This window comes from Oncorhynchus tshawytscha, linkage group LG31 (assembly GCF_018296145.1).
Source record: "Oncorhynchus tshawytscha isolate Ot180627B linkage group LG31, Otsh_v2.0, whole genome shotgun sequence".
Classification (NCBI taxonomy): domain Eukaryota; kingdom Metazoa; phylum Chordata; class Actinopteri; order Salmoniformes; family Salmonidae; genus Oncorhynchus; species Oncorhynchus tshawytscha.
The window spans coordinates 17023013-17148012 of NC_056459.1; the positions used below are offsets into that span (position 1 = coordinate 17023013).

At 42.8% G+C, this 125000-nt stretch overlaps 4 protein-coding genes and 1 pseudogene across 10 annotated transcripts in view; 3 read left to right on the plus strand and 2 right to left on the minus strand.

Annotated features, from left to right (window-relative positions):
• LOC112234836 (retinoic acid receptor alpha-A) overlaps positions 1-20341 on the plus strand; it is a 126058-nt gene extending 105717 nt beyond the window's left edge. Inside the window, exons 5-8 of the mRNA XM_042310045.1 lie at positions 2392-2568; positions 14406-14610; positions 19159-19317; positions 19478-20341. Coding sequence (XP_042165979.1) covers positions 2392-2568; positions 14406-14610; positions 19159-19317; positions 19478-19728 — 792 coding nt within the window. The 3' untranslated portion in view covers positions 19729-20341. The remainder of the gene's footprint in view (positions 1-2391; positions 2569-14405; positions 14611-19158; positions 19318-19477) is intronic.
• Positions 20342-24520: 4179 nt separating this feature from the next.
• LOC112234837 (DNA topoisomerase 2-beta-like) lies at positions 24521-69564 on the minus strand. Of its 4 annotated transcripts, none has more exons than XM_042310043.1 (35): positions 69088-69564; positions 56494-56709; positions 55635-55725; positions 53812-53875; positions 50134-50279; positions 49768-49865; positions 48851-49063; positions 48437-48610; positions 48096-48197; positions 47812-47949; positions 47423-47561; positions 38422-38579; positions 37999-38124; positions 37576-37686; positions 37154-37259; positions 36809-36918; positions 36379-36471; positions 35325-35439; positions 34893-35014; positions 33922-34070; positions 33431-33662; positions 32898-33032; positions 31918-32118; positions 31321-31516; positions 30652-30743; positions 30387-30542; positions 30005-30088; positions 29514-29711; positions 29120-29285; positions 28692-28853; positions 27203-27493; positions 26941-27030; positions 25980-26120; positions 25470-25570; positions 24521-25359 (listed from the first exon to the last, which is right to left on the minus strand). In XM_042310043.1, exons 1-35 carry the CDS (start codon positions 69127-69129, stop codon positions 25168-25170), a joined length of 4950 nt encoding a protein of 1649 aa, XP_042165977.1. In that variant the 5' UTR covers positions 69130-69564; the 3' UTR covers positions 24521-25167. The 4 variants fall into 4 exon arrangements, with proteins under 4 accessions (XP_042165977.1, XP_042165976.1, XP_042165975.1 ...); XM_042310042.1 differs by having other exon boundaries at positions 25980-26117; positions 56494-56727; XM_042310041.1 differs by having other exon boundaries at positions 56494-56727.
• A 110-nt stretch (positions 69565-69674) lies between these two features.
• Positions 69675-84598, minus strand: ngly1 (N-glycanase 1). The gene is made up of 12 exons (XM_024395559.2): positions 84426-84598; positions 76396-76510; positions 75989-76222; positions 75530-75692; positions 73986-74205; positions 73627-73748; positions 73183-73328; positions 72801-72911; positions 72220-72396; positions 71748-71939; positions 71280-71457; positions 69675-71035 (listed from the first exon to the last, which is right to left on the minus strand). The coding sequence occupies exons 1-12, from the start codon at positions 84524-84526 to the stop codon at positions 70857-70859; spliced, it is 1938 nt and encodes a 645-aa protein (XP_024251327.1). The 5' UTR covers positions 84527-84598; the 3' UTR covers positions 69675-70856.
• A 233-nt stretch (positions 84599-84831) lies between these two features.
• Positions 84832-90400, plus strand: LOC112229622 (annotated as a pseudogene).
• Positions 90401-107016: 16616 nt separating this feature from the next.
• LOC112229620 (leucine-rich repeat-containing protein 3B) lies at positions 107017-119112 on the plus strand. Of its 4 annotated transcripts, none has more exons than XR_006080558.1 (3): positions 107017-107232; positions 114315-117664; positions 118025-119112. XR_006080558.1 is itself a non-coding variant. In XM_024395558.2 (2 exons), exon 2 carries the CDS (start codon positions 114504-114506, stop codon positions 115323-115325), a length of 822 nt encoding a protein of 273 aa, XP_024251326.1. In that variant the 5' UTR covers positions 107017-107232; positions 114315-114503; the 3' UTR covers positions 115326-119112. The 4 variants fall into 4 exon arrangements, 1 of the variants encoding a protein (XP_024251326.1); XR_006080556.1 differs by having other exon boundaries at positions 114315-117992; positions 118041-118057; XR_006080557.1 differs by lacking the exon at positions 118025-119112 and adding an exon at positions 117977-118004 and having other exon boundaries at positions 114315-117889.
• The last annotated feature ends 5888 nt before the right edge of the window (positions 119113-125000 follow it).

The window sequence follows — 125000 nt, forward strand, 5'->3', positions numbered from 1 at the left end:
GATCAGGACTGAAGAGGAAGTTGTTTATGAAAGTCTTTAGAACAACTTTATAACAAGGGCAGGGAGTGAGATGTTTCCACACCCACGCCTCATCATCCACAAGCCTCTGTTTACTGTTTGTCTGTCTTCCTCCTTCTCACTCACTTTCTCTTTCAATTTATCCTCCTCCTCCCACATTGTCTTGATCCTGTCTTCCTCTCTCTCTCCATCTCTTTCTCTCTCCATCTCTTCTTTCATTCCTAGCCCTGTCACTATCCTCCTCTCCCTAATGGCTTGCCATTTCCCCGTCTCTCACCTCCTCCTCTTTATTCCTCTGTATTTCCTTCTCCTTTCCCTTTTACTCTATCTGCTTTCCTTCTCTCTCTCTCTCTCTCTCTCTCTCTCTCCTCCTCCTCTCCTCTCTCCTCCTCTCTCTCTCTCTCCTCCTCCTCCTCTCCTCTCTCCTCCTACTCCTCCTCTCTCATCCTACTCCTCCTCTCCTCTCTCTTCCTCCTCTCCTCTCTCCTCCTCCTCCTCCTCTCCTCTCTCCTCCTCCTCTCCTCTCTCCTCCTCCTCCTCTTCTCTCAGTATGTTAGTGTAGGGCTTGGCCCATATAGATATTTTATCTCCATTCCTCTCACTTCAAAGTGCTCCCTGCTACCTGTCACAGTTTTATGGCTGATTCCTGTTCTCTCTCGTTCCTCTCCTCCTGCTCTCACTCATTACCGCAGCCCAGTCCTCTCTGCTCGGCTCTATTTATGACAACAACAACAACCACTGAATGTTCTATAATTCTATAGTTTCACGGTGGAGAGTGTATTATTTATATACAGTGAGATATAGTGTATTATTTATATACAGTGAGATATAGTGTATTATTTATATACAGTGAGATATAGTGTGTTGTTTATATACAGTGAGATAGAGTGTATTATTTATATACAGTGAGATAGTGTAGATTATTTATATACAGTGAGATATAGTGTATTGTTTATATACAGTGAGATAGTGTCTTGTTTATATACAGTGAGATATAGTGTGTTATTTATATACAGTGAGATATAGTGTCTTGTTTATATACAGTGAGATATAGTGTATTATTTATATACAGTGAGATATAGTGTGTTGTTTATATACAGTGAGATAGAGTGTATTATTTATATACAGTGAGATAGTGTATTATTTATATTCAGTGAGATAGTGTATTATTTATATACAGTGAGATAGTGTATTATTTATATTCAGTGAGATAGTGTATTATTTATATACAGTGAGATATAGTGTATTGTTTATATACAGTGAGATAGTGTATTGTTTATATACAGTGAGATAGTGTCTTGTTTATATTCAGTGAGATAGTGTCTTGTTTATAAACAGTGAGATAGTGTATTGTTTATATACAGTGAGATAGTGTCTTGTTTATATTCAGTGAGAAAGTGTCTTGTTTATAAACAGTGAGATAGTGTATTGTTTATATACAGTGAGATAGTGTCTTGTTTATATTCAGTGAGAAAGTGTCTTGTTTATATACAGTGAGATAGTGTATTATTTATATACAGTGAGATATAGTGTATTATTTATATACAGTGAGATATAGTGTGTTGTTTATATACAGTGAGATATAGTGTGTTGTTTATATACAGTGAGATATAGTGTCTTGTTTATATACAGTGAGATAGTGTATTATTTATATACAGTGAGATAGTGTCTTGTTTATATACAGTGAGATAGAGTGTATTATTTATATACAGTGAGATATAGTGTGTTGTTTATATACAGTGAGATAGTGTATTATTTATATACAGTGAGATAGTGTCTTGTTATATACAGTGAGATATAGTGTGTTGTTTATATACAGTGAGATAGTGTATTATTTATATACAGTGAGATAGTGTATTATTTATATACAGTGAGATAGTGTCTTATTTATATACAGTGAGATATAGTGTGTTGTTTATATACAGTGAGATAGTGTATTATTTATATACAGTGAGATAGAGTGTATTATTTATATACAGTGAGATAGTGTATTGTTTATATTCAGTGAGATAGTGTATTGTTTATACACAGTGAGATAGTGTCTTGTTTATATACAGTGAGATAGTGTCTTGTTTATATACACTGAGATAGTGTGTATTATTTATATACAGTCTGATAGTGTATTATTTATATAAAGTGAGATAGTGTGTTGTTTATACACAGTGAGATAGTGTATTATCTATATACAGTGAGATATAGTGAATGGGTGAAGACTGGAGATCATTAGCAACTCGTTGTCTCATCATGACGGTGCCTCTCGCCAGACTCTCTGTTTGTGTTTGGTTCTATGTGTGTGTGTGTGCCTGTGTGTCTCCGTGTGTGTGTCTGCATGCCTGCTAATGCATGAGTGTGTCCTCTCTCTCCCCACTCCAGAAGTCGAGTGCGGAACAACGCGTGAGGCTGGACCTGGGGCTGTGGGATAAGTTCAGTGAGCTGGCTACTAAGTGCATTATAAAGATCGTGGAGTTTGCCAAACGAGTGCCTGGCTTCACAGGACTCACCATAGCTGACCAGATCACGCTGCTTAAAGCTGCCTGCCTTGACATACTGGTAAGGACTGACTGTCACAAACACGCACAGGCACACACACACACACAGAGATCACGCTGATCCAAACTGCCTTCCTTGACATACTGGTATGTATCAGCAGTTTTCAAAGTAACACATCTCTTATGTACATATTTCATGCATTTATTTCTACAATGCATTGGGAAACTATTCACACCCCTTGACTTTTTCCACATTTTCTTACGTTACAACCTTATTCTAAAATGGATTAAATAGATTTGTTCCATTGATCTGCACACAATACCCCATAATGACAAAGCAAAAACAGGTTTATATTTTTTTTCCCCAAATGTATACAAAATCAAAAAACTAAATATCACATTTACATAAGTGTTCAGACCCTTTACTCAGTACTTTGATGAAGCACATTTGGCAGCAATTACAGCTGTGAGTCTTGGGTATGAGGTGCATTGCTGCACAGCTATTTTCAAGTCCAGGCTCTGGCTGGGCCACTCTAGGACATTCAGAGACTTGTCCTGAAGCCCCTCCTGCGTTGTCTTGGCTGCTTAGGGTCATTGTCCTGTTGGGAGTTGAACTTTCGCCCAAGTCTAAGGTTCTGAGCACTCTGGAGCAGGGTTTCATCAAGGATCTCTCTCTATACTTTGCTCCGTTTATCTTTAACTCGAGCCTGACTAGCCTCCCAGTCCCTGCGGCTGAAAAACATTCCCACATTCACGATGATGCCACCACCATGCTTCACCATAGGGATGGTGCCAGGTTTACTCCAGACGTGATGCATGGCATTCAGGCCAAAGAGTTCCATATTGGTTTCATCAGACCAGAGAATCTTGTTTCTCATGGTCTGAGAGTCCTTTAGGTGCCTTTTGGCAAACTCCAAGAGGGCTGTCATTTACCTTTTACTAAGGAGTGGCTTCCTTTGGCCACTGTACCAGAAAAGCCTGATTGGATGAGTGCTGCAGAGATGGTTGTCCTTCTGGAAGGTTCTCCCATCTCCACAGAGGATCTCTAGAGCTCTGTCAGAGTGACCATTGAGTTCTTGGTCACTGCCCTTTGCCCCCGATTGCTCAGTTTGGCTGGGCGGCCAGCTCTAGGAAGAGTCTTGGTGGTTCCAAACTTCTTCCATTTAAGAATGATGGAGACAACTGTGTTCTTGGGAACCTTCAATGCTGCAGAAATGTTTTGGTACCCTTCCCCAGATCTGTACCTCGACACAATCCTGTCTCTGAGCTCTACTGACAATTCCTTCGAACTCATGGCTTGGTTTTTGCTCTGACATGCAACTATATAGACAGGTGTGTGCCTTTCCAAATCAGGTCCAATCAACTGAATTTACCACAGGTGGACTCCAATCAAGTTGTAGAAACATCTCAGGGATGATCAATGGAAACAGGATGCACCTGAGCTCAATTTCGAGTCTCATAGCAAAGGGACTGAATACTTACAGGTGAAGTCGGACGTTTACATACACCTTAGCCAAATACATTTAAATTCAGTTTTTCCCAATTCCTGACATTTATTCCTAGTAAAAATTCCCTGTCTTAGGTCAGTTAGGATCACCACTTTATTTTAAGAATGTGAAATGTCAGAATAATAGTGGAGATATTTATTTATTTCTGCTTTTATTTCTTTCATCACATTCCCAGTGGGTCAGAAGTTTACATACACTCAATTAGTATTTGTTAGCATTGCTTTTAAATAGTTTAACTTGGGTCAAACGTTTCAGGTAGCCTTCCACAAGCTTCCCACAATAAGTTGGGTGAATTTTGTCCCTTTCCTCCTGACAGAGCTGGTGTAACTGAGTCAGGTTTGTAGGCCTCCTTGCTCGCACATGCTTTTTCAGTTCTGCCCACAAATCTTCTATAGGATTGAGGTCAGGGCTTTGTGATGGCAACTCCAATACCTTGACCTTGTTGTCCTTAAGCCATTTTGCCACAACTTTGGAAGTATGCTTGGGGTCATTGTACATTTGGAAGACCCATTTGCGACCAAGCTTTAACTTCCTGACTGATGTCTTGAGATGTTGCTTCAATATATCCACATAATTTTCCTGCCTCATGATGCCATCTATTTTGTGAAGTGCACCAGTCCCTCCTGCAGCAAAGCACCCCCACAACATGATGCTGCCACCCCTGTGCTTCACGGTTGGGATGGTGTTGTTCTTCAGCTTGCAAGCCTCCCCCTTTTCCCACCAAACATAACGATGGTCATTATGGCCAAACAGTTCTATTTTTGTTTTATCAGACCAGAGGACATTTCTCCAAAAAGTACAATCTTTGTCCCCATGTGCAGTTGCAAACTGTAGTCTGGCTTTTTTATGGCTGTTTTGGAGCAGTGGCTTCTTCCTTGCTGAGCGGCCTTTCAGGTTATGTCGATATAGGACTCGTTTTACTGTGGATATAGCTACTTTTGTACCTGTTTCCTCCAGCATCTTCACAAGGTCCTTCGCTGCTGTTCTGGGATTGATTTGCACTTTTCACACCAAAGTACGTTCATCTCTAGGAGACCGAACGCGTCTCCTGCCTGAGCGGTATGACGGCTGCGTGGTCCCATGGTGTTTATACATGCGTACTATTGTTTGTACAGATGAACGTGGTACCTCCAGGCGTTTGGAAATTGCTCCCAAGGATGAACCAGGCTTGTGGAGGTCTACAATTTTTTTTTCTGAGGTCTTGGCTGATTTCTACAATTTATTTTTCTGAGGTCTTGGCTGATTTTCCCATGATGTCATGCAAAGAGGCACTGAGTTTGAAGGTAGGTGTCACGTTCTGACCTTAGTTCCTTTGTTTTTGTCTGTGTTTTAGTATGGTCAGGGCGTGAGTTGGGGTGGGCAGTCTATGTTTGTTTTTCTATGTTGGTTTTTGAGTTCGGCCTAGTATGGTTCTCAATCAGAGGCAGCTGTCAATTGTTGTCCCTGATTGAGAATCATACTTAGGTAGCCTGGGTTTCACTTTTGGTTTGTGGGTGTTTGTTTCCGTGTGAGTGTTTGGGCCACACGGTACTGTTTCGTTTTGTTCACATCGTTTATTGTTTTGTTCCAGTGTTCAGTTTGTTTATTAAAAAGACATGAACACTTACCACGCTGCACCTTGTTCCTCCTCTCTATCTCCAGATGACATCCGTTACAGTAGGCCTTGAAATACATCCACAGGTACACCTCCAATTGACTCGAATGATGTCAATTAGCCTATCAGAAGCTTCTAAAACCATGACATAATTTTCTCGAATTTCCAAGCTGTTTAAAGGCACAGTCAACTTAGTGTATGTAAACCTCTGACTCACTGGAATTGTGATACAGTGAATTATAAGTGAAATAATCTGTCTGTAAACAATTGTTGTAAAAATGACTTGTGTCATGCACAAGGTAGATGTCCTAACCGACTTGCCAAAACTATAGTTTGTTAACAAGAAATTTGTGGAGTGGTTGAAAAATTTGTTTTAATGACTCCAACCTAAGTGTATGTAAACTTCCGACTTCAACTGTATGTAAATAAGGTTTTTCTGTTTTTTATTTATAATGCAATTGCAAAATTGTATAAAAAACTGTTTTTGCTTTGTCGTTATGGGGTATTATGTGTAGATTGCTGAGGGAAAAAATCTCTTTAATACATTTTAGAATAAGTCTGTAACGTAACAAAATGTGGAAAAGGTCAAGGGGTCTGAATACTTTCCGAAGGCACTGTATGTAAACTCAGCAAAAGAAACAAACGTCCTCTCACAGTCAACTGTGTTTATTTTCAGCAAACTTAACGTGTGTAAATATTTGTATGACAATAACAAGATTCAACAACTGAGACATAAACTGAACAAGTTCTATAGACATGTGACTAACAGAAATTGAATAATGTGTCCCTGAACAAAAGGGGGGTCAAAATCAAAAGTAACAGTCAGTATCTGGTGTGGCCACCAGCTGCATTAAGTACTGCAGTGCATCTCCCCCTCTTGGACTGCACCAGATTTGCCAGTTCTTGCTGTGAGATGTTACCCCACTCTTCCACCAAGGCACCTGCAAGTTCCCGGACATTTCTGGGGGGGAATGGCCCTAGGCCTCACCCTCCTATCCAACAGGCCCCAGACGTGCTCAATGGGATTGAGATCCGGGCTCTTCGCTGGCCATGGCAGAACACTGACATTCCTGTCTTGCAAGAAATCACTCACAGAACGAGCAGTATGGCTGGTGGCATTGTCATGCTGGAGGGTCATGTCAGGATGAGCCTGCAGGAAGGGTGCCATATGAGGGAGGAGGATGTCTTCCCTGTAACGCACAGGATTGAGATTGCCTGCAAGCTCAGTCCGATGATGCTGTGACCCACCACCCCAGACCATGACGGACCCTCCACTTCCAAATCGATCCTGCTCCAGAGTACAGGCCTCAGTGTAACGCTCATTCCTTCGACGATAAACACAAATCCGACTATCACCCCTGGTGAGACAAAACCACGACTCGTCAGTGAAGAGCACTTTTTACCAGTCCTGTCTGGTCCAGTGACGGTGGGTTTGTGCCCATAGGTGATGGTGTTGCCGGTGATGTCTGGTGAAGACCTGCCTTACAACAGGCCTACAAGCCCTCAGTCCAGCCTCTCTTATCCTATTGCGGACAGTCTGAGCACTGATGGAGGGATTGTGCGTTCCTGGTGTAACTCAGGCAGTTGTTGTTGCCATCCTGTACCTGTCCCACAGGTGTGATGTTCGGATGTACCGATCCTGTGCAGGTGTTTTTACATGTGGTCTGCCACTGCGAGGACGATCAGCTGTCTGTCCTGTCTCCCTGTAGCGCTGTCTTAGGCGTCTCACAGTACGGACATTGCAATTTATTGCCCAGGCCACATCTGCAGTCCTCATGCCTCCTTGCAGCATGCCTAAGGCACGTTCACACAGATGAGCAGGGACCCTGGGCATCTTTCTTTTGGTGTTTTTCAGTCAGTAGAAAGGCCTCATTAGTGTCCTCAGTTTTCATAACTGTGACCTTAATTGCCTACCGTCTGTAAGCTGTTAGTGTCTTAACGACCATTCCACAGGTGCATGTTCATTAATTGTTTATGGTTCATTGAACAAGCATGGGAACAGTGTTTTAAACTCTTTACAATGAAGATCTGTGAAGTTATTTGGATTTGTATGAATTATCTTTGAAGACTGGGGTCCTGAAAAAGGGATGTTTCTTTTTTTGCTGAATTTGATAAGACTAGTTTTAGGCCTCCATTTCTCAGGGTGCCTCAACTTCTGGTCCATGAACAGGGCCAGTCCCTGATGGTTAACTGACCCTGATTAAGTCACTTCTACAGGCTAGTTGTAATGTAAATGGACATCCAAGGAGGAAGGATAATATATAGTATCTTAATAATAATATAGTAGCTTCCCAATATAGTATCTTACCAATCTGTGGTACAGGAATAGTTGAGAGACAGCCCCACTACTCAATGTAATCACAGCAGTGATTGTGCTAGCCTAACAAATGCCACTGATTAGCACTGTGACTCGATGCAGAAACACATAGCGTACCTTTACCACATAACCAAATGAGCAGGTTTCTATTTAATGACAAAAGGTTTGGCCTAATTCCATCTGTACTGTTTAGTGTCTAAAGATCTCTGTTAACTGGGTTTTCTCTCTCCACTGAGGTAGCCAGTCAATAAGCTCAAATGTACAGGGGGTTTAACCTCTGAACTTCCTCCCTAGAGTCCGGTCCTTAGACCTTATTGGTCGGTTTGTCCAGAAAGCCAATAGAAGAGTGGTTTAATTGATCCTGACAGTGGATCAGTATGTAGAGGAGCCATCCTTAATCAAAGTACATTAAGTTAGTGTCTCTCAGACGTTACGCAGTTTGAAATCTCATTAAGGATTGATTGAAAGACCTGTTAGTCTTTTTCTGCAGTGAGTTTCAGTGAGGACTGTTGTTCATGTTTGTTTGGGTTGCTTGCTGTATGTTTTTCTGGAGCAGGGACATAAATACAGGGGGTGCACAGTGTTAGCAGACTTAGTGCAGTCGAGTGCTAATGTGCCCTCAGTAACGAGACAGAGAAGAGAAGCAAAGAGGGAGAGAGAGGGAGGAGAAAGGGGGAGAGAGAGGGAGGAGAAAGGTGGAGAGGGAGGGAGGGAGGAGAAAGGGGGAGAGGGAGGGAGGAGAAAGGGGGGAGAGAGGGAGGAGAAAGGGGGAGAGAGAGGGAGGAGAAAGGGGGAGAGGGAGGGAGGAGAAAGGAGAGAGAGAGGGAGTAGAAAGGGGGAGAGAGAGGGAGAGAGAGGGAGGAGAAAGAGGGAGAGAGAGGGAGTAGAAAGGGGGAGAGAGAGGGAGGAGAAAGGGGGAGAGAGAGGGAGGATAAAGGGGAGAGGGAGGGAGGAGAAAGGGGGAGAGGGAGGGAGGAGAAAGGGGGAGAGAGAGGGAGGAGAAGGGGAGAGAGAGGGAGGAGAAAGGGGAGAGGGAGGGAGGAGAAAGGGAGAGAGAGGGAGTAGAAAGGGGGGAGAGAGAGAGAGAGGGAGGAGAAAGAGGGAGAGAGAGGGAGTAGAAAGGGGGAGAGAGAGGGAGGAGAAAGGGGGAGAGAGAGGGGTGGATTGTCTCAAGCTCCAGTCATGTTTATTTTGTCATTTTTTTATTTAACCTTTATTTAACTCTCTCCATGTGGTGATTGTCTGGCTCTATGAGGCTCTCAGTCGGCTTTATTTTGTCATGAGGCTATCCTTTCTATTAACCTATTAGCTCTCCATGTGCTCTATGAGGCTATCCTCAGTCGGCTCTATGAGGCTATCCTCCGTCGGCTCTATGAGGCTATCCTCAGTCGGCTCTATGAGGCTATCCTCAGTCGGCTCTATGAGGCTATCCTCAGTCGGCTCTATGAGGCTATCCTCAGTCGGCTCTATGAGGCTATCCTCAGTCGGCTCTATGAGGCTATCCTCAGTCGGCTCTATTAGGCTATCCTCAGTCGGCTCTATTAGGCTAGCCTCAGTCGGCTCTATGAGGCTATCTTCAGTCGGCTCTATGAGCCTAGCCTCAGTCGGCTCTATGAGGCCATCCTCAGTCAGCTCCTTGCATCAAGCACATCTGATCTACTTCCCTGATCGCTCTACTCCAATTCACTGCCAACTTTTGCTTCTTCTCTCCTTCGCTCTCTCGCTCCTCTCATCCTCAGCTCAGCCCCCCCGGCAGTATGTCTGACCTGAAAAGGCCCTTCTCTCTCTCTTCACTGGGAGCTCACAGCACAGCAGCTACAATAGTGTCACTGTTCAGCGCCCAGGGTTAGTGAGTAATCATGTATCATGGGGGTAGTATTTATTTAAGTAGTATTGACTATTTAATAGATTTAGTGAAGTAAATGTCATGATGAATGTGATTATTGTGTTCTTCCTGAAGCTGTTCTGTACAGCGACTGCAGTGTAAATGGATAGATGTTATTCTACATGTTCATATCATTAGTGTTATTGTGGTGTTTCCTGTGGTCTAGATTAGTAGTGGCCGTATTACAGTATCACTTCCTGGTGTGATGAGAACTGTTGCCACACTGATTAGATGGGAGGTTTGCAGTAATGCTGGATGGATTCGTTTTCTATGACTATGTGGTATTTGTCAAATGTGACAACCCACTGGGTACAGACGTCAATTCAGCGTCTATTGCACGTCGTCATTTCATTGAAACAACATTGATTCAACCAGTGTGTGTTCAGTGGGAAGCCACTGGAGTTGAAGAGGTGAGAAGTTGAAGTCCTGCTTAGATGACTCTCTCTCACACACACCCTGACAGGTTTCTACAGTGAAGGACCTGCCTTGTGTATTGCGTTCTAGATCTGGGTGAGCAAGTGTGTGAAGAAGGAACAAACGGTGTGTGTGTGCGTGTGCGTGTGTGTGCGTGCGCGCGTGTGGTGAAGAGACAGGCAGTGTCAACATTTGAAGCCAATTGAGTGGCGCTGACAGCTAGTGTGTGTGTGTGTGTGTGTGTGTGTGTGTGTGTGTGTGTGTGTGTGTGTGTGTGTGTGTGTGTGTGTGTGTGTGTGTGTGTGTGTGTGTGTGTGTGTGTGTGTGTGTGTGTGTGTGTGTGTGTGTGTGTGTGTGTGCTGACAGTGAGTGGCAGGAGCGTACGCAAAATGAAACAGAATAAAGCATGCAGGCTGGCGGAGACTCAAACACCGGCTGGTCAGACACACACACACATACACACACACACACACACACACACACACACACACACACACACACACACACACACACACACACACACACACACACACACACACATACACCCTGTATAGCTGTACAATACAGAATCAAGCACACAGACACACTGAGGTTTTTCCTCCTCAAGGTCATGATCATAGTGGTGGTTTCTCTCTTTAGTCTTTGTTGGCTGTGAAACGTGTCAGTCCTAGCTACAGGTATATAGTATAACTAGTGCATAGCCTCTGTGGGCTTCACTTTGAATTTGTCTTTCTACTCTTTACAAGTCCTGTCATGACACTTTCCCTTGACTTTCCCTGTCATGACACTTTGTCATGTCCCTTTCTCCTCTCCTCTGTCTTACTGTCCCTTTCTCCTCTCCTCTGTCTTACTGTCCCTTTCTCCTCTCCTCCATCTTACTGTCCCTTTCTCCTCTCCTCCGTCTTACTGTCCCTCTCTCCTCTCCTCTGTCTTACTGTCCCTCTCTCCTCTCCTCCATCTTACTGTCCCTTTCTCCTCTCCTCTGTCTTACTGTCCCTTTCTCCTCTCCTCTGTCTTACTGTCCCTTTCTCCTCTCCTCTGTCTTACTGTCCCTCTCTCCTCTCCTCTGTCTTACTGTCCCTCTCTCCTCTCCTCCATCTTACTGTCCCTTTCTCCTCTCCTCTGTCTTACTGTCCCTCTCTCCTCTCCTCTGTCTTACTGTCCCTTTCTCCTCTCCTCCGTCTTACTGTCCCTTTCTCCTCTCCTCCGTCTTACTGTCCCTCTCTCCTCTCCTCTGTCTTACTGTCCCTCTCTCCTCTCCTCTGTCTTACTGTCCCTTTCTCCTCTCCTCTGTCTTACTGTCCCTCTCTCCTCTCCTCTGTCTTACTGTCCCTCTCTCCTCTCCTCTGTCTTACTGTCCCTCTCTCCTCTCCTCTGTCTTACTGTCCCTCTCTCCTCTCCTCCGTCTTACTGTCCCTCTCTCCTCCCCTCCCCCTGACTGTCCCTTTCTCCTCTCCTCCGTCTTACTGTCCCTCTCTCCTCTCCTCTGTCTTACTGTCCCTCTCTCCTCTCCTCTGTCTTACTGTCCCTCTCTCCTCTCCTCCGTCTTACTGTCCCTCTGTCCTCTCCTCCGTCTTACTGTCCCTTTCTCCTCTCCTCTGTCTTACTGTCCCTCTCTCCTCTCCTCTGTCTTACTGTCCCTCTCTCCTCTCCTCTGTCTTACTGTCCCTCTCCTCTGTCTTACTGACACTCTCTCCTCTCCTCTGTTTTACTGTCCCTTTCTCCTCTCCTCTGTCTTACTGTCCCTCTCTCCTCTCCTCCGTCTTACTGTCCCTTTCTCCTCTCCTCCGTCTTACTGTCCCTTTCTCCTCTCCTCTGTCTTACTGTCCCTCTCTCCTCCGTCTTACTGTCCCCTCCTCTCCTCTGTTACTGTCCCTTTCTCCTCTCCTCTGTCTTACTGTCCCTCTCTCCTCTCCTCTGTCTTACTGTCCCTCTCCTCTGTCTTACTGACACTCTCTCCTCTCCTCTGTTTTACTGTCCCTTTCTCCTCTCCTCTGTCTTACTGTCCCTCTCTCCTCTCCTCCGTCTTACTGTCCCTCTCTCCTCTCCTCTGTCTTACTGTCCCTTTCTCCTCTCCTCCGTCTTACTGTCCCTCTGTCCTCTCCTCTGTCTTACTGTCCCTTTCTCCTCTCCTCCGTCTTACTGTCCCTTTCTCCTCTCCTCTGTCTTACTGTCCCTCTCTCCTCTCCTCCGTCTTACTGTCCCTCTGTCCTCTCCTCCGTCTTACTGTCCCTCTCTCCTCTCCTCCGTCTTACTGTCCCTCTCTCCTCTCCTCTGTCTTACTGTATCTTTCTCCTCTCCTCCGTCTTACTGTCCCTCTCTCCTCTCCTCTGTCTTACTGTCCCTCTCTCCTCTCCTCTGTCTTTCTGTCCCTCTCTCCTCTCCTCTGTCTTACTGTCCCTCTCTCCTCTCCTCCGTCTTACTGTCCCTCTCTCCTCCCTCCCCCTGACTGTCCCTTTCTCCTCTCCTCCGTCTTACTGTCCCTCTCTCCTCTCCTCTGTCTTACTGTCCCTCTCTCCTCTCCTCTGTCTTACTGTCCCTCTCTCCTCTCCTCCGTCTTACTGTCCCTCTGTCCTCTCCTCCGTCTTACTGTCCCTTTCTCCTCTCCTCTGTCTTACTGTACCTCTCTCCTCTCCTCTGTCTTACTGTCCCTCTCTCCTCTCCTCTGTCTTACTGTCCCTCTCCTCTGTCTTACTGACACTCTCTCCTCTCCTCTGTTTTACTGTCCCTTTCTCCTCTCCTCTGTCTTACTGTCCCTCTCTCCTCTCCTCCGTCTTACTGTCCCTTTCTCCTCTCCTCCGTCTTACTGTCCCTTTCTCCTCTCCTCTGTCTTACTGTCCCTCTCTCCTCTCCTCCGTCTTACTGTCCCTTTCTCCTCTCCTCTGTCTTACTGTCCCTCTCTCCTCTCCTCTGTCTTACTGTCCCTCTCTCCTCTCCTCTGTCTTACTGTCCCTCTCCTCTGTCTTACTGACACTCTCTCCTCTCCTCTGTTTTACTGTCCCTTTCTCCTCTCCTCTGTCTTACTGTCCCTCTCTCCTCTCCTCCGTCTTACTGTCCCTCTCTCCTCTCCTCTGTCTTACTGTCCCTTTCTCCTCTCCTCCGTCTTACTGTCCCTCTGTCCTCTCCTCTGTCTTACTGTCCCTTTCTCCTCTCCTCCGTCTTACTGTCCCTTTCTCCTCTCCTCTGTCTTACTGTTCCTCTCTCCTCTCCTCCGTCTTACTGTCCCTCTGTCCTCTCCTCCGTCTTACTGTCCCTCTCTCCTCTCCTCCGTCTTACTGTCCCTCTCTCCTCTCCTCTGTCTTACTGTATCTTTCTCCTCTCCTCCGTCTTACTGTCCCTCTCTCCTCTCCTCTGTCTTACTGTCCCTCTCTCCTCTCCTCTGTCTTACTGTCCCTCTCTCCTCTGTCTTACTGTCCCTCTCTCCTCTCCTCCGTCTTACTGTCCCTCTCTCCTCTCCTCCGTCTTACTGTCCCTCTCTCCTCTCCTCTCCTCTGTCTTACTGTCCCTCTCTCCTCTCCTCCCTCTTACTGTCCCTCTGTCCTCTCCTCCCTCTTACTGTCCCTCTCTCCTCTCTCCTCTCCTCCCCCTTACTGTCCCTCTCTCCTCTCCTCCCCTCCCCTGACTGTCCCTCTCTCCTCTCCTCCCCCTTACTGTCCCTCTCTCAGGGTTGGGGGAGTAACAGATTATGATAAATGATAAATGATAAATGATAAATGATAAATGATATATATTAATGTAAAGATATCATTTAATCTAATTATTACATGTAGTAGAAAGTGATGGGTTAGAAGAAGCCTATATAACCAACCCATTAAGTAACATTGAACATCCATATATGACCAGCTATGTAAACGTTAACATTGATTTATCATGTAATAGATGTTGTTCAATTGGTAACATACATTTTTGTCTTCTTCTAATGCCTCTTAATGGGAAAGTAATCTAAAAGTAACGGAATGTAATCAGATTACATTACTGAGTTTGGGTAATCCAAAATTTACATTACTAATTACAATTATGGACGGGTAACTAGTAACTGTAACGGATTACACTTAGAAGGTAATCTACCCAACCGTGCCCTCACTCCTCTTCTCCCCCTGTCCCTATCCTCTCCTCTGTCAGATGATGTGTGTGTATACGTAATGTATAATTCTCTCCTTTCCTGTCCCCTGTCATATAGATTCTACGTATCTGTACGAGGTACACTCCGGACCAGGACACCATGACGTTCTCAGACGGGCTGACCCTGAACCGGACCCAGATGCACAACGCAGGTTTCGGCCCGCTCACCGACCTGGTGTTCACCTTCGCCCACCAGCTGCTGCCCATGGAGATGGACGACACAGAGACAGGCCTGCTCAGCGCCATCTGCCTCATCTCTGGAGGTACACTACACCTTCTTCACTTTCTTTGAAGGTTGCATATATTCATTAAGCATCTGTCATTAGTGTCATTACTGTTGAATAGTATGTCAGAAGAGATGGAATGTCTAAATAAAAGTCTGAATTTTGTGACACAGAGACAGACAGGCCACCTCAGTCCCATCTGGGGGGGTAAGAAGGTGACTGTTATCTCCAGAGGCGGGCACCACAGTGGGGTGTACATACCCAGCGGGCACCAGACTGGGGGGCAAGGAGAGAGATGGGGCTGGACAAGGAGAGAGACGGGAGGAGAGAGACTGGGCTGGGCAAGGAGACGGGGCTGGGCAAGGAGACGGGGCTGGGCAAGGAGAGAGACGGGGCTGGGCAAGGAGAGAGACGGGAGGAGAGAGACTGGGCTGGGCAAGGAGAGAGACGGGGCTGGGCAAGGAGAGAGACGGGGCTGGGCAAGGAGAGAGACGGGGTTGGGCAAGGAGAGGCGGGGCTGGGCAAGGAGAGAGACGGGGCTGGGCAAGGAGAGAGACGGGGCTGGGCAAGGAGAGAGACGGGGCTGGGCAAGGAGAGAGACGGGGCTGGGCAAGGAGAGAGACGGGGCTGGGCAAGGAGAGAGACGGGGCTGGGCAAGGAGAGAGACGGGGCTGGGCATGGAGAGAGACGGGGCTGGGCAAGGAGAGAGACTGGGCTGGGCAAGGAGAGAGACGGGCTGGGCAAGGAGAGAGACGGGGCTGGGCAAGGAGAGAGACGGGGCTGGGCAAGGAGAGAGACGGGCTGGGAAAGGAGAGAGACGGGCTGGGCAAGGAGAGAGACGGGGCTGGGCAAGGAGAGAGACGGGCTGGGAAAGGAGAGAGACGGGGCTGGGCAAGGAGAGAGACGGGCTGGGAAAGGAGAGAGACGGGGCTGGGCAAGGAGAGAGACGGGCTGGGCAAGGAGAGAGACGGGGCTGGGCAAGGAGAGAGACGGGGCTGGGCAAGGAGAGAGACGGGCTGGGAAAGGAGAGAGACGGGCTGGGCAAGGAGAGAGACGGGGCTGGGCAAGGAGAGAGACGGGCTGGGAAAGGAGAGAGACGGGGCTGGGCAAGGAGAGAGATTGGTCGGTGCCAGAGACCGAGAGATGGTGATTTAAGAAGTAGTAAAAGTTGCCCAGAGTCTAAGGTTGAAAGGGTGCCTTTGGGGTAGATGTGAATGCTCGGACAAGTCATTAGAAAGGCAGTAAAACACTTCTGATACAGACTTAGACAGACTCAAAGTCTGGAATCAGGTCATCCATAGGTCCATCTCTGTGAGGCGGGGTGTTTGTTGGACTGTTCTCACAGGAAATGAGTGTGTTCTGTTCAGCCTGTTTCAGCACACAACACCCAGGCAGTAGTTCTCCCTCAGCTGAGACATGGAAGGCAGACATTGATTGAAACACACACACACATTGAGCTCTACATTTTTCCATAATGCAGTTGCAAACACGCACATGCGCACACACACACTCTGACACACGCTCCTCCCAAGGCAGCTAACCACCAAGAACAACTGTTCCCCGGGCACCGATGACGTGGATGTGGATTAAGGCAGCCCCCCACACCTCTCTGATTCAGAGGGGTTGGGTTGAATGTGGAAGACACATTTTCAGTTGTACAACTGACTAGGTATCCCCCTTTCGCCCTGCTCTGACTCTGAAGTTTCCATTCCAATGTGTGAATCCCCAGAGCCTTCACATATATTACATGCTGTTGCATAATCCACAGAGGAAATAACTAAACACTCTGTGACTCTGTGACTGGGAGGCAGGCCTCCGTTCCCACAGCAGGAGCTGGTTCTTTCAACACACACTGACCACTTATGGATTGAATTGGTACTGAAAGCATTACAAGGGACAATGTGAAAAATAGAAGGTGATAAGAATATCATAAAGGGCTACTGTCTCTTGAGAACTAAGCGGTTTATAATACAGAGGAGTTGGTGGATTGTATATATGTTTCCTAAACCATAAACCCTTTTAATGTTCAATGGAAACCGTTGAAGTTGGATTACTTCTGAGTTAGATTTCAGACTCCCTCGTTTCTAGACATGTACAGCACATCTTCTTTAATGCCAACTGTAGCAGAGTGCAGGCTGATGGTCTGGTGAAGGCCTAGCGTTTCCCTACTGTATGACTCTGGGATGTGGCTTTCTAACTCGGTCCTACATAGCCTATGTACAAAGAAGCTGCTTCATGAATTTGAAATTGATCTGTGTGACTCGCTCTCACTCACTATCTCTCTCACTCAATCTGTCTCTCTCACTCTCTCGCTCTCACTCACTATCTCTCTCACTCAATCTGTCTCTTGCTCTCACTCTCTCGCTCTCACTCTCTCTCTCTCACTCACTATCTCTCTCACTCAATCTGTCTCTCTCACTCTCTCGCTCTCACTCACTATCTCAATTCAATTCAATTCAAGGGCTTTATTGGCATGGGAAACATGTGTTAACATTGCCAAAGCAAGTGAGGTAGATAATATATAAAGTGAATATATAAAGTGAAATAAACAATAAAAATTAACAGTAAACATTACACATACAGAAGTTTCAAAACAATAAAGACATTACAAATGTCATATTATATATATACAGTGTTTTAACAATGTACAAATGGTTAAGGTATACAAGGGAAAATAAATTAGCATAAATATGGGTTGTATTTACAATGGTGTTTGTTCTTCACTGGTTGCCAATTTTTTCTCGTGGCAACAGGTCACAAATCTTGCTGCTGTGATGGCAAACTGTGGAATTTCACCCAGTAGATATGGGAGTTTATCAAAATTGGATTTGTTTTCGAATTCTTTGTGGATCTGTGTAATCTGAGGGAAATATGTCTCTCTAATATGGTCATACATTGGGCAGGAGGTTAGGAAGTGCAGCTCAGTTTCCACTTCATTTTGTGGGCAGTGAGCACATAGCCTGTCTTCTCTTGAGAGCCATGTCTGCCTACGGCGGCCTTTCTCAATAGCAAGGCTATGCTCACTGAGTCTGTACATAGTCAAAGCTTTCCTTAACTTTGGGTCAGTCACAGTGGTCAGGTATTCTGCCGCTGTGTACTCTCTGTGTAGGGCCAAATAGCATTCTAGTTTGCTCTGTTTTTTTGTAAATTCTTTCCAATGTGTCAAGTAATTATCTTTTTGTTTTCTCATGATTTGGTTGGGTCTAATTGTGCTGATGTCCTGGGGCTCTGTAGGGTGTGTTTGTGTTTGTGAACAGAGCCCCAGGACCAGCTTGCTTAGGGGACTCTTCTCCAGGTTCATCTCTCTGTAGGTGATGGCTTTGTTATGGAAGGTTTGGGAATCGCTTCCTTTTAGGTGGTTATAGAATTTAACGGCTCTTTTCTGTATTTTGATAATTAGTGGGTATCGGCCTAATTCTGCTCTGCATGCATTATTTGGTGTTCTACGTTGTACACGGAGGATATTTTTGCAGAATTCTGCGTGCAGAGTCTCAATTTGGTGTTTGTCCCATTTTGTGAAGTCTTGGTTGGTGAGCGGACCCCAGACCTCACAACCATAGAGGGCAATGGGCTCTATGACTGATTCAAGTATTTTTAGCCAAATCCTAATTGGTATGTTGAAATTTATGTTCCTTTTGATGGCATAGAATGCCCTTCTTGCCTTGTCTCTCAGATCGTTCACAGCTTTGTGGAAGTTACCTGTGGCGCTGATGTTTAGGCCAAGGTATATATAGTTTTTTGTGTGCTCTAGGGCAACAGTGTCTAGATGGAATTTGTATTTGTGGTCCTGGTGACTGGACCTTTTTTGGAACACCATTATTTTGGTCTTACTGAGATTTACTGTCAGGGCCCAGGTCTGACAGAATCTGTGCATAAGGTCTAGGTGCTGCTGTAGGCCCTCCTTGGTTGGTGACAGAAGCACCAGATCATCAGCAAACAGCAGACATTTGACTTCGGATTCTAGTAGGGTGAGGCCGGGTGCTGTAGACTTTTCTAGTGCCCGCGCCAATTCGTTAATATATATGTTGAAGAGGGTGGGGCTTAAGCTGCATCCCTGTCTCACCCCACGACCCTGTGTGAAGAAATGTGTGTGTTTTTTGCCAATTTTAACCGCACACTTGTTGTTTGTGTACATGGATTTTATAATGTCGTATGTTTTACCCCCAACACCACTTTCCATCAGTTTGTATAGCAGACCCTCATGCCAAATTGAGTCGAAGGCTTTTTTGAAATCAACAAAGCATGAGAAGACTTTGCCTTTGTTTTGGTTTGTTTGGTTGTCAATTAGGGTGTGCAGGGTGAATCTTTCTCACTCAATCTGTCTCTCTCGCTCTCACTCACTATCTCTCTCACTCAATCTGTCTTTCGCTCTCACTCTCTCGCTCTCGCTCAATATCTCTCTCACCCAGTCGGTCTCTCGCTCTCACTCACTATCTCTCTCACCCAGTCGGTCTCTCTCACTCTCTCGCTCTCACTCACTATCTCTCTCACTCAATCTGTCTCTCTTGCTCTCACTCACTATCTCTCTCACTCAATCTGTTGCTCTCACTCACTATCTCTCTCTCACTCAATCTGTCTCTCTCTCAGACCGGCAGGACCTGGAGGAGCCCTCTAAGGTAGACCAGCTCCAGGAGCCTCTACTGGAAGCTCTGAAGATCTACGTGAGGAAGAGGAGGCCCAGCAAGCCACACATGTTCCCCAAGACCCTGATGAAGATCACTGACCTCCGCAGCATCAGCGCCAAAGGTACAGACATCACAGAGAAGAATATTCTAATAAAACTGAGTAGAAATGAGCCCACTATAGATTCAATAGCAGTTCAGTAGGAAAACTTTGTACACTAATGCCCTATAACATCATTTTGCAATACGTTGGTTTTGCAATATGTCCTTTCCTCTCCCTCCAGGTGCGGAGCGGGTCATCTCGCTGAAGATGGAGATCCCTGGGTCTATGCCTCCTCTGATCCAGGAGATGCTGGAGAACTCAGAGGGCCAAGACGGCCAGAGCAGCACCGAGGGCGAGGACGGCAGCAGCCCCAAGAAGGGAATCCCTAAAGGGGGTAAATCCTGCCCTGTGTCCCCTGACCCTGACCCAGATGCTTCAGACAGCGACGGGCCCACAGCGGCCCCCAAGGAGGAGGAGGAAGAGGACCCCTAGGTCCCCGTTGGAACTCAGGGGCCTCTCAGACTGACACTCTCTCTCTCACTGACATTCCTTTGCAGAAAAAAAAAAAACACAAAAAAAAACTGAAAATAGGTAAACCGCATGGTGTACCAGGCATAGTGGACCCCCCTCCTTCTCCCCTCTCCTCTCCTCCTCCCCTCAGGCCGTTGGTCCCTTAATGAACCACCACCACCTTTGCTTGTTCTTATGTTATCCTTTACGTTTGTTTTTTCCTTCTCTCTCTTTATCACTTTATTTTCCCTTTAAAAAATGACAACACTAAAACCTAAAAGGACCAGTGGTTGGTTTGTGTATAATTCTACATTTATTGAGCTCTTATTTTGGCGTTGTGTCTTGGGGACTAGGGTGTGATTGGTCGAGTTGGGTTTGACCTCACCCGGCCACGCCCACTTACTTGTTATACACAAAGGTCATAGGTCATCCTCCTCAGGTCTCCTGTATAAATTCATCCCTGCATGATGGACTCGACAAGTTTAATAAGTAGTTTTAATCTCTCTCTCTCTCTCTCTCTCGGTCTCTCTCTCTCTCTGTCTGTCTCTCTCCCTCTCTGTTTCTCTCCCTCTCTGTTTCTCTCCCTCTGTCTCTCTCCCTCTACTGTCTATCTCTCTCTGTCTCTCGCTCTCTGTCTCTGTCTCTCCCTGTCTCTCCCTCCCTGTCTCTCTCTCTCCCGGTCTCTCTCTCTCCCGGTCTCTCTCTCTCCCTCGACTGTCTCTCTCCCTCTCTGTCTCATATTGTTGGAATACATTGTATATACCATTGTTAGAAATCTGTCTGTTTCTACGATGAATTTTGTGGTGCTTTTTCCATTGTCTTAAATATTATTGTTTGATGCGAAACAGTACATACATGACAAAGTTCATGTAAAAGTCCTTTACAAAAACAGTCATATAGACAGTATGGAAGACTAATACTTTATATTTGTTCCTCTATTTAAAGCTGTTTTTTGTTTTGTCTTTTATAACTCATTATGTTGACGTCTCCATCAGTTTACATTACATCACCATAAAGCCAGAGTGCTAGAGGCTTGTCTCCCCTGTCAGTGGCTGCATCTCTTCAGCAGCTTCCTCAGACTGTCGAGGCCATAGATATACAATGACTAGATTGAATCTAGATAAACTATTACCAGATTGGATCTGTCTATCACAGATAACAGACTGTAATTTAATGTACAGGGCTTCTGAGGTTAAAAGGATTCTGAGATTTTATCATTAAATGACATTCCCAGAGAGAAACCAAGCAGTCTTAACAAGTGACATCTCTGGGGAAAGATAAGGCTTAAGCGACTCTCTTTGACAAAGACTTTCCTTAACCCCAAGCTTGTGCCACTGAGAAATGTAGATGTTTTATGAATTTGGTTATACATTTGAAGTTTCCTTGCAATTCTCTTGAACATTCTCCACAATCTGTGCAGTTAAATGCATTGTTATTACAGTGTTAAAATGTAAATGACTTCTCTTCGCTGATTCAATCTAGTAATTATACATTAATGGCTGTCAGCAACTACAAGCGTCTGCGCAACACAAAATGCACATTGCGTTCTGGGCCAGGATTACAAAGGAGTCCTGTAGGCCCAGAATCACTACCTACCCCTTCTTACATATTTGCATACATAAGTGTCTTGTTTTGGAAGGAAACCATGGGGACATTGCAATCATTAAAATACATATTCATGACCTAACCGCTCGGCTGGGAAGATTGTACACTAGACTCTAGTAGCCACTGTGCATTCTTAGTTCTAGTCCTACAGAGTGACTGACCGTTGCCTTGCTCCTCCACAAGTCCTGTGCATAACTACAGTGATGCAAAGGAGATTTTTACACGACCCTTAACCCCTGAGACGTGCAGTAATTATAGATAGACAAGGTAGCGTTCATTTGGTTTGCAACATCAAAGAATGTTTGGATATAAATATATTATGTAAACATGCGCTTCTCTATCATGTAGAATAGGGAATCATGTCCGCTCTAAAACAAGAATATATTTTCCTGAACGTTGCATCTCCTGAACCCAACCCTGCAGATCCACTAGACAGCACTTTTTCTCAGGGATGAGGAATGATGTCCCATATCGGCCACCGCCACAACAGCCTTTCTGATCTTCTAAATATATTCTTAGTAAAGCTGGTTTTCTTTAGAGCCTAAGGGCTAAATTTAGTCCATAGCACTGAAGATCTGCGTAATCCCGCGATTAAAATGTAAAGGAAATGTTCCCACTTTCGCGGAGACTGCATTCACGGTAAACGCTGCATATGACTGCTCAATCGGAAATTACACTGTTCTTCAGCTCTACGGATTGGATCTAACTCTAAATCACAGATATGAATTTGGACACTATTTATAAAGTTAATAGCCTAGAATCCAAAATGAATATTGCTCTGTTTGTTTCACTGTTGTGAAGTGAAACAGAGTGATATTCAGTGTGGAAGCCAGGCTATAGACAATATAATTTATTCAGATGTTGACCAGTTACTCAACTAGCACAAAGGCAATACTTCTCATAGTACTATTAGAAACCTTGAAGGTGAATTATATGTAGCCAACATAATGTTAAGGGTGATAGTAATAAACAGTTTTCTTTATCATTCTTAAGGGTAATAATAATTTGGCATAAACTGTTTTGGGTGATTATTGAGTCACTCATCTCAGAGGTATAGAGAGTTTTTAAAATTCTGAATAGAGGCAAACATTTTACCACAAGGGAACAGATGACCACTGTAGTCAGTCAGCTAGAAGGTTGGGGTCAATTCCTGTTGGATTATTTCAGTTTGCTTCCTGAATAGACTGAATTGATATGGAATTGACCCCAACCCTGGCTAGAACCTTTCAGAACCATCTCCTCTCCTCCATATCAACACCACACGTAATAGATACATATCTTAAGGGGAAAACAAAACTGTCTCCGTTGTTCCATGTTTGAATGTGAATATGCCATTCAGGCTTTACATAGGAATGATATGCAGTGTTAAAGGAATACTTACTTTAAAGCAGCGTTTTGTCAAATTCATTGCATCTCATAGTATGTATGACAAAAAATTAAATGCTCTCTTTCCCTCCAAGGGAGAGAGGGATGTAGGGTAAAACAATCCTGGTGGCTCATCACAAGAGCAGTGTGGGTGAATCTCAATAGTCTTCCCTACATTCCTCTCCCTTGATGCCGCGCCTCCTTCTCAAAACGCATTGGAGGAAAGGGTGCAGAACCTCACACCTTCTACAATGTGTGTTGTTGAGGTGAGGAATCGAGGATGTGATGAATCACGGAAAGACTTCTGACATTTACCCTGAGTGTCTTTGAAGTTGGAAAACTTATTTCACAGCTGAAGAATGTCTACATCCATCTCCCTAGTGACCTGAGCGCCACCTACAGGCACCAGGTGACACGGCAGGGAACTCAATCCATTCCACAATGCCGAATTGACATTGGTTTCTGTTGAATGTTGTACCGATGTAACTGTTAATATTTACTACTACTATCTCACTGCAGACTTGTTCATGTATTAGATGGTGTGTGTGTGGTGTGCTTTATGTCTCAACTAATGGCAGCTTTAGGCTATCTGACTTCTCAGAGCTTCATCTCATAGCCAGCCCCTCTTGGGTAGCAGCTGCTCACCCCCACATCATTTAGGACCAAATGGTCTCAGTACCTGAGCATGGGTTCACAATAGGGTTGCAAAATTCCAGAAACCTTCCCCAAATTCCTTTTTTTGGTGGGCGGGGGGGAGGTCATGGTCAGAGGATTTTCGTAATCAAGAGGGAATAAGCTAAAGGAATTTCCAACGTGGAATTCTTCAATTTGTGAAAAGTTTCCATAATTTCGAAACCCTAGTTTCCCCGATGTCATTGCTGATCAAACAACAGAGCTGCTTTCCCCTCTTCAGTTGGAATGCCAAGCAGCTGTCACTAAATCAATCAACTGACAGAAATTTGTTTAAGTCAATAAACGGAATAGGATCAATACATGTACCGGAAGGGGGCAACGTACTGAACATTGCAGATAGAAATACACTGAATAGATCTGGCACAACGAGTCCATACTCTACAAGTCAGTGGTGTCTGTTCTATGCAACGTATTTCTATATGCATGTTCCACCGCTGTGCCCTACATTATCCAACTATCCAGTAGAAGCATGACTGTGAACCTCAAAAAAATGTACCTTCGAAAGCAACTTTGTTGGTATGCCTGTTCAAAAATGTTCAAAAGTTTAACATTTACAAATAGTGTATATGATTGCCTTTTTCACCCCATCGGTATCAGAAAACCTCATTGTCATCATATGCAGTGTTGTATAGTTAGTGTTATTATGAAGAGACATGATCAAATTATGGTTGAGTTTTCTTAACTTTGTCTTTCTGGAGGGTGGGCAGGGCAGCAGGGAGTTGTCATGGTGATTATACATTTACCCAGAACCTCCTGCTGGCCTGGCGGGAAGAGAAAGCAGGAAGTCCTCATAGGGAGCTTCTATCTTGTTTTCGTTTTCAATATTGTCTGTTTGTATATTAACAATGCTTTATATGTTCATATACTGTTTAACTTTACCATGAAATGCCCTGGCAAAGTAATAAAAATATATTTATTTTAAAATACATAACGTGTTAACATGTCATAACCCGAATATTTAGATTTACTGTAACCTCGAAGCCTTGAATAGTGTGTGTGTGTGTGTGTGTGTGTGTGAGAGAGAGAGAATTGTGTTCCTACGGTTCTGCTCTGCAGGAAATAGGGTGAAGTCAATTAAGAAAATCTTACAGAAAACCCAACAGCCTGAGAATAATTTACATTTCATTGTTTACTTCCAAGTTCATGTTCAAAAAGGTACATAGTCTCTTCTTAAAATGTGCTGAAGCACCGCGTTCCTAACTTCTAAAAGCTGTTTAGGACAAATACAGAACATTTCCATGGTAATAATAATAATTTAAAAAACCAAATTGTTTTGTATGTATAATAAAAAGTGTAAAACACCTACACAGTAGAAAGCATGAAACGTCACCATTAAAATTAAAGGGGGGATGTACAAAAGTCTGTGGGACACAGCACAGGGTTATTTCAACCAGCGTGTGTCTGGTCCTGGTTGAATACTTCAAAACTAAATTCTTCCTTCTTACGTTGAAATAATCACATGATATTTAAACATGACTGGATATTTATACAACCACTGCCTACACCTATCCCACCTCTCAGATGATTTGTTCTAGAAAGTCAAGGAAGGATGCACGTTAAAATTACTCAAGCGATGTGTGTGCAAATGGCTGTTCAAAGTGTTTAAAAACCCATCCTTCCTGATTTCATCAAGGTGATCACAGATCATAATTGATTGGATAGGTGACAGCATGGGGTACCAACCAATGAAGATCTGTGATTACTTCAAGGGAGGGAGAAAGCATTGGAACAGAGCCTGTGTGGGAGGGATTCCATGGTCTAGTCGAACATGTCGTACTGATCGTCGTCTGACCCTGACGCTGACTCAGCAAAGTACTTCACTTCCTTCTTGGCCCTGCTTCTGCACGGTCGGTCTCGGGATGCCGTGCCGGATTGGCTGAAACGGTTGGAGTCTACATCATCATCATCTGACATGGGGGGTGGGGTCACGGCTGCTTTCTTTGACAGTTTCTACACAGGGAGAAGACGAGAAGACTAAGTATCTTGTTGTATGGAAGTCTTCGTTTTTTAGTATCTTCTTATATCCTATATGATTCAATGACACACACACACTTTCTTACCCTACTGGTAGGGGCTTTGGGTGTTTTCCCAGGAGTCTTCTTGGGACTGAAATCATACTCTTCAGATTCAGACTGTTTCCTCTTCCTCCCTCCACCTTTACCTACACAGGTAAGGAAAAATACACCCAGGTTACACTCGGTTCACACCCAGGTTACACTCGGTTCACACCCAGGTTACACTCGGTTCACACCCAGGTTACACTCGGTTCACACCCAGGTTACACTCGGTTCACACCCAGGTTACACTCGGTTCACACCCAGGTTACACTCGGTTCACACCCAGGTTACACTCGGTTCACACCCAGGTTACACTCGGTTCACACCCAGGTTACACTCGGTTCACACCCAGGTTACACTCGGTTCACACCCAGGTTACACTCTGTTCATACCCAGGTTACACTCAGTTCATACCCTTTTATAGTCAGTTTACACTTGTCAATCTTTTAGATTCATAGAGAAATAGAGTGTAAGCTTTCTGACTCCACTGGTCATTGTGAGGTAAGCCTGTACCTTTGAGTGGTGTTGTAGGCTTCTTGGTTCCGTTATCTGAGTCGGAGTCCCAAACGGACGTGTCCAACTTCTGTTTTGGTGGCTCTTTGGGTACTGGTGCTTTCCTGGGTTTGGGAGCTGCATCCGAAGGCTTCTTCACTGCTGTGGGTAACAGAGATCAATAATAACAAGGATCTCAACAAGACACCATGGCTGTGTCTAAAAAGGCATCCTATTCCCTATATAGTGCACTACTATAGACCAGAGCCCTATTCCCTATATAGTGCACTACTATAGACCAGAGCCCTATTCCCTATATAGTGCACTACTATAGACCAGAGCCCTATTCCCTATATAGTGCACTACTATAGACCAGAGCCCTATTCCCTATATAGTGCACTTTATTCAGCAGCATTATCCGTATCTTTTTAACCCCCCTTGGTAGTGAGATTTGTAGGAGGGATTCCTGGCATTACTCATCTCATATGTATATACTGTATTCTGTACTATTCTACTGTATCTCTGTCCGTTCCGCTCTGACATCGCTCATCCATATATGTATATAGTCTTCATTCATTCCTACTTAGATGTGTGTGTATTGGGTAAATGTTGTGTAATTTGTTAGATATTACTTGTTAGATATTACTGTACTGTCGGAGTTGGAAGCACAAGGATTTTGCCACACCAGCAATAACATCTGCTAATCACGTGTAGGTGACCAATAAAATGTGAATTGATTTGAGATTTGGTCAGGGGAAAGGTTAGCTAAAATGCTAGTTGTCTCCAACGCGACTCGAACACACAACCTCTTGATCTCGGTATACGCCCACCCATCCTCCCTGACCAACCTCCCTATTGTTCTGTCTTAAGTAAGCAGACCATTATTTAATTTGAAACGTAAGAAGTACTTAATGAAGGTACACAAATGTATGTCTGTTTAATGTGGCCAGGCTGTAGATACATATTTGGCTCTGTGTGTTACCTTTCTTAGCTGGGACAGGTTTGTCGAAGGCAGAGCTGCTGGAGTATGAGAAGGCCTTGTCATCCCCGTCACTGTCCAACTTCAGATCGTCTGGAAGAGAAGAGAAACTGACATTAACCCTCAGATGAACGCAGGGACTAGGAGCTTATTTACAGACATTTCATTTCTCATAGACAAACACACAAGACTGGAAATAAAAACAAGAAATATACATCTAAGTACAAGACAAGGCAAACATGCTGACCTTGCTGTGTGAACTCACCACTGTCATTGCTCTTTTCAGAGGAGCAGGCTGATTTGGAGGAGGAGAATATACTCTCTGGTTCCTTCTTCTTCTTTGCTGGTGAGACGGTGGTGGTGGTCTGTTTGGGCGATGGGAAGATATCTTCATCATCATTGCTGTGGTCATTGTATCGGTCTTTAGTTTCGGAGGAGGCAGTGAAGTCATCTTTGCAGGGCCGGGCTGGCGAGGATGCAGCATCATCATCATCATCCTCTTCCTCTCCTCCATCCTCTTCCTCACTGAAGTCAAATGTGTACTTGGGCTTGGCCGCTGAGGAACAGACAAAGTTCATTATAAATGTGGGTGTGTTTTGAATCACTTGTTGTAGTTTGATCGATTTGTAATGATTTCTGAAAGGCAGCATGTCCTAAAAGCCCACTACTAGTGATAAGGAAGAGCTACAGAGTTCATAGTGTGAGTCAAATCAGTGTTTTGAGAGCTGAGAACCGTAGCATAACCTCTCCTATTGCATATGGATTGCGTCACGCTGCTGTCAGACTTCAGGCTCATCAAGCCAGGGAGAACCAGACTTTCAAAGAGCTGATGGAGTTTCAAGTTATAGTCACCCCAGGTGACAGACAGCATAGTGTGTAGAATGACAATGAGGCAAAACTATTATGTTAGAATTAGCAAGGCCAGAGAGTTGTCTGACCACGTGACCTGCAAAGGGAAAAGATCACTGCCATTACATTGCTTTCTAACCAAGGAACATGACTTGAGGAGTGAACTGGGGTAGACAGGATATCCATCAACATTTGGAGGACAAATGGAATTAAATAAAAAAGCGTCTTTATTGCAAAAAGTAGAACCACAACGTTTCGGCTTTCGGGTTTTTACAGAAATAAGAATGAGGCTTTTAAACATTTCAAAATGGCCTCAAGGACCAATCACAAAGAATATGCAATTAAAAACATAAGATTGGTTAAAACAGTTTAAGAAAAACCAACCAATCGACTATGTGACTGGACCAGAAAAAACTCTAGGCCCAGATAATCTCTCGTAGACAGATCTACGTAACTGGTACAGTAGAATCTGTCGTGAAGGAATGGGACGAGCAGCAGTAGTTTCAGTGTTTCAGGGTTTTTCATTACTGGTGTCATTACTGGCATCTTTCCGATTTCAGAAGGCGGGGTGACATTCAAAGTGAGAGAGAGAGCTACTCGTTCCGGTTCTGTTCCTCATTCTAGCATCTCTTCAGCTCTTCTCTTTACAGGTATAGACCCAGAACTTAAATCGAGCAGCTGACCAATTACGCAAGACTTTAGTTCTGGGTTAACTGAGATTAGGGCCCAGTTAACTACTGTGATCAGGAAAAATGCCTTTCCCTAGTTCTAACAGGACAGTGAACACGAAGAAAACACCCTAAACCACAGTGAAAAAGGAAGCTACTGTCTGAACTTATCCAACACAAACCACTCTGTTTTAATGGTGTGTCCTAAGGAACACAACCCTGTAGGTAAGTGGTTACCTGAGGCCCGTTGTGACTTGGTGTCTCGGGGGATGACCACAGGTTCACTGTCCTCCAGGTCGCTCTCTGATTTGGACTCGTCCTCCGACCAGGGGTTACGCTTCTTCCCCTTCTTACCAGATGATCCTTTGGGTGTGGGGGGTTTCCTGGCTCTGGGAGTACCTGGTATAGAGAACATTTAGTCATTCAGATTTCAGGTCTTTTATTTAGTAGCCATGAAGTGTGATTAAAGTAAATAAGCGCCAAAGTTTCCTCTAGTGGTAGAACTTCTGACTCCCAACTACAAATTGCCCCAAGAGGAAGGGATACAATCCTTGGGTCTACCACCTACCTGTCTATCCCTCTCATATGTCTCCCCTTCTCCCCCAATTCATGACTGAACCCCAGTAAGATGAGACACATGAAAGGAGAATGGAACATCTGCTGACCTGGCTCCTTCTTCTCCTGTTTGACCCGGGGGGCCTTGGGCTTGGATGGGGTTGGGGCTGGTGTATTAGAGGAGGAGTTGAGGGAGTTCTCCCCTGTTCCCCCGTCTGATCCCAGCACTCCCATCTCATCATCAAACTCCAGCTTCATCACCAGGTCCGCATCACCCTGAGAGGCCAACACACACACACACACACGTCATGTCTAATGCCTGAAAACACACAGAGACCAATGCAAACAGTGCTGAGTTATGACGGAGGAATACAGTTGATCTAAGCTCACACGGCACTGGGTGTAAATCATCAACTTCAATGGTTGGAATTGTCTGGAAACATTACAGACTGGACTGTTAATAATGAAGCAGAGAGGATTCATCTTAAATATGACATGTTATACCTTCTTCTTCTTGGTCATCTTCTTGGAGGCGTCAGTCTTCATGGCCTGTGTGATGGTGGGTACGACCCTGCGGCCGTACAGCGAGGGCAGCGTCTCCTCCAGGTGGAGTTTCTTCACCTTGGGTTTGCCCACCTTGCCCTTCACCAGCTTGGTGCCTCTACCTGCACTCATGTCTGCCTGCTCCTGGGCCTCGATTTTCTGTCACATGCACAGAACACACCACAGTCACTTTTTGTAAATGGTCGAAGTCACTTGTATTGAGGTGACGGTTTATAGTGAAAGGAGATAAAAGCCAAACATATACGAATAGATCTGCTGTCAGTAAAGCCTGAGGAAAGAAACCTGGAGATTAACCGACTTCTCCCCAACAAAAGCAGTCTGGCACAAGTAGGCATAAATGATTGTAGTCCCTTCTTAAGCAGTGACTTAGATGAGTGACTCAGATGAGTGACAGAAGAGTGACTCTGCTGCACAGTGCTGGTACCACTCACATCCAGTTCTTCAATGAAGACGGCCAGGTCCTCCTTCCACAGATCCTCAGGAGACTTCCTCTGCAGCTCATTCAATTCTCCTTTCTGTTGAACAACACACACTCAGTTGATAAAAGACATGGTGCTAGTAACACAGAGTGTGTGGGTTCCTTTCCCTCTGCGATCACATACACGTATTAAAAAAGCACTGATATTCACATACTATGCTCCAAGAACAAAACATGCTCCACACACACAACCGTTCAAAGAGACACTCAGCCCCTGACTACTTGTGTAATGTTGCTGCAAATGAATAGCCCTTTGGGGACGATAAAGATCTATTGAATAGAATTGCACGTCTTTGACAGGCAGGTGTCTACACCCTTCCTCTCTGAGTCTGTACCTTGATGTCTCTCTGTCGGAGCAGCTCGTCCACCTTCTCCTTGGACAGGCACCACAGAGGCATGTTGAGGATGTAGTTGAAGTTTGGTCCCGACAATGACACAGAGTCCACAGAGCCATCACTGTCATTACCATCACGATCATCCTCCTCCAGAGCCTATAGAGACCAGGAAGATGTCCAATCAGAATACAGGGTGTTGAAGCCTCAAGTGGTCTCAGCCAGTCACAGGGCTGAAGGGTGGACAGTGGCAGGATGATAACAGTACCTTTTCCTGTGCTTTGGTCCATGCTGCCACAGGGTCCGAATCAAAGCCTTTCTGCACCAGCATCCTGATCAGATCCCTCTTAGACTTGTTCTCTATAGACAAACAACATTAATATAGCAGTACTCTAGTACCAAATTGCCAATTGAAATAAATATTGAGGGAGAGACAGAGGCAGAGACAGAGACAGAGACAGTGGGAGAGACAGTGGGAGAGGCAGAGGGAGAGGCAGAGACAGGGGCAGAGACAGAGGGAGAGACAGTGGGAGAGACAGAGGGAGAGGCAGAGACAGGGGCAGAGGGAGAGACAGAGACAGGGGCAGAGACAGGGGCAGAGACAGGGGCAGAGGGAGAGACAGAGACAGGGGCAGAGGGAGAGACAGAGACAGAGACAGGGGCAGAGGGAGAGGGAGACAGACAGGGGCAGAGGGAGAGACAGGGGCAGAGGGAGAGACAGAGGGAGAGACAGAGACAGGGGCAGATGGAGAGACAGAGACAGGGGCAGAGGGAGAGACAGGGGCAGAGGGAGAGACAGAGGGAGAGACAGAGACAGGGGCAGAGGGAGAGACAGAGGGAGAGACAGAGACAGAGGCAGAGGGAGAGACAGAGACAGAGGCAGAGGGAGAGTCCTCTCCCTCTCCTTCTCCTTCTGGGATGCAGTTAAAATTCTCACCGATTGTGATCTTTCCTTCGATCTTCTCCAGTACAAATCGTGCCTGATTGGACAGTTTGGAAGCCTCCGCCCCCAGGCTCCCCACTAACCAATCCTTCCTCAGTTTGTAGTAGTGCAACCGCAGCTCAAAGAACTCCTTGAGAATGTCCTGGACCGAGTCATACCTCTTCAGACAGCCCATGTGGTCAAACAACACCTGAGGGGAGAACAACTACTTTAGATAGTTCTCCTTTCCAAAACAGGTTAAAAACCATGAAACACCTCAAAATGTTTTTCCCTTTTTAGATGATAGACTCATTCCAAAGAATCCCATCATCCAGACAGATGTGATTCCTATAATAGGAGTGCTCTGTATATACACAAAACAGAGCACTTCATCCAAAGAGGTGTGTATAATGAATAAACAGTGGGAGTCAATACAGCTATATGTTCAACTCAAATACAGGGTCGTATTCATTAGGGAAACTGTTTTGCTACGGATAATGAAACCAAGGCATTTATTATAAAACAAGCTCAGGTAGTTTCTCCCTGTTTCAGTCCGTTTTCTTCTGTTTGGTGCCTAGTGAATAGAACCCAGATTTGGGGAGTGGTACTAACCATGGAGTTGCAGGTGAGGCTGGACTGTAGCTTGAAGACTTTGTGTAGTCCAGCAGCCTCTGCCTGGGCCAGCTTCTCCTCTGACATGCGAACTACAAACTTGACAGTTTGGTCCGTGTGGTACTCCTTATAGTCATTAATCAGAGCTGGAGTCTTCTCTGTCCCCTGGAGCATGGGCTCTAGTACCGACTCCTTGTAGGCCTGGAGGGAGAGAGGGAGGGGAGGGAGAGAGAGGAGAGAGGGAGGGGAGGGAGAGAGAGAGGAGAGGGGGAGGAGAGTGAGAGAGAGAAAGAGGGGCAGGAGGAGAGAGAACAGAGTCCATTACAAGAACTAACAAACACAACATCACAGCATAGAAACAAAGGTTCAACATCTCCTTCACTCATTCCGTCAAAGCAGCTAGATGACCAGAAGTGCTGGACAGGTGTGATATATCCTGTCCTTAGCAATAGTGTACCTGTGTCCAGGTGTGATATATCCTGTCCTTAGCAATAGTGTACCTGTGTCCAGGTGTGATATATCCTGTCCTTAGCAATAGTGTACCTGTGTCCAGGTGTGATATATCCTGTCCTTAGCAATAGTGTACCTGTGTCCAGGTGTGATATATCCTGTCCTTAGTGTACCTGTGTCCAGGTGTGATATATCCTGTCCTTAGTGTACCTGTGTCCAGGTGTGATATATCCTGTCCTTAGTGTACCTGTGTCCAGGTGTGATATATCCTGTCCTTAGTGTACCTGTGTCCAGGTGTGATATATCCTGTCCTTAGTGTACCTGTGTCCAGGTGTGATATATCCTGTCCTTAGTGTACCTGTGTCCAGGTGTGATATATCCTGTCCTTAGCAATAGTGTACCTGTGTCCAGGTGTGATATATCCTGTCCTTAGCAATAGTGTACCTGTGTCCAGGTGTGATATATCCTGTCCTTAGCAATAGTGTACCTGTGTCCAGGTGTGATATATCCTGTCCTTAGCAATAGTGTACCTGTGTCCAGGTGCGAACGGGCAGCTCAGTGATCTCAATGGTGTTCTTGTCCAGGACAGAGATCTCTCCACTGACCATGTACTGGTTCTGACCCAACTCATGGATCACGCCTTTAAAGTTCTTATAGCTGGGCAGCTGGAAAAGGAGAGACGTAGGAATATTTAGTCAGTCGTCATTATGTTAGCTGACTTACTTATAACATGATTAACACAAATCTTGATTTTTGTTCCCAGCAGTGGACTCCAGCCTGCTGAACTTCTGGATGACCGCAGACACAGAAAGTTGGTGGTTTATCCAGTTCTATCAAAAAATGTTTTAAAATCCCAAATGACAATTGACTTAGCTAAAGGTTTTAATGTATAATGGTATCAATCTACAAAAATATTAAAATCGGAGTTGATATGCTTTAAGCAATAAAATCCTAAAAACCAAATGGACAATAGCGCTGCTTGTGGGTCCACAACAAATCCCCCCCTGGGACAATAAAGTTGATCTTATGTAATGAAATACGTTTGAACGTTGTAAATGTTCACCATCGGCAGGGGGTCCTGCATGTTGAGCATGCGGTACAGGTTGTTGACGATCTCTCTGTGGTCGTAGTTGGGGATCTTGCAGGCCCAGCCCGTCCCGATGCCCTCGGCCCCGTTCACCAGCACCAAAGGGAGGATGGGGATGTACCACTCTGGCTCCACCTTCTGGTTGTCATCATTCAGGAACTTCAGCAGGCTGGAGTCCACCGCTGGGAACAACATCTTGGCCAGAGGACTGAGAAAGTGACATTACTTCATAATAAATACATTTTTAAAGCATTTTTTAGTTAGTTGTAATAGTTTTAATGTGTTTTATGAAAGGTGATGTATAAACAAAGTTTACCTGAAATACATCATTAACCTTTTTTTTTTTTTTTTTAAATCAAGCAGGTATGACTGCACTTCAGGATGACACAATGGCCCATACAAATCATACAACAAGTAGACCAATCAAATAGCTAGCACAATTCTGTTTTGACCCTGGGGGGCATTACCTGAGCATGGTGAAGATGTAACGGGGGCTGGCAGCATCCTTGCCCCCGTTGATGCGGGTACCAAACTGACCCAGCGGCTGCAGGATGTTCACGTTGTTGCTGCCCACAAAGTTCTGGGCCAAGTTCACAATCGTCATCAACAGGGATTGCTGATCACACACATACAGAGGCACACGTGTCAAAACAGTGTTGTTGTGGGAAACAAAGTCTCTTCAGACAGTATTGATTTAAAAGTGGAAGATAGCTCTCTAAGTATATTTCATCAGTGGTGTAAAGTACTTATGTAAATATACTTTAAAGTACTATTTATATAGTTTTTTGGGGTATCTGTACTTTACTATTAATATATTTTGACAACTTTTACTTCACTACATTCCTAAAGAACATCATGTACTTTTTACACCATACATTTTCCCTGACACCTAAAAGTACTTGTTACATTTAAAAAATTTAGCAGGAGAGGATCAGGGTCCAATTCACACAATTATCAAGAGAAAATCCCTCATCATCCCTACTTCCTCCAATTATTAATGTCTGACTGTTGGAGCGTGCCCATGGCTTTCCGTAAATAAAATAAAAAACAAGAAAATGGTGCCATCTGGTTTAATAGAAGGAATTTGAAATAATTTGTACTTTAAATTTAAAAAAATTAAAAGTATATTTTTAGCAATTATATTTACTTTTGATACTTAAGTATATGTCAAACCAAATACTTTAAAATGTTTACTCAAGTAGTATTTTACTGGGTCAATCACTTTTACTTGAGTCATTTTCTATTAAGGTATCTTTACTTCAAGTATGACAATTGGGTACTTTTCCACCACTGTATTTCCTATAGCTCAGTAAGTATATTTCCTATAGCTCAGTAAGTATATTTCCTATAGCTCAGTAAGTATATTTCCTATAGCTCAGTAAGTATATTTCCTATAGCTCAGTAAGTATATTTCATATAGCTCAGTAAGTTTACAGACCTCTCCGTGATGGTAGGCAGACATCTCTGCTACTGAACCAGCCAGCTGAGCCACCTTCACCTCCCTCTTATCATTCCTCTTCATACAGGTGAACAGCACTTTCCTCTGGCCTGGCTTCAGTCCTGCACACATACACATGACATCATCAAAAGGGGATCACAAGTGGACCGCATGAGGAGTAGGTGTTGCAACAAACAGCTAATGGGGATTGAAATAAACAAATGATACACGTCATCAATGGGGGACCACTTCACACAAAACAATGATTCAAGAGGAAGGTGAAGAACTCTGTTAAAAACAAGTTTCCAGGCTTCTCAGTTCCCTTATGAAACTTCAAAGCCATTTGACAACAAACACAACAACAAAAGCTACTAAGACAAGAGTGTCCAAGGAGATCTAGTGAGAGAGTCTAGTGGATCGAAGCATACGTACCGTCCACCAAGGATGGGATGGATCTCTCGTTGTCGGAGTTAGAGAAGAGGATGAGTTCTTTATTGATGAAGTCATTGTAGGAGAGGTGTTTCGCCTGCGTGCCGTACAGGTATTGCTGCATGGGGACAATAAAAGGATGAAACGTAAAGTGACTTTAATCAGGGCTATGATGTTGTTATGGTCTTATTAGTGCCACAAGGGAGAGTGTTGTCTACTTTGCATCAGCGACCGACAGCAAACAGAGTCATTTACAAAACTGTGTTCCGTGCAGGTATTGCTGTAGGATGAAATAGAAATAAACAGAATTGAAGCAGCGCTCTGATGATGTCACCGGTGTTAGACATGATTCTGATGGGATTCACAAGGGGAAAGCAGCTGCTACTTTACATCAGTGATAGACAGTAGAGAATTTTCAGGAACTATTTCCATTTCAATGCTTAGGATATTTGGGTAACACGGGCTGTACACAAATCCTCAGAGGCGTGTGAATCTGAGCCAGCTAAAGATTCTAAACAAGCTGTGATACATCATGGTCCAAGTAACTCCCATGGTGGAGAGATCCCTCTATGAAAACACAAACATCTGAACAGTCTACATCCTCTTCCTTTAATCAAACTCCAATATCAAAATGTCTCTCACTGGGTACATCTCAATAGCCTGTTGCTTCCTCTCCTTGTCTCCTTTCCTTCATCTGCACTGATGTGAATGATCTGGACATTCTCTCACAGTGCAGAGGGAACCTAGATGTTTCAGTGAAGCACACTTGTGTGATGAGTAACCGTTGCAGAGACCTGAAGATTAACGCAATAGGAGGTATGCAAAACTTGTTATACTGGCTGTATTTCTACCTACTTGAATGGTGAATATCTCAGATACACATAAACATGAAATGACACCGGGAATTGATAGATCATCACTCAGAGATGCACAAATACAATATAACACAAAAAAGTGGATACATCTTTTGTTTATTAAGCTAAGTGGGCTAACAGTCTTCTGGCATGCAGGAGACCCAGGTTTGAACCCAGTCGGTCACACAGTCAGTCCCACTCACCTCTGGCAGGCCGTGCATCCTCCTCTGTCTCCTGTCCTCCATGAAGTTGGTGAGCCACTCCTTCCTGTCGTCAGTCTTCTTCTTACTGAACGCCTAGAGACAGGCAGCAATGGATAGATCACTGTTCATGTCAGTCAAACAAAATCACTGTCAGTCCTCTCTCCATTTGGCAAGGATCTCTCAAGCAGAGCACTGACAAATCACAAAGTCAAAACAAAGTCTCAGGTGTGAGTTGACAGAAGGCTTGAAGAAAGCACTAAGTGTGTGCACAGCAATCCTAGCTTGAGGAATATATTTTCTAAAATGTTTTAGCCATTTCAGAATTGATTTTCTAACTTTTCTAGACATTTGTTCTGTACATTTACTGAAACCGTGTTCAGAAGACCAAGACAGGGAAAAGGAGAGAGAGTGGTATACATGTTAAACCCACCAGTGTGATGGCAGCATCGTCCTCTGTCCCGGCGTATCTAAACATGATCCGGTGTTTCTCCATGTCTGCAAAGTACTCCTTGGCCTCCTTGCTTGTGCTGGTACCCAAACCTGGAACACAAGCAATCAAACCCTTTTCCCAGTACCGTGGCAACCCAAACTGTGCTGGCTGGCTAAAATATTATTTTCCCACATTGTCCTTTCCAGCATGCTCCAGCAACTATGGTGGATGTATATTCAGGCCAGTACAGTAGAGCTTGGCTCGATTTGCCTCAGTAGTGTGAAACAGAATAGCTTCTAACAATAATGGTTAGTTTGGAGGATTATCCACATGTGATGAACAAACCTTTGTAGTACTTTATATGCCAGGTTTTAAAGTTGACTGTCTGTTTCTTCCATTCGTCAAACTCTGGAATGCTGTAGAAAGCATGCTCCTGTTTATTCTTGTTCACCTGCAGGAAAGAGTTCAAAGCAGCATTACAACCATGCTTGCTAGTTTTAAGCCAATCTAAACGTTGTTTGTGTTTTATAACAGTTTAAAGTTAGTTGCCATAAGCTGAAATTAGAGGTCACGACTGTGTCATGTAGTCCGTGTCCTATGATGGAGGTTTCAGCCGGTGTAGATTTGCAAACACTGAAGAGTTCAAGCCAAGGGGAAGTGATAGGGAGAAAATTGGGACCGGCTGTACCAATGTATGAATCTTACTTTGACTGTATAGAATGTGTGTAATAGCCCAGAACCCCTGCTATAACCTGTGTGAGTCTTACCTTAACGATGGGCGTGATGAACTCCTCCAGGAAGGTGTGTTTGAGCAGGGATGGCCAGTTGTGATGGAAGAAGTTGATGAGCAAACCCTTGATATGGGAGCCATCCTGATCCTGTCAGCAGATCATCAACACAAACACACACTATTGGTATGGATTGTTATGACCCAAGGGTGCATCCAAAAGGATAGCCTATTCCATATGTAGTGCATTACTTTTGGTGCATTACACCATACTATATAGGGAATATCATGCCATTTCAGAGTAACCTTAGAGTGTAACTTCAACAAAACAAGGCTTTGAACATGCATACTGTATGAAAGATGCTTTACGCTCATTGTTGTTACAATTATTGATGATGAAAATCCCAAGATATTGGTCAATTATAGACGTCAGTCGTTGGTGGGATTGATTAAGTGTTAGAACCTGATCGGTCATGATCATGATCTTGCCGTAGCGTAGGGATCTCAGAGACTCTGGGTCGTCGTAGCTCTTCTTGTACTGCAGACCCACGATCTTGATGATGTTGTTGATCTCTGCATTCTCCATGATCTGGTGGGAAAGAGAAAAATGGATTGTGTCAGTGTTTCCCCTAACATAATATAGGCAGGGTGGGCCACACTAGCTCTGGTGGAGTTTGGCTTCAGTTGATCTCAATTTCCTTTTCAGTTGATCTGAATGGTTATTGCCCCATATTTGGAAAATAATTGATGTATATCCCTTCAGTAATTATCTCTTTACAAGATAACTTATTATTGTGGTGTATGTCTGATAGCTACTTGAATCATTTAGATTGTAATCACCCATACACCTCTCCCAGACCAACCTAACGGCTCTCTACTCTCTCACCTGTTTGTGTGTGGCCTCTCGTACATTCAGGATCTTTCCTCTTAGTGGGAAGACACCATAGCGATCACGCCCGATGACGCCGAGCCCGGAGACGGCCAGGGACTTGGCTGAGTCTCCCTCAGTCAGGATCAGAGTGCATTCAGACGAGTGTTTACCACCTGGGGTGAATACAGAAGTAAAACGTGCAGTTCAGTGAGTGTTTAAACAGTGTTTAAAATATATATATATATATATTTATATTTTTTTTTTTTGAATATCCAAAACATACAATATACTTGCAGTGAAGCCGCTCAACAACTACACCACACCAGTCATCCAACAGACTCCCATTCAGAGCGACACACAGAAGCATCCAGGGTCAATGCCCTGCTCAAGGGCACGTCAACAGATCTCCCACCAGGCCAAAAAAAACAGGGATGCAAACCCTCCAAGATCCCCCCACAGTTCCACATAGCTGTCCCTCCACCACCGAGACCCCTCCCACAGCCCCCCTGCCCCCCAAGAACAAAGAAAAGTCAATCATAATAAAGAAAATCCATTCCATCCCCCCCAATGCACCAACAACCAATCAAATTAACTCATGAGAAAAAAAAGAAAAGAAAACAACGCAAAAAAAAATAACTAAAGACATCAAGGACAACTAAAATCATAACAGCAAGTCCAACTGTACATGTTTGAGTGCATGTCTGGCACTATTTACATGTGTGTGTGTCCGTGTATGAGTGTATTTGAATGAGAGTGTGTGTATATGCATGTGTACAAACACCTGCACGGCATCAGCCTCAAAAAAAAACACTGCCTCTCAGTGTCATTCAAACTTACTTTTTATTATGTTTTATTTTTTATACTTTTATATTTGACCATCATTCTATCTCCCGCCCAGCAACGCCACTCCCACTTGTCTCCAATTCCACATCCCAACCCTCAGCCCATCCCACCTATCTCTGCTGGCTACTCTCTTCGGATTTCTAAGCAACATACAACATACATACTACCCTTTAAAAGATTGGGGATCACTTAGAAATGTCCTTGTTTTTGAAAGAAAAACTTTTTTTGTCCATTAAAATAACATCAAATTGATCAGAAATACAGTGTAGACATTAGTCATTTACAATATTAACATTGTAGCTGGAAACGGCAGATTTTTTATGGAATATCTACATAGGCGTACAGCGGCCCATTATCAGCAACCATCACCCCTGTGTTCAAATTGTGTTAGCTAATCCAAGTTTGTAATTTTAAAAGGCTAATTTATCATTAGAAAACCCTTTGCAATTATGTTAGCAGAGCTGAAAACTGTTGTCCTGTTAAAGAAGCAATAAAACTGGCCTTCTTAAGACTAGTTGAGTACCTGGAGCATCAGCATTTGTGGGTTCGTTTACAGGCTCAAAATGGCCAGAAACAAAGAACTTTCTCCTGAAACTCATCAGTCTATTCTTGTTCTGAGAAATGAAGGCTATTCCATGCGAGAAATTGCCAATAAACTGAAGATCTCGTACAACACTATGTACTACTCCCTTCATAGAACAGCTCAAACTGGCTCTAACCAGAATAGAAAGAGGAGTGGGAGGCCCCAGTGCACAACTGAGCAAGAAGACAAGTACATTAGAGTGTCTAGTTTGAGAAACAGACACCTCACAAGTCCTCAACTGGCAGCATCATTAAATAGTACCCGCAAAACACCAGTCTCAACGTCAACAGTGAAGAGGAGACTCCGAGATGCTGGCATTCTAGGCAGAGTTCCTCTGTCAAAGAAAGTTGCAATGAAAAAGCCACATCTCAGACTGGCCAATAAAAAGAAAGCATTAAGATGGGCAAAAGAATACAGACACTGGACAGAGGAACTCTGCCTAGAAGGCCAGCATCCCGGAGTCTCCTCTTCACTGCTGATGTCGAGACTGGTGTTTCGCAGGTATTATTTAATGAAGCTGTCAGTTGAGGACTTTCTGCTCAATTTAATGTTATTTTAATGGACAAAAAAATATATTTTCTTTCAACAACAAGGACATTTCTAAGTGACCCCAAACTTTTGAACGGTAGTGTACATCTTTCAACTATGCTGTGATGTTTAACATACAATTTCAATCTATGTAATCGAATAGAATCCACAGATTGTAAAAGTATTTATCTTCAACTTGCAAAGAGTATTAGTATATTAGTAACTGACTGGCCCGGTCTCTCCAGATCTCCTAACAGTACTATTTCTAGGGTCAATTTTAGATCAAATTTTATGCATTTTTAACCAGAAACGGGCTACCTGAGGGCAATACCAAAATAAATGGTCTATTGATTCTGTATCCTCACAACAAAATCTGCCAAGCGTTGATGATTTTATGCCCCAAATATTCAACATTTTGTTTGATGGCAAGAATTCTATATATTAATTTTAGCTGAAAAACACAAAGTCTTGAATCTTGCATCATTTTATATATCAACTCATACATCCTGTACCATGGAATAAGTATATCAAAACTCTCTCACAACAATTTTGCAATCTGTATGGTACAGTTGTCAACATACTGGTCCTCAAATGAAAATGGTATACATTCGGTATACATTCCTATTTATGCTATTTTTATTCCTCTGACAGTTTTGATCCTTTATATTTGGCAGAAAGACCAGTTCCCCATCTCCTCCCGCTGCCACCTGCCTCCTCCATTTTTGGGTTAATGCTGTAATAAATTGGTTGTACTCTTGGATTGAGCCGATCGTCCCATACAATTCTGATAACTCCATGAAAGACATAACTCTACCATTCCAATTTACAATATAATTTAAGAACAAAATACCCCTTTCAAACATCTTTCCAATAAATACAGTTATTTTATCAACCAGCACATTTGAGTTCAGTCATAATATTGGTCCTAGCCAGCTCTGCAATGCTTGTTTGAAAGAGAGAAAATGAGACATGGCAATCTGCACAAAGGCAAAAAGGCCATTTTTAAACTATGAGCTTTTCTTAGTAATCTACTTGAGAACCATTTAGGGTTCAAGTAAAACTTTTGAATAAGTGAAGCTTTTAGAGAGAGGTTTAGTGGTTCTATATTTAATCATCTCAACCCACCCCAAGTCATATTCATTATATAGATAGACACGCTTTATTTTGTCTGGTTTAGCGTCCCAGATAAAATGTATTTTTCTCATATGATTTGAAAAACAAATAATCAGGAGTAGGCAGCAGAGTAAACTGAGATATGACTAACGAGTTAATCAGGGCAATTTTTCCATAAATCGACAGGTATTTACCTCTCCATGGTTGCAGGATCTTGTCTATTTTTACTTCTCTATTGAAATTCATTGTGGAGAGCTTATTTATATATTTTGTGATATGAATACCAAGTTTGTCTACTTCACCATCAGCCCATTTTATAGGTAAACTGCAGGGTAATGTAAAAGTTGGATTTTTTAAAGATCCCATACATAGTCATAACTTTTCTTGCTTCTGGACTAAAACCTAGTTATCTAGATCTTCAATGAGACATTGCAGGGATCTAGCTTGCGAACTTAATATAAAACTTGAGTCATCGGACACCTTCGTTTTTAAGCCTTGGATTTCTAATCTTATAATGTTGTTATTGGATCTCATTTTAATAGCTAGCATTTCGATGGCCATAACGAATAGATATGGTGACACCAGACATCCTTAACTCCTCTTAACAATTCAAAACTCTTGGAGAAGCAGCCGCTATCTATTTTACACCTGGGGTTGCTATACATTACTTTTACCCATTTTATAAGAGAATTACCGAAATTGAAAAAAATCCAGTCTTACTTTATCAAATTACTTTTCAAAATCCGCTATAAATTCCAGGCCTGGCTTCTTAGATGTTTCATGATGTTCTATTATTTCTAGTAGTTGTCGTATATTATCTCCAACGTATCGTCCATGTAAAAAAACTGTCTGATCAGGATGAACAATACCTGGTAAAAACCCTTTTAATTCTAGGTGCTATGCATTTCACTAGTATTTTTGCATCATAACATTTAAGTGTAAGGGGCCGCCATGTTTTTTTTCAATAGACTGGACCTTTATATTTGCCATCTGGGTCTTGTTTTAATAATAGTGAAATCAGACCTTCCTGCCGAGTACCTGACAGACAACCATTTCTATAGGAGTAGTTAAAACAATCTAGCATTCAGTATATCAAAAAAGCTTGATATACAGTTGAAGTCAGAAGTTAACATACACCTTAGCCAAATACATTTAAACTCAGTTTTTCACAATTCCTGACATTTAATCCAAGTAAAAATGCCCTGTCTTAGGATCCCCACTTTATTTTAAGAATGTGAAATGTCAGAATAATACTAGAGAGAATTATATATTTCAGCTTTTATTTCTTTCATCACATTAGAAGTTTACATACACTCACTTAGTATTTGATAGCATTGCCTTTAAATTGTTTAACTTGGGTCAAATATTTCAGATAGCCTTCCACATGCTTCCCACAATAAGTTGGGTGAATTTTGGCCCATTCCTCCTGACAGAGCTGGTATAACTGAGTCAGGTTTGTAGGCCCCCTTGCTCGCACACACTTTTTCAGTTCTGTCCACAAATTTTCTATAGGATTGAGGTCAGGGCTTTGTGATGGCCACTCCAATACCTTGACTTTGTTGTCCTTAAGCCATTTTGATACAACTTTGGAAGTATGCTTGGGGTCATTGTCCATTTGGAAGACCCATTTGCGACCAAGCTTTAACTTCCTGACTGATGTCTTGAGATGTTACTATATGTTACTATATGTCTTGAGATGTTACTATGTTCAATATATCCACATATATTTTCCTACCTCATGATGCCATCTATTTTGTGAAGTGCACCAGTCCCTCCTGCAGCAGAGCACCCCCACAACATGATGCTGCCACCCCCGTGCTTCACGGTTGGGATGTTCTTCGGCTTGCAAGCCTCCCCATTTTTCCTCCAAACTTAACGATTATCATTATGGCCAAACAGTTCTATTTTTGTTTTATCAGACCAGAGGACATTTCTCCAAAAAGTACAATCTTTGACCCCATGTGCAGTTGCAAACCGTAGTCTGGCTTTTTTTAATGGCGGTTTTGGAGCAGTGGCTTCTTCCTTGCTGAGCGACCTTTTAGGTTATGTCGATATAGGACTCGTTTTACTGTGGATATAGATACTTTTGTACCGGTTTCCTCCAGCATCTTCACAAGGTCCTTTGCTGTTGTTCTGGGATGATTTGCACTTTTCGCACCAAAGTACGTTCATCTCTAGGAGACAGAACGAGTCTCCTTCCTGAGCGGTATGACGGCTGCGTGGTCCCATGGTGTTTATACTTGCTTGCTATTGTTTGTACAGATGAACGTGGTACCTTCAGGCGTTTGGAAATTTCTCCCAAGGATTAACCAGACTTGTGGAGGTCTACAATTTTTTTCTGAGGTCTTGGCTGATTTTTATTTTATTTTCCCATGATGTCAAGCAAAGAGGCACTGAGTTTGATGGTAGGCCTTGAAATACATCCACAGGCACACCTCCAATTTACTGAAATGATGTCAATTAGCCTATCAGAAGCTTCTAAAACCATTACATAATTTTTGGGACATTTCCAAGCTGTTTAAAGGCATAGTCAATTTAGTGTATGTAAACTTCTGGCCCACTGGAATTGTGATACAGTGAATTATAAGTGAAATAATCTGTCTGTAAACAGTTGTTGGAATGCACAAAGTAGATGTCCAAACCGACTTGCCAAAACTATAGTTTGTTAACAAGAAATTTGTGGAGTGATTGAAAAACGAGTTTTAATGACTCCAACCAAAGTGTATGTAAACTTCAACTGTACCTCCACCGGTATGCCATCAAGCCCTGGGGTTTTTCCAGACTGAAAGGATTTAATAGCCTTAAAAAGTTCCTCCTCTGTAATTTGGCCTTTGCTCTGATCTTTCTGTAAATTTGTTGATTTTCCATTTTTTGTATTATTTGGAAAGAATTCCTTACCGTAATCTTCATTCAGTGGGAGAGGATGAGACGGAAAAGAGAACATCTGCTTAAAATATTTAGCTTCCGCTTTTAAAAAATATCATTCGGGGAATCATAGATGACTTCGTCTTCAGTAATGAGTTTCTGCAAATTATTTTTGTTAGCGTTCCTGTGTTGGAGATTCAGGAAGAATTTGTGCATTTTTCTCCATATTCCCATCCAGTTTGCTTTATTTTTGTAATAGATTACATTAGATTGTTCTTGAGTTCTTTTTGTTTTTCCTCTAACTTATTTTGTATCTCTGTAGTTTTGTTTTTATTGCTATCTACCTGTACTATTAGTTCATGGATTTCCCTTGTTAGTCTTGTCTCTTTAGCCAGAAACTGCTTTTTTATTATTGATGAATATTGAATTCAATGACCTCTGAAGGTACATTTAAAAGGTATCCCAAACAATAAGTGGATTTGCTGTTCCTATAATATACTGAAAAAATTCAGTTATAAATGATTTTGTCTTAGTTAAAAATAAGTTGTCCTCCAGTAAACTTTGATTAAATGTCCAATATCCCCATCCACGTGGAAAATCTATAAGAGTAATGTGAAGGCCAATTAGATGATGATCTGATCGCATTCTGTCTCCTATTAAAACTTTAACCTTTGATGCAAGAGAGAAAGACACAATTAAGTCTCCTCCATGTGTATCTCACTAGGTCAGAGTTTTTTAGTCTCCAAATATCCACTATTTCTAATGTGTCCATAATATTTGTGATTTCGTTAAGGGCAATGTGTGATGATACTTTGTAGAGTGATTTCCTTTACGGTCCATTGAGGAACTTAACACTGTGTTTTTGTCTCCTACCATAATGATTTGATCATTTGTTGCTTGTAAGTTCAATAAATTGGTATAAATATTTTCGAAGAAGTATGGATCATCCTGATTTGGACCATATAGATTAATGAGCCAAATCTCTTTTTCATCCACTTTCATATTTAAAAAAATCCACCTTCCTTGCGAATCATTCCTAACTATTTGCACAGTCAGATCAAAATATGTGTTTATTTAATTTGTGTTCAAAACTAGAGCTTCAAATGTCTGATATTTACAAATCAAGAAATAGGTTCTAGCAATATGTTTTATTCCCTTACCTGTTTTCCTGTGAGCCAATGCCACAGATGTTAGAAAATTGAGACAAGATATTATGTGTGTAGTAAATCTGAGTAGGTTGATGTGTATGATATTGGATGTGATTTAGTGAGTGTGTACAATGTCTGTATAAGAGTAAGATTATAATGTGTGCTGTCCAAATAAATAATAGCTCCGCCAATTTGCATGGTTGAGTGTCTGTGTGTAACATGTAGTGCGTATAGCCTTAATATTCATGATGATAATTGTAATCCATATCGTATCACCGTCATAGTTGCATCATAATTAGCTTTAACATCATTGAAAAGCACATCCCAGCATTTCCATAGAAATTGACGTTTCACATGATCATGAAAGAGACCTTGCATTGCTATAGAGACGGCTTCACTACAGTACAAATGTATTCCGTACCATATGTTAATATTCCCCAATGCCTCTATCCTGATATCATCCCCTTGCTTGTTGTAAACATATATAAACATGTAGACAAAGACAAACAAGAAACATATTAAATTATAGAACAGTTCTCAACAATAGAGAGAGAGAGAGGAGAGAAAGAGTGAGAAAAGACAGCGAGATCAGGTGTGTGTGTGTGTCTGTATATGTAAGTGAACATGTAATTGAGTTTGTGTGTGTTCATATCCACTTCATAGTGTTCAGATATTTTTACAGTTCCCATACTTTCTTTTTTTCATAACCTGATGTCCCTGTAGAATTTAGTACAGCCATTGTGTTATGGAGCTGTCTCGGAATAGCTGTCCATCTATAAAGAGTTTGTCCACAATGAGAAAGGCACGCTTACCCCTCTCCCTCTGTTGCCTCTGTACTGGATACAGTCTCTTGCGATGTTCGTTTATCTCCTTTGGAAATTGGTCATTGAGATCATATTTGGTCCCTTTAAGCTCCCTTCCCCTGCTTTTGATCAGTTGCTTTTGTTGGTAGTGTTTACATTTTGCGATAATCGACCAGGGACCCTTGGTCTCCGAGCTCCAAGTCTGTGTACACGGTGGAAAGCCACCGTTTAAGTATTTTCCCTGAGTAGACAATCCATTTTAGAATTGTGGATTTTTACCTTGGCTGTGAGTGCCTTGTTCTCTCCTTGGATCGTGAGAATATTACTCAGGGAAAAACCCCTCAGCCCTGCTACCTCCTCACACAACTTTTCCAGTGTTGCATGGATTCCAGCCAGAGTACTAGCCTCTACTTCAACGGTAGGTCAATTGTCAGTTTCTGTAGATTATTTTTTATGTCTTGTTAGAGGTTATTTTGTGAGGTAGTCGGATCTTTCCATGATGGAGTATGTTGTTCCTCCATAGCGTAAAGCCGTGCTTCTACACCTGCATTGCTTGCTGTTTGGGGTTTATAGCCTGGGTTTCTGTACAGCACTTTGAGATATCAGCTGATGTACGAAGGGCTATATAAATACATTTGATTTGGATTTGATTTGATTTTTGGTACTCGTCGATTTCCCTCAGGATCTCCTTAGTATCCAGATTGTCTCTTTACTGTTTTTCAAAAGTTTTTAACAATGCGTCGTTCCATAACGACAACTGGTGTCTGTAATACAGCCACCTAGCACGGTTGTTTCGTTAGCAGTGTTTTCTGGCTGTTAAAAGCTAAACATGTCGCAGAATCCAAACAAAAACAAGTTTGGTATTCTTATTTAATTAACAGCGGTTTTGTTTTAATCAAAAATAACAAACCGGGTGTTTTCCAGCATAGTGTTCAACTGCTCACCCTGATGACGTGTGACGACAATTCCCCTAATGTTTTATAAGTGGGGTGGGGCCCCACCGCCTAGCTCTGTTCCCCCAGCCTAATTAAATATCTTCAACTAGTGTCAATATAAACATTTGGTAAAATAGGCCCTCTTGGTGGATAATTGATTAGGAACATAGCAGGGCAGAGTCGTTGTGGTTGACTTACCGGCATCGTTGGCATCGTCCAGCTTGGGAATGCCTTTAATCTTGCTGTACTTCACTGAAGAACACTTCTTGTTGAGTTGTGTCTGGGCCTTGAACTTCACCCAGTTCAGGATACTCTCCACAATACCACAGTTAGTCGCCTACAGACAAAATAAATAATTTAATATGATGTATCATTGTTTAATACTCCAGGTGAACTGAGAACACAAGAGGACATGGAACAGATTTTAGATATGATATATGATATCAATTCAATCTAAATAACTTTGCTTTCTCAGTGAGGAAACGGTGTATGTAGAGTAAATGCACAACATAGGATGTATACATGAAGGAGGTAGTGATATTTCACCGTGGTAAAGAAAAGTCATTTAAGAAGAAGAATCTCCTTACCGCTCTGATGAACTTCTCAGACAGAGGACACTTAGAACCAAAGCTCTTGGTTTGGAGGGTCATGTTCTCCTTGGTCTGGGAGTCAAACGTTGGGTTCTCGATCAACGCATTCACAAACACCCAGATGTGGTTCTTCACCTGATGGAGAGAAAAACAAAGCATTAAGACTGACCAGACTTTACATTAGGTTGCTCCTATACCAGTGTACTAAGAATGTAATCACTAGCAACACTATTGTAGTAACATGACAGTAATAACACAGTAATAAGACAGCAATAACTAACCTGGAAGGGTTTGACTGAGACACCAGCTTTGTTCTTCTTCTTCACCACCTCTATCAGCTTGGCTACGATCTGGTCCACCACGTAATCAATGTGTCTGCCACCCTGAATGACACAAAACAAGCAGTGTAGTACATAAAACATGTCTAATGTGGTAGAAAGTGATTCAAGTCATACTCCAAGATGTGAATACCATTAAAATGCACACTCATCCCAGCATATTTACACGTGCAAATGGCACTTCATTTCTGTCCATTATTCCTAGATTGGTCAAGTCATAGTTTTCTAAATCAAAGGGTAGATTTCTGGTAAAATAACAACATAATTCCCTGAGGGGATGTTACCTTGGTGGTGGCGATACTGTTGACAAAGCTGATCTGTTGGAATCCCTTCTCACTCATGGTGAGACACACCTCCCAACGCTCGTTGACGGACTCGTTGACCACCTTTAGGGCCACGCCCACCTCATCGAGCTTGTCCTTCACGTACAGGTCCACATAGCTGCGGAACCCTGTCACCTGGGAGGACAAGGACAGGTGAGAGGAGCCTAAACCGGGTCTGGATAGTGGCTCTGGTTGTGGAAAGGTTATTAGCAAATGACATTGTATTGAAACAGGTGTAGTGAAATGTTTTTTTTTCAAGTCAAAACATTCTTCCCAGGGTCTTCCAAGACTTGGCACCTTATGTACAGCATATAGTCTGTGTATATGGGACAGCCCATCTTACTATGTGCGGTTACATGGGGCAGGGAGACTTACAGGGAGTTTCTTCCCGTTGAGCATGACTTTGACGCCCTTGCAGGAGCCAGCAATGTCGTAAGCCCTCTTGGTGAGCAGAGCCACGATGTCCTTGTCCAGCTTCTCCATCTTGAACTTGGACAGGTCCGGCTGGAAGGTCACGCACGTGAAGTCGTCCCCATCAAAGAACTTTATCTTGGGGTCGCTCGTCTTCCCCATGTTGTTCTGCCAGGTCTAAGGAGAGAGAGAGAGAAAGAGGGGGAGATAAAAAGAGGGGGAAAGAGAGAGAAAGAAGGGGACTGAGATTGTCATGAAATGCACTACATTCTTCACATGATAAGAAAAAAATTCCAGTTATTTATTTGACCTTTATTTAACCAGGCAAGTCAGTTAAGAACAAATTCTTATTTTCAATGACGGCCTAGGAACAGTGGGTTAACTACCTGTTCAGGGGCAGAACGACAGATTTGTACCTTGTCAGCTCAGGGATTTGAACTTGCAACCTTTCGGTTACTAGTCCAACGCTCTAACCACTAGGCTACCCTGCTGCCCCAATTAAATATGGTGAATGGTGAAATTCCATCAAAGAGATACGAGTTAATAAAAAGCCTTGTGAAACTGATTGAACAAACTCTCACTATTTTGGTGAGTCATTTCATTGAAAGTGACAATTGTAGAACAAACCACACGAACAAAGACAACAACCATCTAGCTTACGAGAAATAACCGAAATACCCCAAAACTATGTAGAATCCTACAATATCAACATAAAAGTCCTGTGAGACCACCCCCGACAGTGCAAATCAACTCATACTCACCCCCTTACATACTGTACTCCTGCAAAACATCAACTGGAGTTCAGCTGTTTGAAGAATGTTATTTTCAAGGTTGACTAAACAACAGATGTCAATCAAACTGTGCTTTCTCATTGTCTGTACCTGTTTGAAGCTGTGTTTGTACTCCTTGCAGGCAGTTTCCACTGTGAACTTTGTGCTGAAGATATTGCAGAGTTTAGCACCGTACCCGTTCCTTCCACCTAGGAGGAAAACAGAAGGGAGACGTGCTTTCATCTATGGAGAGATTGTCCTTGAAGAGCTATAGTCATTCACTCACTCCAGTGTCATGTTACTAAGCACTGCAAGGGATACCACAAAACTATTCAGTTGAGATCATAAAAGCAGACAGTAAAAATGGCTTAGGTTGGACGTTCTGTCTGAAGCTTTATCGAAACCATATGAAATGGTGTTACACAAATGGACAATAATTATTTAATTAGATTCTCGTTTTCAGAGTGATTTTGTCACCTGTGACTTTCTTCTGCTCGTCGTCGTAGTTACTGGAGGTGAGGAGGTGTCCGAAGATGAGAGCGGGAACGTACATCTTCTCATCTTTGTGTTCCACCACAGGGATGCCTTTACCATTGTTCCAGATGGTGATGGTGTTGGACTCCCTGAAGGAAGAGAGGAGGATGATGAATGTAGGAATAAACTAGGCGGGATAAACAATGCATGCCAAAGAAATTCACAGGACAGACAGAAACATCATGACCCAACTTGAATAATCATTATGTATTTCCATTTAGATGTACTAACCTTTAGATTAGTGCTCTGGCGGTCATGATATTTTGTCAGCCGGTTACTGTCATGCAAAATACATCCGTTCTCACGGTAACGGATCGTTAATTAACAACATGTTGAGCATCTCCAGGCCTCCATGCATACAAGCCACTGATGTGTGCTTTTGGAACATCTACATTTTAAAAAGTCTAATAAATCAATTTAATATACACCATCACAATACATCCATTATTTATTTTATTCAGGTCTAAAGTAACATTATGATATGAAGAAAATGTATTTCAGAAGAACAGAATATGAGTTGGTCTACTGTATGTTACCTGGCTATGTGCCATGCCATAGACTGTAGACTTGTTCAGTTAGCAGACAAGATATGCTTATATGTTCCCTTTATTGGCGGTTGGTGCTGTTTAAAAACAATTGGATGCCACGAAATTGGGGACAAAATAGGGTAAAATTCAAAAAATAAAAAAAGACAATCCCTCTCTGCACACTCGAGAAAGGAATGAAGGAGAGGGGACGAGATGGTGGTGGTGAGATATTCCGTAGCTAAAGGTAATGTGTCAGTCGTGCATTATATGCAGTAGGCTATGTATCGTATAACGGCAAAATAATTCATTTTAGCATTTTTTTATATATATTTTTCTGGGCTTGGGCTCATATAGTTCTATGCGTATGCATACGCTCTAATATGCATATGGCGGTTTTGAATTAATCGTCACCTTATAAAGTGCTGTTCATTTCGTTGTGTAAAGGTGTCAGCGTGCTTTAGTTCGGCTGGCGGCTAGCTGAAGTAGGCAAGGCGAACGAGTGTGCTCGTATACTCCCTTAAAAAGACATTCGCTTGAAAAAAGAGAAATAAGCGGAAATAGTACTGTTTGTCCATTTTGAGACGCCGTAACCAGTATACACTTCCTCAAACTAGTCAGAATTCATCTAAGTTAACTCAGTAAATGTCATTAATTTTGACGTTTTTGTCAAGGAGATCTTAGTTGCGCAATTTTACATCGAACTAAGAGATTTTATTTGGAAATACTGCACCAAACAATGTGCATGAAAACAAGTCTTCTCTCATTGAAGGACAAGAAAGACTTTCCTGAAGAATCCTTACTGTTGACCTATCACCGACGAAGAGGCGTAGACTTTTTATTTTACCTTTATTTAACTTGGCAAGTCAGTTAAGAACTAATTCTTATTTACAATGACGGCCTCAGTGATTTGCCGCAAGAAAAAATGTTGTGTGCCCGAACAACTGACAAACCTCACGCTGTCCGACACGAACAAAAACATCACAAAACATTGTCATCATATATGCACAAACTCTTCTGAACTGTTTCAGCTGGGAAGCATGTGGACACCTTTAGGTTTTGAAACAACATCCACAATGAGCAGGTATCCACTCAGTTTCAACCCATTATTGAACTCCTTTCTTCAAATTGATCACAGTGAGGTGAGTTTTAAACGCACATACTGTTTTGATGATGTGCTTGATGTGATTTTCGATAGTATTTGCATTGAGTGGTTAGAGGGACAATCGAGCCCTGAGTACCAGGCCATTAGCGACTTGATAATCGAGTGCATAAGAGGAGAGATATGACATGGCCTTATAGGGAGAGAGACGTGCAGACAGGCCTCACAGGGAGAAGACCGGGAGCTCCGCTTAAGGATACTGGTGCTAAGTGGTCTGCTCTTTCTCTCCCTGTGTGTGAAGACAGAAACCCCAGAGGAATACGAGCGTTAGGCAGATTGCTGTGGTTGCCGTGCCGTAGGTGAACAGCATGTTAAATGAGCTCCCCGAATTCCAGAACCGACTGTTCATTAAGACCTACCCAGAGATCTATCAGCCTCTACAGTACCTCCCTGTCTCTCTCTCTATCCAGAGATCTATCAGCCTCTACAGTACCTCCCTGTCTCTCTCTCTATCCAGAGATCTATCAGCCTCTACAGTACCTCCCTGTCTCTCTCTCTATCCAGAGATCTATCAGCCTCTTCAATACCTCCCTGTCTCTCCATGGTCCTGTTATCTCCCTCACACCCTCCTTCCATCTCCTCTTCTCTCTTACCTCTCCTCTCCACCGCTCCCCTCATCTCTTTCTCCTCTGGAGCTTCTCTCCTCCATGTCTTCACTCTGTTCTCCCTAAGCCCATCCCCTAAAACCCCTTGCTGCTAGCTAACTACCAAGGCCACCAAGAACTGTGCCACGGATCAACCTACAGCTAAATACTCAGCTGATCCATGCACAATGCAGACTTTAACACAAACATACCACACAGGCATCACAGTGGTCCGATCACTTCAACAAATTGGATGCTCTGCATTGTCAAAGACATCCTCCCACAGAAAAATCCTCATGCTTTGATACAGTGCCTTCAGAAAGTAATCACACAACTTGACTTTTTCCAATATTGTTGCATTTCAGCCTGAATTTAAAATGGATTAAATGTAGATGTTTTTGTTACTGGCCTACACACAATACCCCATTATGTCAAAGTGGAATAATGTTTTTTGAAATCTTACAAATTAATGAAAAATGAAAAGCTGAAATGTATTGAGCTATTAAGTATTCAACCCCTTTATTACAGCAAGCCTAAATTAGTTTAGGAGTAAAATAAACACTCACAGCTGTAAAGACTCAGGAGTGTGAATACTGTAAATAAGATATTTCTGTATTCTATTTTTAATAAATTTACACACAAAAAAAAACATTTTTTCCCTTTGTCATTATTGGGTATTGTGTGTAGATGGGTGAGAAAAACAACATGCATTAAATCTACTTTGAATTCACGCTGTAAAGTAAAACAAAAAGTGGAATATGTCATGGGGTATGAATACTTTCTGAAGGCAACGTATGTTTATAAGGCTACTTAGTGAGTTTAACTATTGGGTTTTATTGGTCAACCAGAACCATTTCCACCTAACGCCGCTAAAAGATCAATCATTTAACGGCAAGAAGTCTAGAGAGACCCAGGCAGCATGACAATCTGATGGCATTAAAGAGTGAAAGCACCATGTTACATTTATTCATTTTGTTTCAATCTTCTAAACAGCCACTCACTCAACTACCTCAAAGTGATGCTTGAAAGGGCTTTCACATTCTAACAGCAAAAATGGCAATGGGCGAGCCATTGTTTTCCGATGAAAAGAAGCGGCTGCACCCACCTAGGCAGCATGCACTGCGCATTTCTTTTTGAGGTGGCGCTGCTATGCTCAACTGATTTGACTCCTATGCACAAGCTGAGGGCTTTGCCGACACAAAACAGGACTATTAAACAGAACTTATGATAATGTCGGATTCATGACACCTGCATCAGATAGAAGCTGCTGTGCCTGCCTAAGCCACGTGCACAGTACGGTTCTTGGACTTGACTAATGATTGACAACTGCTTACTGGTCATGTGTACTTACGGATCAATGGAGATCTTTATGGTCGACATGCTCTTATCCCGCTGTTTGTTGTCGGCCGCGTTGACTGTGGAGTAGAGAAAAACATGTTGAAATGAGAAGTCGTAGGCTGCAGGGATTCAATTGTGTTGATAGAAACTATCGAAAAGATACTTGGTACTGGCACTTTCATCAAGAGCTTTAGACACACTTGAGAATCAATAGCCTATGTTGCCTGGCCTATAAAATGCAAAACCACATCCTTTCAACACAGCAAGTCTCTCATACTGAAAACATATTGAAAAGTCAAATAGCCTCAATCAAGTCTCCTGTGTGTTATACGGTTTGCATTAGAAAGCCTTTGCTTTGGTTGTAATGTGACATTGTGTGACTGACCCTGTGTGAGTTGTGTCTAGTCAGTAATTACAGAGATGTGGTAGGAACTAGTGAATATTTGGGCAGCGAGGACAGGCGGCTGCCTTTACCTTATCACCAGTATAAAATGAGCACAGTGTGCGGAGCAAAAAGACTTGATGTCTTCTCGTGTCTCCTTCCATTGCATATGACCGAGTTCCAGTAGTTTGATCGCTCAAGGTACTGCCTGGTATAAACGTACTGTTACAGGACAGGGGTATTCATCTTTTAAATCAATGCATAAGCCTAACATTTTCCGGTACAATAATTGGTTGTACACCATGTTAATGTGCCAGTCAGCCAAACACATAAGCGAGACTAGTGCTGGATTCTACTGCCGCTTGCCTTAATCAGTGTGCGACTGACAACCAATAAAAGATTTCCTCAGACGGCTCTTCATTCCAGACAAATTACTACATGAGGAGTAGGAGCGAGGAGGGGGACACAGAACACACAAGGACAAGCTAGCTCCTCTACACAACTGGTTACATCTAATAGATGTTTCAGAGGTATTGTTGGACCAGATATTAAGCCGAGCTAAAAATCTGATTTTCATCTCCAGTCACTGGTGTACAAAAATAATATCATCATACCTACAACAATAGATTGACTGTCTGGATAAAAGTCTCTGCTAAATTAATCAAATGTCAAATTTAGACTGGTCGACGACTGGCATAGCAAAGTATGACTAAAAGAATCTACGTCAAACAATTGAGATTTTTATGATCGCTTACATTTACATTTTAGTCAATTAGCAGCCGCTTTTATCCAGAGACTTACAGTAGCAACTAGATTTCTCACCTAGTCTGCTCGGGGATTCGATCCAGCGACCTTCTGGCTAATTATTAGGCTACCTGCCGCTTTTTTTACCCCCTTTTTCTTCCTAATTCCGATCTTCTCTCATCGCTGCAACACGGGCTCAGGAGAGGCGAAGGTGGAGTCATTCGTTCTCCGCGCCCCTTAACACCTGCCAGCTTAACCTGGAAGCCAGCCGCACTAATGTGTCAGAGGAAACACCATTCAACTGGTGACCGGGGTCAGCCTGCAGGTACCAAGCCCACCACAAGGAGTAGCTTTACCGGCCAAACACTCCCAACCTGGACGACGCTGGGCCAATTGTGTGCCGTCCTATGGGACTCCCGGCCACGTCTGGTTGTGGCACAGCCTGGGAATGAACCAGGGTCTGTAGTAACGTCTCTAGCACTGCGATACAGTGCCTTAGAACGCTGCGCCACTCGGGAGGCCCCTACCTGCCGATCTTGAGGCAAAGTCCATCAGAGGCCATTACAGTAATAACTGGGCCTGATATAAAGGGATAATAACTGATTAATAACAGCCTAATAACAATTAACTGAGTGCTATGGCTAGCTCATAATGACCACCGTGTTACCTGTGTATGTTCTGCTTTAAAATACCCTGATAAATAGACTTACCAAGAATTTCATCAAAGATTTTGTATAATCCAGGGACGTAGGTGATTTCTCGTAGATTCATTCCAAGGTCTTCATCGAAAACCCACATTTGCTGAAAGGGTTGAAATAGATACGTCTATTGATCAACCATTCATAATACTTGACTACGCAACAACAACAAAGAGCAACACCAGATTTCTCTGTTAGATCCATCTATAGAACTGGATGTTGTTGTGGCTAACGTTGTGTAGAACAGGGCTTCCCAAACTGTTTCACTCGGGCCCCCCTTCCAGCATGAGGAATGTCTTATTTCTAAGGACACAAGCACTGTTCATGACACAAACTGTTCACACCCCTCATTGGTAGAGAGAATTTTGCAGGTTTGAAGCTTATTTCCTGCAATTCTACACATTTTGTCATGGGGTGCAAAGAACATTTAGCAGTTTTCAATAAAATGTTCTTTCAATTCTATAAACTTTGCCATGTCTAGTGTGTATTCATGTGATATTTGAGTGACAAGGAAATTACAACAATATCTATGGGCAAAGAAACCTAATAAAAAAACGTTAGCTGACATGTGTATCTGGACATTTCTGACCAGTTATAAATAGCTCTAAGGTCTGCAATGACTAACATGACAAGAGGAACTGATGATTCACTACCCAATTTCAAAATGACACCTTGTGCATTCACCTATTACAACTTTCAAGAGTAAGTTTAAAGCCGAACCCCTCCGTTTGGGATCCACTGGTGTAGAATATGAGTAAAGTTCATTTGGCACAAAACAGGAGTGACGTTTTTTTTCTCACAATGTTGTTTTCTTTTGCACCCTCCTGAACACAAGCTAGACGTCCCACAGTCATGAAGAAACCGAACCCACCTGGGTGACCGGTTCCACAGAGCCGATGTAGGTGTCGGGCCTCAGTAGGATGTGCTCCAGCTGGGTCTTCTTCTGGTACACCCTCTCCACTGACAACTTCTCTCCTCCCTTCCTCTTGGCTCCTCCACCTCCTCCCTCGGGCTTGCCCCCATCGCCCCTGCCGTTCGCCGCCGCCGCTGCTGCTGCCGCCTCCTCCTCCCTCTTTTTGGCAGCATTCTTCTTATCAAAGAGGGTCTGGTATTAGACACATGTGCACAACTTTGTTAAAAATTACACTAGAGATAAATGATTGAACTCTGTGTCTGCAGGCACTGGCAGCTGATTATCAGAACTAAGGCACAGCAGTAGCCATTTGTTTGAATTTGATTGTTTGACACGGGATTTAGACAGACCATCCAAACTCATTCCACGGAGGGCCGAGGGTCTGCAGGTTCACACTCCTCCCTTGTACTTGATTGATGAATTAAGGTCACTAATTAGTAAGAACTCCCCACACCTGGTTGTCTAGGTATTAACTGAAACGAAAACCGGCAGACACTCAGCCCTCCATGGAATGAGTTTGACACCCCTGGTCTAAATCCCACTAGTCCAGTGTAGCCTCAAATGTTTCCGTCAATGCTCCTTTACGCTTTGGTTGGTTGGTTTATTAGTGGGTTGGTTGGAACTTGGAAGGTTTCCTTGGTTAGGCTAATTGCCCGGCACACACCCACAGTAGACACCATTGGTTAAGGCAGTGGATCTCATTGTTAAATACTTAGGATTGCACCCAAGGAGAGGCCAAAAAGTGACTGAGCCTGAGGAGAAAACTTTATAAAATAAAAATGTAAATGTTTCAAGCATAGGGAAATCTAAACGGTATTGTTGTGGTAATGAATGTATATAATTGATCGAGAGCCGTTGAGCATGCAATAGGCTCATATAAACTGAGCAAATAATCTACTGTGCAATAACAAACACAGTGGTTGAGTAATGCAGTCCCTGTCACCTGTGGCCCTTGAGATCTGTTTACATTTCTCTATGGGGAGGTATCTGAGCAACAGACCCTCACAATTCTCATCAGCCTATTAGTAACAAACAGGGGACCCAAGACAGTTCACTCCATATGGTCTATGGTTTACCCAAACTCTCACAGCAAGTCAATCAGATTATCAAGCCAAAGCAGCCATTTAGTTCAGGACAGTCCACCATTCTGGGATATTTGCTTTGACAAGATATGTACAAAAAAATGAATCTTGAGAGTATTATATATTAGGTCTGCTAAGAACCTAATCTTGGTTGCTCAAACACACTGAAAGAATTCTGCATGACCTCATTATAGCATCTTCTATCAGACAGCCAGCTGCTCCATTGTCTATCTGCTGCCAGTGGCACCCAAATTGACCTGTGTGAAGCTAGCCACAATAAGGATTCGCCACAAGTGGAATTTGCACGTCGCCATCAAAATAAAAGTCCCCCATTGAAAGTGATTCAAACGGATACAAAGTGGATGTATGCCATATTTGCACTAGATAATGCTAAACAAGGTTGGAATATTGTTATAAATTCAACAACTTATAATAATTTGTTAATTTGACACAAAAGTAAAAACTCATTGGATAAATGAGACTTTAGAACTGCATTGGGGGGCATACTTATACAAACTGCACAAATCAAAATCAAATTTTATTTGTCACATGCGCCGAATAAAACAAGTGTGGACTATAGCGTGAAATATTTACTTACGAGCCCTTTCCCAACAATGCAGATAAAAAGCAAGAACATTTGCAAATAGATACAAATAAAATAGTTACAATAAAATATCAATGACGTGGCAACAGTGGCTTGTGAAAGTATTCACCCCCTTGGCATTTTTCCTATTTCGTTGCCTTACAACCTTTTTTGGAGGTTTGTATCATTTGATTTACACAACATGCCTACCACTTTGAAGATGTAAAATATTTTTTATTGTGAAACAAACAAGAAATAAGACAAAAAAAAAATGGAAAACTTGAGCGTGCTTAACTATTCACCTTTTGCAGCAATTACAGCTGTAAGTCTCTTGGGATATGTCTCTATAAGCTTGGCACATCTAGCCACTGGCATTTTTTCCCATTATTCAAGGCAAAACTGCTCCAGATACTTCAAGTTGGATGGGATCTGCTGGTGTACAGCAATCTTTAAGTCATACCACAGATTCTCAACTAGATCGAGGTCTGGGCTTTGACTAGGCCATTCCAAGACATTTAAATGTTTCCCCTTAAACCACTCAAGTGTTGCTTTAGCAGTATGCTTCGGGTCATTGTCCTGCTGGAAGGTGAACCTCCGTCCCAGTCCCAAATCTCTGGAAGACAGAAACAGGTTTCCTTCAAGAATTTCTTGATGGATGGCGGTTAGCGCCATCCATCATTCCTTCAATTCTTAACAGTTTCCCAGTCCCTGCCGATGAAAAACATCCCCACAGCATGATGCTGCCACCACCATGCTTCACAGTGGGGATGGTGTTCTCAGGGTGATGAGGTGTTGGGTTTGTGCCAGACATAGTGTTTTCTTTGATGGCCAAAAAGCTCAATTTTAATCTCATCTGACCAGAGTACCTTCTTCCATATGTTTGAGGAGTCTCCCACATGCCTTTTGGCGAACAAAAAACGTGTTTGCTTATTTTTTTCATTGAGCAATGGCTTAATTCTGGCCACTCTTCTGTAAAGCCCAGCTCTGTGGAGTGTACAGCTTAAAGTGGTTCTATGGACATATACTCCAATCTCCACTGTGGAGCTTTGCAGCTCATTCAGGGTTATCTTTGGTCTCTTTGTTGCCTCTCTGATTAATGCCCTCTTTGCCAGGTCTGTGAGTTTTCGTGGGTGGCCCTCTCATGGCAGGTTTGTTGTGGTGCCATATTCTTTCCATTTTTTAATAATGGATTTCACGGTGCTCCGTGGGATGTTCAAAGTTTCTGATATTTCTTTTTATAACTCAACCCTGATTTGTACTTCTCCACAACTTTGTCCCTGACCTGTTTGGAGAGCTCCTTGGTGTTCATGGTGCCGGTTGCTTGGTGGTGCCCCTTGCTGAGTGGTGTTGCAGACTCTGGGGATTTTCAGAACAGGTGTATGTATACTGAGATCATGTGACACTTAAAGTCCACCTGTGTGCAATCTTAACTAATTATGTGACTTCTGAAGGTAATTGGTTGCACCAGATCTTATTCAGGGGCTTCATAGCAAAGGGGGTGAATACATATGCACGCAACACCGTTTATTTTTTTTAAACAAGTTCTTTTTTTCATTTCACTTCACTTCACCAATATGGACTATTTTGTGTATGCCCATTACATGAAATCCAAATAAAAATATATTTCAATTACAGGTTGTAATGCAACAAAATAGGAAAAATGCCAAGGGGGATGAATACTTTTGCAAGGCACTGTTTATACAAAAGGCAATAAACAATTATTTTGGGGGTACGAAATAATTGGGGTGATTGATTGAGGTAATATGTACGTGTAGGTTTGGTTAGGTGATTGATTAAAGTACTATCTACATGTAGGTAGGGGTGAAATGCAGAAAGTCCCGGTAGCCATTTGATTAACTGTTCAGCAGTCTTAGGACTTTGGGGTAGAAGCTGATCGGGTACCTTTTCAGCTCCGGTGCTGCTTGCCGTGCGGCAGAAGAGAGAACAGACTGTGACTTGGGTGCCTGGAGTCTTATTTTTAGGGCCTTCCTCTGACACCGCAGTACCCTCTGTAGCGCCTTGCAGTTGGATGCCAAACAGTATCCATACCAAGCGGTGATGCAGCCGGTCAAGATGCACTCAGTGGTGCAGCTGTAGAACTTTGAGGATCTGAGGGCCCATGCCAAATCTTTTCAGCATCCTGAGGGGGCTACCTGCCCTCCAGGACACCTACAGCACCCAATGTCACAGGAAGGCCAAAAAGAACATCAAGGACAACAACCACCCGAGCCACTGCCTGTTCACTCCGCTATCATCCAGAAGGCGAGGTCAATATAGGAGCATCAACGCTGGGACCGAGAGACTGAAAAACAGCTTCTTTCTCAAGGCCATCAGACTGTTAAATAGCCATCACTAGCACATAGAGGCTGCTGCCTATATACATAGACTTGAAATCACTGGCCACTTTAATAAATGGAACACTAGTCACTTTAATAATGTTTACATATCTTGCATTACTCATGTCAAAATGTCTACACTGTTTTCTATACTATTTTACTGTATCTTATTCTATGCCGCTCTGACATTGCTCATCCATATACACTGCTCAAAAAAATAAAGGGAACACTAAAATAACACATCCTAGATCTGAATGAAATATTCTTATTAAATACTTTGTTCTTTACATAGTTGAATGTGCGGACAACAAAATCACACAAATTATCAATGGAAATCAGATTTATCAACCCATAGAGGTCTGGATTCGGAGTCACACTCAAAATTAAAGATTAAAACCACACTACAGGCTGATCCAACTTTGATGTAATGTCCTTAAAACAAGTCAAAATGAGGCTCAGTAGTGTGTGTGGCCTCCACGTGCCTGTATGACCTCCCTACAACGCCTGGGCATGCTCCTGATGAGGTGGCGGATGGTCTCCTGAGGGATCTCCTCCCAGACCTGGACTAAAGCATCCGCCAACTCCTGGACAGTCTGTGGTGCAACGTGGCATTGGTGGATGGAGCAAGACATGATGTCCCAGAGCACATGGAGAGCACATGGAGAGCACATGGAGGGCTGTGCGGCTCCCCAAAGAAATGTCACCCCACACCATGACTGACCCACCGCCAAACCGGTCATGCTGGAGGATGTTGCAGGCAGCAGAATGTTCTCCACGGCGTCTACAGACTCTGTCACGTGTGCTCAGTGTGAACCTGCTTTCACCTGTGAAGAGCACAGGGCACCAGTGGCGAATTTGCCAATCTTGGTGTTCTCTGGCAAATGCCAAACGTCCTGCACGGTGTTGGACAAAGGCGGAGGTAGCGGTCCTGCTGCTGGGTTGTTGCCATCCTACGGCCTCCTCCACGTCTCCTGATGTACTGGCCTGTCTCCTTGTCAATCAGTGTTGCTTCCTAAGTGGACAGTTTGATGTCACAGAAGTGTGATTGACATGGAGTTACATTGTGTTGTTTAAGTGTTCCCTTTATTTTTTTGAGCAGTGTATTTATATATATATATATATATTTTTTTTTATTTACATACCTTTACTTAGATTTGTGTGTATTTGGTATATGTTGTGAAATTGTTAGATTGGGGTAGAAGCATTTCGCTACACTCGCAATAACATCTGCTAAACATGTGTTGGTGACAAATAAAATGTGATTTGTTGGTGTGTTTGACCCATGAAAGGTCCTTAGTGATGTGGGCACAGAGGAACTAGATGGAACTCTCAACCATCTCCATTACAGCCCTGTCGATGGGAATGCTTGGCCCTCCGTTTTCTGTAGTTCACGATCAGCTCCTTCTTCTTGCTGACGTTGAGGGAGGTTGTTGTCCTGGCACCACTGCCAGGTCTCCGACCTCCTCCCTATAGGCTGTCTCATTGTCGTCGTTGATCAGGCAAACCACCGTCGTCAGCAACCTTAATGATGGTGTGCTGCCACACAGTTGTGGGTGAACAGGAAGTACATATCAGCCTACTCAGTGACACACGCAGAACTGTGTAGAGTTTACACAAATATTAGAGTCTTAGCCAGGTGCGTAACTTGCGGGGTTGATCATCTTCACTACAAGATCCTCCTCCTGACATACCAAGCCCTTCATTACCTTGCCTACCCTTATTAAGCACCTCTCACCCCCGCAAAGAAATACACTACAAAGACACTACTCACTTCCCCATACAGAGCAGCACCTAACCCAAAACCTTGACCAGGTTCGTATCCTATCTCCAATCCAACCCCTTACCATAAACCGGGTTCGTATCCAAAATCCCAACTCTACTCTCCCCATACATCACACTCTTTCCCTTCTTTGAACCAACAACCCCTCTCTTAATTCATGTTTTTGTTTAGTCTTAGGTTTTGTTTTGACTCTTGTCTTTTAGTTCTTCACTTTTAATTTCTAGAATTGTAGAGTGACTTTGGATCCTTGAAAAGCTCTGTATAAGTCCCATTATTAACACGACCCCCGCAATATCAGAAACGGGTCAATTTTGACCCTCCCCCCCAAAAAAATATATATATACATTACCGGTCAAAAGTTTGAGAGCACCTACTCATTCAAGGGTTTTTCTTCATTTTCTACATTGTAGAATAATAGTGAAGACATCAAAACTATGAAAAAACACATTTGGAATCATGTAGTAACCATAAGTGTTATTAAGCAAATCAAAATATGTTTTATATTTGAGATTCATCAAATAGCCACCCTGTGCCTTTGAAAGCTTTGCACACTCTTGGCATTCTCTCAACCAGTTTCATGAGGTAGTCACCTGGAATGCATTTAAATTAACAGGTGTGCCTTCTTAAAAAGCTAATTTTTGCAAATTTCCTTCCTTCTTAATGCGTTTTAGCTAATGAGTTGTGTTGTGACAAGGTAGGGGGGGTATACAGAAGATAGTCCTAATCGGTTAAAAACCAAGTCCGTATTATGGCAAGAACAGCTCAAATAAGCAAAGAGAAACGACAGTCCATCATTACTTTAAGACATGAAGGTCAGTCAATGCGGAACATTTCAAGAACTTTGAACGTTTCTTCAAGTGCAGTTGCAAAAAAAAAGAACAAAAAAGACAATCGCTTTGATGAAACTGGCTCTCATGAGGACCGCCACAGGAATGGAAGACCCAGAGTTACCTCTGCTGCAGAGGATAAGTTCATTAGAGTTACCAGCCTCAGAAATTACAGCCCAAATAAATGCTTCAGAGTTCAAGTAACAGAAACATCTCAACCAGCGGTCGACCGATTATGATTTTTACACCGATTATTGGAGGACCAAAAAAGCCAATACTGATTAAATCAGCTGATATATATATATATACACACACACACACACACACACACACACACACACACACAGCTCAAAAAAATAAGGGGAACACTTAAACAACACAATGCAACTCCAAGTCAATCACACTTCTGTGAAATCAAACTGTCCACTTAGGAAGCAACACTGATTGACAATAAATTTCACATGCTGTTGTGCAAATGGAATAGACAACAGGTGGAAATTATAGGCAATTAGCAAGACATCCCCAATAAAGGAGTGGTTCTGCAGGGGGAGACCACAGACCACTTCTCCGTTCCTATGCTTCCTGGCTGATGTTTTGGTCACTTTTGAATGCTGCCGGTGCTTTCACTCTAGTGGTAGCATGAGATGGAGTCTACAACCCACACAAATGGCTCAGGTAGTGCAGCTCATCCAGGAAATAATAGGCACATCAATGCGAGCTGTGGCAAGAAGGTTTGCTGTGTCTGTCAGCTTAGTGTCCAGAGCATGGAGGCGCTACCAGGAGACAAGCCAGTACATCAGGAGACAAGCCAGTACATCAGGAGACGTGGAGGAGGCCATAGGAGGGGAACAACCCAGCAGCAGGACCGCTACCTCCGCCTTTGTGCAAGGAGGAGCAGGAGGAACACTGCGGCAGCGTAGCCTAGTGGTTAGAACGTTGGACTAGTAACCGAAAGGTTGCAAGTTCAAATCCCCGAGCTGACAAGGTACAAATCTGTCGTTCTGCCCCTGAACAGGCAGTTAACTCACTGTTCCTAGGCAGTCATTGAAAATAAGAATTTGTTCTTTAACTGACTTGCCTAGTAAAAAAGGTTAAATAAAAAACTGCCAGAGCCCTGCAAAATGACCTCCAGCAGGCCACAAATGTGCATGTGTCTGCTCAAACGGTCAGAAACAGACTCCATGAGGGTGGTATGAGGGCCCGACGTCCACAGGTGGGTGTTGTGCTTACAGCCCAACACCGTGCAGGACGTTTGGCATTTGCCAGAGAAAAACAAGATTTGCAAATTCGCCACTGGCGCCCTGTGCTCTTCACGGATGAAAGCAGGTTCACACTGAGCACAGGTGACAGACGTGACAGAGTCTGGGGACGCCGTGGAGAACGTTCTGCTGCCTGCAACATCCTCCAGCATGACCGGGTTGGCGGTGGGTCAGTCATGGTTTGGGGTGGCATTTCTTTTGGGGGGCCGCACAGCCCTCCATGTGCTCGCCAGAGGTAGCGAGATGAGATCCTCAGACCCCTTGTGAGACCATATGCTGGTGCGGTTGGCCCTGGGTTCCTCCGAATGCAAGACAATGCTAGACCTCATGTGGCTGGAGTGTGTCAGCAGTTCCTGCAAGAGGAAGGCATTGATGCTATGGACTGGCCCGCCCGTTCCCCCGACCTGAATCCAATTGAGCACATCTGGGACATCATGTCTCGCTCCATCCACCAACGCCACGTTGCACCACAGACTGTCCAGGAGTTGACGGATGCTTTAGTCCAGGTCTGGGAGGAGATCCCTCAGGAGACCATCCACCACCTCATCAGGAGCATGCCCAGGCATTGTAGGGAGGTCATACAGGCATGTGGAGGCCACACACACACTACTGAGCCTCATTTTGACTTGTTTTAAGGACATTACATCAAAGTTGGATCAGCCTGTAGTGTGGTTTTCCACTTTAATTTTGAGTGTGACTCCAAATCCAGACCTCCATGGGTTGATAAATTTAATTTCCATTGATAATTTGTGTGATTGTTGTCAGCACATTCAACCATGTAAAGAAAAAAGTATTTAATAAGAATATTACATTCATTCAGATCTAGGATGTGTTATTTTAGTGTTCCCTTTATTTTTTTGAGCAGTGTATATATATGTAATAATGGCATTACAAACATACTGAATTAACAATTAACACTTATTTTAACTTTAATATAATACATAAATAAAATGTATTTATTCTAAAATAATGAAACATGCTCAATTTGGTTTAAATAATGCAAAAACAGTTTGAGAAGAAAGTAAAAGTGCAATATGTGCCATGTAAAAAAGCTAACGTTTAAGTTCCTTGCTCAGAACATGAGAACATATGAAAGTTGGTGGTTCAATATTCCCAGTTCTTCAATACTCCCAGTTAAGAAGTTTTAGGTTGTAGTTATTATAGGAATTATGATGCGTTGACTATTTCTCTCTATACCATTTGTATTTCATATACCTTTGATTATTGGATGTTCTAATAGGCACTTTAGTATTGCCAGCCTAATCTCAGGAGTTGATAGGCTTGAAGTCATAAACAGCGCTGTGAAGCAAGCATTGCTAAGAGCTGCTGGCAAACGCAGTGAAGTTGGAATGAATGCTTACGAGCCTACCACCACTCAGTCAGACTGCTCTATCAAATCATACTTAATTATAATATAATTAACACAGAAATACAAGCCGTTGGTCATTAATATGGTCAAATCCGGAAACTATCATTTAGAAAACGAAACGTTTATTCTTTGAGTGAAATACGGAACCGTTACGTATTTCATCAAACAGGCGGCATCCATAAGTCTAAATATTGCTGTTACATTGCACAACCTTCAATCATAATTATGTAATACTCTGGCAACTTAGTTCACAACGAGCCAGGCAGCCCAAACTGTTGCATATACCCTGACTCTGCATGCAATGAACGCAAGAGTGACACAATTTCCCTAGTTAATATTGCCTTGCAAACATGAATTTCTTGTAACTAAATATGCAGATTTTAAGAAAGGCATTGATGTTTATGGTTAGGTACATTCGCGCAACGATTGTGCTTTTTTCGCAAATGCGCTTTTGTTAAATCATCTCCCATTTGGCAAAGTAGGCTGTGATTCAATGATAAATTAACAGGCACCGCATTGATTATATGCAAAGCAGGACAAGCTAGTTAACCTAGTAATATCATCAACCATGTGTGGTTAACTAGTGATTGTGAAGATTGATTGTTTTTTATAAGATAAGTTTAATGCTAGCTAGCAACCTTGTCTCCTTGCTGCACTCGCATAACAGTTGGTCAACCTGCAACGCAGTTTCCCCGTGGAATGCAATGTAATTGGTGTCCAAAAATAGGTTGTAGTTATTATGAAGCATGGAGGAGGAGGTGTTATGATGTGGGGGTGCATTGCTGGTGAGACTGTGATTTATTTAGAACTCAAGGCACACTTAACCAGCATGCTACCACAGCATTCTGCAGCAATACGCCATCCCATCTGGTTTGGGCTTAGTGGGACTATCATTTGTTTTTCAACAGGACAATGACCCATCACACCTCCAGGCTGTGTCAGGGCTATTTGACAAAGAGAGTGATGGAGTGCTGCATCAGATGACCTGGACTCCACAATCCCCTAACCTCAACCAAATTAAGATGGTTTTGGATGAGTCAGAGTGCAGAGCGAAAGAAAAGCAGCCAACAAGTGCTCAGCATATGTGGAAACCCCTTCAAGACTGCTGGAAAGGCATTCCAGTTTAAGCTGGTTGAGAGAATGCCAAGAGTGTGCAAAGCTGTCATCAAGGCAAAGGGTGATCATTTGAAGAATCTCAAATATATTTTGATTTGTTTAACACTTTTTTGATTACTACATGATTCCATGTGTTTTTTCATAGTTTTGATGTCTTCACTATTATTCTACAATGTAGTAAAATCATACAAATAAAGAAACCTTAAACTTTTGACCGGTAGTGTACCATGATGATCTTGATGAATTGGAAATTATTTTCCCACCTTAGCTACTGGCCTTCTGTGGCTTTAAACTACACAGTACTACTCTATTCTTCATTTTATGATTGGATCCCCCCGCCACCAATTATGCTTACTTTTGCCCGGTCCTCAGAGGCGGTTCGTTTGTGAAGAGAAAAAAGTTGCCCAATAACGCCTCTCTCTCAAAACACTTAATTCTCTGAGCTAACTTGTAATAAATGAAGATGTACAATCATATTTAACATGGTAAATTCATAAGCATAAATAATAATTAATATTTTTTAAATGGAGAAGGTTTCTATTGCGAAGTGACGGCGTGAAAAACAAGTGATTATTGGTCACTGTTAAATTGTGCTCAATTTTGGGAGTTCAAAGTCAAATTTGGAAGTATTATAAACTTTGAAACTGGGTTCCAGTAAACCACATAATTACAGAAGGGCTGTTTCTCTGAACCTCAGGCAGTAGGCTCAAGCTAGCCCGTTTCTCTCCCCAGTCAGAGGCAGCATGCCTGTCTCAGACTCTGACCAGCAGCAACCGATCCGCCTTACTTCCCCCCATGATGAAAGGGCCAAGACTGAAAAAGTTTGGGAAGCACTGATCGGCAGGTATCCTAGTGGTTAGAGCATTGGGCCAGTAACCAAAAGGTTGCTAGATTGAATTCCCGAGCTGACAAGGTAAAAATCTGTCGTTCTGCCCCTGAACACGGCAGTTAACCCATTGTTCCTAGGCTGTCATTGTAATTAAGAATTTGTTCTTAACTGACTTGCCTGGTTAAATTTTAAAAATACAACTCTAGCTAATGATTAGCGCAAATACAGATGGGCAACCCCATCTATTTATTTATAGCAACTATACTGCATCAGTTGGGCTACAGGTGATAATTACTTATTGCTAAATAACACACCAGCCTGATAATATGGCCCAATATGTTGTCATGCTCATTTTTGGTGTGACATTTATTTTAAAATTGTCTCCATTTTATTTTCATACATTTTTAAAATAGAAAACAGGGCTGCAATCAGGCCCAAAAAAAACATAATTCAATGTTCAATTAAACGGACCGGTGCGGTTCTGAAGAACTAATTGAAAAACAGAGGTTGTGGGTTCAAAATGCACCGCTGCCCTTCAAATATCACATACAAGTATGCCCCCGATGCAATTCTAAGGTCTAATACATCCACAGTATGATTTCAACAGATTTTTGTCAAATTAACTAATTGTCTTTTGTTTAGCATTATCTAGTCCAAATATGTCACGATTCCACTATTTATATCCGTTTGAATCACTTTCAAATGAGGGACTTTTATTTAGAAGGAAAACCGCAAATTCCACTATTGTGGCTAATCCTTGTGGCTAGCTTTACACAGGTCCCAAATTGTGCTGCCGTATCTACGGGCTGGTCGCTGCTAAAGTTAACGTTAGCTGACCAAATGTCGTGCAAATACGTTTAAGGAATATGTCGCATAATTATTTTTTTTAATAGAGATTAGGCTACCTACGAATAACGGTATTTGAGACACATTCACGATTCTATATTTAAAACGGCGTGCATGTAAAATATACAAACGGACTATCAATCAATCACACTTGACGTGTATTGCAACAAAGAATTTCTTGGGGCATTGCCATTGGCCAAGTGGCTCACTCACTGAAAAGCAATGTTGCCGAATGACATGAAAAAAGAAAACAATGTATCTGACGTTGGTGGACCAATCTGTGATAGTATGTGCCGGGCAATCGTAGCTAAATGAATATCCCAAATCATGGCCGATCTTGAATAGGCGCAGGATAGTTTAAAGGAATGCATTAGCTGCTGGCTAGTTATCACTGGCCATTTTACAAATATCCAGCTCTTGAAACTTGGGAATATCTCTCATGCATCCCGGCAAAATTATCAACGTTAGCTGAAGCGATAAAGCAAACATGTCCAGTAAATGCAACATAACAAAATAGTAACTTACCACCCAAGTCAGACCCCCACTTCCTGCTGCGCCGTTGGACATCTTCCTTTTGTTTCCCTAAATTTGAGTGATGCTACTAAGCAGATAAAATACTGAAAAGTCCGGCATACAATATAGTCCATAAACTCAGGAATGCTTTCAGTTAACGGACCCCATTCTGTTATTTTCTGTGTCAGTACAAGTATAAAATGTCTGTCAAAATAGTTCAAGATGAGGGACTATAGCGCGGCTATTGTTAAAATCGACGAGCGGTGGTTAGAACTAGGCCTGAAATCGTCAACGCTTGCGTGCTACTTGCCGATGTGTATAAATTACTGTACAAAATCCAGACGTTAAATAGTTCCACAAAATGTAATTTAGTACAAAATAAATTGAAATACTGTATAAACAAAATTACTTTAAAATACGGCTGTAAATCAATACCAAAATGTTCATTCACAAATAATAACACCGCCGCCTGCCTCCGTCAGGTTCCACCATCCGCAAGGCGACAATTCCCCACAGCGGAACCCACCAATCCGGTGCTCGCTTTTCTAGGAGCCGGTACTTCAGCCAATGGGGAAGAAACAAAAATACATGCCCCACGATGTACTTGTAATTTTTAATCAGTAGGTGGTAGTAGAAACACCGCCCGCACTACTTTTCTTACATAGGAACCCATGTAGTCCATAGACTGCATGAAACCAGTTAATCAAAAAAGCGTATTTTTTGCACAACTGATTGCACAATTGACATATTTGAACAAGGACACATGAACTTCTTTCATATTTCTGCAAGGTAGTTGTAGTTAAAATATTTTAACAGAGGTCTTCATCATGCATTCACCACAAATAAAATATAGAATACCTGTATATCCATAAGTGGATACTGACATAAAAACCTATCAATAGTTACATTGCTTTCTGGGGTCCATTCAACAATTACACAGATATTATATTGCTTTTCTTCAAAAGACAAGTGGAAAATCCATATCAGATGGACTTCAGGCTCACAGGTCATATTCCTATGTCCAGGAGCCAGAACCTTGCTTTGGCAGGGGTTTGCAGCCAGGCCATATTGATCCACTGTCCCCTTTGAGGTGGAAAGCCATGTTGGACACCATATGCGCCCAAGAGGTCCAAGAGGATTAAGTTACTCCTTATTAGGCAGAGACAGTCTAGATAAGAGGCTTTTGTGTCATACAGAAGCTAGGTCTGGGTCTTGCTACATTCCTGGCAGTAAATATCCAACCAGCCTCATTACAAAATCTGTAATCAATATAAGATTATTGATTCAAGACACACAGATCCCAAAGGATTATTGGACTAATTGACCGACCATCCATCCTGTACCCACAACCATCATCATCACCAAACTACTAACCCTTCGTTTGTCTCATAAGTGCCAAGACGCATATGAATATACTATACATGTCTATGTACAGAGTCGGTGTATTCAAGGTGATCATATTGAGCATGTGTCGATCTCATTCCACGGAGGGCAGTATGTCTGGATTTTCACACCTCCCTTGTAATTCATTGATGAATTATGGTCACTAATTAGTAAGGAACTCCCCTCACCTGGTAGTCTAAGTCTTAATTGAAAGAAGAAGAAAAAAGCAGACACTAGGCCCTCCATGGAATGAGTTTGACTCCCCTGATCTTGAGCAAGGCACTGAGAAGAATCACTGATCTATACATCATGTTGCATCCCAAAATAACTACTCATTACGTGAAGATTAACGTAGCAGCGCCTTGCTCAGAGCGATCGAATATACAGTGTCTCCATCATTAAGCATCCTCCTCCATCTCAACAAGGATTTCCAACGAGGATTCCTCCGGCTCATTCAAACTCCGCCGGAACAGCTGGGAGTGTTGCCATGACGACTCGCCCTCTCCTCCGGCTAGCTCCGCCTCCAAGACCAACTCAGAGGATCCAGAAAGACCCGGAAGCAAATGCATCTCCCCGTCTGAGTGTTCAAAAACATGACAAAACATAAAGACATTGTTATGCAGGATAAAGAAGAACATTTTATATATTTAAGTGCACAAGCAAAGCATACCTGATTATCAAATCATAATATCCGTTTTACATTTACAAAATCACTAAGTATACAATTAGCACTTCAAGTCAATTTGAAAAAAATGCTTCCAACTTAATAGTGAAAGGGATGCGTCACATAAACCAGCCAAATCTATCAATCATCCATCAACCTCCTGAGAACTCTGTGGTGTTCTGTCCAGACTGCAGACCCCAGCGGACGGTTCCAGAGTGAAAGGTCTGGCTGCATGCTCTGACTGAGACCGTCTTTATCTTCATCCTTACAGGAGCACAGTCCAACTTCCAACTGATCTTCCCTGACGATGAGCCCTCTGTACGAGCTAGATATACCTGACAGGACAGAGCGCATTTACTGACAGGAAAAAGACAGCAGAAATATGGAAACATTTACAGTTGCGATACATACATCATACAAGTTAGGATACATTGATAAAGGCTACTTCTTTATTATTGGTTCTGCAAAAAAGGAATGCCCTTGAATTAACGATCATAGACTGACCAGTATTAAAAAGACAGATAAGCAACAAAGTATCCCATTGATGTGTCAATATAAGAACTAGATTGAATCAATAAGAGCATTGCATCTTATCGTTTATGATATATCATGGATAAACACTAACCATCTGCCAGTCATTCTCCAGCTTCCTGAAGACAGACTCTTTCCTCCACACAGTCTTGTCCCAGCCCTGGATGTCCTCACTGTCATTGGACACCCTGCAGTAGTGATCCTTGGTGGAGTTGTACCGCAGATGGAATACTCTCCCACTCTTCTCCTTCTCAGTCGGAACAAACACAAACTCTGCTGCAGCAGCCTGGTAGAGAGAAACACAAATACATTCATTTAAAAAGAGACGTTCCTTGGGGACCAATGGGGGAAACAATGGTCTTGTAACTATCTGACTCAAAGGACCATTACAGTTATTATTAATAATAATAATAAATAATAATAACAACACCATTTAGCAGATATTTTTATCCAAAGCGACTACAGTCATACATGCATACATGTTCGAATCAGTGGTCCCAGTGGGTCCACAAAGATGCAAGGAAGTAACAAGTTATTTGACTCAGTAACACAGCTGTATAGCTCACCGATGGGGTAGTCCCTGGTCCTGTTTCGCCGCGGGCATTCCTCCAGGCCAGGGAGCCAGAGTTGCGTCCTCCCAGCTCGCCCTGTTTGGGTGTCTTAGGAGATATAAACTCCACCAGCTCCACTAGGAGTCTCTCTAACAGCTCCTTCTTCCTCTCAGAGCTCAGGGACTGCTGCCTCTGGACATGAATACAGAAAAGTGATGGGTGACTGAGCTCTACCCTCTACAGATGAACACATAGGAATGTTATCAGGCTCTGGGTAAAGAGACTGGTGCCTCTATAGACAAACCCTGAACAACATGGATGAGGGGCTGCAGAATCTCTTGAGCTGACTGGCAAATTCAGGGCCATTAAGCTTAAAAAAAAGTATAGTTTGAAAAGTACATTTAATAAGCCTCCTTTTGAATACAGTTGCTTGTATGCTTACAATCTACCTCACCAGATGAGGTCTCTCTACACAAATTGCATAACATATATGCTCATAACACGTGAAGCACTATACCGGTTTACACATATGTAGACACGGGTTTGGTGATGAATATATGAGGTTAAAAAGTGGTGGAGGTCTGAGGTGAACCTACCACAGCATTGAGCCCGTTGATGGTGTATAGCAGCCAGGGCTCCTGGACCTTGTTCCGTCTGGACAGGACCTCCGGGTGGTAACAGGAATACCTCCAGGTCACATCCACCACCTGCAGCACAACACACTCCTAACATCCTGAAAACTCTACAAGCCACAGCTAGAGACTTATTGACTCATTTGTTTCTGAAGTGTGTGTAATCAAGCTAAGCATGGGTGAAGAGATTAGGTAAAGCATCGCTTCATACTTTAACAGATTGGGCCTAAGGGAATGCTTACTATTGCATTGTGTTTGAACTCAGCATTTTCAGTGGGAAACGCCAACTACCCTCTCCGGCACCTTCAAAGTGTACATTCTGTGTGAGAGCGAGTGTGTTCCTCACCTGGTCCTTGGAGAAAGCCAGAACGTAGTCTAGTTTCTTCCCCCAACCAATCTCATAGAGCAAAGGTTTGTCACAGGCGTTCTCACAGGAGTCACAGTGCAGCCAGCGATGCTGAGAGGCAGAGTACACCTCCGTCCACACGTGGTCTGGGACAGGACAAGGAACAGGAGAACATATTAACGACATATCTGCCATACAGTATTTGAGGAGATACACAGTTATGGCCAATTAGAAATAGTTGAGAATAGGATAAACCGCCATGGAGCCAATAGCTCCATGTAGTCAATAAACCTCTCCAGGGATAATAGCAGAGAATGGGAAAGCAGTCACACTATCACAGAATAGGAACATGTCGAGAGACCCCCTCCTGAACCAGTCTTAATTAGTAGAGCCTCCAGTAACAGCTTCTGTGCTTTAACATGAATGAATAGAGTGTTACAGTACCTGTGCTGTCCCAGATATACCTGGCCTCCAGGTCCAGGGCTCTGCAGCACAGGGTGAAACAGTTGGCCCACTCCCCACAGCGCCCTCTCCTGGTTTCCAGCAGCTTCTCAGGGTTGTTGTACCTGCACACATGAGAGTGATGTCTTAATATGTAGCTTAGCAGATGTTTTATCCAATGTGACATACAGTAGTGAGTGCATACATTTTTTTATTAAAATCCCTGCAGAAATTGAACCCACGACCTTGGAATTGTTAGCGCCACGCTCCTACCAACTGGCCATGTAGGATCACGTTCCAGCTCTTCTTTGAAACAGGTGGGATATATAATGATAGAGAAAACACTGACTCATTGAACCCACCTGGGGAACCTGGTAGAGTGGTTACAGGCCTGACAGTGATGGTTCTCTACCCTCTGGGCTCCCCAGCGAAGGTCCTCTGTAGAAGGGGCCAGTGGGCCTGAGGATTGGGTTGGACCCCCACAGTGGTTGCACGGCAGGCAGTCCACCCAGGAGAAGAAATCCCCTTTAAACCAGCGGAGCAGCTCCAGCACCAGTAGGTCCTCTTCACTCAGGTTGCAATCTGAAGACCGGAGAGAGACAGGAATAAGGTCAAAGCAAGAACAAATGTCTTTAAAGTTCATGGACGGCCTCCCGGGTGGCGCAGTGGTTAAGGGCGCTGTACTGCAGCGCCAGCTGTGCCACCAGAGACCCTGGGTTCGCGCCCAGGCTCTGTCGTAACCGGCCGCGACCGGGAGGTCCGTGGGGCGACGCACAATTGGCCTAGCGTCGTCCGGGTTAGGGAGGGCTTGGCTGGTAGGGATATCCTTGGCTCATCGCGCACCAGCGACTCCTGTGGCGGGCGGGGCTTGCCAGGTGCACGGCATTTCCTCCGACACACTGGTGCGGCTGGCTTCCGGGTTGGATGAGCGCTGTGTTAAGAAGCAGTGCAGCTTGGTTGGGTTGTGTATCGGAGGACGCATGACTTTCAACCTTCGTCTCTCCCGAGCCTGTATGGGAGTTGTAGCGATGAGACAAGATAGTAGCTACTAAAACAATTGGACACCACGAAATTGGGGAGAAAAAGGGGTAAAATTAAAAATAAAATAAAAATCTTCATCCAGAAATACAATAAATATCAACTGTTTGATTACAAGCTCTGAAGAGTTTGGTCCTTTATTCATGCACCTTCTGTGTCGAGTGAAGTAGCAACAGTGTTCTTGTTGTCGTTTTAATTATTACGCCTATTGAAGCTAACAACTTACTAAAACAAGGTAATGTCTCGTTAAACCAACAATAAGTGCTAAAATTACCCGCACTGCTGATCTCAAATGCAACTATTATTGGCCACTGATTTACCGCTCTTTCCAGAGCGTGCACTGATGCGGTTGTAACTACCAAATTGGTTGTCTCTTCTCTCTTCAGTCACGTGCTGCATTCTGTTACGTGAACGATTGGCTAAGCCTTGGATACATCCAGTATTGCTCCAAACGCGTATCACTCGTTCGCATACAGCTAGTAGTCAGCCAAAGCCCCCCACCCCCAAACTTCTCATTGGATCTACACGAATCACATACGGTGGGATATATTTTGGATTCAAAAAGGCAAATTTCACCGAAAGGTGACTAGTTTGCACCCCTGAAGATCAACCAAATCACTGCTTTGTTGTTGTGAGTTTTTCATTGCAATCAAGCTTATTTTAGCACTCAGTATCATTAAGAAAAACTGTACCAACACGGTGCACCATGTGAAGTTCAACATCTATGTTGCAATCCACCCAGAGTTTATAAAGCACAGTAGAACTGGTTTAGCTGGAATTCATCTCATCTGCCAACCAGCAATAGCAATTGAGACTGGGAACGAGGTTAAACCTGAATAGGAACTCTGAACTACGGGGTTGGTTTTACCTGGATCGGCCTGCTTGGCCTGTTGTAGTTTCTCCTTGGCTGTGGTGGTCAGCTGCTGGTGTGGTATAACACCTAAAGCCTTCTGCTGTAGCTCTGAGTTCTCATACTCCATCACATGCTGGAAGTTAGACTGGAGGGTGGTCAGGAAGATCATACTGCTTTCCTGATGAACAGAAACAGAGGGAGGGAGATAGATTAAAAAGAGAGAGAGGGGGGTGAGAGAGAGATGAGAGAGAGTTCAATTGAAGGGATGCAATTGTTTACTGACAAAGTAAGAACATGTACAAAGTTCTGTCTTTGAGCTGTTCTTGTCTAATGATGTTCTGTATTATGTTTCATGTGGACCCCAGGAAGAGGAGCTGTTGCTTTTGCAACAGCTAATGGGGATCCTAATAAAATACAAATAAAAAATACAAAAGAGTATCAGAGAGAAATTATCACACAAGACTGAAGCTTTACCAAGGAGGGTGCTTGTGCAGGGGTTTGTCTAGCTGCCAGGCTGGCAATAACAGGTGGACCCTGGGCTGCTGCCGAGGCCGGAGCTGAGGCTAGGGCTGTGGCACTTGCTGTCACAGGAGACTGTTGGGGCTGCCCCACACCTAGTCTCTGATCCCTTTCTGCAGCGATGGACTCCCGGATTCTCCTCAGCTGGTCCACAGAGGCAGACTTGGGGAACACCAGGTGAGTTTCAGCCTGAGAGAGGGAGACATCCAGATAAAAATGCATCCCAAAAGACATGCATCGAGGCTTCTGGCATGTTTACTTATGGAGAACTTTTCAAAGGCAGTCATGCATACATCTTTCCTGACATTTCAATGACATGCAATCAGTGTGTTTTTAGAATAAGGATGACAACAGTAGCCTACCTCCTCAAAGCCCATCTCAAAGAGGCACTCCACTGCCCCTCTGATAGGAAGGAGTTTGGTGGAAAATGTAGGGTTCCCTATTCGAATAGACCTGTATTTGCCTTCATTGGGATTCCTGCAACGACATTCACAAATATTTTAGCTAGAGAAAATGTATTGGATGCACAGTGCCTTGCAAAAGTATTCAGACCCTGTGGATTTCTTAACGTTTTGTGATGTAGTGGGATTAAAACGGATTGTAATTTGTCAATCCACACAAAATACTCAGACGAAGAAAAACTATTTTTTAAGATTTAAAATTATGAATTTTGTATTTGTTGCATACGTATTCAGCCCTTCTGTTTAGGCAAGCCTAAATTAGCCCAGGAATTTTTTATTTTTTTATTTCACCTTTATTTAACCAGGTAGGCAAGTTGAGAACAAGTTCTCATTTACAATTGCGACCTGGCCAAGATAAAGCAAAGCAGTTCTACACACACAACACATGGAGTAAAACAAACATACAGTCAATAATACAGTATAAACAAGTCTATATACGATGTGAGCAAATGAGGTGAGATTAGGGAGGTAAAGGCAAAAAAAGGCCATGGTGGCAAAGTAAATACAATATAGCAAGTAAAACACTGGAATGGTAGTTTTGCAATGGAAGAATGTGCAAAGTAGAAATAAAAATAATGGGGTGCAAAGGAGCAAAATTAATTAATTAATTAAATACAGTAGGGAAAGAGGTAGTTGTTTGGGCTAAATTATAGGTGGGCTATGTACAGGTGCAGTAATCTGTGAGCTGCTCTGACAGTTGGTGCTTAAAGCTAGTGAGGGAGATAAGTGTTTCCAGTTTCAGAGATTTTTGTAGTTCGTTCCAGTCATTGGCAGCAGAGAACTGGAAGGAGGCCAAAGAAAGAATTGGTTTTGGGGGTGACTAGAGAGATATACCTGCTGGAGCGTGTGCTACAGGTGGGAGATGCTATGGTGACCAGCGAGCTGAGATAAGGGGGGACTTTACCTAGCAGGGTCTTGTAGATGACATGGAGCCAGTGGGTTTGGCGACGAGTATGAAGTGAGGGCCAGCCAACGAGAGCGTACAGGTCGCAATGGTGGGTAGCATATGGGGCTTTGGTGACAAAACGGATTGCACTATGATAGACTGCATCCAATTTGTTGAGTAGGGTATTGGAGGCTATTTTGTAAATGACATCGCCGAAGTCGAGGATTGGTAGGATGGTCAGTTTTACAAGGGTATGTTTGGCAGCATGAGTGAAGGATGCTTTGTTGCGAAATAGGAAGCCAATTCTAGATTTAACTTTGGATTGGAGATGTTTGATATGGGTCTGGAAGGAGAGTTTACAGTCTAACCAGACACCTAAGTATTTGTAGTTGTCCACGTATTCTAAGTCAGAGCCGTCCAGAGTAGTGATGTTGGACAGGCGGGCAGGTGCAGGTAGCGATCGGTTGAAGAGGATGCATTTAGTTTTACTTGTATTTAAGAGCAATTAGAGGCCACGGAAGGAGAGTTGTATGGCATTGAAGCTTGCCTGGAGGGTTGTTAACAGTGTCCAAAGAAGGGCCAGAAGTATACAGAATGGTGTAGTCTGCGTAGAGGTGGATCAGAGACTCACCAGCAGCAAGATCATTGATGTATACAGAGAAGAGAGTCGGTCCAAGAATTGAACCCTGTGGCACCCCCATAGAGACTGCCAGAGGTCCGGACAGCAGACCCTCCGATTTGACACACTGAACTCTATCAGAGAAGTAGTTGGTGAACCAGGCGAGGCAATCATTTGAGAAACCAAGGCTGTCGAGTCTGCCGATGAGGATGTGGTGATTGAGAGTCGAAAGCCTTGGCCAGATCAATGAATACGGCTGCACAGTAATGTTTCTTATCGATGGCGGTTAAGATATCGTTTAGGACCTTGAGCGTGGCTGAGGTGCACCCATGACCAGCTCTGAAACCAGATTGCATAGCAGAGAAGGTATGGTGAGATTCAAAATGGTTGGTAATCTGTTTGTTGACTTGGCTTTCGAAGACCTTAGAAAGGCATGGTAGGATAGATATAGGTCTGTAGCAGTTTGGGTCAAGAGTGTCCCCCGCTTTGAAGAGGGGGATGACCGCAGCTGCTTTCCAATCTTTGGGAATCTCAGATGACAAGAAAGAGAGGTTGAACAGGCTAGTAATAGGGGTGGCAACAATTTCGGCAGATAATTTTAGAAAGAAAGGGTCCAGATTGTCTAGCCCGGCTGATTTGTAGGGGTCCAGATTTTGCAGCTCTTTCAGAACATCAGCTGAACGGATTTGGGAGAAGGAGAAATGGGGAAGGCTTGGGCGAGTTGCTGTGGGGGGGGTGCAGTGCTGATGACCGGGGTAGGAGTAGCCAGGTGGAAAGCATGGCCAGCCGTAGAAAAATGCTTATTGAAATTCTCAATTATGGTGGATTTATCAGTGGTGACAGTGTTTCCTATCTTCAGTGCAGTGGGCAGCTGGGAGGAGGTGTTCTTATTCTCCATGGACTTTACAGTGTCCCAGAACTTTTTGAGTTTGTGTTGCAGGAAGCAAATTTCTGCTTGAAAAAGCTAGCCTTGGCTCTTCTCACTGCCTGTGTATAATGGTTTCTAGCTTCCCTGAACAGCTGCATATCACGGGGGCTGTTCGATGCTAATGCAGAACGCCATAGGATGTTTTTGTGTTGGTTAAGGGCAGTCAGGTCTGGGGAGAACCAAGGGCTATATCTGTTCCTGGTTCTAAATTTCTTGAATGGGGCATGTTTATTTAAGATGGTTAGGAAGGCATTTAAAAAAATATCCAGGCATCCTCTCCTGACAGGATGAGATCAATATCCTTCAAGGATACCCCGGCCAGGTCGATTAGAAAGGCGTGCTCGCTGAAGTGTTTCAGGGAGCGTTTGACAGTGATGAGTGGAGGTCGTTTGACCGCTGACCCATTACGGATGCAGGCAATGAGGCAGTGATCGTTGAGATCTTGGTTGAAGACAGCAGAGGTGTATTTAGAGGGCAAGTTGGTTAGGATGGTATCTATGAGGGTGCCTGTGTTTAAGGCTTTGTGGAGGTACCTGATAGGTTCATTGATCATTTGTGTGAGATTGAGGGCATCAAGTTTAGATTGTAGGATGGCTGGGGTGTTAAACATGTTCCAGTTTAGGTCGCCTAGCAGCACGAGCTCTGAAGATAGATGGGGGGCAATCAGTTCACATATGGTGTCCAGAGCACAGCTGGGGGCAGAGGGTGGTCTATAGCAGGCGGCAACGGTGAGAGACTTGTTTTTAGAGAGGTGGATTTTTAAAAGTAGAAGTTCAAATGGTTTGGGTACAGACCTGGATAGTAGGACAGAACTCTGCAGGCTATCTTTGCAGTATATTGCAACACCGCCCCCTTTGGCAGTTCTATCTTGTCTGAAAATGTTGTAGTTTGGGATTAAAATTTCAGAATTTTTGGTGGTCTTCCTAAGCCAGGATTCAGACACAGCTAGAACATCCGGGTTGGCAGAGTGTGCTAAAGCAGTGAATAGAACAAACTTAGGGAGGAGGCTTCTAATGTTAACATGCATGAAACCAAGGCTATTACGGTTACAGAAGTTGTCAAAAGAGAGCGCCTGGGGAATAGGAGTGGAGCTAGGCACTGCAGGGCCTGGATTCACCTCTACATCACCAGAGGAACAGAGGAGGAGTAAAATAAGAGTACGGCTAAAAGCAATAAGAATTGGTCATCTAGAACGTCTGGAACAGAGAGTAAAAGGAGGTTTCTGGGGGCGATAAAATAGCATCAAGGTATAATGTACAGACAAAGGTATGGTAGGATGTGAATACAGTGGAGGTAAACCTAGGTATTGAGTGATGAAGAGAGAGATATTGTCTCTAGAAACATCATTGAAACCAGGGGATGTCATTGCATGTGTGGGTGGTGGAACTAATAGGTTGGATAAGGTATAGTGAGCAGGACTAGAGGCAGGACTAGAGGCTCTACAGTGAAATAAGCCAATAAACACTAACCAGAACAGCAATGGACAAGGCATATTGACATTAAGGAGAGGCATGCTTAGTCGAGTGATCAAAAGGGTCCAGTGAGTAGAGAGGTTGGGGGTCACGGCGATTTAGACAGCTAGCCAGGCCATCGGTAGCAAGCTACGATAGGATGGAGGTCTTTTATTAGCCACCTCTTCCGTTCCGTCAACAGATTAGTGGGGTTCCGTGTGGTAGAGGGGATTAATCCAAATCACACAACAAAAAACAAAACAATAGATATAGTTATAAAGGCCCAAGAAGAATAAAAAATAATAAATGAATAAATTGTCCGATTGTCTATTCAGATAGCAGCCGATAAGACAGCTAACTGTTAGCGGGCCGCAGATGGGCGTTCAGGTAATGTCGCGACGGAGGAGCCAGCCGGATAACTCCTTCGGGTAGATAACGTCGGCAGTCCAGTTGTGAAGGCCCGGTGGGGCTCCGAATAGGCAGTAAAACGGGTCCGGATAGGTGATTGTAGCCCAGGAGTGATTGATGGAACTCTTCAGCTGGCTAGCTCCGGAATAATTGATGTTTGCTCCGGAATCGACGAAAGCCGATAGTCACACGGATAGCAGCTAGCTAGCTATGAGATCCAGGTATGAATGTCCAGAGTTAGCGGTTGAAATCCAGGGACATGGAGAGAAAAATTGGTCCGGTATGTTCCGTTCCGAGCAGCGCTGTATAAAACTGGCGATAGATTTTCGAGCTAAATGATAGCTGATGACCACAAACCGTGGTTAGCTGAATACTAACGATTAGCCAGTAAAGAAGCTAACTAGCTTCTGATTAGCTTCTGGGTAGCTTCTGGCTAGCTCCTGGCTAGCTTCTTGGAAGATTACAGATGAGGTAAATAATACTTTTTTTATAAATATAAATTGGTGAGGCGGGTTGCAGGAGTGTTTTGAAGATGTTTATGGAAAATTTTAAAAAATATATATATAAAAAGATATGTGGGAAAAAAAATATATATATATATATTTTTTTATTTTTATTTTTTTTTTTTATTTTTTTTTTTTTTCCCACATATATATATATAAAAGGTATATATAGATGGGACAAGACAAGGACAAAAGACGTCTGAACTGCTATGCCATCTTGGATTTTCATACAATTTGGCTGAACAAATCAAATGGACTCTCTCAGTGTGATATAATACAGGTTGACATTTTTGAATGACTAAACATTCCTCTGTCCCCCATACATACAACATCTGTCAGGTCCCTCAATCAAGTATTGAAATAACTACAAAGATCAGGGAGCTTTTCAAAAGCCTCATAAAAGAGGGCAGTGATTGGTAGACGGGTAATAATAACAAATTGTTTTAAATTAAAACGTTAAAAACAAAATCAGACATTGAATATCTCCTGATGCATGGTCAAGATAACTATGCTTTTGTTTATGTATTCAACCACCCAGACACAGCAAAGATGGTTGTCCTTCTGAACTGAGCTGCAGGACAGGATGGGCTCCCGGAGCGTGGCACAGTGGTCTAAGGCACTGCATCTCAGTGCTACAGACACCCTGGTTTGATTCCAGGCTGTATCACAACCAGCCGTGATTGGGAGTCCCATAGGGCGGCGCACAATTGGCCCAGAGTCGGGCGGGATAGGCAGTCATTGTAAATAAGAATTTGTTCTTATCTGACTTGCCTAGTTAAATGAAGGTTAAATTAACAAAATACCATGAGGCCATAATGGCTAGAGTTCAATGGCTGTGATGGGAGAAAAATAAGGGTGGAACAACATTGTAGGAACTCCACAATAATAACCTAAATGACAGAGTGAAAATAATAGAAATATACAGAATAAAAATATTCCAAAACATGCATCTTGTATGCAACAAGGAACAAAAGTAATATTGCAACAACGACAAAAAACACAGCAAAGGAATACATAATTTGGCCTAAATGTAAAGCCTTATGTTTGGGGCAAAGCCAACACATCATTGAGTAACTGCCTCCTTATTTTCGAGCATGGTGGTGGCTGAATCATGGTATGGTATGCTTGACATTGGCAAATAACAGAGTTTTTTTCCAGAATAAAAAGAAATGGGGTGGATCTAAGCACATGCAAAATGCTAGAGGAAAACCTACTTCAGTCAGTCTGCCATACACCAGTCACTGGGAGAGGAATTCACCTTTCAGCAGGACAACCTAAAATACAAGGCCAAATCTACACTGGAGTTGCTTACCAAGAAGAATGAACTTTCTGGAGTGGCCAAGTTACAGTTTTGACAAATCTGCTTTAAAATCTATGACAAGACATGACAATTGCTGTGTAGCCATGATCCCACAACAGCTTGACAGACCTTGAATAATTTTGAAAATAATAAAATGGGCAAATATTGCACAATCCAGGTGTGCAAATCGAGTAGAGATTTACCCAGAAATACTCAAGACAACTCCCATAACTTTAAAGCTGCAATACATAACTTTTTGGAGGACCAACCAAATTAACATAGAACTAACACACACCGCTCACGTCGCAAAAGTAAATGTACACATACATGTTATTCAACCATTGCACCCACACTGCTCACGCGTGCCAACAAGCATCTGCGTTGCCAAGCGCTAAAATAGAAGTCAGTTCTATTTGTGACGAAGTCCTGCCTCTCCCATCTCCTCATTGGTTTATAAAAGCAGATACCCACGTGCCATCTCCTCATTGGTTATACCCACGTGGGTGATTGAAAGAGAAACTGAGGTCGGTTGGTCGTCGTGGTAATACTATGAAAGTTTGGCATCTAACGCCATACAAAGTCCAAAGAAAAAGCCTGGAACATGGAGAGATGACTAGAAACGATTCGGTTGACCGTTTTGTGTGTATTAATTGTTAGAGTAGAGGACCTTGTGGATTTCAGGTAAAACAACTAAACATTTATATCCCAGGACAAATTATCTAGCAACAGCAAGCTAGCTGGCTAAATTGCCATAAATGTTTAATGCTTTTTGACTAAATTACTATAATTGGGTCAGAGTTTTGATATTTCAACCTGTGTGTCGTGATCGCTAATTTATATGGCGATTGGCATCTAACTTTCATAGTATTACCACAACAACCGACCTCAGTGCATCTTTCAATCACCCAAGTGGGTATAACCAATGAGGAGATGGGAGAGGCAGGGCTTGCACAAGGTGTCACAAATAGAACTGACTTCTATTTTAGCGCTTGGCAAAGCAGACGCTCGTTGGCGCAATGATTGAATAACATGCATGTGTACATTTATTTCGCAACGCTTGTGCACGCGATGGGAGCGGTGTGGTCAGTATGTTACTTTAGGTAGCTTAAATAAAGCAGAAAATACCATATTTTAGGTTATTGCAAATATTTCACAGCGGTTTAGAGATGGTACAATGATCTACACTATACATTGTTTTGTCAAACTGAAATTAGGCGAACAATTACAATTTTAGCAACAAGGAAATGGAGGAGCAAATTCTGCATTTTGCAGCTGCCCAAGAAGACAGCTGTAATCGATGCTAATGGGTTTTCCTAACACGTATTGACTTAGGGAGCTGAATACGACTATATTTTAGTTATTACATTTTATTAATTTTTAAAAAAGAAATCCACTTAGACATGATTGTGTCGATGACTATTTTTTCAATTTAAATGAAATCCAACAGGCAAGGGGTCTGAATATTTTTGCAAGGCATTGTATGTTATGTCGGTATAAAGAACAGGCAGGTTTCATACGTTAATCAGGAGCTGCATGAGATAAAGTTGAGTTAGAGATAAGTAGTTACATTTGTTACAATCGTTTCCAATATGAAAATAAATGCCGTTACAATGTAACAAGCGTTCGCAACTCGAGCGGATGACAGCTTTGCCCGTTTCAGTAGCTTGTAGTCGCCTCGTATTTCCATTTTCTTTTCAACAAGATGACACTGCATAATGTATAACTATGAGCTAAATAATCTAAAATAGTTAGTAAGGAAGCTAGCATTATAAGCTAACTAGCAAAGTTAGCTAGGCAATCTTTTCCGCTTACATTCAAGCACACAGACAGTATTACCTAAGAATGTTGTCGGCATAGGTGATCAACAATTTCGCGACGTCTAGAAACACTTCATTCGAATTTTCGCATAGCGTTGAGAATCCTTGAGACCCAGCCATGTCCTCTCTGCTACAACCTCCTTCCCGTATTTTACTCACTAGGGTAGCTAGCTATATGAACGACGATTTCATTGTTGCTAGCAACTTCAAGTAAATAATCCAAATAGCTGCCATTGCAATGCCTGAACAAATCACGAATATTAAAAATAAAAACTATTCAGAAATCGATGTAAAATATGGTAATGACATCCATAAATCAATATTTCCCAAATGTATACATTAATTGACATTGTTCTGTTGTATATAAATTGTAATCTACACTTCTATGTTCAATGTATGGTATCAGGCAATACGATTAGTATCCCCGTTGAATGAACTCACTTGCTTGGATGCCAGTGTGTGAGCAAGACACATTTGACATTTGCAGAGGATTTCAGAGGTATAATGACATAATATATCGTCGCTTTCACGTGGTAGGTGGCAAATAGATGATTCAGGGAGGTGTATTTCGTAGTTGGACAAATTACAACACTAATAGCCTGTTATGTTGTCGTGTTGGTGAGGGATCAGTCATTGACAGCCTGGGTCCAGGGTCACAGATGGAGCAGTAAGGATATGATACCGCAGTAAAGTTGGTTTTATATTCACACATTTGGACTTTCAATAGACATTCATAAGACATTTGCCAAAAGCCATTTAAAATAACTAATTCATTGATTGTCACAGAAACATAAAACTAGATATGGTTTATTCTATAAATGTCTAGCATAGTTTTACAACCTTTGTTTTGAGGAAAAAAAATCCACTTTTGACTTGATAGAAATACATCAAATCTATCAAATGCCATTTAAAACTGTATAGATCAATAACTAATTCACCGTTTGTCATAGAAACATCAAACTAGATATGATTTATTCTATAAATGTCTAGCATACTTTTACAACCTTTGTTTTGAGGGAAAAAATCCAGTTTTGACATGATAGAAATACACAACATCTATAAAATGCCATTTAAAGCTATATAAATCAATAACGCTTTCACTGATTATAACAGAATCATCAAACTTGGTATGATTTATTCTATTTTTTATTTTATTTTTTATTTCACCAGGTAGGCTAGTTGAGAACAAGTTCTCATTTGCAACTGCGACCTGGCCAAGATAAAGCATAGCAGTGTGACATAAACAACAACACAGAGTTACACATGGAATAAACAAAACCTTACAGTGAAATGATTACTTACAGGCTCTAACCAATAGTGCAAAAAAAGGTATTAGGTAAACAATAGGTAAGTAAAGAAATAAAACAACAGTAAAAAGACAGGCTATATACACAGTAGCGAGGATGTAGCGAGGCTACATACAGACACCGGTTAGTCAGGCTGATTGAAGTAGTATGTTTATGTAGATATGGTTAAAGTCACTACATATATGATGAACAGAAAGTAGCAGTAGCGTAAAAAGAGGGTTTGGGGGGGCACACAATGCAAATAGTCCGGGTAGCCATTTGATGACCTGTTCAGGAGTCTTATGGCTTGGGGGTAAAAACTGTTGAGAAGCCTTTTTGTCCTAGACTTGGCACTCCGGTTCTGCTTGCCATGCGGTAATAGAGAGAACACTCTATGACTGGGGTGGCTGGGGTCTTTGACAATTTTTAGGGCCTTCCTCTGACACCGCCTGGTGTAGAGGTCCTGGATGGCAGGCAGCTTAGCCCCAGTAATGTACTGGGCCGTACGCACTACCCTCTGTAGTGCCTTGCGGTCAGAGGCCTAGCAATTGCCTTACCAGGCAGTGATGCAACCAGGGCAGTGATGCCCTCGATGTTGCAGCTGTAGAACCTTTTGAGGATCTCAGGACCCATGCCAAATCTTTTTAGTTTCCTGAGGGGGATTAGGCTTTGTTGTGCCCTCTTCATGACTGTCTTGGTGTGTTTGGACCATTCTAGTTTGTTGCTGATGTGGACACCAAGGAACTTGAAGCTCTCGACCTGCTCTACTACAGCCCCATCGATGAGAATGGGGCCTTGCTCGATCCTACTTTTCCTGTAGTCCACAATCATCTCCTTAGTCTTGGTTACATTGAGGGATAGGTTGTTATTCTGGCACCACCCGGCCAGGTGTCTGACCTCCTCCCTATAGGCTGCCTCGTCGTTGTCGGTGAACAGACTGTTGTGTCGTCTGCAAACTTAATGATGGTGTTGGAGTCGTGCCTGGCCATGCAGTCGTGGGTGAACAGGGAGTACAGGAGGGGACAGAGCAAGCACCCCTGGGGAACTCCAGTGTTGAGGATCAGCGTGGCAGATGTGTTGCTACCTACCCTCACCACCTGGGGGTGGCCCGTCAGGAAGTCCAGGATCCAGTTGCAGAGGGAGGTGTTTAGTCCCAGGATCCTTAGCTTAGTGATGAGCTTTGAGGGCACTATGGTGTTGAACGCTGAGCTGTAGTCAATGAATAGCATTCTCACATAAGTGTTCCTTTTGTCCAGTTGGGAAAGGGCAGTGTGGAGTGCAATAGAGATTGCATCCACTATGGATCTGTTTGGGCGGTATGCAAATTGGAGTGGGTCTAGAGTTTCTGTAATAATGGTGTTGATGTGAGCCATTACCAACCTTTCAAAGTATTTCATGGCTATGGGTGTGAGTGCTACGGGTCTGTAGTCATTTAGGCAGGTTGCCTTTGTGTTCTTGGGCACAGGGACTATGACGGTCTGCTTGAAACATGTTGGCATTACAGACTCAATCAGGGACATGTTGAAAATGTCAGTAAAGACACCTGCCAGTTGGTCAGCACATGCCTGGAGCACACGTCCTGGTAATCCGTCTGGCCCCGCAGCCTTGTGTATGTTGACCTGTTTAAAGGTCTTACTCACGTCAGCTATGGAGAGCGTGATCACACAGTTGCCCGGAACAGCTGATGCTCTCATACATGCCTCAGTGTTGCTTGCCTCAGTGTTGCTTGCCTCGAAGCGAGCATAGAAGTGATTTAGCTCGTCTGGTAGGCTTGTGTCACTGGGCAGCATGCGGCAGGGTGCGTTCTGAGCCCTCTCCTGTACTCCCTGTTCACCCACGACTGCGTGGCCACGCACGCCTCCAACTCAATCATCAAGTTTGCGGACGACACAACAGTGGTAGGCTTGATTACCAACAACGACGAGACGGCCTACAGGGAGGAGGTGAGGGCCCTCGGAGTGTGGTGTCAGGAAAATAACCTCACACTCAACGTCAACAAAACTAAGGAGATGATTGTGGACTTCAGGAAACAGCAGAGGGAACACCCCCCTATCCACATCGATGGAACAGTAGTGGAGAGGGTAGTAAGTTTTAAGTTCCTCGGCATACATATCACAGACAAACTGAATTGGTCCACTCACACAGACAGCATCGTGAAGAAGGCGCAGCAGCGCCTCTTCAACCTCAGGTGGCTGAAGAAATTCGGCCTGTCACCAAAAGCACTCACAAACTTCTACAGATGCACAATCGAGAGCATCCTGGCAGGCTGTATCAGCGCCTGGTACGGCAACTGCTCCGCCCACAACCGTAAGGCTCTCCAGAGGGTAGTGAGGTCTGCACAACGCATCACCGGGGGCAAACTACCTGCCCTCCAGGACACCTACACCACCCGATGTTACAGGAAGGCCATAAAGATCATCAAGGACAACAACCACCCGAGCCACTGCCTGTTCACCCCGCTATCATCCAGAAGGCGAGGTCAGTACAGGTGCATCAAAGCTGGGACCGAGAGACTGAAAAACAGCTTCTATCTCAAGGCCATCAGACTGTTAAACAGCCACCACTAACATTGAGTGGCTGCTGCCAACACACTGACTCAACTCCAGCAACTTTAATAATGGGAAATGATGTAAAATATATCACTAGCCACTTTAAACAATGCTACCTAATATAATGTTTACATAACCTACATTATTCATCTCATATGTATACGTATATACTGTACTCTATATCATCTACTGCATCCTTATGTAATACATGTATCACTAGCCACTTTAACTATGCCACTTTGTTTACATACTCATCTCATATGTATATACTGTACTCGATACCATCTGTATCTTGCCTAAGCTGCTCTGTACCATCACTCATTCATATATCTTTATGTACATATTCTTTATCCCCTTACACTGTGTATAAGACAGTAGGTTTTTTTTTTTTGAATTTTTAGTTAGATTACTTGTTGGATTATTACTGCATTGTCGGAACTAGAAGCACAAGCATTTCGCTACACTCGCATTAACATCTGCTAACCATGTGTATGTGTTAAATAAAATTTGATTTGATTTGGCTGTGCTTCCCTTTGTAGTCTGAATGTGTCCTATTTGCAGAGGAGGGTTGAGAATTTGGGATTATATAAGAACAGTCTGCAAATAAACACCAATTTCCATTTCGATGGATGGATGGAGTTAATAAAAATTGTATTCTAGGTCAGCCCCTTTGTACCTCGTATCCTGGTCAACATGGCTGCAGGTCACGTCAGCATTAAGCACAAACTAAAAGGCCCCAACCACGCCGTGTCCACCGCCTGCACAACTGGAGACCATGCCCTCGGTGACGCAGCCAGGTTCATTGCCCATGGAAACGCTGTCGCCATGGTAGTGGGTGGGACAGAAGCCTGTGTGGGACCTCTGTCAATTGCGGGGTTTGCGAGGGTGAGGTAAATCTTGAAGATCCCAGGATATTTGTTTTTTTTGTGTTGTTGTTAGTATACATCTAGTCTGTCCTTTTTATACATTTTTACATATGTATTAAGATATGCCTATGCCATTTGTATGTTCATGGATTTCAGTTGGTATTGACTGCTATGTGGGTGTAATTCAACTTTTACATTTACTTGAAGGTCTTTGGGTACCCATTGGAACGACCAGCCCAGGCTGGCATCACGGCCCTTACACCCAGAGAGGGGTGGGTTTGTGATTGGTGAAGGGTCTGCGGTGGTGTTCCTGGAGGAGTGGGAGCATGCTGTGAGGAGGGGGGCCAGGGTGTATGCTGAGGTGCTGGGGTATGGCCTGTCAGGGGACGCCAGCCACATCACAGCCCCCACTGCTGACGGAGATGGAGCCATCGGGTAATAGTCATGGATGGGGTTTATAGCACTCTTTCACCAGGTGCATACTATTTGTGTTAAGGAATCATTGAGATGTACTGTAGCCAGTACCATTATCAAAATCTATCAACTTGACCATGACATAAAACATTTAAAAATCTTAGGCCTATTTTAAAACTTTTTTTTAAGGATTTTTTAAAATGAAATTGTGAACATATTTGAAGTCATGGCATTTTTACAGTCCACTTTCATTCTCCTGTTCTTCTTCCAGGTGCATGTCTGCAGCACTCTGAGACACTGGTGTGGAACCAGCCCATGTGACGTATGGGAATGCACATGCCACCTATACACCACTAGGTGATTCTGCAGAGAACACTGCCATCAAGAGACTGTTCCAGCAGCACGCCACCAACCTGGCTGTCCCCTCCACTAAAGGGGCCACGGGGCTTCTCCTGGGGGCTGCCGGGGCCCTAGAGGCAGCCTTCACTGCTCTGGCCTGCTACCACAGCATTTTGCCACCCACCCACCCTCAACCTGAACTTCACTGAGCCAGAGTTTGACCTGAACTATGTGCCCTGCACTGCATAGCAGTGGAAGACAGAGGGCAGATGGGTATTTCTCAAACTCTTTTGCGTTTGGGGTGACTAATGTGTCGCTGTGTTTCACCAGTGTCTGAAAAGCTTGTCGGAAGGATTCACTTCTTACTGGTTTTGTATGGGATTTGATTTCGCAACAGATCCTTTATAGATTCCTAGTATTTCAGTTTCAATATGTTCTCAATATTATATTGGGACATGTAACAGTAAATCATTTGCATGAAATTATGATCGATGTTTGCATTTTGTTCATTAAAATACAGATATACTTTGTGTACTTGAATACCAGTAGTATATATATTTATCACCAGCAGGTGGCACTGTCTCACATGGAGACTACACTGGAGAAGCTATGGGTTTATTACCTTTTATATTTAGACAGTCTATACAGGAAGTTCAGCTCCATCTCAGAGCCTATTGTAATAGAAGAATGTGTCCCAGCCCAGTAATGAGCAGTTGGTTAGTCATAAAGTGTAACTTCCCAAGGCTTCCTGGATCCACCATCCACCACATCACAGTCACTCATTTGGGTCCCAAATGCCCACTTCCTGTCCTCCAAAACAAGGTTTTTAATGGTGGAATTTAGTGGTTCTCAACCTGGGTTATGGGTAAACCTGGGGATACTTGACCTATAGAGGATGGTAGAGCAAAATGTGATTGCGGATAGAGTGACCAAAGAACCACTAGTGTAATTCTACAACCGGATTTAGCACTGCTGTTTATTGGAGGAGAGATGATCTAACATTTCCAATAATCCTCTCTCTCTCGCTCTCCCTCTGAAAGTGCTTAGGGTTTTGTTTGTTAAATCAGCAATACATGCAAGCAGAGCATTTTGTGTATGTACTGGTATTTACGGTGTTCATCCATCCTAGTGTCGTGGAAATTACCACCAGGGACACCTGAAGTCAATATTAAATGAATCATTCTTTGTTATCAGTGTGCTGGAGAGGTTCCAACCAACTCAATGCATCATGTACACATGTCAGTCAGGAGCTCCCCCAGGGCAGTCCCGTTAGTTCTCTTATATGCTGCTTACACAGACAAGTTATATTTGCACGATTTAGCTTATTCATAATTCATTTGTCATTAACATTTGGTTCATGCATGTGACTGACCAATACCTCACAAGGCTTCTTCTCTCCAAGCTGAGACCTTGAAACAGATGTCCCTTTCTGTTCTCAAAACAAGGTTCTGGGCGTACTGCCAAATTGCAGATACTGATAGTGAGGATTCCTCCCAGGCATGATCAATCAGTCACTTGCATGAACACAGAAAATGGTTATTAGAAAAGCAAACATTTTCCATCACATTACCTCTTATCACTCACTGTGATAATTATTATTACATTGTATTAATTTGGTGATTACTTAAACTATCAAAGGAGTAAGTAAACAAAGTCAACTCATAAAACCACAGACACTTTCAAACCCTTCATTGTGGGTTGTAAATAAAATCAACACAAAATCAGACACTTCATCCTTTCGAACCCTTCATTCTGGGTTGTACAATCCAACTTGTAAAACCATTGCAGTAGAATGTTTTAACTGAAGACCTTCACTTTATACAGTCCCATATATGCTTCATTACACAATTTCATTTATGGATTCTGGCAATGACATTTCAGATGAAGCTTTGTTACTAAGATCTATTCTAGATACTGGGGTGCCGGTTTCCCGGACACAGATTACAAAGCCTAATCCTGGACAAAAAAAATAGCTTTCAATGGAGATTCTCAGGGAAATTGTCAGGTAAACCGGCGTTGTATTTGTTTGGGCTCTGTGTGAACAATAAGGTCTCAGTCTCAGACAGAGGAGAGCACCGTGGTGATGTGATATAGGGGAAGGTTCAGTGGAGACAATGTGGCATTATCTGCATCCTAAATGGCACCCTATTCCCCCTAGCACGCTACTACAGGGTTCTGATCAAAACAAAATGAGTACTCATTTGGGACGCATACATTATATCAAGGGAGATGTAGAGGTAATGGGAGAAACGTGGCCCAGAGGGGACCAGGAAAATAAGCTTTCACATTTGTTCCTCCACTCCTCCAATATGTAAAAGCCATAATCAGTGCTAGCCGCTCTCTTGTGGAAAACAGAAACAGAGTTGTTGAACCAACGTGGTCCTCCTGGGGGAGATGTGTAATGATTGCATAGAGGGAATATGAAGGGTGATTTGGGGATCTCTTATCCTCTTTGTATTCCCTCTGGATCACTGGATGTGGGTTGCTCAGTCTGAGGAAAAGCTACTATGAATATGATTGCAAAAGAAGACTAGCCTCTTGCAACCTGTTGGCGCAGGAGTATATAGAGAGGTGCATACACTACTAGTAGTGTATTTTACTGTAAATATTGACTGGTAAGAACATCAGTTGATATGAACAAAATACAGGCATTCTATGTATTGGAAACACTGTGCAAAACACTCTTCAGTGTATGAATTCTTCAATAGTTTGTTCAGTCACGAGTCATGACTGAAGTGAATAGAAGATGCAATACAGGAAAGTAACTCACATGATGAATTACAGGGGGATGTATGTCTCAAGGCCATTTTTAGAGATGAAGTTTTATTAACTCTTACAGGATGTCATCTTCCACTAATGAATAAATCAATTATTAATTCTCCATTTTAATTTAAAATAATTTGACATGGATAAATGATAGGGGAACCTTTTTTTCGAGTTGGGAAGGAAGGAAAGTCCTTATCTGTGTCTTGAACCTTTTTAGAGTTCTGTAGGGGGAACTGACCTAAACCAGCAGCAGGTGCTGTTATCTGTGGTATTTTCACAAAGTTATTTGTGGAAAGTTAACCTCATCCCCTGGCTATTGCGGAAAGTGCCTTTGGGCGGAAGTGTTTGGGAAGGAGATTAATGGAAAGTGAACCTAATGTATCAGACAGAACACAATAATAACAGATTCACTGTAGGAAGGTTTATTCAGTGATGACCTAACACCCCCCTCAAAGGCTGCCATTGTTATGACTGATTATAGATCAAGAGATGCTACTGATCTATTCCATGTACAGTATAGACAAAGAAATGTGGGATCACGAGATCACAAATATGGTTTCCAATTAGAGGTTGACCGATTATGATTTTTCAACGCCGATACCGATTATTGGAGGACCAAAAAAAAGCCTATACCCGATTAATTGGCTGATTTTTTAAAAATGTATTTGTAATAATGACAATTACATCAATAAAATCAATTTAGCCTCAAATAAATAATGAAACATGTTCAATTTGGTTTAAATAATGCAAAAACAAAGTGTTGAAGAAGTAAAAGTGCAATATGTGCCATGTAAAAAAGCTCAAGTTTGAGTTCCTTGCTCAGAACATGAGAACATTTGAAAGCTGGTGGTTCCTTTTAACATGAGACTTCAATATTCCAAGGTAGGAGGTTTTAGGTTGTAGTTAATATAGTATTTATAGGACCATTTCTCTCTATACCATTTGTATTTCATATACCTTTGACTGTTGATGTTCTTATAGGCACTATAGTATTGCCAGTGTAACAGTATAGCTTCCGTCCCTCTCCTCGCCCCTACCTGGGATCGAACCAGGAACACATTGACAACAGCCACACTCGAAGCAGCGTTACCCATGCAGAGCAAGGGGAATAACTACTCCAAGTCTCAGAGCTAGTGACGTTTGAAACGCTTTTAGCGCGCACCCCGCTAACTAGCTAGACATTTCACATTGGTTACACCAGCCATTAGGCTGATAGGCTTGAAGTCATAAACAGCGCTGTGCTTGCGAAGAACTGCTGGCAAAACACACGAAAGTGCTGTTTGAATGAATGCTTACGAGCCTGCTGCTGCCTACCATGCTTACGAGCCTGCTGCTGCCTACCATAATAACACACAGAAATACGAGCCTTTGGTCATTAATATGTTAGAATCCGGAAACTATCATTTCGAAAACAAAACATTTATTATTTCAGTGAAATACGCAACAGTTCTGTATTTTATCTAACGGGTGGCATCCCTAAGTCTAAATATTCTTGTTACATTGCACAACCTTCAATGTTATGTCATAATTACGTAACATTACGCAAATTATTACGCAAATTATTATTAATTAATTATTAATTACGCAAATTCGTTCGCAATGAGCCAGGCGGCCCAAACTGTTGCATACACCCTGACTCTGCGTGCAATCTGCAATATCGGCCCAAAAATATCGGCGCCCATAAATTTCCGATTGTTATGAAAACCATTCCAATTAATCGGTCGACCTCTAATTCCAATTGACTTGTTGTTTCTTTGTTTGTTGGTTTAACAGACAGAGTGGAGTTTTAGGTCTTCTCATTCCATTCCGCAATGCTGCATTTTTGTGCATGAAATTGGAGATTGACATTTACAGTTCCATTTGTTTTTATAGCGTTATGAACAAAAGGCTAGCTCCCACCTACAGCATTGACAGAAGTAAGTGCCCCTGCCTTCCCACCTCACGGTACTGTAATGCACTCACACTGCCATTCAGTGCACAGTACGTCAGGTGGTAAAACACTGACAGCTAGAGAGAGCGGACCCTGAGTATGTAAATGATCTGTGGTATACGGTACGTTCAGCTTTAAAGTATTTCTCTACCTGGCTTTTCTACTCTGAGCGGCAATCATTTAAGTTAAAGGCTCCTCCATTGATTTGTATGAACCCCCTTCCTCCCTCCCCCTGTCACAGCCCTCCTCTGATTCCTCCCCCCTCACCTCTCCCCCTTCACCTATCGATACTGCCACAGCCCGAGCACCTAGGCCAGGGACTATTGATTCCTATTAATGATAATGACTCTGATGTTTTTCTCTTATTTTTTCTCGTTTTCTCCATCCATGCTTTCCAATTAGGAGACATCCAAGCCGAATTAGGCTCACCATGGCAACAGAGTCGGCATGTATTCCCTTTGATATCCGGCCGAGCTAACCAACCGTCCCAGAGGAGAGGAACGGGGTTTAGCTCCTCTACAGAAACATGTATGCATGCTAAAATTATAGCCTCTCTCTCTCTCTCTTTCTATCGGCCATTCATGGCCGTTCATTGAGCCCTAGTGCTGGTTTAATGAGGGTCAATATACAGTAGCACCTGATGTCGCCGTATATCACATCACCACAGGCAGGGATGCTTATATTCGGATCAATGGGCTAAAAGGCTCTGGAATATGATGCACTAGAGTCGACACAGACCATGCATATTCTTCAAAGGGCATAGTTCAGATTATGACCTGTGTGTTAGCCTAGAGATTTTTACTACAGCATGATAATGTATAGAGAGGAATATAACGAATGGTCAAAGATATGTTCCATAGAACCTGGTAAAGAAACTAATGAACCTAGGGGTCATGGATTTTACAGCCTAGTGTGAGCCTCTGTTGCTGTGTTCCACTCCATGGGCACTGTTTCCCAAACTGTGGGTAAGAACTCATTGATGATGGGTCTCAGCAAGTTATTTTCCCGGTTTAATTAAGACTCTGGCTTGGCTACAAACTGGTTTTGTTGACTTGATTGATTGATTTTATTTTCCAGTTAAAAAACACACACACAGTACAAATTGATTCGGAAAGTATTCAGACCGCTTGAATTTTTCAACATTTTGTTACGTTACAGCCTTATTCTAAAATAGATTAAATAAATAAAAATCCTCATCAATCTACACACAATACCCCATAATGGCAAAACAAAAACAGATTATTAGAAATGTTTGCAAATGTATGAAACTCCAAATAAAAAAATACCTTATTTACATGAGTATTCAGACCCTTTGCTATGAGACTCGAAACTGAGCTCAGGTGCATCCTGTTTCCATTGATCATCCTTGAGATGTTTTTACAACTTAATTGGAGTCCACCTGTGTTAAATTCAAATGATTGGACATGATTTGGAAAGGCACACACCTGTCTATATAAGGTCCCACTGATGACAGTGCATGTCAGAGCAAAAACCAAGCCATGAAGTCGAAGGAATTGTCCGTAGAGTTCCGAGACAGGATTGTGTCAAGAACAAATCTGGGGAAGGGTACCAAAACATTTCTGCAGCATTGAAGGTCCCCAAGAACTCAGTGGCCTCCATCATTCTTAAATGGAATAAGTTTGGAACCACCAAGACTCTTCCTAGAGCTGGCCGCCCAGCCAAACTGAGCAATTGGGGGAAAGGGGCCTTGGTCAGGGAGGTGACCAATCAATCAATCAAATGTATTTATAAAGCCCTTCTTACATCAGCTGATGTCAAAAAGTGCTGTACAGAAACCCCAGCCTAAAACCCCAAACAGCAAGCAACGCAGATGTAGAAGCACTTTGAAGCAGGTGTAGACCAAGAATGCGATGTTCACTCTGACAGAGCACTAGAGTTTCTCTGTGGAGATGGGAGAATATTCCAGAAGGACAACCATCTCAGCAGCACTCCACCAATCAGGCCTTTGTCGTAGAGTGGCCAGACAAAAGCCACTCCTCAGTAAAAGGCACATGACAGCCTGCTTGGAGTTTGCCAAAAGTCACCTAAAGACTCTCAGACCATGAGAAACAAGATTCTCTGGTTTGATGAAGCCAAGATTGAACTCTGGAGGAAACCTGGCACCATCCTACGGTGAAGAATAATGGTTGCAGCATCATGCTGTGGGTATGTTTTTCAGCAGCAAGGACTGGGAGACTAGTCAGGAACTAGGCAAAGATGAACGGAGCAAAGTACAGAGAGATTCTTGATGAAAATCTGCTACACAGCGCCCTGGACCTCAGACGCAGGCGAAGGTTCACCTTCCAACAGGACAACGACCCTAAGCACACAGCCAAGACATTGCAGGAGTGGCTTTGAGACAAGTCTCTGAATGTCTTTGAGTGGCCCAGCCAGAGTCCGGACTTGAACCTGATCAAATATCTCTGGAGAGACCTGAAAATAGCTGTGCAGCAACGCTCCCCATCCAACCTGAGAGAGCTTGAGAAGATCTGCAGAGAAGAATGGGAGAAACTCCCCAAATACAGGTGTGCCATGCTTGTAGCGTCATACCCAAGAAGACTCCAGGCTGTAATCGCTGCCAAAGGTGCTTCAACAAAGTACTGATTAAAGGATCTGAATATATGTGATATTTCCTTTTTTTTAAATTTTGATAAATTAGCAAAAATGTCTAAAAAACTGTATTTGCTTTGTCATTATGGGGTACGGTGTGTAGATTGGTGAGGGGGAAAAAAAGATTTAATCAATTTTAGAATGAGCGAGTATTCTAACAAAATGTGGAAAAAGTCAAGGGGTCTGAATGCTTTCCGAAGGCACTGTACATTTTAAAACCATGACAGGGATATCACAAAAAAGTCAGACTTATGTCCATTGTGCTCCCTAAATTCCATGGTGAAAAAACATTACTTAGATACAGATACATTTCATAGATACAGACATTAACAGTTGTTCAATTGCCCGAACATTAGCCAGATTTTGACATTATGTTTAAATGAAGTTATGGTCTGCATGGCTTTGAGTTGTTGTGGTTCCACTCAACAGTTCCGGTATATAAAAAGATGTGGCTTACAGGGTCGCATAGAAACTCCAAAGGTGTTGGGTGGGTTCAAGGTACCAACATGGTTTTGTAACTACTGGGGTGAGGTTCTCTATTACCTCAGTGTTTCTCAACCTGTTTAGTACCAGGGACAGGCAAGCTATATAATTCTTCCTCCTTGGAGCACTACTGACTTAAACTAGAACAAGGCTGATTGAGAAACACTTGTCTACCTCAGCAGCTCCAATACTCCTAATGGTCAGCCATGTACTGTAAATGGAGTCAGTGAGAAGTGACATATAGCATATCAAGTAATTAATGACCTGCATGACATATTTGACTGACCAGACAGACCGCTGAACAAACAGTGCTCTCATCTGGCTATAGTGAATATTGTGTGAGACATTAATGTTGTCCAACATCTATTGAGTAGCATCACAAAGCAATATGTTTCCCAGACTTAGTTTATACCTACAGTGTTTAGTCCTGGACACTCTCCTTTGAACAACCTGTGATGATACGCAGCGTATTAGTGTCCCCACATAGTGATCTGTGTTACATTTATAACTGGAAATTACTGGGTAAGTGTTTAGTTGAATTAACTGGTAAGAGCATCAATTATTGAAGCTATATTACACTGTGCATTATTTGAATGATCATTATGTAGCCCACTGTGTCTGGGGTTCCACAGCATTAGAGATAGAACCAGAGAGAATGGTGCAGCATGCCTTTCTGTTGTCAGACTAATGCGTAGGGCTCTAGAGGGCTAACGCATGGATTACCCCTCACCACACACACGCACACACACACACAATCTGTGTTGTCTTGTAAATACAGATACAGAGTTCAACTAGTACCACTAATGGTTGAATTAGCATTCTTTATGAACTGAGGAACTGAGTAAATACTACCTAATTAACCACACACACACACACACACACACACAGCCAAGGAAGACATTCCCAATGGATACCTATCTTCTCCTCCTCTACCAGAAGGACACTGAAATGGAGGGATGAAGGAGGGAGGGATAAGCTGCACACCAGAGGCTTTCTCTCACACACACACCCACACACACTCAGGGTCTCCTGAGACAATGAAGAAATTGATATGCCAGCCAACCAGCCCCCTACATACAGTATACTCCTGTCCTGTTCAATGTAGCCCTCCTCTGTAAATGGATATAGTTTTTGTCCTCTCAGCATGTTCTGATGGGTTCCAGTGAAGATGCGTATTTCTCACAATCAAGATGAGTCGGTCTTCTCCCCCCGTTGCCGTTTTGCTGTAGATTATAAGGTCCTTCTTAGAAATGATACATTCAGACCTATACGGTGTATTATAATGACTGCACAGGAGGACAATGTTCTGAATTTATTTTTAAGAACTGCCCACATAGGCTACAATGCAGGATCTTAATTTAATCACCCTGTTGCAGAAATGTCCTGCATTTGTAGTGTACTTGAGGTTTGAAATTGCTTCTGAAGTTTGTCATTTCCACTTTTAAATTTCAGACATGATTTTCCCTTATGAAAAATGTATCAAACCCTGCAAAAATGTCTATTAATTATAATTCACATAATAATTCATATTTCCTGTTGCTGCACGATTATTTCCTGATGTAGCAAACCGGCCCCCCCAAAAAAATCTTACATCTGTAATTCATCCTCTTCATTCCTATGTTGAACATAATACTTCCACACACGAAGCTGCCTGTCTAGATCGTGTGTTCCATGGCAGGCCACAGAACTTTACCTGCCTATTACTATACTATTATCCTCTTTGTTTCCTTCCTCATTGGATTGCTAATAACAACTTCCTTGTGTGCTCTTTTAAGTGGTGTTAATATGAATGGTGAAACACAACTCACTCACGTCTCGCAGGACAAGGGTCAATCTCTGTTCTCAGAATGTCAGAATGTCAGAATGCTGCTGGTATAGTGGAGTATCCCTCTCCATCCACATCTGTGAAGGCTGTATCTAGACTTCTATGTTTTATACATGAAAAAGCCTAGCTTGGATGAGGGATTCTACTTATAATGAAGAGAACATGGAAATTCCGACTTTTAAAGCAGAGAGACGTTTCAAAGCCATGCGCTCGGAGAGAGGGTTGCGGGGGACATGAATTGCATGTTGTTAAAAGAGCCCATCATGTTTCAAACCCTACGTTACAATGAGACAGAAAAACCCAGTTGACTCTTTAGGATACAAAGACTCTCTCCTCATTGCCCAGCTGACTCATAGTTCTCGCCACTGACTGAATGCCTTCGTTATTCTTCCTATTGCATGATGTATGGTTTTTGCATTGCTGTTTTAATTTTGCAACACTCTAAGGGTTTTGTTTGGTTCAAGTGGTATTTCACTATTCTGGGTTGTGTGTTTCAACAGTTTTTGTATGTTAAGTTGGGTGTCCACAATACAGTATATATTTTTTTCTGTGGATATCTGGCACATTATTCTATAACCCTTGTTTCTCCAAGAGAGAAAGAGACGGAGAGAGAGACAGAGAGCGAGAGAGTGACAGACAGAGAGAGAGAGAGAGAGAGAGAGAGAGAGAGTGACAGAGAGAGAGAGAGAGAGAGAGAGAGAGAGAGAGAGAGAAATACACACACACACACATGTATTATTTTCTATTGATTTCTATAGCCATGTGTGGATACAGTGACAATTACCTTGACAGTCACGTCGCCCACTCAGACTTCTTCTTAAAAAGATACTGAAGCAGGCACATCTCCGGAGCTCAGGCAAACCCCACAACCTTCATTTTTGGATTCAATACATGGGAACAGATTTTCGATCAGAGTGGATTTACAGAAAAACAATGACATATTGTAGTTATTAGTGAGAGTACATTAGTGTTTATGGTTTGATTGATTAAACAATAGCGGCAGACAGTTGTGAGGGTGAGAGACCTTGCCCCTGGTGCTGTGGACAGAGGGGTGAGTAATGTAATATTGAATCTGTACTGAGCATCTGTATGACATTTGTTTGACAGGCAGGCAACAATCACCTTGGTCTCCTCTACTGTAGGTCCATATGGGACTACTGGCTGCTGAGGCTACCACTATTAACTGTGGATTACTCTATATTGTCATTGGGATTTACACCTTCTATAGTCATCCTCTCCCTCCTCATCTCCCTTCTTCTTCCCTCTGCTCCTCCTCCTCTCTTATCCTCCCTCCCTCCTCCCCTCAGCCTCCCCATCATCCTCCTCTCTTCCTCCATCCCTCCTCCTCTCAGCCTCATCCTCCCTCCTCTCCTCCCCCATCTCCCCCTCTTATCTCCCCTCCTTCACCTGCTCCCCAGTGTGCCCTCACACTTCACACTCAATGTGACATTGACATCAGTGAGGACCCAAGGGCATACAGCTGTTGGTCCATTCATAGCAAGTAATTGGCTGATCTAACCTTGAACACATCTCAACATTGAATGTATCAGTGTATATGATTATAGAGGGATGAAAGGACTGAGTGATAGAGATAAGAGGGATGAATGCAGAGACAGAGGGATGGAGGGAAGGAGGAATGGAAGAATGGAGGGAAGAAGAGGTGGAAGGAAGGAGGAATGGAAGAATGGAGGGAAGAAGAGGTGGAAGGAAGGAGGAATGGAAGAATGGAGGGAAGAAGAGGTGGAAGGAAGGAGGAATGGAAGAATGGAGGGAAGAAGAGGTGGAAGGAAGGAGGAATGGAAGAATGGAGGGAAGAAGAGGTGGAAGGAAGGAGGAATGGAAGAATGGAGGGAAGAAGAGGTGGAAGGAAGGAGGAATGGAAGAATGGAGGGAAGAAGAGGTGGAAGGAAGGAGGAATGGAAGAATGGAGGGAAGAAGAGGTGGAAGGAAGGAGGAATGGAAGAACGGATGAGACAAGGGGTAATGGAGGGAAGGAGGGTTGAAGGAAAGGAGGGATGAAAGGAACGAGGGACCCCAGCTGCAACTGTCTGTGCACTCAGTCAGTGCAGACAGAGATGATTAAAAAATGATGTCAAGAGAACGGCCCGGTCCTGGCAAAATTCCAGAAACCATCAATCATGACACAGTCAGAAAAGTGGCTACACAAACACACACACATTGTGACCCAGACAAGTGGCTACACTCCAGGGTTATGATTCCAAGGTCAGTGATTCTGTTCATATTTTCCACAAAGTCCCAGACAGACTGACTGGGGATAAAGACATTTCAAAGGAGAGGCTACGGAGGCACTTGCCTGCATCCCAAATGGCACCCTATTCCCTATATAGTGCACCACTTTTAACCAGAGCTCCGGTGTCATTTGCCACTGACTAAATCTGATGTGGCCCAGAGCAGGGCGAAAAGAGGCCATTTGAACTGATGTTATACAAAAGCAAAATGGTAATTACCATATCCACTGAGATGAGATAGCACACTGCCAAGCAGATCAGGAAGAGAGAATGGCCCAACGTTTTAATGCCAATTCAATTTGATCCTCTCTCTTGCTAATGGTGTGCATCCAGTCTATTTAAAGCAGCGTGGTCACACATGCTTTCTAAGACATTAGTTGAGTTCTGTCTAAGCACTTCAAAGGATAGCCTTTAGGCTTTCGGGCAACTATGCACAGAGATTGGATTTGTTTTTAGCTGTGCACACAAAGGGCTGAGATGGGTTTTCTCTATCTCAATGGTAGAAGGTATAAATTGCTGAGGTCATGACATGAGCCATGTAACAGAGATGGTTTAGTTGCATTAGCTCCCCAAGCTAATACCTCAGCTTTAGCTCAGCAGGCTAATGCAGTCTTCTGTGGCGTGCATCCCACCCAGTTTGTTGAATGGACTTGTAGAACAGTCTTACCGTACAAAACTCTCCACCTCTTCCTCAAGGCAGGTTTTCTTGCAGCTTACTCTGGCACTTGCCACACAGGGATTTCCCCCTTTTATTGGAGAACCATGAAGCTGAAGAAGCGGTCTTTCCCCCTCTCTCCACATGAGGAATCATAGAAAACTGCCCCAATATTACTCACTTACTATTGCTTTCATATATTGGCTCTACAAATAAAGTTAGCATCACTCTACTGATTAGATTCATTAAAAAAGTCCCCACACCAATTTGAAACAGTGTCATAATATTAGTCTGTTTTTGGTATAAAGCAAGAAGACCCCAATGGAATAAGTTGTTAAACTCTATTTTGTTATCCTCATCCACATGAGTGGCTAAATTGTATTTTTTATTGTCAAATTAATCATAAATGTCTCTCTTTTGTATTGCCTTCCTATTATTTAAGTGTAGGCTCATGATACAGAGCTCAACTCCAGAACCATTGGTACGAGAAAGAAAATAGTTGCTTCCTGTTCTTGACAGTCGTGTTAAATGTTCCATAATGCATAATGCATAATGCACACACACACACACACACACACACACACACACACACACACACACACACACACACACACACACACACACACACACACACACACACACAGAGCCCAGAAGAGTGGCTAGTTGAGATGGTAAAGTGAAATGCTTGGATAATCATGCCTCTTCCAGGTTTAATTGCCATATGAACCAAGACTCTATTTATATACTCTTTATAACTAAGGCAACATGGTGTGTGTGTGTGTGTTTCATTGGGGATGTGCGGGTGTGCATGCATATGTGTGCGTGTGTGTGTGTGTGTGTGTGTGTGTGTGTGTGTGTGTGTGTGTGTGTGTGTGTGTGTGTGTGAGCATATGGTGAGCTGTACCTGTGAAGAGTCAATGAGTCAATGGCATGTCACTTTCACTGTGTTCCCGGAATACCCTGTCTCTGTCTATGTAATACATTGGCCATGCAGCTTATTCACAGCTGACCGACAGAAATACCATTTATGTCATTAACCCCTCATTAACCCATTGTCACAATTTCAATCATGAGCTTCTTTATTGAGCTTAAGCTTTGCAAAACACAATTGCACGAGCACACACACACAGAAACACACACCCTTTCCCCCTTTACCATTATCTAGTTATAACATTAAGCTGATTTAGCTGTTCTGATGAATGTGTCTTGTCAAGTTAGAAGCACTTGATAGAGGACATTGTGTAGGCTTGTGTAGGGGGGGTGGCGGTGAAGATATTTTGCACGCGCTACAAATGGCTATATCGGTCTGCTAATAAAGGACTATTAAAGGCCCAGTTTGCAACTTTTGTGATTTTTTTAATGGAAGAAAATGCACTGATTTTTTAGGGGCTTTCAGGCTTTTCTTGATACAAATACCTCTCCGTGTTTATTTGAAACTATATTTAACTAGGCAAGTCAGTTAAGAACACATTCTTATTTACAATGACGGCCTACCAAAAGGCCTCCTGCCGGGACGTGGGCTGGGATTAAAATGTGTGTGTATATACATAGAGAGAGAAATATTGGACAAAACACACATCACGACAATAAAGACAACACAACACTACATAAAGAGAGACCTAAGACAACAACATAGCAAGGCAGCAACACAACATGACAACAGCATGGTAGCAACACAACATGGTAGCAGCACAAAACATGGTACAAACATTATTGGACACAGACAACAGCACAAAGGGTAAGAAGGTAGATACAACAATACATCACATGAAGCAGCCACAACAGTCAGTAAGAGTGTCCATGATTGAGTCTTTGAATGAAGATATTGAGATAAAACTGTCCAGTTTGAGTGTTTGTTGCAGCTCGTTCCAGTCGCTAGCTGCAGCGAACTGAAAAGACGAGCGACCCAGGGATGTGTGTGCTTTGGGGACCTTTAACAGAATGTGACTGGCAGAACAGGTGTTGTATGTGGAGGATGAGGGCTGTAGTAGATTTCTCAGAGGGGGGAGGGGGGGTGAAGAGGGTTTTATAAATAAGCATCAACCAGTGGGTCTTGTGACGGGTATACAGAGATGACCAGTTTACAGAGGAGTATAGAGTGCAGTGATGTGTCCAAAAAGGAGCATTGGGAGCAAATCTGTTGGCCTATTGGTAGTTTCCAGAACTTCTTGGGGTTAGACCCACAGAGAGAGAACTGCTCCTTAAAGTAACTAACTTTAGCCTTCCGGATAGCCTGAGTGCACTTATTTCTCATTTGCATGAACAAAAGCCAGTCAGCCTGAGTATGCATGTGCCGAGCCGTTCGCCAAATACAATTCTTGAGGTGGAGTAACTCTGCAAGATCACGGTCGAACCAGGGGCTGAACCTGTTTTACTTCTCATTTTCTTTATGGGGGTGTGTTTGTATTAAGGGTCTCTTTCAACCATTTCCCTTCGAGTGCCATTCAACCTCATCTTTGTCTGTACAACACCACACAAACAACATACTTATCCTAGTGGTAACATCAATCTATACCCCCTTAGAAATGGAGGAGGAACAGTGTGCTACATCAATCTGTCAAGCCTTAGGAGGAGGGGCTTCATCTAGGAGACAATCAAAGGGTGCGTCCAAAATGGCACCGTTTCCTATACATAGTACACTACTTTTGATGTTCTCGTATCAACTGGCCGCCCCCTTGCTGTTGTGTGTTTGTGCGTGCGTGCGCGTGCGTGCGCATGCGTGCGTGCGTGCGTGTGTGTGTTTGTGCGTGTGTGTGTTTGTATCGACCGCCTGATGCTGCTGTGTCTGTGCTATGTCAAATAGCCTTACCTTTGAGATAAAACAAAGGTCAATAAAAACACAATCGGATTGTGTTTAAAGGCCCACTACAGCCATTTTTTATCATTTTAATTGGTGACATATACACTTTTATCAGATTGTATTGGGTTGAAAGGGACAGGTCCTGGTGTTTTCCAAGTTTTACTCTACAGGTTCGGTTAACAGAGTTAAACTGAGAGGCTGCTGGTTGCTGCAGAAAATCTCTGTGACAGCGGAAAACAGGCCATCATTTATTGAATTAATTTATTCCATTCAGATATATATGAAATGACAGGTTTGAGAAAATTATTGCTTGAAAACAGACTTAAACATTGCACATTTATTGGTAGGCCTTACATGGCAATTGAGAAATTATAGACAGGGGTTGGGTTAAATGCGGAAGACACATTTCGGTTGAATGCATTAGGTGGTCAGTGGTCACCCAAATAGGCTAATGGCCTGATAAATTGTACTAACAATTCATCATTCTTTCCCCTCTAAATCATCCATCAGATAACTGCTTATTGGCTGGAAATAATTAGCCACTCAGTATGCAAATAACCGTAACAAAACATAACCTTTTATGGGCGAAAAGGAAAATGTCTCATCATCGGAGCAGCTAGAACCTCTCAAATACATCGCTGAATGATTTGTGTGTGGTTGATATACCTCAGCTGATCACTAACTGCTTAATATGAGTAAAGGACTGTTACATGTAAATAGATGGCTATTTATCTCGAATCAACATCTGTTGGGGAATTATACATAAGGTGTAGCGGAGGTGGTTTGACTAACCACATGATGAAGTGATGAATAATCTTGCCTGAGATCTGAGGACTTGCATTAGCTCCCTGGGCTAATGTTGAGGCTTTTGTTCAGCGGGCTAACACAGTCTTGTGGTGGAATGGTGGCGATCGAAGACGTCTGATTACAAAATATAGACTCCTGAGTCCTGAATGTCTTTGTATGCTGTGTCCATGGTTGCCTGGCCAGGCTATGACCAACCTCAGAAAGCACTTGATGTCACGTGGTGTCTGGCCCCCAGGGAATCTCTAGGGCCCCTCATGTCATCACCACAGTTGGGTGTTCCCATAGAAATGATGTATATGGGTGTCCCCATTCCTTCCCTGCCTGTTATGTGAGAAATTGAGGGAGACCCTGCTTGACTGCCAGACTGGTGGCCACCATGGGCATGTTACATAGACTGTCACGTGGCCGTGTGACATCTTCATGTGACTCATAAATACCATGGTAAATGGTCCTTACTGCGTAGGCCACATTTACCATAGTACTTACTGTGTAGGCCACATTTACCATGGAATTTACTGTGTAGGCCACATAGCAAATGTGGGCTCCTGATTACATTATGTAGGCTACCTGTAGGAAAATTGTGTGAGCAGACACATAGTAACAGAAAAGTATTTAGTATAGGGTATTTTCAAATGTGGACCAATGTGATCGGCTACAATTCAAGTATGCAACACTGAAAGAGCAATATTTTGACCATTATTTCTACCATGGACTCATTGAAGTGTTGCAGATTGAGGGTGGTGACTGACTGAGGCAACAAATCAAATTGGATTCCTCACATGCTTCGTAAACAACAGGTGTAGACTAACAGTGAAATGCACCTACAATTTGTCTTAACTTAACAACTCTCCATTTAGTTTTACGAGAATACAATACAATGAAAATGTCTGATGATGTATTACAAGTGGATTGAATTAGTCAGAAGAACCCAACAGACAGTATGGCAATACCTACTTTCTGTCTGACTGCGGCGTGCATTCCATTCATCCCCGCGCGCGCTCCGGGTAAATACCGTCGCCGCCAATTCTTGTCTCGCAAACCCCTCCCTTACCAGCTCGAGCCCAGTCACATTCCTTTCATGTTCAATACTGAGCAGCAACAAGCAATTGCAACAATGTGAATTTCAACTTCGGATATTCGAACATCTTTGACGAGGATAGGCAAAAATTACAGAAGGAAGATTGGGTTGGAACGATCCGTATGGAATTGTCAACGTATGGAATTGAGAGGGGTTGTTTTTATTGCAGGTGAGAATGGAAACATATGTCGCCTGTTGCTCCGCAGTTCCGTTACACGCGCAGCACACACACGTATGTATGGAATCATTTTCATGCTGGCTTTCCACCTTTATTTATCTTGTCTGGTGGTTGTTGTTAGTCAGATAAGGAAACAAACAGGAAAAATAGATGAGTTGGGGTAGTCATATATCCGTTTTTGGGATGATTTCAATATCCACCATGTTTTAAATTAATATTATTATTAAACGTTGTCATGTGACGATTCAATTTGTTGCTTCACAGCCTCGTTCATCTCTTCTGATCACTCAAATATAGTTTATTGTTGGACTGTCGAATATACTGTTATTTTTCTGTTATAATAATGTTATGATAGGATGCCTGCAATAATATTGCTGTTATGTCCTTGATAAATACTTGGACATAACATAGTTCAATGGGTGTCATATTTACATCCATGCCGCAATGACATAGTTTAATCGTGGCAGTGAGTTGTTCCCATGTAGAAAACAACAGCTGCGCTGGTCAGAAAGGGAAGCCGGGAACCCTGTAGTAGGTTACGTCGCATTTGGCCGCGGAGCTCGAGGGCAGGGTTAACGGTTGACGGTCGAGCCCAGGAGTGCGCTATAGGAAGGAATTCGCCTTGGTGACGAGCAGGCTCACACAGCAGGGTGTCCTTTTCTTTAGTGTTCATATGAAAATTGTTTAGCAGATACACACTCATTATATCATATAACAACTCATACTATATAATAACATCTTGTAATATCAGAATGATAATATATAACCGATAAACAAAAGGCATACATTTAGACCTATAGGCCTACCTAAAAAAAAGTGTACAAATCTGTGTAGGCTTGGCTACTCATAAATCAGATTCTTTACCATGGGGCATGGTTTATTTGTTTGGGAAATGCCATGCCATTTATAACACTTGCAGACTATTGTCTTTGAGGAATAGCTTGGCTATTATTTGCTCAGGTCCATTTCTATGGTAATTCGAAACCCCTCAATGCATCAAGACTATTTGCATAAATGGTTCACCCTTAATAATAATGTTAATTGGATTAACACAAACTGTATCAAGTGATGTGGGGTTGTATGCTTAAAGAAAACATAGTAGGCTAGTCTAGATCTAAGTCTAAGTCTAGATCTAAGTCTATGTCCCAAATTGCACCCTATTCCCTATGTAGTGCACTACGGCTCTGGTCAAAAGCAGTGCACTATGTATGTAATAGGGTGCCATTTGGGATGCATATTTGTTGAATTTCATAAATATGGCCTTGACAGGAACATGTAACTTAAGTAAGAGAATGTCCATATCCTATGATAAATGATCAAAATAGTGTCGTGGTTGTGTCAAAATTTGTTTTAACTCTGTCTAATCACTCTGCCTCTTAATACATTGATGGTGTACATCAAGTTGCTCTTATACCTGTGTAGTAACACTACAGTAACACCATTGATGTTACATAGTATTCTAGTAATTGTTTTGTAAATGCATAGTAATGGAACAATCGACATGATTTATTCTCTGACTTTATGGTGGGGTCATATCAAAGAGCTATTTCATTGAACTCTTGACCATTCATTCATCTTCAGGCTAATGCTTCCAGGCTGACAGTGTTTTGCAATGGATGGCGTCAATATTACTTAACCTAAAAGAGTTATAGCTGTATTTATTTTTCTTTATTTCATGATCCTTACTGCCATGTTGAGATTTGTCATAAGAACTAGCTTTACCTGTAAGCTTTGGTTGACACCAGTGGAAGTCACAGCTAAGCTCTTACAAGGAGAGAAAAAACATGGCGGAGAAAATGATTGAGCAACCACTACATAGCCTAAGGGCTATTTACAAAGCCCATGCATGATTGTAGTTGATTGGGAGCCCATCCCACTTCTAGAGTGCCTGCTAAATTGTGATTGCAGACCAATTTAGTTGCATTTGAAAATCTGATTTTTGTAAAGGATGGCTCTTTTTACATGTTAAAGGTTGTATTATTCTCTATCCCCAATCCACTCTCTGGCATCTACCCCTTAAAATCATATGATGACAGATATTTACTTCACAGAAATACAAGTTAACATTGATGAGATGATACAGATTTAGGATCTTAATTTGATCACTCTGTTGTTGCTGAGAATTTTCCTGCACAGTAGGAAATGCATACTTGTAGTGTATAAAACTTGTATAAACTTGTAGGTTTAAAAAGGGTTATAAAGTTTGTAATATTGACTTTAAACTGTTGGACTTGATTTACACTAACTAAAAATGTATTATCCCCTACAAGAAATGTAAATTATTATCCACATAATAATTCACATTTCATGTTGCTGCAGGATTATTTTCTTGCTGTAGCAAGCTGGCTCAAATTAAGATCATACATCTGTAATTGGTCAGAGTTTCAAAATGGTCTAAACCATACTGCTAAACAATATGGTCATATAAAGACTGCAGGTAGAAAGTAAGGACTTTATTCAATTTCTAAATGTTTCAATGGTTCCACTGAATCTGAATGGCAGGGCAATCATGTCCTTCTTGATTTGTGAAAAGAAAATTGAAGTGGTGGCAAAAATAGAAATGGTTATAGCCTTGCAGCTGAGGCTGTATGCTAGTTGTTAGTGGACTGTGGACACACAACATTTACATATCAATTAACGTTTGGCCAATTATAGATTTCAAAGGCGCCCATTTCAACCTGTATGTGAAAAACCTTTGACACTGCAGTGTGACCAGAGACGGAAGAGGGCCAGCAGCTGAATTCAGTCAGGTCATTACTGTGAAATATCTGTTGGGTATGATGTTATGACTTCAGTCAGTTAGTCATTGGACTTGAAAGGCCTCAAAGCTCACACACTCCCAGTGACACATAGCCTACATTCTCCCCTCCAAGGGCCTCTGAAGATGATGCATTCAAAATCCCTCGTCACCGCGGATACCAACTGTCACTTGTGTTGCTTTGCCATTTTTCTACTTGCGGATGGTGGATGACATGCCTGCATGCAATTCAACGTTTTGGCAGTTGGCGTTTGAACCTAGACACACTTGAGGGAGGCTGGGCCTCAGACAACACAGATGCTTCCCTCCCTGAAATTGATAAATAAACATAAATTCTATTCAATTCTATTTCAGTCTCTCTGTCATATCTTTGAGCTGTGCCTGGTGCTCCCAGGGGAGACTGGGCCTCAGACAGTCAACTAAGATTCTTCCCTTTCTAAATCTCTCTCATCCTCATAGGATCTAGTGAACAACACAAGCTGTAAGGAGATAGGGCTCCAGATATGTGGAGATGCCCATATCCATTAACAATCACTGTATTCTAGAGCGTTCTACAATTCCTCCCATTCCTCAAGCTGCTGGGCAGTATAGTAAAGTTGTGTATAATCAGAATTGATCGTATGTCTAAGTGGATACATTTTTCAGGATCTTATCCTGTTCGAACTCGGTAATGAATGTGTTTTATCAGTACCTCTGGGAGATCTGACAGACAAATGTTAGTATGTGTTTATATACATGATAGGTAGGGTCTCGATATGGGGAAAGTCATACGACAGAAAATAAGTGCATAGCACTTTTATAATTGAATAGGGCTGTATTGTACAGTTAACTTACAGACTACAGGATAGATAGGCTCTCAATATAGGGAAAATACAGCTATGGCTGAATAAAGGTGCCTAGCATTTTTATGATTGAATAGGACTGCATTGTACACTTGGGTTAATGTAGAGTTCCTGCACTGTAAGTGCATTCCACACATTCACCCTGTGCTGTCTTTCCCATGTGATGTTCTGCAGACAAGGATTTGTTTTGAGAAGGTGACAATACACAGTGTGACAGAGGGAGAATGAGGGGGGCATGATATAACCAGCCTGCTGCACTCCACTGTACTTAGCACTTATCACACAATGGCTGAGTCCCTATCACACAACGTGTGAGTCCCTATCACACAATGTGTGAGTCCCTATCACACAGTGTGTGAGTCCCTATCACACAATATGTGAGTCCCTATCACACAATATGTGAGTCCCAAATGGCACCCTATTCAAATCAAATCAAATTTTATTTGTCACATACACATGGTTAGCAGATGTTAATGCGAGTGTAGCGAAATGCTTGTGCTTCTAGTTCCGACAATGCAGTAATAACGAGCAAGTAATCTAACTAACAATTCAAAAAAAACTACTGTCTTATACACAGTGTAAGGGGATAAAGAATATGTACATAAGGATATATGAATGAGTGATGGTACAGAGCAGCATAGGCAAGATACAGTAGATGATATCGAGTACAGTATATACATATGAGATAAGTATGTAAACCAAGTGGCATAGTTAAAGTGGCTAGTGATACATGTATTACATAAGGATGCAGTCGATGATATAGAGTACAGTATCAACGTATGCATATGAGATGAACAATGTAGGGTAAGTAACATTATATAAGGTAGCATTGTTTAAAGTGGCTAGTGATATATTTACATCATTTCCCATCAATTCCCATGATTAAAGTGGCTGGAGTAGAGTCAGTGTCATTGACAGTGTGTTGGCAGTAGCCACTCAATGTTAGTGGTGGCTGTTTAACAGTCTGATGGCCTTGAGATAGAAGCTGTTTTTCAGTCTCTCGGTCCCAGCTTTGATGCACCTGTACTGACCTCGCCTTCTGGATGACAGCGGGGTGAACAGGCAGTGGCTCGGGTGGTTGATGTCCTTGATGATCTTTATGGCCTTCCTGTAGCATCGGGTGGTGTAGGTGTCCTGGAGGGCAGGTAGTTTGCCCCCGGTGATGCGTTGTGCAGACCTCACTACCCTCTGGAGAGCCTTACGGTTGAGGGCGGTGCAGTTGCCATACCAGGCAGTGATACAGCCCGCCAGGATGCTCTCGATTGTGCATCTGTAGAAGTTTGTGAGTGCTTTTGGTGACAAGCCGAATTTCTTCAGCCTCCTGAGGTTGAAGAGGCGCTGCTGCGCCTTCCTCACGATGCTGTCTGTGTGAGTGGACCAATTCATTCCCTATGGGACCTGGTAAAAAGTAGTGCACACATAGAGAATAGGGTGCCATTTGGAATGCAGGCAATGTGTTGTTATCCACAGTACGCAAGCTTACAATAGAGCAGGTATATGTTTTTTTTTACTAACAATACCGATCATGTCATGATTGGGAACGTAAGTAAACATTGATTCCATTGTCCGCTCTAACTTCACATTACTGTGCACTTACCGTATTCTTACTCTTACACAGATAATAAAATGTACATGTCACAACAGGCAATGTATATGTTTGACAGATCGTCATTGTGAATTTGAATCTGTTCTTAAAACTCGTTCCTGCAGTCAAATGACTAAATTGCCCTGCTAGTGGCCTCATGGGTGGAATGTTCATATTTTTCAGAATTTCAGAATTATTAAAAAATTGTATATATATATATATATATATATATATATATATATATATATATATATATATATATATATATATATATATATATATATATATATATATATTCAATAATTCTGAAATTCTGAAAAATATGAACATTCCACCCATGAGGCCACTAGCAGGGCGATATATATATATATATATTCAACGGCGAAAATCCGGTGTTTCTATGTCAAACGGTTTTGTTATATTTAAGTCTTCTGTGATGTATATAAAGTGTAATATTGGGATGCATACTCAAAATTGACCATATTTCAACTCTATATCTGAAATTACGCAGGTGCCTTCTTTTTAAAATCCCATAACCATGTGTGTGAGGTATATACTTTGGTTTGAAATTAGATTTGTTTAAGACTACCAAGAATCACTCTGTGTGACCCTGATTTAGCACACTGCAGTAAGAGGTTAATTGACTAAATACACAACATAGTTGTAGCCTAGTGGTTAGAGTCTAGTGGGTCTAGTGGTTAGAGTCTAGTTGTTAGAGTCTAGTGGGTCTAGTGGTTAGAGTCTAGTGGTTAGAGTCTAGTGGTTAGAGTCTAGTGGTTAGAGTCTAGTGGGTCTAGTGGTTAGAGTCTAGTGGTTAGAGTCTAGTGGTTAGAGTCGTGGTTAGAGTCTAGTGGTTAGAGTCTAGTGTTTAGAGCCTAGTGGTTAGAGCCTAGTGGTTAGAGCCTAGTGGTTAGAGCCTAGTGGTTAGAGCCTAGTGGTTAGAGCCTAGTGGTTAGAGCCTAGTGGTTAGAGCCTAGTGGTTAGAGCCTAGTGGTTAGAGCGTTGGGCCAGTAACTGAAAGGTTGCTAGATCAAATCCCTGCGCTGACAAGGTAAAAATCTGTCATTCTGCCCCTGAACATGGCAGTTAACCCACTGTTCCTAGGCTGTCATTGTAAATAAGAATTTGCTCTTAACTAGCTTGCCTGGTTAAATAAAAATAGTTTGTAGCTGGCTAGTGTTTGATTCACAGGTCTATCCTTATTGCCACGTCTCAGTAAAGAATGTGTTCTTTTAAAGGACAGTAATTCTTCTAACCGAGCTTAATCAATCAAATGTATTTATAAAGTCCTTTTTACATCAGCAGTTGTCACAAAGTGCTTATACAGAAACAGAGCCTAAAATCCCAGAGAGCAAGAAATGCAGATATAGAAGCACGGTGGCTACTGTAGGAATTCCTCCCTAGAAAGGCATGAACCTAGGAAGAAATCTAGAGAGTTACCAGGCTCTGAGGGGTGGCCAGTCCTCTTCTGGCTTTGCCGGGTGGAGAATATAAGATTATCTTCTGGCCAATAAATTGCCATTAAGGCCAGATTGTTCTTCAATATGTTCAAACATTTATAGATGACCAACAGGGTCAAATAATAGTCACAGTGGTTATTGAGGGTGCAACAGGTCAGCACCTTAACCTTATCGTGTAACCTAGCATGTCATAAATAGAACAAGTAGTGCAATATTGTTTCTATCAATAACAGTGAAATTGTGATGATGTATATACAACAGAGTAAATCAATGGTTTATTTATATTTATACACCGTGGTGCTCCTGTTTAGTCTTTTTGACTACAGCAAAAACCAAAAGGTCCACACTAAAAAAGTTGTTCAAAATACTTATAGTCCTTCATTAAGCAGTTTTATATTTTTTAATGCTTCTATCTGTTTTTATTTCAGCATGAGTTCAACTGGTGGCAGGTCCTGCTAGACCTGAACAGACCGTGAGTGTGTTGGTGGAGGCTCATCAGTCTCCAGTATGGAGTGTTTGGTATGAGCCGTGGCCGGTCTGTTGGTCCTTGGGCCGGTCCAGTGGTGAGGTGTCCCTGTCCCTTGGCGGGATGCTGAGGGCTGGTGGTCCCCACCAGTATGACTCCCCTGGACCTGTGGCTGTCCCGCTCCATCCCCATGTGCCTGCTCCTCCAGAGCCTGGTCCTCATGGCCCTGTGCTTCCCCTCCGCCTCCATGTGTCCCAAGGGCTGCGTCTGCCAGCGGGCCCGACCCGACCCGGGCCTCCACCTCGGCCCGGGGCCCCTGGGGCTCTTCCTTGGCCTCAATGTCACCTGTACCGGGTCCCGGCTCAAAGAGATCCCCCCGGACCTGCCTCCAGACACCGCCGTGCTCCGCCTCGACCACAACCAGATCATGGCCGTCCCCGACCATGCCTTCCGGGGCCTGAGGCTGCTGCGGGAGCTCAACCTGTCCCACAACGCTGTGGAGACGCTGGAGGAGGGTGCCTTCAGTGGCGTGGAGGCCACACTGCAGGTCCTCGACCTCTCACACAACCGCATCACTAGCGTGCACAAGGATGCATTCGCCCGGCTCAAAGCGCGGGTCCTGGTGGATGACAACCCCTGGCACTGTGACTGCACCCTGCAGCAGGCACTGGGCGGCATGGCCCACAACCACGAGGCGGCTGCACGTGTCCTCTGCCGGAGCTCCGAGCTCCAAGAACAGGAGGGACGCCATTTCCTGGCGGTGGACACAGACCTGTGTAACCTGGCCAAAAGGACCACGGACTACGCAATGCTGGTGACGATGTTCGGCTGGTTCGCCATGGTCATCTCCTACGTGGTGTATTACGTACGGCAGAACCAGGAGGATGCCCGGCGACACTTGGAGTACCTTAAGTCGCTGCCCAGCAAGCCTGTGAAGCCCAACGAGGTGGAGGACATCAGTACTGTGGTGTAACAGGACATCATCACTACTAGACACTATAGGACATCAGTACTCCAGTGTGACATCCCTGTAGTGAGAACTGACATCACTATGGTGAGAACTGACTGTATACAATATAATTAGATTGTCTAATTAGTTCTAGAATTAGAATGACTAATTGATTCTAATTCTATGCATGAACAGCAGAAGTTCAGAACTAAACCCGGAGATATAGGACCCATATTTCAAGATGGATGTAACGTCTTCTGTTGTGAAAATGTTTTTTTGATGTACTCAAAAGAAATCATGATAGATTAAACCTGGATCCTTGCATTTGAAGCTTCACACCAATGTGTTAATTACAAAGGTAAACACTGAGAAAGCCCAATTTTTAAAAGAGGAGAAATGCGTAAACGTTAGTGTTTGTCTGTAGACGTCAATCTAAAGACAAGCATTTTGGAATGCACAGGGTACATGTGCATAGACAACAGCAGTTAGTTCAGATCACATTAACAGAAGGGTCAAGTCTATGGGGGTACCACAGATGGCTTCATTGAGATCTGTTCTGAGATTGTTTTGAAAATCTGAATCTCAGGTTTAAATTTTGATAGGTTGATAAGTATTTTTTTAGAGCAAAATCTGGAGAAATGGTTTTTGGACAACATTTTTGTAAGGTAATGATAACAGGCCTTTGATCTAGAGGGTGTTCTGTGCTTGTGCATCCAACTGCATACTTTGTTTAATTTAATTTGAATAAATAACAGGCCCCAAACATCAATCATGAAACTTAACTTTACTTTCCAAATGTGAAATAATTAGAATCAATGATTTGTTAAAATGATCATGACATCACCAATGTTGAAAAACGACTGATGTGCTGTAAAAATACTAAACATTTCTTCCTTAATTTTGTCAAGTCCCTGTACTGTATGTTCTTGTTGTCTTGAAATGACAAAGTTGATTCATTGCATCGTAGTAGATTTGTGATGGTCAGATAACAATGGTTTGGGGTAGATATCAAATCAAATGACTCCCAAAAGAGTCGGTAGATTCAAGTGATTCGTATGTGTGTCATGTGATTTATCAGTACCCTAGTAGTGTCTAAGTTCTCAAGTCCTGAGAACCAACAAGCGTTTTGTGTTACATGTTAACACAACACATACACAACAACACCCAAAAACAATACTGTGCATTTGGCTTTTCCACAAAACTCATTTGCTAAGATTTCTAATGACTCAGTCTATGTTTCCTGAAATAGAATACATATTCATATTCATAGAAATGTGTTTCACACATAGATTCCTTTCTCAGCCAAAGTGGAGAAATACTCAGTGTCCCAAATGGGGCCCTATTCCCTACATATAGCCCTATGGGCCCTGGTGGAAAGTAATGCACTATGTAGAGAATAGGGTACAATTTGGGACACACCCACAGCGTCACAAACCTGTCGATGGGAAGACTGTAATAATTTCAACACAAACATCCCCTTTCTGTTCAGCCCCCATGCTGCGTTCAGAATGCAGATAGATGCATGCATCATTTACCTTGCCTTTAATAACACTGTGTGTAGAGTTCTATCCCCAGCAATGTGAGAAGAGAAAATTACAGCTGTCATTCGTTTAAATGGCTTTCACTTGCATCACAGTGACATGGGTTCACTAAAACATCCCATAGAGAGAAAGATGGAGAGAGAGGGGAGGGGAGGGCAGGGCAGGGCAGAGAGGGATAGAAAGTGAGAGAGAAAGTGAGAGAGAGAAGGAGAGAGGATAGGTAAGTGGGCGAAGGAGCAGGAGAGTGAGAGAATGAAAAAAGTAAAAGCTTCTATCCACATTCAATGTGGTTAAAAAATGATGTATTATGTACAAGGAATGTTTACACAGTTTAGATTTTCCCCCCAGTGCTGCAAGGTGGCCAGTTCATTTGGAAGGATTTGATGATATGATGAGCACAGGTTGTTACAACAGTGAGTAGTTACAACAGGTAATAGTTACAACAGGTTGTAACAACAGGTAGTAGTTACAATAGGTAGTAGTTACAACAGGTTGTAGTTACAACAGGTTGTTACAGCAGGTAGTAGTTACAACAGGTAGTAGTTACAATAGGTAGTAGTTACAACAGGTTGTAGTTACAACAGGTTGTAGTTACAACAAGTCGTTACAACAGGTAGTAGTTACAACAGGTTGTTACAAGAGGTTGTAGTTACAACAGGTTGTAGTTACAACAAGTTGTTACAACAGGTAATAGTTACAACAAGTCGTTACAACAGGTAGTAGTAACAACAGGTAGTAGTTACAACAGGTTGTTACAACAGGTAGTAGTAACAACAGGTAGTAGTTACAAGAGGTTGTTACAACAGGTAGTAGTAGCAACAGGTAGTAGTAGCAACAGGTACTAGTTACAACAAGTCGTTACAACAGGTTGTAGTTACAGCAGGTTGTAGTTACAGCAGGTTGTAGTTACAACAGGTTGTTGTTACAACAGGTTGTTACAACAGGTAGTAGTAGCAACAGGTAGTAGTAGCAACAGGTTGTTACAACAGGTAGTAGTAGCAACAGGTTGTTACAACAGGTAGTAGTAGCAACAGGTTGTTACAACAGGTAGTAGTAGCAACAGGTTGTTACAACAGGTAGTAGTAGCAACAGGTTGTTACAACAGGTAGTAGTAGCAACAGGTTGTTACAACAGGTAGTAGTAGCAACAGGTAGTAGTTACAACAGGTAGTAGTAGCAACAGGTAGTAGTTACAACAGGTTGTTACAACAGGTAGTAGTAACAACAGGTAGTAGTTACAAGAGGTTGTTACAACAGGTAGTAGTAGCAACAGGTAGTAGTTACAACAGGTTGTTACAACAGGTAGTAGTAGCAACAGGTAGTAGTAGCAACAGGTAGTAGTTACAACAGGTTGTAGTTACAACAAGTCGTTACAACATGTAGTAGTTACAGCAGGTTGTAGTTACAACAGGTTGTAGTTACAACAAGTCGTTAAAACAGGGTGTAGTTACAGTATGTTGTAGTTACAACAGGTTGTAGTTACAACAGGTTGTAGTTACAACAGGTTGTAGTTACAGCAGGTTGATAGACAAGTAGGCCTAGTCACAACACACATTTATCAAACTAAATGTAAATAGGTACATTGTTGTTGTGTCCGAGAAGGAATTTGAAATCCATTTAATAAATTGTTGTATTTTAATGTTGTGCTACTGTACAGCCTTTTGCACTGTCTTGTCCTGCAGAGCAGAGGCCATGAGTTCATGTCTCATGTATTTGTAATGGGTTTAGGAGAGGAGACTTCAATGCATGTACCCATACCGCAAATTAAAAAAGCACAGTGTAGCCAAGCCAAGGACTCTGGAAGAATATTTAATTAAGTGCCTGAAAAACTTCTCTCATATTTTCTGTTTCTCATTTTAACCAAATAATTTCACATTCAGAGTTGTTTTCTGGACATGAATGAAAAAAGACCTGCGTTTCACAGTCAAAGGTTTCTGTGTTTTGGATTCCTTTCATGTCCAGCATAGTGTATACCGAACCAACACAAAGGAGACATGAACTCTGTATGGTTTGTCTTTGAAAGAGCTGATAGAAATGGACGTTGATATCCTAGTTTCCCACCATCTAAATAAAGAAGAAGAAACATGAAAGTAGCATAAAACAGAGAGAATGTGGTTATTGTCTTCTCTGCCTGTCCATTTTCTTTTTCGAGACGGACAAAACATTGTCTGATGCTTTGTGATAAAACTGAAGACCAAGCACTGATACAACCATCCACACGTTGTAAAGGCATGTCATAAAAGGAAATAAAGGAAATATGGACACTCGTGATTTATTTGAATTTAACTTTGGATGGTCATGATGATTGTTGTAGCCTTCTACCCAATACTTAGCATCAGTAGTAGAGAGGGCACCCATATGCCTGTGAAGTCCAGTCAACTTGATTTAAAGTTTATTGTCAGAAGTTTTCAATACACTTTACAGAGGGACATTTGCCATGCGCTGATAACATTGTATCAATCACTTGTTCACGTTTTAGCTAAACAACATGTTTCTCTTTGAATAATGAGCTTCAGTATGTTTATTTGCATTTGTCTTTAAAGCTGGAATCCTTGATGGTGAAACAGCCAAGTCTGTTTGCGATATTACAACAACAAAGAAGTTACTGCAAACAACCAACACAGTTTTTCCCCCTCTGACATCATTGCACGAGCGATAGAAGAGCACAATATGTACTGCAATGTTTTTACCATGCTGCACGACGTTTCTCTGCTCACAACGTTTTTCTGCTCGGCAACAAAAACAATTACAAGGGTGATGGGGCGGCCCGTGGCACTGTACTGCGGATTCTATCTTTAAATGCAAAGTACGACAGATCATGAATAAGGCATGTTCAGAAAACACAGACACACACACAGACAAACACACACACTGATGAGGAGCCAATCATGGCTAAATTGAAACAAAGGGAAATAGTGTTTGAAGTTGAGACTAGAGGCCTCTTGTCAACGTTTCACTAAAAGCACAGATGAACAAACGCTGCCTGCCATACATGAGTGCTCCTGTCTGTCTCAAAACAATTACTTGCTTCTTTCTTCCCCTCGACACCACGGCTACATCTGTTCAATGTCTCCCGGCTTCCTCCCTCCCTCCGTCTGTATTTAAGGCTGGGATAGGATGGATGCCCGACTGTTCTGAATTCTCTTCTGAATTATAAACTGTCACAGACTAAAATTAGATCCTTAAATTAGATCTATTTTTATACTCAAGGTACACCCAGTCATACTTCATGTTCTCTGCCAACACCCCCCAACCCCTACAATCTCTCCCTATGAACCACTTCCTCCCAGCTGTCCCCTGACCAGCCACACCCCCACTCTCCCAGCCACACCCCCACTCTCCCAGCCATACCCCCATTCTCCCAGCTATACCCCCACTCTCCCAGCCATACCCCCACTCTCCCAGCCATACCCTCACACTCAACTCTCCCAGCCATACCCTCACAATAACCTCACACTCAACGTCAACAAAACTAAGGAGATGATTGTGGACTTCAGGAAACAGCAGAGGGAACACCCCCCCATCCACATCGATGGAACAGTAGTGGAGAGGGTAGCAAGTTTTAAGTTCCTCGGCATACACATCACAGACAAACTGAATTGGTCCACTCACACAGACAGCATCGTGAGGAAGGCGCAGCAGCGCCTCTTCAACCTCAGGAGGCTGAAGAAATTCGGCTTGTCACCAAAAGCACTCACAAACTTCTACAGATGCACAATCGAGAGCATCCTGGCGGGCTGTATCACCGCCTGGTATGGCAACTGCACCGCCCTCAACCGTAAGGCTCTCCAGAGGGTAGTGAGGTCTGCACAACGCATCACCGGGGCAAACTACCTGCCCTCCAGGACACCTACACCACCCGATGCTACAGGAAGGCCATAAAGATCATCAAGGACATCAACCACCCGAGCCACTGCCTGTTCACCCCGCTGCCATCCAGAAGGCGAGGTCAGTACAGGTGCATCAAAGCTGGGACCGAGAGACTGAAAAACAGCTTCTATCTCAAGGCCATCAGACTGTTAAACAGCCACCACTAACATTGAGTGGCTACTGCCAACACACTGTCAATGACACTGACTCTACTCCAGCCACTTTAATCATGGGAATCGATGGGAAATGATGTAAATATATCACTAGCCGCTTTAAACAATGCTACCTTATATAATGTTACTTACCCTACATTGTTCATCTCATATGCATACGTTGATACTGTACTCTATATCATCGACTGCATCCTTATGTAATACATGTATCACTAGCCACTTTAACTATGCCACTTGGTTTACATACTTATCTCATATGTATATACTGTACTCGATATCATCTACTGTATCTTGCCTATGCTGCTCTGTACCATCACTCATTCATATATCCTTATGTACATATTCTTTATCCCCTTACACTGTGTATGACAGTAGTTTTTTTTGGAATTGTTAGTTAGATTACTTGCTCGTTATTACTGCATTGTCGGAACTAGAAGCACAAGCATTTCGCTACACTCGCATTAACATCTGCTAACCATGTGTATGTGACAAATAAAATTTGATTTGATTTGATTTGATTTGATTTGATACCCCCATTCTCCCAGCTATACCCCCACTCTCCCAGCCACACCCCCACCCCCCCAGCCATACCCCCATTCTCCCAGCCACACCCCCACCCCCACTCTCCCAGCCATACCCCCATTCTCCCAGCTATACCCCCACTCTCCCAGCCACACCCCCACCCCCACTCTCCCAGCCACACCCCCTACTCTCACGCCACAGTACGACAGAGTCAGGTAAAATGAATGTACACATGGACATTTCTCAGACATATATGTCTCCAAGGACCAGTATCAGAGGGTTTGAAATATCATTGAAGAGTGCACCATAACATCTGTCTAAGATGTGAACTTAGAGAAATTAAAAGAAGGACTTTAAAAGATAGAGAAGTACCAGAGAGGTTGGGTTAGGTACCCGGTCCCTTAAGTTGAATCCTAACTTGCACTTTGTCTAACACGGCCATCAATGCATGACTACATGAACATTGGAAATTACTGCAAGTCTCAAGTAAAAATACAAATCTATACATGCAATGACTTTGTCTATTTATTGAGGCTACCAGACAGCCCTTTTCATTATTTTGTCTACAACACATTTTGGTTATGTAATAATTCATTTGAACAACAAATTCCAAAATCAACCTTCATAAGTAAATAATACATTTCAAGCTATTTTGACACACCAAAATGATGCCCCATCGCTGGTGAGTTTGCAAAGTAAACTGTTCATATTCTTGATCACCAATTTTTGATCACCAATGTATTTATGGTAGTCCTCTCTCTTTACAATTTGATGTTTGCTCCGCAACCGATCCTATTGTAACGGTTTTCCTTAGGTGAAGGAGAGGCGGACCAAAACGCAGCGTGGTTACTTGTAAACATCTTTAATAAAGATGAACAATCTACAAAACAAGAAATGTGAAAAAACCGAAACAGCCCTATCTGGTGCAACAAACACAGAGACAGGAACAATCACCCACAAACACACAGTGAAACCCAGGCTACCTAAATATGGTTCCCAATCAGAGACAATGACTAACACCTGCCTCTGATTGAGAACCATATCAGGCCAGACATAGAAATAGACAAACAAGACATCCAACATAGAATTCCCACTCAGATCACACCCTGACCAACCAAAACATAGAAACATACAAAGCAAACTATGGTCAGGGTGTGACACCTATAGTTAGCTGTACAGCAAATCAGCAATCTGTTCTCTAGCTCAGTGGTTCTCACATGTTTTGACCCTCTACCCCCAAACAGAAGTGGTTCATAGCGCGCAGACACGAACACAATCCCTGTAGCCTTTCATTACCGCAATAAACGGTGATGCATTTTCAAAACGCAAGATACAGAAATAAACTGAGACTGGATTGTACACTGAGACTGAGACTGGATTGTACACTGAGACTGGATTGTACACTGAGACTGAGACTGGATTGTACACTGAGACTGGATTGTACACTGAGACTGAGACTGGATTGTACACTGAGACTGAGACTGGATTGTGTCGAAGCACAGATCTGGGGAAGGGTATCAAATAAATGATGCCGCATTGAAGGTCCCCAAGAACGCAGTGGCCTCCATCATTCTTAAATGGAAGAAGTTTGGAACCACCAACACTCTTGCTAGAGCTGGCCGCCTGGCCAAACTGAGCAATCGGGGTAGAAGGGCCATGATCATGAAGGTGAACAAGAACACAATGGTAACTCTGACAGAGCTCCAGAGTTCCTCTGTGGAGAAGGGAGAACATTCCAGAAGGACAACCATCTCTGCAGCACTCCACCAATCAGGCCTTTATGGTGGCCAGACAGAAGCCACTCCTCAGTAAAAGGCACATTGCTTGGAGTTTGCCAAAAGACTCTCAGACCATGAGAAACAAGATTCTCTGGTCTGATGAAACCAAGATTTAACTTCTTGGCCTGAATGCCAACCGTCACGTCTGGAGGAAACCTGGCACCATCCCTACGGTAAAGCAAGGTGGTGGCAGCATCATGCTGTGGAGATGTTTTTCAGCGGCATGGACTAGGAGACTAGTCAGGATGGAGGAAAAGATGAACGGAGCAAAGTACAGAGAGATCCTTGATGAAAACCTGCTCCAGAGAGCCCAGGACGTCAGACACTGGCAAAGGTTCACCTTTCAACAGGACAACCCTAAGCACACAGCCAAAACAACGCAGGAGTGGCTTTGGGACAAGTCTCTCAATGTCCTTGAGTGGCCCAGCCAGAGCCCGGACTTGAACCTGATCGAACATCTCTGGAGAGACCTGAAATGAGCTCTGTAGCGACACTCCCTATCCAACCTGACAGAGCTTGAGAGGTTCTGCAGAGAAGAATGGGAGACACTCCCCAAGTACAGGTGTGCCAAGCTTGTAGTGTCATACCCAAGAAGACTCAAGGCTGTATTGCTGCCAAAGGTGCTTCAACAAAGTACTGAGTAAAGGGTCTGAATACATAAGTAAACAGGATATTTCCTTTTTTATTTGTATACATTTGCATACATTTTATAAAATCTGTTTTTGCTTTGTCAACATGGGGTATTGTGTGTAGATTGATTAGGGGAAAAAACTATTTAATCAATTTTGGAATAAGGCTGTAATGTAGCAAAATGTGGAAAAAGTCAAGGGGTCTGAATACTTTCCGAATGCACTGTACAGCCTAATAATTAACTTAACCAAACTAGGCCTATCTGAAATGATCAGATAGCTAACTGTATTTTATATGGATTATATAAAAGTAGTATACTCTGTTTATGCCAGGCAAAACAGGAGAAAATTACATTTGAATACACACCTTGCTATCCAGTGAGCACCAGGCTTGTAGCACTACAACTCATACAGAGACCAGACCAGACTGAGCCAGTTAAAACAGACCGTGAGCCAGCTAAAACACTGCCTGATTGTGATGTGTTTTCATTTCCTCCTGGTGTCTGATGGGAGGGAGCTGGCAATGATTCCTTATCTGTCTCTGCATATTGCTTAGCATCAGCCATGCCAACAGTGCTGGTTGGACCTAGACTTAATAATTCTCCTAGGGACAAGACTGATCTTAAGTTCATAAAGTCAGAGCCATTGAAAGGGATCTTCAGGGGCATCAATTTATGGTAATTCAAGGTATTGTCCTCGGGGACAAGCTCTCTGTCTGAAACGAAACATCAAGGGATGGTTTCCCAGACTCAGATTAAACCTCCCACTGAAATAAAAAGTATATGGAAAATCTTAATTGAAAGTGCTTTTTGGTCCAGGAATAAGCTTAATCTGGGTCCAGGAAACTGGCCCCAAATACGTTTCAACCTTATGTTATTAGTTGCTAATTCCTCATATTAATTTCCACCCTCAGTGTTTGGCATTTTGCTTATCCATCATCTTTGAAATGCAAGAGAAAGGCCATAAAAATCATATTGGAGTTTAGGCACAATTTAGATTTTGACCAACAGATGGCAGCAGTGTGTGTGCAACGTTTCCGACTGATCCAGTGAAGCATTACATTACGCACAACATTTTGAATCATGTCTGCCCAAATGTGCCGAACTGGACAATTTATATATTTTCAAGTACATAACTATAGAGAACATACAAAGCATACAGAACCAGCAGGGGTTCAAACTGTAGAA

Excerpts from the sequence above, each read along its gene's own strand:
- LOC112234837 (XM_042310041.1), bottom strand. The coding sequence starts at position 69,129 with ATGTCCAACGGCGCAGCAGGAAGTGGGGGTCTGACTTGGGTG. Across the intron at positions 47,562-47,811 it reads CTGAGAAGTTCATCAGAGCG|GCGACTAACTGTGGTATTGT; the intron begins GTAAGGAGATTC and ends TTTTGTCTGTAG. Across the intron at positions 27,494-28,691 it reads CAAGTCACAACGGGCCTCAG|CGGCCAAGCCCAAGTACACA; the intron begins GTAACCACTTAC and ends TCTGTTCCTCAG.
- ngly1 (XM_024395559.2), bottom strand. The coding sequence starts at position 84,526 with ATGGCTGGGTCTCAAGGATTCTCAACGCTATGCGAAAATTCGAATGAA. Across the intron at positions 76,223-76,395 it reads TTGAGATGGGCTTTGAGGAG|GCTGAAACTCACCTGGTGTT; the intron begins GTAGGCTACTGT and ends TCCCTCTCTCAG. Across the intron at positions 72,912-73,182 it reads TGGCTTTCTCCAAGGACCAG|GTGGTGGATGTGACCTGGAG; the intron begins GTGAGGAACACA and ends GTTGTGCTGCAG.
- LOC112229620 (XM_024395558.2), top strand. The coding sequence starts at position 114,504 with ATGACTCCCCTGGACCTGTGGCTGTCCCGCTCCATCCCCATGTGCCTG.